The sequence below is a fragment of the Phocoena phocoena genome, chromosome 16 (assembly GCF_963924675.1).
Source record: "Phocoena phocoena chromosome 16, mPhoPho1.1, whole genome shotgun sequence".
Lineage (NCBI taxonomy): Eukaryota > Metazoa > Chordata > Mammalia > Artiodactyla > Phocoenidae > Phocoena > Phocoena phocoena.
Genome location: NC_089234.1, coordinates 63,166,793 through 63,288,688, shown reverse-complemented (window position 1 = coordinate 63,288,688; position 121,896 = coordinate 63,166,793). Strand labels below are relative to the sequence as shown.

At 41.3% G+C, this 121,896-nt stretch overlaps 2 protein-coding genes across 3 annotated transcripts; both read left to right on the top strand.

Moving 5' to 3' along the window:
- The first annotated feature begins 972 nt into the window (after positions 1-972).
- DDX21 (DExD-box helicase 21) lies at positions 973-23,094 on the top strand. Of its 2 annotated transcripts, XM_065894864.1 has the most exons (15): positions 973-1,118; positions 3,030-3,479; positions 4,652-4,727; positions 5,450-5,628; positions 7,396-7,513; positions 10,070-10,255; positions 12,200-12,345; positions 13,063-13,212; positions 13,594-13,755; positions 15,643-15,762; positions 16,885-16,958; positions 18,925-19,084; positions 19,872-20,006; positions 22,111-22,155; positions 22,724-23,094. In XM_065894864.1, exons 1-15 carry the CDS (start codon positions 1,032-1,034, stop codon positions 22,991-22,993), a joined length of 2,358 nt encoding a protein of 785 aa, XP_065750936.1. In that variant the 5' UTR covers positions 973-1,031; the 3' UTR covers positions 22,994-23,094. The 2 variants fall into 2 exon arrangements, with proteins under 2 accessions (XP_065750936.1, XP_065750937.1); XM_065894865.1 differs by lacking the exon at positions 13,594-13,755 and having other exon boundaries at positions 1,032-1,118; positions 22,724-22,993.
- A 6,832-nt stretch (positions 23,095-29,926) lies between these two features.
- KIFBP (kinesin family binding protein) lies at positions 29,927-68,294 on the top strand. Its single transcript, XM_065894582.1, has 7 exons — positions 29,927-30,399; positions 37,074-37,172; positions 50,330-50,409; positions 50,720-50,903; positions 53,448-53,532; positions 62,659-62,774; positions 66,869-68,294. Exons 1-7 carry the CDS (start codon positions 29,974-29,976, stop codon positions 67,742-67,744), a joined length of 1,866 nt encoding a protein of 621 aa, XP_065750654.1. The 5' UTR covers positions 29,927-29,973; the 3' UTR covers positions 67,745-68,294.
- Positions 68,295-121,896: the final 53,602 nt, after the last annotated feature.

Genomic DNA, 121,896 nt, shown 5'->3' with positions numbered 1-121,896 from the left:
GATGAAATAGGTTTTCTTATCCCCATTATGCATGAGAAACTCAGGTTCAGGTTAAGAAATACACACATTTGTCATGTGTCCAAAATCACAGAGGAAATGGTGCAGGTTTTCAAAGCTAGGCAAGATTTCAACCCATTTTAAAAAACGATTTTATAATGCACTGGCTCCCAATTCTTTGCCTCACTTGTTCTTCACAGAAAGTTTAGCAATATTGTCACACATCATTCAACGAACCACTTTCCCTCAACCGCTTGAATTAGTACATGTCCAAATTCTTCAAGACTAAGAGCCCCTGTATTTTCTAACAGAGGTCTACGTGGTTTGGGGATCCTTTCTATAGGTCCCAAGGCCGGCTTAGGTGCCTCTCCGTGCCTTCAAAACAAATGACACTCATCAGTCTCCCACAAGCCCATAAAGCTTATTGAAGACAGGCTTCTGTGCTGAATCCTAACCTTGTTTCTCACACCTGACACGGTGAATGCTCAGGAGATGTGTGTTGAGTGCACGCATAAACGAATGACCAGACCCGCCCGACCTCTAGTTCTTATCCAGGTTTGTGAGCCTGGGTGTCTCCTTTCAAGTGTCGACGTCTCCACAAGATGATCAAGAATACGTATCTAGCGAGTCTGCGCGTGAAAGGACCTTACAAAAGAGAGCAATCTAATATAAAGCACTGAAGGGGCTCTATTCAAAAGCAACTACAAAGCTTCATTTATCAGGCCGGGGCTAGCGAGAATCTGGGCAGGGTGTGAACGAGAATAAAGCCAGCCTCTAGGTTTCCTACCCTTCTGTAGGTGCCTTGTAGTCCAGGCGCCTTACTCGGCTAATTCAGTGAGTCCAGCCACCTAGAGTGGCAGCTGCTCTGGAACTACCACGTGCGCCCCAGCCTCTCGGCACTTTCCGCTTCCGCAGGATACACTTTGCTACCGGAAGTGACGAAAAGCTGGGGTGGGCTAAAGAGGAAGCTGGGCATTTTCTTCCTTTCCACGAGGTAGACGAAAGCGGTCGGCCTGTTCTGTTTGTCCTGAGTGATGCCGGGGAAACTTCTTAGTGAAGCGGATTTGGAGTCGGACACGGCCATGGCGAAAGTGGAGATGCCGCGAAAGCGAAATGAGAAGGTATCGCCGGGGGCCGAGAGACTTGGGGCAAGACAGGACGCGGAGGGGGTGGGGGGCGGCCGCTAAGAGGAGGGGCCCGGGCTGGGGGCGCGTGGCGCGCCGCGCGAACCCGGCTCGTCCCGAGACCCGCGTGAGTTTCGGCCAAGGGGCGTCCGGGGGTGGTCGATGCTCTCCGCGGGCGGTGGGCGCGCTGCCCAGAGGTCCGGGCGGATCGGACCTGGAGAGCGGGCCGGGTGTCCCACGTGGTCCCTGAGTCTGGGCGTCCCGCACCCGGTGCACAGAGTAGGACGGTCATGGTTAGGCCCCACGTTTTGGCCCAGACTCAGACCTACCGGCTTTCGACTAAACTAGCGAGACCGTAAAGCCATCCGCACACGTGGGCGGCGTCCGCGGTGACATTTTTTTTACCCTAGTAGTGGGAGTACAGTTTTCTGGGAAGCGACCCTTAGACGATAAAGTAGTTCAATTGTTCTTAAGGTTTATTGGCCATATTTCCCGTGGAAATGTAGACATGTTGTGGTGATAACTGCGCACCATATTTTTTATATAGGCCGCCAGTGTGCGGAAGTCTTAAGTTACCTCGATAGCTGTCTGCCTCCTTGCTGTTACTTCCTTAGATAGCGATTTAACTTGTGACTGAGTCTGTTCTGAGATAAGGTCAGTGAGAACAAAGATTGTCCCAGAACTTGTGTTGTACGTGACGTAGAATTTTCTTTCCTTGCTGTTTCTGGCAAGGAATATTTTGCTGTTGTAGGAAGCCGAGGTAGCTCAGACTTGTCCCCACAGGTGGGGAGGAAGTGGTCTTGGTTTTACCTGCCTTGCATTAGTCAGCGTGTCCTGTTGTGAGATGCTGAAATTAGAAGGGACATGACCAACAAACTCCATTGTATTCCAAAGAAGACCACCGGGATTGGAAATCCACTGATTGGTGGAACCAAGTGATGAAAGAATTGAAGTCTTGGGATGGGGTGGACCAGATTGGTTTTCAGATGTCTGAAGGATGGGTCATATGGGAGAGATTATCGTTCATCCATGATTTAAGAGCAGAGGCCAGGCCTGAAGTTTCATGGAGGCAGACAGTAATAGTAGCTCAATGTAACAGTCTCCATACTTCAGGAATTGGCCTGAGGCTCTGCCACAGAGGTCTTAACAGAGGGTAAAACACGTTTTCAGTAATATTAAGTTTTCAGAAATATGAAAAATTGGAGAGGGTCAGACATTTCAAGTAGGAGCTGTAATCTGGTTTGGTTTTGAGGTTTCACCCATTCCGTTTTCTTGTAACTTGTGCTCTTTGTTTTTCCCTGTAAATTAGGTACACCTTTTTTACACATGGGGTGATAGACTGTGGGTTTTTATAACTTTTTGGTTCATAACATGTCTTTATGTAAATTTATGTGCGTTTGTGAGATTAGCAAGGCAGATAGGAATTCCTGTCTTACTTGTAGAGGAATTCTAGCAGAGAAAGAAATCTGCTTAACACCATCCGTCTGTGGGTATACACGGTCTTATTACTCTACCAGAATTAAGTTAAATTGTTCTTGATCACTTCCTATAGTGTGTGTAGTTTACAATATGTTGGAGCATCCCATGAGCCACTCCAAGTCCCATATGAAAAATTGACTTTACAACTTGTTCGACCACCATGAATTGAATAGTTACCAAGAAGCGTGTTTTTTTCCAAGCTAATGAAGTTATTGATATATTCTTCTTTCCATATAGCCAAGAAATGGTATTAAAAAAACATACCGTTTGATTTTTGCCTTATTTCAAGATGAAAGTACACATGTTGAAAAATGCCCTCAAATTGTATTCTTCATAATTATGTGATCTTGAATTAATGCAGAATCGATATATTATACAAATGTATCAATGTTTTGTTCATTGTTTGTATTGTCTTTATTAATTTTTTAGAAAGGTAAAAAAGAGAAGCCAAAATCTAATAAGACTGAAGAGGCAGCAGAAGAAAAGGACGAAACGATTTCTCCCAAAGCTAAAAAGGTTAAAAAGAAAGCAGGGCCTTTTGAGGCTGACATGAGTTCTCCTAAATCCAAAAAGGCAAAAAAGAAAGAGGAGCCATCTCAAGATGACATTATTTCTCCTAAGACGAAAAGTGCGAAAAAATCAAAGGAGCCCCGTGAAAAGACAGTTGTTTCTCCTAAAACCAAAAAGCTAATAAAAAATGAGGAGCCTTCTGAGAATGACTTGGGTGCGCCTAAGTCCAAGAAGATGAAGAAAGAAAAAGAAATGAATGGAGAAATTGGAGAGAAAAGCCCCAACCTGAAGAATGGATTCCCTCATTCTGGACCTGACTCCGACTCCAAGGAAGCTGCCAGTGAAGAAAGTAACAGTGAGTTAGAGCAGGTAAAGTGGCATTTTAATATGTAGAATGTATCTTTCGATGTTGTTTCAGGTAAATAAGTACGTAATTATTAAACGAATTATTTAATAATGGGAGGAAATTTGATGTGTCAGCACTTCATTGGTGAGGGGGGTCCCTTGAGCTGCAGGGTGAGACTTCATCTTAAAAACTGCAGTGTTAGAATGCCTCCTTTGCAACTGAGCAGATCTGTTTAAGTTTTGAGAAAGTCTTCTCTCCACACGTGGTCTGCTTATTTGCAAGTCAGAAATCAACAGGAGGGATCTGGTTATATGCAAATGTGCTCCAGTTTCCTTCTGAGGGGTTTCACCTAATAAATCATGATTAAGTGGAACCACTGAAAAGGTGTTTGCTTGATTGCATAAGTCTATTTGTATAGGCCATAAACTAACTTGAGTTGAATAAGATACTTGAATGTCCCTTTGGAAGCTAATACTGCTATCTTGCAGAAACTCAGTTATCAAAGAAAAATCCTAAATCTAATAATTTTCTCTTTGCTGTAGGTCATGATCAGCATTTAAAAATTTTTCCTGATTATAAAAAATATATACAGCTTTTTAAAAATCTGATTATGATTGTACTATATGCAATATTGTAGTTTGCCTTTTCCTATCTTGCCTATATTTTTATATAGGCATTTTTCCCACTTTTAAATATTAAATATTTTAAATGGTTACATAATACATCATATAAATGTTTAGAAATTCACTTAATTATTCTTTTGTTGGGCATTCAGATTGTTTATAATCAAATAGTGCCAATGTGATCATTTTGTCATAAATGTTTGTTCCTTATTTTCTATGGATGTATATATGAAAGATGTTGCTATGGGAAGGGGTTAATAACCTGTTCAACAGTGTATTGTTCATTTGGAATGATTGTGGAAAAGTTCTTAGTCGAGACTGAATCTGCTTTCACTAGCTACACATGGTATATATGTGCTGTATATATTTGCTACAAACTTTTCTTTTGTTAGGGTTTTACCTATTACTATGATCTATTTCCATTTCAGATCTTGATTTACCTACCAAAGTTTTTGTGTCTTTTTGGTTGATTTAGAAGAGATGTTTTAGAATAGTTTTTCTCAGAAGGCTTTCTGTATTTAGCTTGTAGGGGTAAAGTTATTGATTTCTTTCTGTGGCCCTTTACTTGACAGGAAATAACTGTGGAGCAAAAAGAAGGAGCTTTCTCTAATTTTCCCATATCTGAAGAAACTATTAAACTTCTCAAAGGTAATGTTCTTGGAAATACTGAATAATGTTAGAACATATTATTTGGAAGCACTCCACTGTTTTTGTTGAGATGAACCGGCACATGTTCTTATTGGAGGATGATATAGGCGACCATATAATGAAGTAGATCTGTATATTTGGTATAGGACTAAACTAGTGATGGCCTTTGCTACCTCTTAAACGAGTGATTAAAATTTATTCAATACAATATGTATATTCAGAAGTGTAATGACTGATCGTGCTGGTGAAAGTAAACAATGGATACCATGTTGGTATTTTCTTTTTTACCTTCTTCCACTTCTTGAGGCATCTCTAGGTTAATGATACCAGCCTGACTCAGAACTCATCTTAGCATAGTGCCTGTGAACCAGGTAGGAAGTCACAGATGCCCAACTTAGGTGTTTTCTGAATCAGGTGTGGCAGTCAGACAGCAAAACACCTGATTTTCAGGCTTATACTGGCCTTTGGATGAGATTTTGTGACAAGGGGCTTAATCTCTTAAGATAAGTATTTACTATAATTTGGTGCTTTAAAGTTTATTGATATCTTTTATTCAAGCAGATTCTTGCCAGAATATATTTGAACTTGACTTTGTAGACGTGACCAGAATGTAGAATTCCATAATTCTGCAGGACCAGAAGCGTGGCTATGCTTTCATTCTCCAGTATGGCTGGGACTTTTAAAAATTGCAGTGTCAGATAACGTGGTTCATTTGTTCACAGCCCGTGGGGTGACCTTCCTGTTTCCTATACAAGCAAAGACGTTTCACCACGTCTACAGTGGGAAGGACTTGATTGCACAGGCACGGACAGGAACTGGGAAGACATTCTCCTTTGCTATACCTTTGGTTGAGAAACTTCAGGGAGAACTGCAAGACCGGAAGAGAGGCCGTGCCCCTCAGGTGAGTATCTTTAATGCAGTCCTTAGGGGTTCCAAGTCTGCACAGGAAGAGACATTGCTTGAGCATCATTTACATACCCTATTGTTTTTTATTGGGTTCTCCTTAAGGCCTTTTTCTGGTATTTATTGGAGATCTTTATCTGAAGGTAAACCAGGGTAATTCTTTTAAGACTGTTGACTACAAACCTTATATATTTAAATATTGTAATCTGCCCCCGTGGTTGTGATCACCTGTATTATTAAAGCTCGCATATTTCTTTCAGACTTTTAGATGTCCCTGGGGCTCACAGGTTTGGTCAGGTTTTGCCTAAAATGGAAAAAACATTTTTAATAGAGATGCCTGAATAGGAGGGGTATCAGAGGTGAAGAGGCCAGGCCCTGTGATCAGGATGGTGCTTATTGAGCTCATTTCTGGAGAAGCTGGCATTTGACAAACCTTAACCTCACTGAAATGCCTGTGTTGTCACCTTGGCTTTGGGTTCTTTCACCTAACTTTCTGGTCTCATCTCATTTATTGGCTTTCCAGTGTCCATGCTCCCTCCTAATTAATTGATTTGTTTACTGTTGTATTTATCTACAGTTACAACAGCAGTAAACAAACGAATTATTCTAGCACCTGGAATAGTGCCTGGCACATAGTGGATGTTCAGTAAATATCTGTTGGATGGATATACTAAGTTCTTTTTTTTATTATTTATTTTTATTTATTTTTTATTTTTTGGCTGCGTTGGGTCTTCGTTGCTGCGCGCGGGCTTTCTTTAGTTGCAGTGAGCAGGGACTACTCTTCGTTGTGGTGCGTGGGCTTCTCATTGCGGTGGCTTCTCTTGTTGCGGAGCACGGGCTCTAGACACGCAGGCTTCGGTAGTTGTGGCTCACGGGCTCTAGAACGCAGGCTTGGTTGTTGTGGCGCACGGGCTTAGTTCCTCCGCGGCATGTGGGATCTTCCCGGACCAGGATTCGAGCCCGTGTCCCCTGCATTGGCAGGCGGATTCTTAACCTCTGTGCCACCAGGGAAGCCCCTACAAAGTTGTTCTTAAATCATATTTGTTTCATGCTGTTAGCCTATTTGAGGACCTGTAGTGGTTGTGTCGTGTGTCCTGTTAACTGCTGTAGGATTCAGAGCCCCTCACCACTTTGGCCCTGCCTTACTCTTCTGACTTCCATTCTACTTCAGATTCAGTGCAGTGCAGAGGTTCAGACTCTAGGTTTTGTAGCCTGGCTACCTGAATTTAAATCCAGGCTTGCCTTTTGGTTTTAGAGATCTGTTGTATGTTATTGTAGATACTATAATACAATTGTACAGTGCAGTTGTAGGTAACTTCATTGTGAGAAATAAAGATAATGCATAGTAAGCATTTAGTAGCTCCTGACACATAATAAAAGCTCAAATATTAGCTGATATTATCATCAGCAGTATTACTCCTTGCTCAAGTTGTTCTTTTCCTGGAATGCTGTTCCTTAAGTACTAGTAGCTCCATGAAACTTATCCCAATTCCTCCAGCTTGCTGTGTGCAACCATCCTAGAGCACCATAAATTTGAGTACCTGTTTCTCTTTTGATTGGTAAGATCACAAGCTTTTCTAGTGGGTAGATTTGTCAGAAACCATATTATATTTACTATTCTCCCACACCACAGTGTATTGCAACGCACATAATAGATGTTTTGAAAATAATTATTAGGATAAGTTGAACCTCCTGGTGCATTCCAGATTTGTTAAACAAATACTGCATAATACTTTGGATTCCATTATTAGTTTTTCCTTTTCAGGTACTGGTTCTTACACCCACAAGGGAGTTGGCAGGTCAAGTAAGCAGAGATTTCAGTGACATCACAAAAAAACTGGCAGTGGCTTGTTTTTATGGTGGAACTCCCTACGGAGGACAAAGTAAGTAAATCCAATGTGAGGGAAGGAAAATGCCATCTCCTGTTGGGTGCCCTGATTGGATTTCTTCTGACCTTGACGTCTGGCTTTACCTACCTGATCTAGTCATTTATGGTGGTTTTCTTTTGTCATTATTGTGTAAAGATGGTCAAGCACATGGTCCTGCATGATGATGTATCAAATCCTGTATGTTGTTCTTAGGACTTTTGTATTATTTATCTGTGTTTATCTAAAGGCTGCAGTGGTACTTTACTGAGCCCAAGAGGACAGAGTCTAGGAACTAGAAAGTCAGAATTCAAGGTTATTTTTACCTGTCAGGGACCTTGGGTCTCTGCTTCTTTTTACTGTAGACAGGCTTTCTTTTTTCTGGTTCTGAGGGCCAAATCTTGTAGCCCCTGCTGTAGTATTCCATTACTTCCCAGTTCAAGACCTTGAAGCTTTATTTTGCAGATTAGATATGTAATTTGGGAAGGGATTTAAGCATTTTAGAAGTCTTAGCATTGGACTGATAAATGGGTAAAGAAGATGTGGATGTATACAGTGGAATATTACTCAGCCATAAAAAAGAAAGAATGCCGTTTGCAGCAACATGGATGCAACTAGAGATTATCATACTAAGTGAAGTAAGACAGACAAAGACAAATATCACATGATATCACTTATATATGGAATCTTAAAAAATGATACAAATGAACTTATTTACAAAACAGAAACATACTCCCAGACATAGAAAACAAACTTATGGTTTCCAAAGGGGAAAGGTAGGGGGGTGAATAAATCAGGAGATTGGGATTAACATGTCCACACTACTATATATAAAATAGATAATCAACAAGGACCTACTGTATAGCACAGGGAACTCTACTCAATACTCTATAATAACCTACATGGGAAAAGAATCTGAAAAAGAATAGATATATGTATATGTGTAACTGAATCACTTTGCTGTATACCTGATACTAAAACAACATTGTAAATCAACTCCAATATAAAATAAAAATTAAAAAATATATGAAAAGATAAAAATAGAAGTCTTAATATTGTCACAGAAGGCTTGTGATTGTCTCTTTTCAGCTTTGGTGGAACTAACATAGGCTTTGGCATCAGGACGGCCTGGGTGTGAATCTAAACTCTGCTCACAGAGTAACTGATTTTTCAGTTCAAGTTGCTTGATTTTTTTTGCACTTTAGTTTGTTTATGTATAAAGTAGGGTTGCTAAACTCACCCTGCAGTGGTGTTGTGAGGATGAAACTGGGTAAGTAGAGTGCCTAGCAGTAGATCTCTTTTTTTTTTTTTATAAAAAACTTTTATTATAAAAATGTGTATATTATTTAAAAATGTAGCTCATGGTGCGTCAAAGTATTACTTGCGGGCTTCCCTGGTGGCGCGGTGGTTGGGAGTCCGCCTGCCGATGCAGGGGAACACGTGTTCGTGCCCCGGTCCGGGAGGATGCCACGTGCCGCGGAGCGGCTGGGCCCCGTGAGCCACGGCCGCTGGGCCTGCGCGTCCGGAGCCTGTGCTCCGCGGCGGGAGAGGCCACAGCGGTGAGAGGCCCGCGTACCGCAAAAAAAAAAAAAAAAAAAAAAGTATTACTTGCTTTATTCTTGCCTTTTCTTGTTAAATCCAGTATGTGGTGAACAGGCTATTTCCTTTTTATTCTTAGGTTTTATGATAGTATGTAAAGTTACTATTCCATTTGTTCTTTCTGCTCCATATACTACATAGGTCTGGAAACAATAATTTCTTTTTAACTTTTAACCGATTTCATTTATTTTTATGGTAAGGAGCAGTAATTAGGTCCCCTGATTTAAATTGTTCTAATTTATACTTAAATTGTAATCCTTATACAAACAAACTTTTTTTTTTTGCTCACAGCTCTCTCTCTCTCACACAGACACACACACACACACACACACACACACACTGTATTTTATTTTTACAAGAGATAAATAAACTGATACCAAGCATTGTAAATGTGACCACAACAAAAGCAACAGTGATTGCAATTACCAAACACGAAACACACTCACACTATGTCATAATATTGACATTCAGTTCAGGAATCCTCCCTAGCAGTAGGCGTCTTTACTGCAGTAGCAACCCAATAGAAAGTTGCATCATTACCATCTCATCCTAGTTATATTGAACTCCATTTTTCTGAACATCTCTGTACCTTCTTGGAATATTTGCCCTTCTATCTTCTCATTCTCCCTATACCTGCTTACCTTATAGAAAGTTCTCATTTCTTTTAAGATTCTTATTTTCACTTTGTGAAATCTTGATACCTTCCTCCAGCAAAGGAAATAATTTCTTTCCTGGTGCTACCATCCCCCATTGGTGCATTTTTCTGTTTTGTCATGTAATACACTGGACTGTCACTTCTTACATGTTTCCCCAGTAGGTCAAGGAGTGCCTCGAGCGTCTTTATCTTCAGTAGTTAACATATTACCTTGTATGTAGTTAATAAATATTTTAGAATAAAAATATATCTAATTTGGTATCCCAGATTAATAAAAGGAATTAAAAATCCATAATATTTTATCATTGGTGTTCTTATAGTTGAACGCATGCGGAATGGGATTGATATCCTGGTTGGGACACCAGGTCGTATCAAAGACCACCTGCAGAATGGCAAGCTAGAGCTCACCAAACTTAAGCATGTTGTCCTGGATGAAGTTGACCAGATGTTGGACATGGGCTTTGCTGATCAAGTGGAAGAGATTTTATGTGTGGCATACAAGAAAGGTAAACTCCACATTCAAGAACTGGTATAAGGGATTGGAGGAAGGGTGGTGATTAACTATCTCCTGAAGGTTAAATGAAGCCTTAGGAAAGTTGGCAGGTGGCTTATTTTATTCAGGAAAACTTAAATTAAAAAAAAATTTCCGGGACTCCCCTGCTGGTCCAGTGGTTAAGACTGTGCTTCCAATGCAGGGGACATGGGTTCGATCCCTGGTCGGGGAACTAAGATCCCATATGCCGCTCAGCACAGCCAAAAAAAATTTTTTTTCCCCATCAATTGCACATAATTACAATAGGGAAAAGAAAAGAAACCAGCTTGGTATACTTTGCTTTTGGTTTATTTCTTCCCGATTTGCGGTATTATGTGTATGTGTGTGTTAACTGTAATCTTACTGTACATATAAAACTCTGAACTGTTTGTGCCATGATTTAATCCATCTATATATTTTAAGTTTTACATAATATAAATCTGCTTGCAGACATTTTTATGTAGACAGGTTTCTTCAAACATCAGTATTTGGGGGCTTCCCTGGTGGTGCAGTGGTTAAGAATCCACCTGCCACTGCAGGGGACATGGGTTCGAGCCCTGGCTCAGGAAGAGCCCATATGCTGTGGAGCAGCTAAACCCGTGTGTCACAACTACTGATCCTGCGCTCTAGAGCTCACGTGCCACAACTACTGTGCCCATGTGCCACAACTACTGAAGCCTGCGCACCTAGAGCCCGTGCTCCACAAGAGAAGCCACTGCAATGAGAAGCCCGCACACCACAACGAAGAGTAGCCCCTGCTCGCTGCAACCAGAGGAAGCCCGCACACAGCAACGAAGACCCAACGCAGCCAAAAATAGAAATAAAAAATAAATTTATAAAAAAACAAAAAAAAATAGTATTTGACATCAGTTCTTAAAGATAGATTTCCAGAATTGAAATTACTGAATTGAAAGGTATAAATAGTTCATGTTCTTCAATATACTTTGTCAGCTTACTCTCCAGAAGGGTTCTGTCAGTTACGCTGCCATTTGAAATATATGAAAATGCAATGGTATTCTAAGAACAAACTAAAAAAAAATTGGGGTTGGGGAGCTATTTTTAGTACCTGACCTCAAAGGATGAATAGACTAGAATTCTAACGTTAAAGTGTTGAGGAAATGCTAGGGAGTATAGATGAGTATAAAATCTGTTCTGGAAATGCTAGGGAGTATAGATGAATAGAAAATCTGTTCCCGTGTTTATTATAGATTATTTATTTAGTGATTTAAGTTGGTTGGTTACTGGGCTTGATTAATTGTTTTTCACTTAGTAGGTCTCATTATAATGGACAGATTTCCCTCGTGGTTCATATAGGCCAATGGTTAGAAAGCAGAACAACTTGAAAGTACTCTGAGTATTTCAAGGATCCTTTACATAAATTATTTAGGCAGCATTTCTTTGTCCATTGGGTACTTCCCTGTTTTGCTTTTTTTTTTTTTAATTAATTATTTTTGGCTGTGTTTGGTCTTCGTTGCTGTGTGTGGGCTTTCTCTAGTTATGGCGAGCGGAGCCTACTCTTCATTGTGGTTTGCGGCTTCTCGTTGCAGTGGCTTCTCTTGTAGAGCACGGGCTCTAGGCACACGGGCTTCAGTAGTTGTGACATGTGGGCTCAGTAGTTGTGGCTCGTGGGCTCTAGAGCACAGGCTCAGTAGTTGTGGTGCATGGGCTTGGTTGCTCCGCGGCATGTGGGATCTTCCCGGACCAGGGATCTGACCCATGTCCCCTACATTGGCAGGCGGATTCTTAACCACTGTGCCACCAGGGAAGCCCGTGTCTTCCATTTTTGTGTCCTCGATGCCTCGCTTGGCCTCCGGTGTTTTCTGTAGAATGCTGATGGACCCTGGAAGAATTGGGTGAGGTGAAATACTGTGTAGGCTTGTTTGACTTATTCATACTGACTTTTTTTTTCCCCGCAAAGATTCAGAAGACAATCCCCAAACGTTGCTTTTTTCTGCAACTTGCCCTCATTGGGTTTACAATGTTGCTAAGAAATACATGAAATCTACATATGAACAAGTGGACCTGATTGGTAAAAAGACCCAGAAAACGGCAATAACTGTAGAGGTAAATGATTCATTCAGTTGCTGGCATTAGTAATAAATTGTATATAATTTTTTTTACCTGTTGGATAGTATTAAGACTGGCAAAAGCAAACTTCTTTTCCAAATAAATACTAAATCCATGTCAAAAGCCATGTGAAGTTATATTTCTATTTGAATTGTATATGGTATCTGTGTTTTCTAAGTTTCATCATCTGGTGGCCTGATTGCAGAATCTTTTGGAACCTAAATCTGTCTGAATTAGTAAGCAGAGTGACATTACACCTAGAGTTTATACACTAGAGGGCAGTAGAGAATCCTAGTGTTTATGTTGAAGCTGTTTTTATCTTAGGGTCTGGTACCTAGATGAATTCGTTGCATCCAAGGAATAGACCTGTACGGAAACTGACTACTGACTGCATTTTTAAGTGGATGAAAGGACAAAACACAGAGGCTTTTCTCCTGTCAGTTATTTGGTTTCCTGTAGCAATCTAGGGAATGGTATTTCTTTTCCTACATTACCTGTATTAGGTCAGAAAATGGATAAAGAAGCCAGATGCTCTTTGGAGAAAGGGGAAGGGCTCTCTTCTTTAGTGGTTTAGTTTTTTCCTCTAAACAGTGGTGGCAGAAGTTTGCTCTAGTCAGGCTTAAACAATTGTCTCTAGTATCATTAGGGTTGAACAGGTGATTTTAGATTCCAGCTGGGCTTTACTAAATAATCTTTTTTTCCTTCTTTCCTAAGCATCTGGCTATCAAGTGCCACTGGACTCAAAGGGCAGCAGTTATTGGGGACGTGATCCGAGTGTACAGTGGTTATCAAGGGCGCACTATCATCTTCTGTGAAACCAAGAAAGAAGCCCAGGAGTTGTCACAGAATGTGTCCATAAGGCAGGTTGGTCCATCCCCTCTCTTCCCTTTTAGGGAGAAAGCATCTTTCAATTAATAGAGTATACATCTTAGCGCTCATCTGATCTGCCCATCTCATCTCACAGATGAAGAAAGGTTAGCTCAAACCCAACGTTACCCTGACAAAGTAGGTTTGATCACTCATGTTTGGTGTTCTTTATCTTGTAAGTATAGTTGGATACAGTTGATTTCATGACCAAGGGTCGGAAATTTGAGGCTTGTCCATGTAAGGCACGTCTTTCCCTTTGTATTATTTTCAGCAGAAGTGTCACCAAAATATGAATGTCTTTATAGGCCTAATTGGTGATTTTAAAAGTACCTGTATTGTAGGATCTGGTATTCTTAAATGAGCTTATTTCTTTGGCAGGATGCCCAGTCATTACACGGAGACATTCCACAGAAGCAAAGGGAAATCACCCTGAAGGGTTTTAGAAATGGTGATTTTGGAGTTTTGGTTGCAACCAATGTCGCTGCACGTGGGTTAGACATCCCCGAGGTTGATCTGGTTGTACAGAGTTCTCCACCAAAGGTAAGTGTTTTACACTTAGATTTTACTTTGTTGTTTCTTTTGGGTGCTAAAACAAATTGGAAGTTGTATCTCTTCCTTTCCCATGATTAGTAATAGCTTTCTCTTGGGTGATATGTTGCTAAGGGTGATTTTAAAATGAACCTCTTGGGGCTTTCCTGGTGGCACGGTGGTTGAAAGTCCGCCTGCCAATGCAGGAGACGGGTTCGAGCCCTGGTCCGGGAGGATCCCATGTGCCATGGAACAACTGGGCCCATGCGCCACAACTGCTGAGCCTGTGCTCTGGAGCCCGTGAGCCACAACTGCTGAAGCCCGTGCGCCTGGAGCCCATGCTGTGCAACAAGAGAAGCCACAGCAATAAGCCTGCACACCACAGTGAAGAGTAGCCCCCGCTCGCCACAACTAGAGAAAAGCCTGTGCAGCAACAGAGACCCAACGCAGCCAAAAATAAAATAAATAAATAAAATAAAATAAAATAAATAAATAGAATGAACCTCCTCAGAACTGACAGTTGAGGGGAAGTGCGGTGAGTGGCCAGAGGTTGGCAAGATAGTTTCTGGTCAGAGGGAGTCCTGAAAGGCTGCATGGGTGGGGGTAGTACAATTTTGAACTGGACTTTGAAGATAGATAAGACTTAGATGGGGTGGTGGTAGGGTAGATAAACTTGTGAGCTAGAGGACAGAAGGGAGAAAAGGCCTGTAATTAACAGCCTCTGTAGTTAAAACTGCTGGGGTTTGTATATGATACGAACTGCCTAAAGAGAGCCCTGAAGCATAGTTTATATGGTGTGGACAATGCTTCACTTACATATAAGTTAGTCTGAAGGAACTTGTTCCCATCACTTCAAGCGTGAAGATCCTGTTACCCCCAAATTTGGCAAATCCCTCAGGATTAATGTTCACAGTGATGGAAAAACACATTACTGCAAAGCCACTGTTTCTTGTAAAGAAAGTCCCGTACGTGTGTGCCATCGACTTGTTTAAATAGCCTGTGTACCTGTGCTGTCCAGTATGGTGGCCACAGCCACATGGGGCTCTTCAGCGCTTGAAAGCCTGCTCGTCTGAATTGACGTGTGTGCTGTAAGTATAAAATATACAGTGGAGTTTTAAAAATTTCAAACTTTCTATTATGCACAGTGGATTTTGAAGACTTGTGGAAAAAGAACGTGTAATATTTCATTGATAACTTGTTTTGTAGAGATAGCATACTGAAACGATAAACTTTTGGATATATTGGATTAAATAATAATAAAGTTAACTTTTTAGTGTGATTACTAGAAAGTTGCCTATTAAAATTACATGTATGGTTCTGTTGGACAGTACTATTTAGATAATGCTTTTTGCAGATTTACCCACAGGATAGGGACCATTCTTCTAGAGGTTTTTAAAATGTTTTTATAGTTCTTTAATAAATTAATTAATTTTATTTTTGGCTGCGTTGGGTCTTCGTTGCTGCGCACAGGCTTTTCTGTAGTTGCGGCGAGCGGGGGCTACTCTTCCTTGTGGTGTGCAGGCTGCTCATTGCGGTGGCTTCTCATGTTGTGGAGCACAGGCTCTAGGTGCATGGGCTTCAGTAGTTGTGGCATGTGGGCTCAGTAGTTGTGGCTCGTGGGCTCTAGAGCGCAGGCTTAGTAGTTGTGGCACACGGGCTTAGTTGCTCCGTGGCATGTGGGATGTTCCCGGACCAGGGCTCGAACCCCTGTCCCCTGCATTGGCAGGCGGATTCTTAAACACTGCACCACCAGGGAAGTCCCTACAGTTCTTTAAATTAAAGTGCTTGGGAGCCTCCCCCAACCCCGGTCTATAACCACCACACTTGCCTCTGCCTAGGCTACTCAGGTCTATGTCTCTCTTTGTTGTTCACTGTCACTGACGTATTTTACTTCAATAGGATGTGGAGTCCTACATTCATCGTTCTGGACGAACAGGTAGAGCTGGAAGGACTGGGATTTGCGTCTGCTTTTATCAGCATAAGGAAGAATATCAGTTAGCCCAAGTGGAGCAAAAAGCGGTAAAACTATTTTCTAAGCCTTCACTCAGCAAACGTTGAGTTTTAAAGTCAGTCTTTGGTCTCTTTATTCAGTTTTTATTAACTTGAAATTTTTATTTCTAGCACATGGCCATGACTGAAAGATTGTTGTTAGATATGTGTTTTATATGTTGTCCTATGATATACAGCCCATTTTAAATACTTTGCATTTGAAAACAGTGGTTTTGTCTTCATATTTATAAAGACAAGAGGTCTTTTTTATGTTTGAGAGGTGGTTTTCAGTTTTCAGATACACTGTGAATGCACCAGAAATACTTAAGTGTAGATTTAGAGGGTTATAGGAATTGCTTGAAAACCAAAAAGATGAGAATATGTTAAAAGGATAAATTTTTAAATGGGAAAGAAGACACTGATTTTTTTTACAGAAGAATTTTGTAAGGAAATTCTTATGCTGGTACTTCCTCCTCTGGGAAGTGGAGTTTAATCTCCCCGCTTCACCGTCAGTAGACGGTACTTAGTGACTTGCTTACAAAGAGCGGAGTAGGGTCGGGGGGAGGACTTTCCAGGGCAAAAGGCAGGCGAACACTACCTGGCCAGGTGATCATGGTCAACATCAGTGATAAGCAGGTGCCCCTGATATGATGCAACGAAACCAGTCACCTTCCCCCCAAATCCATAACCGCAGTCTAAAGATGTAAAAAACTGATGTTCACAAATTGAGGGACATTCTACAGAATACCTGACGAGCACACCTTAAAACTATCAAGGTCTTGAAAACCAAGGAAAGACAAATTACCACAGATTAGAGAAGACTAAGAAGACATGTTGACTAAATGTAATGTGGTGTCCTGGGTCGAATATCAATAGGAAAAGGATATTAGTAGAAAAACTAGTGAAATTCGAATGAACTCTGGGGTTCAGTTAATAGTAATGTAGCAATGTTGGTTTCTTAGCTGTGACAAATGTACCAAAGTAATAACAAAGTAATAGGTGCAGGTAGACAAGAACTCTATACTATCTTTGCAACTTTTAAGTATGTAACAAATATGTTTGGTAAATATTAAAAAATTGGGGGAATACTAATCTCAATGGAAACAGTTGATGGCCTCATTGTACATTAAGTTATCGTTCATTTTCTTATAGGGAATTAAATTTAAGAGAATAGGTGTTCCTTCTGCAACAGAGATAATAAAAGCTTCTAGCAAAGATGCCATCAGGTATGTTCCCTACCACTGCTGTGGTCTGTTTTAGTGCTTGCTCTATTTATTACATGTTTTTGTGTAGTAATGAGATTTAGCCTTTTAAAATTTATTTTATTTATTCATTGTTTTAAAAATTGATAACCTGCTTGTTAAAAAAACAGGCTGTGCTTAGAAAACAAAAACTCTTGTTTCTACTCATCCCTACCCAATCCTGTTCACCAGAGGAAGCCACTACTAGTAGTTTGGTTTGTCTTGGGCATTTTAAGTAACTGTACCTTATATATCGTGTAGGAAAAAGTTATGGTAAATGTCTAGATGGTGAGGATTAGATTAAGAGTGTCGTTGGAGGTGCTGCTGGCATGGGGGCAAGAAAATTCTTTATTTTGTGCCATTGTCCTACAAGTTGAAGAATATTTATTTTTTATTGAACTATAATGATTTACAATATTGTATTAGTTTCAGGTATATAGCAAAGTGATTCAGTTTTGTGTGTGTGTTTGTGTGTGTGTATAATTTTGCAGATCTCTTTTCCATTACAGGTTATTACAAGACATTGAACATAGTTCCCCGTGCCATATAGCAAATCTTTGTTGTTTATTTATTTTATATATAGTAGTATGTATCTGTTAATTCCATACTCCTAATTTATTCCTTCTACCCCTCACTCCCCACCCCCAGCCTTCACCTTTGGTAACCATGTTTGTTTTCTATGTCTGTGCGTCTATTTCTGTTTTGTAAATAGGTTCATTTGCATTACTTTTTAGATTCCACATATAAGTGGTATATGATATTTGTTTTTGTGTTGCTTACTTCATTTGTATGATAATCTCTGGGTCTGTCCATGTTGCTGCAAATGGCAATATTTCATTCTTTCTTATGGCTGAGTAAAATTCCTTTTTATGTATGTACCACATCTTTATCTAGTCATCTGTTGCTGGACACTTAGGTTGCTTCCATTCTTGGCTATTGTCAGTAGTGCTGCTATGAACGTTAGGGTGCGTGTATCTTTTTTTTTTTTTTTGCGGTACGCGGGCCTCTCACAGCTGTGGCCTCTCCCGTTGCGGAGCACAGGCTCCGGACGCGCAGGCTCAGTGGCCATGGCTCACGGGCCCAGCCACTCCACAGCATGTGGGATCTTCCCGGACCAGGGCACGAACCCGTGTCCCCTGCATCGGCAGGCGGACTCTCAACCACTGCGCCACCAGGGAAGCCCACGTGTATCTTTTTGAATTAGAGTTTTCTCCAGATATATGCCCAGCAGTGGGAACTATCATATGGTACTTCTATTTTTAGTTTTTTAAGGAACCTTTGTACTGTTTTCCACAGTGGCTGTACCAATTTACATTCCCACGAACAGTGTAGGAGGGTTCCCTTTTCTCCATACCCTCTCCAGCATTTATTGTTTATATAGACTTTTCGATGATGGCCCTTCTGACCACTGTGAGGTGATACCTCATTGTAGTTTTGATTTGCATTTCTCTAGTAATTGGCATTGTTGAGCATTTGTTCATGTGCCTATTGGCCATGCATATGTCTTTGGAGAAGTGTCTGTTTAGGTGTTCTGCCCATTTTTTTGATTTGCAAGGATATTTAGCTGTTTAGCATCCCTGGTTGTGCAGTGTATTACTGGGAGGTGAGTGACGTTGGTATTATGGAGACCAATAAGGTTCCGACTGTTTTCCAGATGTTTCCAGGTGGTGAGCTACATCCTCTGCTTCAGAACCAGAGTCTGAGCAACATTTTTAGAGTGCTTTCCACAATTACTATTATAAATATGTGAGATGCTTATTTAAAAAATAGACAGGGAGGGTTCATGATCAAAAGAAATGCTAATAAGTATTATACACTGCATCAAAATGATGTTAGACATATGCAAGATTTGGTTTCAAAGATATTGATTTATCTTGAGATGATGATGTCTTGAAAATGAAATCAGTCCACTTTTGTCCTTTCTCCTAACAAATACATTCTCAAACCACAGGCTTTTGGATTCTGTGCCTCCCACTGCGATTGTTCACTTCAAGCAGTCAGCCGAGAGGCTGATCGAGGAGAAGGGAGCTGTGGAAGCCCTGGCAGCAGCCCTGGCCCATATTTCAGGTGCCACGTCAGTCAGCCAGCGCTCCTTGATCAACTCAGATGTGGTAAGGGTCCCTGTCAAATTCCTGACACTTCACAATTTAGAGTTTGAGCAGGATTCAAAAGTGTTCCATTGAAACTTCCAGTTGTTTTAACTTTTTCATGAAGGTTGAGATACATATGTAAAAACACAAATCCGTAGGGACAGAAAGTAGATTAGTGGTTGCAGTGTCTCCTCAGAGGAGGGAATGGCAGTGACTGCTAACGGGAATGTGGGTTTTTGTATTTGTTGCGGGGGGGGGGGATAATGACATGTTCTGGAATTTGAGATAGTGGTGATGATCGCAAATCTTGTGAATATACTAAAAACCCCTGAATTGTATACATTAAAATGGCAAATTTTATGGTATGTGAATTATATGTCAAGTTTTTCATCCTAAAAAACCCAAGCATGTGGACACATAAGTGCATATGATACATTTAGCCAGCATACCTAGAAACTTAAGAAGGTGATGCTTTCCTTTTTTTTTTTTTTAAGTTGAAATCTTTGAGATAATTGTAGGTTCACATAAAGTTTTAAGAGTTAATACAGAGAGATTCCTTGTACACTTTGCCAGTTTCCGCCAGTGGTGACATTTTGCAAAATGTACTATCACAGTCTGGATACCAACACTAGCACAGTCCACCAATCTTATTCAGAGTTCCCCAGTTTTACTTGTACTAAAATGGTGGGGTGGGAGGGGTATGCTTTTAGGAACAGCTTTCCTATAAATATTTCAGAAACATAAGGACAAGTGCTTATCACTTAGGTTTGTTTCTGAGACTTTAATTTTGTTCCCCTTTCTTCCATAGGGTTTTGTGACCATGATCTTGCAGTGCTCAATAGAAATGCCAAATATTAGTTATGCTTGGAAAGAACTTAAAGAGCAACTGGGTGAGGATATTGATTCCAAAGTGAAGGGAATGGTCTTTCTCAAAGGAAAGCAGGTAAGGCTGGGGCTTCTTCTGTGACTTTGCCTTGGTTCGTTAGCTTCATGCTGGCAATAAAACACTGTACAGTAGCTTCTCCCTGTTCTATGGGGACGCTGCGCGCTTTCACTCTGTATATAGTCTTCTCTGGGCATTGTCATCCATGACCCTCAGTTGCCACTTAGTCATTGACACGTACCCTCTGTGTATCTCTAACCTGAACCATCTGCATGAAGTGCCAGACTTGAAGATCCAGCTGCTTCCCTGACAGCTCCACCCAGATTGGGTTTATTAAGCACCTTAATACAAACTTACTCAAAATTGAATTCAAAATTTAAAATCTTGCCTTCCAAGCCTGGTGTTCTTTCTTCTGACTCCTGTTCTCAGTTAATGGCGTAGACTAGCACAGCAATTCTCAAACATTTTGGTCTTATGACCTCTTTACATTCTTAACAAATGTTGGGGATAGCAAAAAGCTTTTGTTTAGATGGGTTATATCTATTGATATTTAGAGTATTAGAAATGAAGACTGAAATTCTAATAAAGCGTAAGAATATCATTTTCTGTTAGTCATCTGAGCAATATCACGTGTAATGTAGTGTCTGGTAAACTCCTCTCTACCCTTAATGAGAGTGAAAAGGACAGAAGAGGCCTGTGTACCGCAAAAAAAAAAAAAAAAAAAAAAAATTGACTTTGTGGACCCCCCCCCCACAAAAAAAATCTCAGGGTTCCAGGGGTGCATGGACTATACTTGGAGAACTACTGGCTTGTGAACCATATCAGGTTTATCTTCAACTCATTGCTTGTCTGACCATGTTTTTCACCTCCTTAAGCAACTCCACATAATCTATGGGATAAAGTCCCAACTTTCACATGGAGCTTCTTCACGAGCTGGCTTCTGTCCTCCTTACCAACTTCATCTCTGTCTCCTCACCACCAATGCCCTCCACTCCCAACAATGCCAAGTACATCTTGCTTTCTTTCATCCTTATGCTCAATCCACTGTTTATATAGTATTTCTTATCTCCATGGTATCCTTTATGACTTGGTCTTAAGTCTTTCTGGAGCTTCCCCTGGCCGAATGGCAGAGTTGGGGGCACCTGTACATGTGCTTCACAGTTCTTAAGGCATAGCTTTATTCATGTAAATTTTGCTTTGCTGTGCTTGCTTACTGACTGAGAGCCTCAAGAAGACGGTGGCTGAGTCAAGGGCCAAAACTGTTTTCTAGACGTCTCTGTACTGCAATGAGTGCCTGGTATTGAGTACTTAGTAAATATGTGAATGAAGATTCCCGCAAATGGCATTAGTACCTGATGCTACCTGTGGTTATAATTGGGTAAATTGTTGGGTGGAAGGGATGTTCCTCAAAGTATTGTAATTAAAGACAGCCAGGGGAGAGGAGTGCCTGTGTCAGTTGCGGGGGGAGTTTGATTATTTTGTGGACGCCAAGAAACAGGATTTAAAAATTTTTTGTCTGCACCCCGCAACTTGCAGGATCTTAGTTCCCCAACCAGATATTGAGGACTTCATTGGAGATGATGGCACTGCTTGTTATCAAAGCTAGTGTCCTGTAAAGTATTTAATTTTTAAACTCTTCATAGGCGGCTGAATTATAAACATAGAAAACAATACAAGATCATTTATTTTTCTGCTTTTAGTTAGGTCATCCTTACATCAGTCTTTCTGATGGAAGGCAGTGTATTTTAATGTTTTTAGACCATAGGTTTTATTTAAGAGCCATACTGACCAGATTTTTAAAAGCTGCTCTTACCAGCTGCGGGGCCTTCGACAAGTGATTTAGCCTCTCCAAGCCTCTGTTTCCTCAGCTATAAAATGTAGCTAATAGCTCTGTGAGGATTAGCACAGTGTGAAAGCCAAGAATGATCTCTAGTCGGTTCCAAGTAGTTTTGAGTCCTTTTTTTTAATATCCCTGGCTTTTTATTATTGTGCTTTGGGGAGGTATTATGTGTTGGGGCTTGGTCTAAAGTTTATCTAAAATGGATACCTGGTTTGTTTGGGTTGTTTCTTTTACATAATACCTGGTCTTTTGGAGTATCATTTAAGGTGCATTTTATAATTCTTGTCCAAGTGTGGATTAACTGGCATTTGTTTTGATTTCTAGGGTGTTTGCTTTGATATCCCTACTGCATCAGTAACAGAAGTACAGGTATTCTTTTCTCTTAGATTTTGAAGTTAACATATCTAAATGGTAAAATATTTATTATTTAAAATATAGAATAATAGAAAGGGAAACAATAGCTCTAGCCCCTTTACTAAAAATAACTAAGAATTATATTTTAGTATTTTTTTTTCTCCTACCCTCTTTATACTAATATTTTTCTTATTCAGCCTGCCTGTTTTCCTTTTTTCCTTTCTACAGCATTGTGAACAATATCCAGCTTTTTTCACAAACCCCGTGTATGTTACACGGGGTTTATATAGACATTGCTATATCTTTATTCCGTACTGCTGTGAGAAATGTGTTTGCAAGTGGTATATTTATATGTTTACTACCTGACAGCTGTGGATACCCTGTAGTAATTGAATTGAATAAATGATGAGGGTATATCTCATAGTGAAACTTATTTTATTTTTGACCAGTGATCTTTTAAGCACTTAGGTTATCAATCAAGTTTTTCTTTAGAAAAAGGGAAAAAATGTTATCTTTCTCATGCCTTTTTAAACCAAATTCAGTAAAAATCAGAGCAGGTGAAAACGAAACCATCTCTCAACAGGAAAAATGGCATGATTCACGGCGCTGGCAGCTTTCTGTGGCCACAGAGCAACCAGAGCTAGAAGGACCACGGGAAGGATATCGAAGCTTCAGGGGACAGCGGGAAGGAAACAGAAACTACAGGGGACAGCGGGAAGGCAATCGAGGTCTCAGGGGACAGCGGGAAAGAAATAGAAGCTTCAGAGGACAGCGATCAGGAGGTGGCAACAAAAGTAACAGATTCCAAAACAAAGGCCAGAAGCGGAATTTTAGTAAAGCATTCGGACAGTAATTTGAGGTAGAGGATTTATGTGGCAAAAACAGAACTATGTTCGGCAACAGGAAACTGAACATTATTTTTCATACAAAGTTAAAAGCATATTGTATTTCCTTCCTGACCACTTGCCCAGTCCCCATCTCTTCAAGAGAGACAGGCTTCATCTAAATTATTTCATCTGATCATTGTCATTTATAACTTTGTTGCTACTTCTGTATCGGGTATTCCTTTGGAAAAGGTGTGTGAATTCAGTACATATTCTAATGCAGTGTCTATAGATGATAAGATAGAAGCAAGCATGTATCTGCTTTGATATCCCTACTGCATCAGTAACAGAAGTACAGGTATTCTAAAATATTTTAAATACTTGTGAAGTTGACCTGTCTTTATACTTAGAGATGTCTCTTAATAGTGTCCTTCCTAAATACCATGGGGGAACGCAACAGTTTCTGGAGAGGCACTTTGAGCACTCAAGGCTTTGTTATGTAATTGGTATTCCTCAGCCACTTGCCTAACATTTACTCCTATGGTCCTATAATGTATCTTCTGAGAATTAACACTGAGCAATGTTTTGAAGCAAGATTCAATCTCAGCTGGGATGTAACACAGTTTATGCCAGCATATGCTCTAGATTTGGAGGTGGTGATACATTTGATAGGCGATAGTATATAGATTAGCCATTGTTATGTGCATTTTGATACATTATTAGCTTCTCAATATAAGGTGATTCATGCTTCAGTGAATTCTTCACAGATTTTTTAAAAATATATATGTACATATAGAAGTATTTTACTAGAAAGCAAGTATCTTTAAGGAATTCCAAGTGTATAGCATGGCCCAGTAACTTTCTTCATAAGTAAGGAGACAGGATAAATGGTGCTTGATGATAACATAGTCCACTTCCTATTGGAAGATTAACATTATTTACTAAGGAGGAACTAAAGGAATAGGGGGCAGAGATTTGCATGGCTGAAGAGTCAAAAAAACCCCACTGAAAATATATTCCACATGCAAGAAGGAAACGTGTATTGAGAGCAAAGAAAAGAACAAGTGAAGGTGTGGGATAAAGCATTCTTTTAATGGTGAAAACTTAATGAGTCATTAATGTTTCTAGAGTTTAACTTCTAACGGGCAAGCTGGGAATTTTAGGTAGAATGATCCAGTTTAGTTTCTCAAGGCCTAGTTCCTATAGCCACGTATAGGATCTCTTTCTTTTTATTAGATGGCTGCTACTCTGTTGATAGGTTGCAGCTACCTAGAGACTTCCTTTTAAGACAAACTCTATATGGTTATTTTTAAGTTGTTACTTTGAGGGAACTGAAGAACTTAATGTAGCCCCTGGCCCGATATTGCTCTGAGGTCTCGAGTATTATTTTTCTGGGAAACCTTGTGCAGGAGCTTACGAGTAACATTGTCCTCTTGCCTTAATTCCTAGAAATTCTGTATTGGGAATCTCAGGAAATAAACTATGACAGGAGGAGTTCAAATACATGGCCTGTCTTGTTTTCATTTAATTATTTTGAACAACTGAAATCTTTCTAGGCACTGGTTTCTCTGGCAGGGTCTTTATATCCAACTGGTTCTTAGTCACCTTTGCAGTAAGGGGCTCAGATAGCCAACTCAACTCCTTGATTCTTGAGGCAGCATCCTTTTTCTATTTGGACTTCATTTCTGTCCTTGCATCCTGACTGGATGTTTCTCTGTTCTCAAATTCACTTGGCTTTTATTCCTTGATCCACTTGACAATTTTATTGCTTGACCTTCTCGTGGTTTCCCATCAAGCCAGAGGGAGTCAAGGGGAGGAAGGTATTTGATGACCAACAACTCGTGCCTTGTGGATCATGTTTTATTAAATTCTGGTTTTGCTGAGATGCTGAGCATACTTAAATAACAACCAAAACATTTAAGTTTGGGTAAGAATGGGTTACTTTATCAAGTAGATTAAAAGAACAGTGTACCTGTCCTTTAGGAAGAAATAATCAGGCATAAATCAAAAGTAAGGGGGAAGATTAATGGGAATTTCACTTTACACAACTTAGGACAACATGGCTGTTTTAGTAAATGAAGCTAAAGTTTCTCCTGGATCCCAGAATTCAAACCATATTTATAAATGTATAATTCAGCTACTGTACGGTTTAAATGGGCTTGTTGTGCTAGCCTGGGAAATGTTAGCATTTTTACTATTTTCTACAGAGAAAATATTTTCCAATTTATGTATCAACTCAATGAACTTTTAAAATACCAATTTTTATGTTGGAACTATCTGTGCAGCAGTTTCTTTACAGTTATACATAAAGTGTTTTTACTGTAAAATTGAGTTAATGTATAAAAATACAGCTTTATGCCACAATAAAGTTAGTATTTACTATTTATGTTTTTGGTGACTTTTTCCCTAAAATTGAAGCTTGAAATTTTTGTTTTAAACATAATAAGTGATGGGTATAAAAATCCAAACATAGAAAAAACAAGCAAGTCACCACATATCCAACATATTTGGAGCATCTCTTCCAGGAATTCGTTTACAAAATTGGAATCATTCCTTCAGTTTTGTGAATTGCTTTTCCCTCCGTATGTGCATCCTTTACTGTAAGTACAGATCTGTGCCTTTTTTTTTTTTTTAAGTTCCCCGACCAGGCATCAGACCAGGGATCCAACCGGCGCCCCCTGCAGTGGAAATGCAGAGGCTTAACCACTGGACCACCAGGGAAGTCCCTGTGCCACTTTTGATGACTGTGCCATCTCATAGTATCTCACAGTATGAACATGTTATTTTATCTTTCATTATTATAAACAACCCTAAAATGAATGTCTTTGTGTAATCTTTGTGTACTTGTCTGATTGTCACTTGTAGGAGTGCAGGGTCAAAGTGAATGTATTTTAAATTTTGATGCAAGTTGCTCTCCAAAGCAGTTCCAGTTTATGTTCCTACCCTAAAGCCTAGGAGAGAACCTGTTTCCCCACAGCACTAACATTAGGTGTTGGCTTCCTTTTGTCACTTTGCTAGGTGCAAACTAATACATCGTTTTCATTTGTGTCTTTTAATTGAGCGAGGATTAACATCTTACATTTATTGGTCACTTGCATTTCTTGAAAAGATTTTATTTTGAAATAATTTTAGACTTACATAAATGTTGCAAAAATAGAACAGAAAGTTTGTGTATACTCTACACTGTTTCCACCAGTGTTAATGTTTTCCGTAACCATAGTACAATTATCAAAACGATATTAACATGAAGGGTGCCATCCTATAGATGCTTCTTTGAGCTTTTTTTTCTTAACAGTATGTGCTGGAAATCACATCAGTTCATAGCATTCTTTGTTTTACAACTGCATCATACTCCACTGTGTGGGTATACTATAGTTATTCAACCATTTTCTTATTATGTATGGGCACATAGGTTGTTTCCAATATTTTTCAATTACAAACATTGCTGCAGTGAGGAACCTTGTTATATATGTATTTACATACTGTTGGAGGGGTATCTTCAGAGTAGATTCCTAGGAGTGGGACAGCTGAGTCAAAAGATAAGTGAAGGGACTTACCTGGTGGCGCAGTGGTTAAGAATCCGCCTCCCAATGCAGGGGACACGCGTTTGATCCCTGGTCCGGGAAGATCCCACATGTCGCAGAGCAACTAAGCCCATCCGCCACAACTACTGAGCCTGTGCTCTAGAGCCTGCGAGCCACAACTACTGAGCCCGCATGCCGCAACTGCTGAAGCCTGCACACCTAGAGCCTGTGCTCCGCAACAAGAGGAGCCACCGCAATGAAGAGTAGCCCCTGCTCACCGCAACCGGAGAAAGCCCGTGCGCAGCAACGAAGACCCAATGCAGCCAAAAATAAAAAATAAATTTATTTTTAAAAAATTAAAAAAGATAAGTACATATATAGTTTTTTGGGTTTTTTTTTTTGATGTGGACCATTTTTTAAAGTCTTCATTGAACTTGTTACAACATTGCCTCTGTTCCATGTTTTTGGTTTTTTGGCACAGTGGCATGTGGGATCCCAGGTCCCTGACCAGGGATCAAACCCACACCCCCTGCATTGGAAGGCAGAGTCCCAACCACTGGACTGCCAGGGAAGTCCCCATTTGTTCTGTAGGTTCTGCCACATTCTGAATTTTGCTGAGACATCTCCATCTGTCACTTTACAAGCTCCTTGTCCCCCTGCATCTAACGTAATAGATAATTAGATCGAGAAGTGTACCCAGTGTCCAGTTGTCCCTCTGTCTTTTGATGTTAACAGCAAGAGGTGATCATTGCCTAAATGTCAGGTCACTGTGTTAACGGTGACCTGTACTCTGTGCCATTCATTGGACAATTTCCACAGGGACTGTTCCCCAAATGGCAGGCAGAACTCTCCCATCTTGAGTTTCCTAGTCCTGTGTCTTTGTGTTTCTCAGGTGTGTCTGTCTAAGGATTTATCCTTACATTTATAAAAAATCTTTATTTTAATTTTCGTCTGGGCTATTTTAGTTTTCATCTGGGCATTCTTCCAGCTAGGTCTTTTGAGGTCAGCACTGTGTATCACAGTGGTTTATTGAGCTCCTACTACAAGACAGTATTGCATAATGATTAAAGGTGTGGGCTGTGGAGCAAAACTGCCTATTTATTGTATGTGACCTTTGATAAATTATTAATCTCTCTAGACTTCAATTCCTAATCTGCAGAATGGGAATAATAATAGTATTTCACAGAGTTCTGAGGATTAGATGATTTAAATATAGAATGTTAACTGGTTCATAGTAATGATAGACCATTATTAATCATGTGCCAACCACTTTCCTAGTCACACATATATACTGAGCACCTACTATGACTTTTTTTTTACACTACTGATTTTTTAAAATAAATTTAATTTATTTTTGGCTGCATTGGGTCTTTGTTGCTGCGCGCAGGCTTCCTCTAGTTGCAGCGAGCAGGGGCTACTCTTCATTGCGGTGCGTGGGCTTCTCATTGAGATGGCTTCTCTTGTGGCAGACCACGGGCTCAGTAGTTGTGGGAAGATCTCACATGCTGCAGAGCAGCTAAGCCCATGTGCCACAACTACTGAAGCCTGCGCACCTACGGCCTGTGCTCCGCAGCAAGAGAAGCCACTGCAATGAGAAGCCCGCGCACTGCAACGAAGAGTAGCCCCTGCTCGCTGCAACTAGAGGAAGCCTGCGCGCAGCAACAAAGACCCAATGCAGCCAAAAATAATAAAATTAAAAAAGCAACCTTGCCTCACCTGCTAACGTTCCTTATCTCCTCCTTTGTTTCCATAACACTTAACCATCTGACATTATAGTTTATTTAATGTCTTTCCCTATACTAGGGCAGAAAGTTTTTTAGTTGCTGAATTTCCAGATCCTAGAACAGTGCCAGGCAAATAACAGGCATTTTAAATATTTATTGAATGAACGAATTAGTCATTTGAAGTGTTGTGGGAAATGCTCTGATAGGAAGCCACGCTGGCAGCAAGAGTACCTGTTAAAAGTAATTCAGAAGATGATGGTCTAAGTCACTGGAGATGAAAAGTAGACCAATGTAAGAGCTTTTTAGAAGGTGGACTGGAGGTGGCTAGTACTGGGTTTTACATTTAAGGATGAGAGAAGAAAGGAGAGTGAGTGTACGAAATCATCAGCTTGGTGTATGGTGGTGTCACTCACTGAGATGCAGAACTTAAGAGCAAATTTTGGTGTGGGAGGGAAGGGGTATGTGAAGAGGAAACTGATTAGTTCCAATTTGAACATACTGATATACAGGAGTCAGTGGGACATTCAGGAGCAGTTGTTCCAGTTGAGAGATGAATATTACATTCTGGAGCTCCAGAGTGCCATCTGGCCTGGAGACCCAAGTTTTGGAAGTGAGCAGCCCATGTAATGAAAGTCTTGGAAGTGGGTAAGATCTCCCCGGGACAGAATTTAGGAAAGAATCCTGAGGAGCACTAACATTTATAAAGGACAGATGTTTAATTTCATTTATTCCTAATAATTATTCTGTAGAGATAAGTAATATTATCATTTATGTTTTACTTGAGAAACCTGAAGCTTAGAAAATTAGAAGCTAATCAGTTTGAAGCAGATCTGAGATTCAAACTTTGTGTCTATGAGCCTCCAAAATCAGTGCTCCTTTGTGTATCTCAAAGCATTTTATATACCCAGCTCTTGAGAGCAAACCTTCTCCGGCCTGGCCCCCGCCCCTCGTATTTGACGATAATTTTGGAAAGTTATGTAATGGACAAAGCCTTGCTTGAAGTGTCTTGTCACAGCTCTGGCACTTAACTCTTGTATTACTTTGAGATGTTGTACATATCCCTACAACCTGTATTTCAGGGTTGAAGTGAAAATACTTTTCGATCACTCAGTGCTTTTTACATTCATAGAGGCTATGTATTTTTTTTTTTTTTTTGCCCGCGCCATGTGGCATGCGGCATGTGGGATGTGGGATCTTAGTCCCCTGACCAGGGATCAAACCCGTGTTCCCTGCCTTGGGAGCGCGGAGTCTTTTCCTCTGGACCACCAGGGAAGTCCCGAAGCTATGCATTAATAACAATACACGGATCCTTGTTACATTTTTATCCAGTGATGGGCTGGGTTATATACTGTCAAAAGGTTTCTGCCTTTCAGCTTATATCAATTAACGAGAGTACTTAACCAGCTATGTTTGTAAACAATATTTCCTTGTGATCTGCTGAAGTCAATCGATATTTTTAAGCATCTACAACTTCACCGGGTCAACAAGAGAGAGACTCACCACCGCAGAGGGCGGGGCTGGAGGTGGGACTATCGCCAGGACAGGTTCCTTTCCATGACAACGGTTGCTATGGTGACTGCTGCGCCTTCCCATTGGTCACTGCCAAGCATATTGCCTTGCCCCTGGCGGACGTCATTGGATAGCGTTCCGCAGTGCGCAGGCGTAGGGCTGTCGGGGGCCGTAGGTGAAGTGTCGCAAAGCAGAAGGAAGGCGGGAGTCCTGTTTGCAAACATTGAGGAAACCGAGGCTGTGGAGGACGCTATGGCGGATGCTCCGTGGGCCGAGATTCGTGAGAAATTCCAGGCTGCGCTAGCCTTGTCTCGGGTAGAATTGCATAAAAACCCGGAAAAGGAACCGTACAAATCCAAATACAGCGCCCGGGCGCTGCTGGAAGAGGTCAAGGCTCTGTTGGGCCCTGCGCCTGAAGACGAGGATGAGCGACCTCAGGCCGATGACAGCTTGGGCGCAGGGGACCACGCCTTGGGACTGCCGGCTGAATTGGTGGAGGCCGAGGGGCCCGTCGCCCAGGGGGCAGTGAGGCGGGCGGTTATTGAGTTCCATCTCGGGGTGAACCACATCGACACGGAGGAGCTGTCGGCGGGGGAGGAGCATCTGGTGAAATGCCTGAGGCTACTGCGCAAGTACCGACTGTCGCACGACTGCGTTTCACTCTACATCCAGGCTCAGGTGAGAGCGAGCCCGGCCCTGGTGTTGGCTGGAGGCCAGTGGGTGGCGAGGGGCCCCAACTCTTGCCGAGACCAAAGGCAAACGTATAAGACACGATTTGTCCCCACGTGTTCGCACTTTTGTGATAAGCGGCTTCCAAACTCCCTCTCCACCCTCTTCGCACACTCCACCAGCATTACTTAATTGCTTTGCGTAGTCGTGGTCAACGCGTTGGTTTCCCGAGACCCTCCAACTCTCCACCATTCCAAATCCTGTTCATTCTGTTAAGAAAAATCCAAGGTAATTTACTTCTTAATTTAAGGTCTCAAGGAAATTGTAAAGAATGACCAGAGTACATTCTTAATTTGAAACAAAGTATCTAAAATCTTACGTTTCTGTTCTTGCCATAGTCATTCGTTTGCTTCCCAGGGAATTCCTGCCTGTTCTTCAAAACCGATCTCAAGACTCACCTCATACTTATATATAACTTTCTTTGGATCATTTTGTTCTGAACTGACCTCTTCCTCCTACCTCTGAATTCTTAAAATACTTGTTTTCTATTTATATGGTGCTTGGTTTATTAAGAAATAAGTCTGACATTGTGGTCAGGAACATAACAGTTCAGAATACAAATATGTATGAACTTTTTTTTTAAGTTATTTATGTATATTTAATTTATTTACTTATTTATTTTTTGGCTGCGTTGGATGTTTGTTGCTATGCGCGGACTTTCTCCAGTTGCAGAAAGTGGGGGCTACGCTTCACTACGGTGCACGGGCTTCTCAATGCGGTGGCTTCTCTTGTGGAGCACCGGCTCTGTAGTTGTGGCACTCAGGCTCAGTAGTTGTGGCTCACGGCCTCTAGAGCGCAGGCCCAGTAGTTATGGCTTACGGGCTTAGCTGCTCTGCAGCATGTGGGATCTTCCTGGACCAGAGCTCGAACCCGTGTCCCCTGCATTGGCAGGTGGATTCTTAACCACTGTGCCACCAGGGAAGCCCTTGTATGAACTTCTTGTGTCAGGTACTTTGCTTAAGTAAGCTCACAAACCCTTACATTCAGTAGTTCAAGTTCCTAGTATATGTGATCCAGGGAACATTTACCACAATTGATCTTATGGTGAGTAGGTCTCAAAGAAAAACCTCAGAATTAAAAAGGAAATTGTATAGGTTATATTCTGTTATCATGGCCCAATTAAATGAAAAGCTACATATAACAGGAACTATATCTCTTTTTGCTCACTATTTGTAATCTCAGTCCCTGGCACATAATAGGCCCATTCTAAATATTTGTTGAGTGGATGAATGATCTAATGAAATCCATAAGATATTGAATTCAAACAAAATCTCAGTTATTTGAAATTTTCTTCAACCATTTGGCTGCCTAAAATCTTAATGAACATTAAAAAGAGTACTTCAATATCTCAAAAATTGAATTAGAAACCTTCCTTAATGTAATATAGGATCTCCAGTATTTGCTGTATTTTATTGATTTTAATATGCATGTTCTTAAATATATTAATATCTCTGAAATCAGGATCCATCTTACAGCTGATTGATTTTGTGTCATAATTTTCTTGGCAATGTTTTCTTGTTGATACATAAAATGTGTCTTAAAACTTGTGACATCGTACGCTCAATGAATTACAGTATTTTGAACAGTCAGCCTTTTCTGAAGGGTGAATTATTAGAGATATTTTTACTAAAACCAGGAACAAAACCTTGATTAGATCTTCTGGCCGTTGCAACAGTATAGAAAGCAAATAAGAATATCAATCTTTAAAAATAAAAATCATCTTTTTTTTTTTTTTTGTGGTACGAGGGCCTCTCGCTGTTGCGGCCTCTCCCGTTGCGGAGCACAGGCTCCAGATGCGCAGGCTCAGCGGCCATGGCTCACGGGCCCAGCCGCTCTGTGGCATGTGGGATCTTCCCGGACCGGGGCACGAACCCGTGTCCCCTGCATCGGCAGGTGGACTCTCAACCACTGCGTCACCAGGGAAGCCCCCAAAATCATCATTTTTATATGTGATCCTTATATACCTAAAACACCTAAAGTCATCAACTGTAAAAGTCTTAGAACTATCAGTCTGATAAAACAGGAGGATATAAGGTAAATATATAATATCAGTAATATTCTATATATAAGCAAAAACTTGTTAAAATATTATTTTTAGAAATTGCATTTACAAAAAGAGTATTGGGGTAATAGAACTGATAATCGTAAAAGGAATGATATACCATGTTCCTAGGTGGCAAGATTAAACATATCATTTTCCTGATGTTCATTTATAGGTCTGATGCAATTCCTGCTGAAATCACAATAGGCTTTCTTTTTTCTTAGAACTGGACAAAATGAATATGTTTATCTGAAAGAATAAAGAAAAGTGAATATAAAAATATGAAAAGAAAAGTAATGCACTGGAACTAGACTGGGAGGTACAACAGTAGTATTTTAATTAGATTGGGCTTATGCTAGTCTGTTTCTGAACTCTACTGTTCAGTTGATCTGTTTATTCCAATGGCATTACCACTCTATAGCATTTTATTACGTTTAATATTTGCTATATATGATGAGAGATTTGACCTCACTACTAATAAAGCAAACTGAAAGAATGAGATAGAAAAATTGTATCACATTGGCAGAGATTATTAAAGATATTGGTTACGTTTATTGTTGGAGAAACTATGAGGAGATGGATACTGCCCATTAGCATTATCGCTAGTGGAAATATAAATTCATAGAACTTTCTGGAGATCAGTAGGTATCAAAACTCTTGAGTCAAGACTTTGACTTAGGGCTTCCCTGGTGTTGCAGTGATTAAGAATCCGCCTGTCAATGCAGGGGACACGGGTTTGAGCCCTGGTCCTTGAAGACCCCACATGCCACGGAGCAGCTAAGCCTGTGTACCACAACTACTGAGCCTGCGCTCTAGAGCCCGTGAGCCACAACTACTGAGCCCACGAGCCGCAACTACTGAAGCCCGTGCTCCTAGAGCCCGTGCTCCACAACGAGAGAAGCCACCACAATGAGAAGCCCACGCACCGCAACAAAGAGTAGACCCCGCTTGCCGCAACTAGAGAAAGCCCATGCACAGCAACGAAGACCCAATGCAGCCAAAAATAAATTAGTAAAAAAAAAAAAAAAAAAGACTTAAAAATTTCACATCAGTATTCTAAAATAATATTGAGACAGGTATGCAAAGGTAGGTTAACATGGATGTTTGTCACAGCATTGTTAGTTTCAAAAAAAGAATAAATTAAACATTAGTGAGATCTATAGTTAAATAAATACTGGTACATCCATACAGAAGAACAATATGCAGCCATTAGAAATAATGATTTATACTTGTTAACCAAAACTATCAATACTAAGAGGAGAGGGAAGACTAAAAGGCATGTTTGGAATTACATAGAGTGATTCCATTTTGGCAAAAGACTACCTGTGTGTGTGTATGTATGTGTAGGAAAAAGTTTGAAAGTATCAGTCCATGGGAATTTGTGATATTCTGACTCTTTTGTCTCAATCTGGTGTCTCCTTCCTGGGAAACTATAGATATACAGGACCTGGACCCACATTAGATTATCAAGGAAGACCTTCCCCAGAAGAAGGGGGCCTTAGGAATGGTTTTTATCTGGTTTTCCTTCTAATTTGTGCTATCAGCAATATACACTTGCATTTCCTGAGTGAAATTTAACTTGACAAATTAGTAGATTATTCTCCCCACTGCCAGGATACATATATATAAGGAGGGCAGTTTTTGTGTGTTTATAGCTTTATTGAGGTACAATTGATGTACAGTAGACTGCACGTATCTAAAGTATACAATTTGATGAACTTTGACATCTTTATATTCTCATGAAACAGTTACTGCAATCAAGGTAATGAACATATCCATCACCACTAAAAGTTTCCTTGTGTCCCTTTGTAATTCCTCTCTCACTCCTTTATTCTCTCTCCCTTCTCCTTGCCCTCCTCCACCACATTTTCTAGAATTTCATAATGGAATCATATGGTGTATACTCTTCTTTTGGTCTGACTTCTTTCAATCCACGTCATTATTTCATTGCTGCATCTGAGATGATTTTTTTTCTTCCTTTTTTAGTCTGTTAATATGGTGAATTACATTGATTGATTTTCCAGTGTTAAACCAACCTTTCTTTCCTGTGATAAACTCCACTTGGAGTTTTTGCCAAGCCAAACGAGTAAAATATTACCCTTTTATATATTGTTGGACTGGATTTGCTAAAATTTTGTTAATATTTTTTGTATCTTTGTTCATGAAGGTTATCAGTCTGTAGTTTTCTTGTTGTGTCTTTGGTTTAGTATGAGATGGGAAGTGTTCTTTCCTCTTTGCTTTTCTTGATGAATTTGTGTAGAGTTGGTATTATTTTTTCCTTACATTTTTGGTAGAAGTCACCAGTAGTACTTTTTTTAGCAGTTTTTGTTTTATATTTATTTTTTTTCCTTACCTATTCTGTTATCCCAAGGGCAAGAACATGATGTTGCTTTGTGAATGATACAGTACTTTCTGATGTATTATGGGATTTATATTGTAAAAATAATTCATGTAGAATGTCAAAAGCAGTCACCTATGTGGAGTAAACACTGAAAAAAACATTAACACTATTAATTTTGAAAAATCAAATCAGTTCTAGATCCCTTGCATGGTCCTTAACTTCAGGACCTCAATAGGTTATGGTTAAAAAAAGCCTTTAGTCGTTTGTAGACACACTCTAGGGTCTCTACTTGATTTAAGATTTATCACACACCAGAGTTGTTGCTTTCTGTGGCACAGCCTACCCTGGATCTAGCAGCCTAAATGCATCACCATCCCGTCAAAATAGAGTAAATGTGGCTAACCAGTTCCTGGTAGTGAGTGTGTCACTAATCTGTCTAGGCTAGGTACAGTCTGCTGGGGTTGTGCTGGTGTCATGGCCAAATGGAGTATCTCAAGGACTGTTGTCAGAGGAAAAATAAGCTGACCTAGGGAGTGAGAAAAGGTGACTTGTGGATTCATTTCTAAATTCAAGAAATGAATATTAAGGGAGATTATATTCTCTGAGGCTAGGTGGGCAGAATAATCGGTAAATTAGTAGTGGGCCAGAGCCCTTTAAGCTTCCCCAGGGTACCGCAAAGGATTGCATAAGTAATATAGAGGAGAGAACTGCCCAATCTCAGTAATTTATCACTATGACCTACCTGCAGTCCTAGACACTGAGAACTGATCAAGTCACTTAAAAAAAAATTATAGAATAGGTATATTACATGAAGCCATGAGACCAGAGGTCTGTGTTTCAGGGCAGTGATCATGTCACCTTTAAACTGTAGGGTTTCTAAACATGTTTTTTTGTGTCATGTACCCCTTTTGCAATCTACTGAAGCCTGTATTTCATGAAACAGAATAATGATTTTAAATGTATAAAATAAAATGTAGGGGTTATAAAAGAAACCAATAACATAGAAGTTACTAAAATATTTTTTAAAACAAATGTATGATATAGTGATACATGAGCTTCCTTATTAACACATTAAATAACATCTGTGTCTAATAACTTCCATAATTTTAAAGTACTAATGAATATAAATGGTATTTTGAGATGTCTGCAAGCTGTAATATGAAGATTTTTTTCACTTCTGTAGGCCACAGAAATCCCAGGTACTGTAATACTGTTTCGTAGGACATAGTGAAAATAAGTTTGTAATAGTTCTCCATCTACATTCATAGACTCTGAATTCTCTTCATGGGTAACTTGTGGGTCCTTGGGCCCAGGTTAAGAATTTGCTTTAAAAACTTTGTTTTCCTTATTCTGTTCCCTTCCCTAGGGAGGTAAGCAAAAGATGTTGGAAGCCCAGCCTCAGAGGTATCCCTGTGCCTGAAAGCCTGTCACAAGCGTTGGGAGGCAGAGTAACCCGTCTAAAGGGGAGCTAGTCTTGAATCCTGACCATGTAAACAGGCCTGATTTTCCCTATACAGAGTCTGATGAAAAGAGTCCTGTGGCAGGGGAAAAACTGGCTTAGTTTTAAAAATGTAACATTGTACCCCTAAATGTAGCAGATTGAAACAACAAACTTTTATTATAACAGGAATCCAGGCATGGCTTAGCTAGTTGCTTCTGGCTCAAGGTCTCTCATCAGATTGTTGGCCTGCTTGGGGCTGCACTTGAAGGCTCAGCTTGGGGAGAACCTGCTTACAAGCTCACTCACGTGGTTGTTGGCAGGATTCAGTTTCTTACAGGTTGTTGGTCTGAGGGGCCTCGATTCCTTGCTGGCTGTTGACCTCCCAGACCATGTGAGTCTATCCATAGGGTTGTTCAGAATATGGCATTTGGCTTCCCTCAGAGAGTACAAGCAAGAGGGAGCACCCAAAATGGAACCACAGTGGTTTGTAACCTGATGTTGGAAGAGACCCTCTATCACTTTTGCCATATTCTATTTGTTAGAAGCAAGTCACTAAATCCAGCCCAGACTTAAGGGGAAGAGATTATACAGGGCATGAGCACCAGGAGGCAGGAATCACCAGGGAATCCATCTTAGTGGCTGCCTCCCACGACGTAAGGACAGTAGTATTATGAATAATTAATTCATGGTTAATCAGACTGTGGTATTGATACTATCTGATAGGTAAGTATTGACTTTGAAACTATGAAAACTACTTCATTGGAAGATTTATATTGTCATTATTTGTCTTTATTTTCCAGAATAACCTGGGTATCTTGTGGTCTGAAAGAGAAGAAATTGAAACTGCACAAGCTTATCTAGAATCATCAGAAGCTCTATATAATCAGTATATGAAAGAGGTATGTTGCATGTCAGATAAATTTTAATCTTTTTTTTAAAAAAATATTTGTTTGACTGCACTGGGTCTTAGTTGTGGCACGTGGGATCTTCATTGCAGTGTGCAGGAACTTCTGGTTGCGGCGTGTGGGATCTAGTTCCCTGACCAGGGATCGAACCTGGGCCCCCTGCATTGGGAGCCTGTAGTCTTAACTGCTGGACCACCAGGGAAGTCCCTAAATTTTAATCTTTGATTGAAACTAGTCAAGAATTGACATTCCTCACTCATAATATTGGAATATGACTTTTCAGTATACTTTGGGACCTCTCTATAGAGCTGTCTAGGTGGTCATCTAATAGCTGAAATTATTTTATATTAAAAACTTCAGAGTTCTTAAAAATAACCCTTGGATAAGGTCTAATGGCAGCCTTAATCCAAATATTGTGTAAGAAATATTAATAATTAATAATTGTGTAAGAAATATTATTCTGATATCCTAAAATACTGATATTTGCATGTTTTCATCTATAATCTAAAATTTCTGTTTTGATTTCCACTGAGGATAGCAGTGTTTAAAGGAAGGCAAACAACTACCTAAGCAAAATATCTGAAATATTGGAGGCACTGGTTCTCAAATTTCAGCATGCATCAGAATCACCTGGAGGACTTGTTAACACACAATGCTCATCCCCAGACTCTGATTCAGTAGGTCTGGGTTGGGACTTGAGAATTTGCATTTTTAACAAGGTGCTAGGTGCTGCTGCTAGTTTGAGTACTGCACTTTGAGAACCACTGCTTCAGGGCAGTGATTTTCAATAACTTTTTTTTTTTTTTTAACTGTAAAACCCTTCTGAAATACAGTATGTAAAAACTGATTGAGGTACTCTGGTTAAACAGATCAGAAGAACCCTGAGCCCAATCCACTACAGATACCTTCTTCCCTCCCCATTGTGGTAGTACAAAAGAGATGCTGTAGAACTTCTAGGGCTCTGGAGAGCCTAAATTGAAAACTTTTACTTTAGAGGGTCACGGTCCTACAAAGGTGAACTTTGTAACACCACTGTGTTACCGTTCATTTCCTTAGTAAATTTTACCTACCACTTGTCAATCTGGAGGAGGCTATACTTGTTTGGGGGCAAGGAGGTAGATAGGAAATCTCTGTACCTTCCACTCAGCTCTGCTGTGAACCTAACACTGCTCTAAAAAGTGAAGTCTATTAAAAAAAAACGTGGCAGTCTTCTAAAATTAAAATGGATTTAGTTAATTTTGTTTTGAGGCTATGTGTAGCACTTCTTTCTTTTTTTTTAATATTTATTTTTGGCGCTTTGGGTCTTCGTTGCTGCATGTGGGCTTTCTCTAGTTGTGATGAGTGGGGTCTACTCTTCGTTGCAGCGCGCAGGCTTCTCATTGCAGTGGCTTCTCTTGTTGCGGAGCATGGGCTCTAAGCACGCAGGCTTCAGTGGTTGTGGCACACAGACTTCAGTGGTTGTGGCACACAGGCTTCAGTAGTTGTGGCTCACGGGCTCTAGAGCGCAGGCTCAGTAGTTGTGGCACACGGGCTTAGTTGCTCCACGGCATGTGGGATCTTCCCAGACCAGGGCTAGAACCTGTGTCTCCGGCATTGGTAGGCGGATTCTTAACCACTGCGCCACCAGGGAAGTCCCAAGCACTTCTTTAAATAACCAGATATTTTGAGGTTTTTCAAGTCCAGGGTTAAGAATCAATGTCTTATCAAGTTCACCAGTGATTTATACTTTGCCAAATTTAGTGGTAAATTCTTAGTCCTTATCTTATTTGACCTATCAGTAGCATTTGGCATAGTTGATCAATCTAGCCTCTGGCTCAGTTGATTAGTCTCTCTTCCTTGACATACTTTTTAAATTTAGCTTCTGCTTGTCTGTTTTTCCTTCTTTTCAGTCCTTGTTGCATCCTCCTTATATCCCCAACCTCTGAACAGTGGGGTACCCAGAGTTCAGTGTTTGGATGTCTTCTCTTTCCATCTGCATTCATTCCCTTGTTCTAAATATCATCTCTGTGCTGATGACTCCCAAATTATATCCCCAGTCTGTACCTCTCTAATTCCAGACTTGTCTGTCCAACTGCTGATTTGGCACTTGTACTTTTTATGGAGTAGGTATCTCTAAAACTACTAACACTGAGTTTCTGATAGCCTTCCTCTCCCTACCTTGCTTGCTATAAACACCAGCTTCTTTCTTCAGTTGTTGAGGCCTAAAACCTTGGAGATGCCTCTTCTCCTCACACTATCTAATACGTCAGCAAATTCTGTTGGCTTTACTTTTAAATTCTGTCTAGAATCAGACCACTGCTGTTACCATCATCTCTTGTTGTAGTCTCCTAGTTGGTCTTCCTGCTGTCATACCCCCTTCAGTTCAAAGGTAAATCAGACCACATCACTCCTTTCCTCAAAATTTTCAATGGTTTTCCCATCTTACTCAGACTCCAAAGACCCTTGAAGACCAGCAAGTTCATTTTCTGATCTGGCTACCATTATTTCTCTGATTTCATCTACTATTCTCCCCTGTCTTGTTCTGTTTCAGCTATACTGGCCATCTTGTTCTAAAACACAGCAGACAAGCTCCCAATTCAGGGCCTTTGCCCTTCTCTGTTTCCTCTGCTAATGCCACTCTTCCCCTAGATATCTACCTGGGTCACTCCCTCATTTCTTTCAGATTTTTTTAAAAATAAATTTATTTATTTTATTTGTTTATTTTTGGCTGTGTTGGGTCGTCATTGCTGCGCGTGTGGGCTTTCTCTAGTTGCGGAGAGCGGGGGCTACTCTTCGTTGAGGTGCACACGGGCTTCAGTAGATGTGTTCACAGGCTCTAGAGCGCAGGCGCATGGGCTTAGTTGCTCCGCGGCGTGTGGGATCTTTCCGGACCAGGGCTCGAACCCATGTCCCCTGCATTGGCAGGCGGATTCTTAACCACTGCACCACCAGGGAAGCCCCATTTCTTTTAGATCTTGACTCAGACATCTCCCATCTAGTGAGAACTCGTTGGCCACTCATCTGACACTGTAGACCACCCCTCCGCAGCACTTCCTATCCTATCCCCCTTTCCTGCTGTTTTTGCTTTGCACTTATCACTAACATATTCATTTTAATGATTTATTTATCACCCATCTTCAGTACTGGAAAGATAAGCTCCAGGACAACAAGGATATTTTTACTATTATATTCACTGCAGCATCTACAACAGTATTTATTTCTTGATAACAAATGATATTCTGCCTTGTTCAGCCAGATCAACCAAAAAAAGAACAGTGTTACTGCCGTGTGAATGCTTGAATGAATTTAATGGAGGGTTTCAGTTTTAAAATATGTAAGATAGTTTTCAGTGGGAGAAGTTTAATTGCTTATATGGTTTTCTACTTGTTTGGTATCAGTCAATAATTAATAATTCTGAATAAAAATATTTTTAATATTTCATAAATTATTGACCTAATGGTGGTAGAAGTTAGAATGTCATTTTTAAAAATCTGTAGATACAAAATGTAGTTCTAGATAAAGGAGAGATCTAAACAGAGTGGAGAATCACTGAATTTGAAGATAGGAAACCTGGGATTTCTAGTTTGACTTTGGTTGTAATGAACTGACTTGGGAGAATTCAAATTTTCTGTGCCACCTATTCCTCATTAGTAAGATGGGGATACCCCTCCTGTCTCAACAATACAGAAGTGTTACGGGGATCAGATAATAAAGTAGTTAATGCAGAGTCACTAAAAATACACTATCTAATAATTGCAGAATGGTTAAATAAATTATGATATTCTTAGCAAGGGAATGTGATATAACCATTAAAATGATAAATATTTAGATCAATACATGGAAAAGGGGTATAATATGTACACCTTGATTACAACTATATTAACATTGCAGGTAAGGCCCTGCAAAGATGAACTAGATATAAAAACTAACATTTTAGTTTCATAAAACTAACATTTTAGTTTTAGAAGATGTAACTAATAAAAACTAGTATTTATTGAGTGCTTAAGCAGGCTACATTTTATTCTCACAACAATACTATGAAAGAGGTACTGTTATTCTCATTTATAGGTAAGGAGTTTGTGATTCAGTGAGGTTAGCATATACTATGTGACACAATCAGAATTTAAATATGGTTCATCTAACCCCAAACTTTGGTTCTTTCTACTCTACCATGCTACCTTCCAAGGTAATATTATAGTTAAATAGTTAGTGTATTAAAGGGATTCTTTTTCTCCATAAAATTGCTCAAATATAGAATAATAAAAAAGAAAATGTAGTTGTGAAGAGTTATTTATTAGTAGGTTTTGGGTGGTGGGGTGGTAAAGAGACACAATCTTATAAGCCAGAGGGATTTTAAACATTGATTCATTCATTTATTTTCAGATTTGAGATATACTTGATGTATATACTACTGTGTACATTTAAGATGTACAATGTGATGATTTGATTCACAGATACATTGCAAATGATTACCATAACAGGGTCAGTTAACACCTCCATCACCTCACATAATTACCTTTTTTTTTGTTTTTGTGATGAGAATATTTAAGATTTACTATCTTAGCAACTTTTGAGTATACAGTACAGTATTTTTTTTTTTTAAGATTTATTTATTTATTTTTGGCTGCATCGGATCTTAGTTGCGGCACACGGGATCTTTGTTGAGGCATGCGGGATTTTTCATTGCGGTGCACGGGCTTCTCTCTAGTTGTGGCTTGTGGGTTTTCTCTTCTCTAGTTGTGGCATGCGGGCTCCAGGGCGCGTGGGCTCTGTAGTTGTGGCATGCAGGCTCTCTAGTTGAGGTGCACGAGCTCAGTAGTTGTGGCGTGTGGGCTTAGTTGTTCTGCGGCATGTGGGATCTTAGTTCTCTGACCAGGGATCAGACCCGTGTCCCCTGCATTGGAAGGCAGATTCTTTACCACTGGACCACCAATGAAGTCCCTACAATACAGAAGTATTAACTATAGTTAACATGGTGTACAATTAGATCCCCAGAACTTATTAATCTTATAACTGGAAGTTTGTACCCTTTGCCAAACATTTCCCCATTTCCCCCATCACCTCAGCCCCTGGCAACCACCGTTCTACTCTCTGTTTCTAGTTCACCTTTTTTTTTTTAAGATTCCACGTACAAATGATACCATGCAGTATTTGGAAGATGACCATTTTAAAAGCATTTGGCACACATTATAAAATTGCTTTCCAAAAAGACTACTAATGTATCCTTACTCCACTGGTGTATGAGAATTCTCATCTCCTTCACAACTTTTCCTTATATAGCTTTAAAAAAAATCTTTGCTAATATAGGCAAAATGGTCTCATTTTAACTCAAATTTCTTTGATTAAAGAGATTAATTTAAAAAATTTATTTTCTGTTTGTATTTTCTCTTTTGAAAGTGTTCATGGTTTTTTACATTTATTTACTCGTTTGTGTTTTCTTGCTAATTTTTTGCTCTTTTATGTTAAATCTTTTAAAATTGAGTTATAATTGGCATATGACATTATATTAGTTTAAGGTGTACAACATAATGATTCAAAATATGTATATATTATGAAATGATCACCACAGTAAGTCTTATTAATATTCATCACCACACATATTTACAGTTTTTTCTTGTGAGAACTTTTAAAAGCCACTCTCTTAGCAACTTTCAGATATACAATACAGAATTAAAAAAAAAATTTTATTGGAGTATAGTTGATTTACAGTGCTATATTAGTTTCAGGTGTACAGCAAAGTGAATCAGTTATACATATGCATATATACACTCTTTTTTAGATTGTTTTCCCATAAGGGCCATTGCAGAGTATTGAGTAGAGTTCCCTGTGCTGTACAGTAGGTCCTTATTCGTTATCTATTTTATATATAGTAGTGTGTATATGTCAATCCCAATCTTCCAATTTATCCCTTCCCCCCACTTACCCCCTGGTAACCATAAGTTTGTTTTCTGCACCTGCAACTCTGTTTCTGTTTTGTAGATAAGTACATTTGTACCTTTTTTTGTTGTTTTTTGGCCGTGCCCCACGGCATGCAGGATCTTAGTTCCTTGACCAGGGATTGAACCCATACCCACTGCAGTGGAAATGGTAGAGTCTTAACCACTGGACCCATTGCGTGCAGGATCTTAGTTCCTTGACCAGGGATTGAACCTGTGCCCACTTCAGTGGAAACGGTAGAGTCTTAACCACTGGACCACCAGAGAAGTCCTTGTACCCTTTTCTTAGATTCCACATATAAACAATATCATATAATATTTGTCTTTCTCTGTCTGACTTACTTCACTCATTATGACAATCTCTAGGTCCATCGATGTTGATGCAAGTGGCATTATTTCGCTCCTTTTTATGGCTAATATTCCATTGTATATATGTACCACATCTTTATCCATTCATCTGTCGATGGACATTTAGGTTGGTTCCATATCCTGGCTATTGTAAATAGTGCTGCAGTGAACACTGGGGTGCATGTATCTTTTCCAGTTTTGCTTTTCTCTGGATATGTGCCCAGGAGTGGATTGCTGGATCATATAGAATTATTAACTATAGTCACCATGCTATACATTATATCCCCAGGCCTTATTTATTTTATAACTGGAAGTTTGTATCTTTTGACTGCCTTCATTTGCCCTTTCTGACCACCCCCCCAACCTTTTGCTTCTAGAAACCACAAGTCTAATCTGTTCTATGTATCTGTGAGGTTGGTTGGTTGAAGATCCCACACGTGAGATCACTGGTAGTATTTGTCTTTCCTTGTCTGACTTACTTCACTTTGCATAACATCCTCAAGTTCTATCCATGTTGCAAGTGGCAAGATTTCCTTCTTTTTTTTTTTTTTTTTTTTTTTTTGCTGTACACGGGTCTCTCACTGCTGATGTGGCTTCTCCCGTTGTGGAGCACAGGCTCTGGACGCGCAGGCTCAGAGGCCATGGCTCACGGGCCTAGCTGCTCCGCGGGATGTGGGATCTTCCCGGACCGGGGCACGAACCTGTGTCCCCTGCATCGGCAGGCGGACTCTCAACCACTGTGCCACCAGGGAAGCCCTCTTCTTCTTTATTTTAATGGCTGAATGATACTCCATTGTGTGTGTGTATACACATTTTCTTTATCCATTCATCCATTGATAGACACTAAGTTGTTTCCATGTTTGGCTATTGTAAATGTTGCAGTGAACATGGGGTGCAGATAACTTTTCAAGTTAGTGTTTTTGTTTCCCTTGGATAAATAAACAGAAGTGGAATTGCTGGATCACATGGTAGTTCTATTTTTAATCTTTTTTTTGCGGTATGCGGGCCTCTCACTGTTGTGGCCTCTCCCGTTGCGGAGCACAGGCTCCGGACACGCAGGCTCAGCGACCATGGCTCACGGGCCCAGCCGCTTCACGGCGTGTGGGATCTTCCCGGACCGGGGCACTAACCGTGTCCCCTGCATCGGCAGGTGGACTCTCAACCACTGCGCCACTAGGAAAGCCCTATTTTTAATTTTTTGAGGAACCTCCAGTTGTTTTCTATAGTGGTGACACCAATTTGCATTCCAACCAACAGTACAGCAGGGTTCTCTTTTCTCCACATCCTTGTCAACACTTGTTATTTCTTGTGTTTTTAATAATAGCCATTCTAACAGGTATGAGATAATATTTCATTGTGGTTTTGATTTGCATTTCCCTGATGATTAGTGATGTTGAGTGCGCTTTCATGTGTGTGTTGGCCATCTGTATTTCTCCTTTGGAAAAATTCAGATCTTTTGCCCATGTGCTAATCAGATTTTTTTTTTTTTTTTTTTGGCTATTGAGTTGAATGAGTTCTTTATATATTTTGGATATTAACCCCTTATTGCATATATGATTTGCACATATTTTCTTCCATTTGATAGGTTGCCTTTTCATTTTGTTGATGGTCTCCTTTGCTGTGCAGAAGTTTTTTTTTAAATGTTTGATGTATTCCCACTTATTGATACTTTATTTATTTAACAAACATTTACAGTAGCACTTGTGGACACTGTTATAGGTGATTTACAAATTTTAACTCATTTAATTCTCACGACAACTTAAGAAGTAGATTGTTTTTCTTTTCCTGTATGCGGGCCTCTCACTGTTGTGGCCTCTCCCGTTGCGGAGCACAGGCTCTGGACGCACAGGCTCAATGGCCATGGCTCACAGGCCCAGCCGCTCCGTGGCATGTGGGATCCTCCCAGACCGGGGCACGAACCCGTGTCACCTGCATTGGCAGGCGGACTCTTAACCACTGCGCCACCAGGGAAGCCCAAGAGGTAGATATTTTTATTATTTTATAGATGAGGGAACAGATGCACAAGAGATTACATGACTTGCCGAAGTCCACACACCAGTAAGTGGCAAAGCTGGGGTTACAACCTATTGTTAACGTGGTCTGACTCCACACCACACACTTTTAACCACTATATCCTACTGCCTCCCTTAGTAGTTGGACTTAGTCTAAAACACAAGTATGAAGTGCTCCTTTAAGAACTGTGTAGTGTAGCGAGGACTCCATATCTGTACCAAAATAATGATGGCAGATAAAAGAAATGTGCTGTGAGCAGAGTGCATAGACGAAGCGTTCCTATTGGCTTTGTCAGTTTAATTCACTAGACATTTATTTTTACTTTGTGCCAGGTACTATGCATAATGCAGGGGAATCAAATATGAATAAAATATGGTCCTGACGCATGACAAGCTTTCCTTGGAGGAGAAAGATTGGAGCAAATCAACATGTTAATTACACCCACAAGAAATTTTAAAATGTACTTTTAGGTTTTTTTTTTTTTTTTTGGTTGCGTTGGGTCTTTCTCTAGTTGATGTATACGGGCTTTCTTTAGTTGCGATGAGCAGGGGCTATTCTTTGTTGCGGTGCCTGGGCTTCTCATTGCGGTGGCTTCTCGTTGTGAAGCATGGGCTCTAGGTGTGCGGGCTTCAGTAGTTGTGGGGCGTGGGCTCAGTAGTTGTGGCTCGTAGGCTCTAGAGCGCAGGCTCAGTAGTTGTGGTACACAGGCTTAGTTGCTCCATGGCATGTGGGATCTTCCCAGACCAGGGATCGAACCTGTTTCCCCTGCCTTGGCAGGCGGATTCTTAACCACTGTGCCACCAGGGAAGTCCCTAGTTTTTTTTTTAATTTTTATTTATTAAAAAAAAATTTTTTTTAACATTTATTTATTTATTTGGCTGTGCTGGGTCTTAGTTATGGCATGTGTGGGATCTTTAGTTGCAGCATGCAGGATCTAATTCCCTGACCAGGGACTGAACCCGGGCCCCCTGCATTGGAAGCGCAGAGTCTTAACCACTGGACCACTAGGGAAGTCCCTAATTTTTATTTTATACTGGAGTATCATTGATTGACAATGTTGTGTTAGTTTCAGGTGTACAGCAAAGTGATTCAGTTATACAAGTATCTATTCTTTTTCAAATTCTTTTCCCATTTAGGTTATTACAGATGTTGAGCAGAGTTCCCTGTGCTATACAGTAGGTCCTTGTTGGTTATCTATTTTATTTTTCTTTTTTCTTTCCTTTCCTTTCCTTTTTTCTTTCTTTTCTTTTCCCTCCCTCCCTTCCTTCCTTCCTTTTTTTCTTCCTCCCTCCCTCCTTTCCTTTCTCTTATTGAAGTATAGTTAATTTACAGTTGTGCCAATCTGCTGTACAGCAAAGTGACTCAGTTATACACATATATACATTCTTTTAATATTCTTTTCCATTATGGTTTATCACAGGATATTGAATGTATTTCCCTGTGCTATACATTAGGACCTTCTTGTTTATCCATTCTAAATGCAATAGTTTGCATCTACCAATCCCAAACTCCCAGTCCATCCCTCTCCCTCCCCACCCCCCTTGGCAACCACAAGTCTGTTCTCTATGTCTGAGTCTGTTTCTGTTTTGTAGGTAGGTTAATTTGTGCCATGTTTTAGATTCCACATGTAAGTGATATCATATGGTATTTGTCTTTCTCTTTCTGACTTACTTCACTTAGTGTGATAGTCTTTAGTTGCATCCATCTTGCTCTAGTGACATTATTTCATTCTCTTTCTATGGCTGAGTAGTATTCCATTGTATATATGTACCACCTCTTCTTTATCCATTAATCTGTTGATGGACATTTAGGTTGCTTCCATGTCTTGGCTATTGTAAATAGTGCTACAGTGAACACTGGGGTGCATGTATCCTTTTGAATTATGGTTTTCTCCAGATATATGCCCAGGAATGGGATTGCCGGATCATATGGTAGCTCTATTTTTAGTTTTTTAAGGAATCTCCATACTGTTCTCCATAGTTGCTGTACCAATTTGCATTCCCACCAACAGTGTAGGAGGGTTCCCTTTTCTCCATACCCTCTCCAGCATTTGTTGTTTGTAGATTTTTTTGATGATGGCCATTCTAACCAGTGTGAGGTGATACCTCATTGTAGTTTTGATTTACATTTCTCTAATAATTAGCGATGTTGAGCATCTTTTCATGTACCTGTTGGCCATTTGTATTTCTTCTTTGGAGAAATGTCTATTTAGGTCTCCTGCCCATTTTTTGATTGGATTAGAATGTACATTTAGAATATGTGTTTATAGCCCTTAATACTTTTTTTCTGAGAAATATATCCCCAAATTGCAGAATTTTAAAAGTCATGGATCTTCTACCTTGGCGTTTTAATTTTCCTCCTAAAGTGCTAAGAGGAGCAGAACACCACAAAGCCAGACTGAAATGTTAGGTGACTTTAGGCTCACACTCTTACTCATGAAATTGTTAGTTTAAAATGTGAAGAGACTGAACACCTATAATATTTCATTAAAAACTGGTATAAAGGGACTTCCCTGGTGGTGCAGTGCTTAAGAATCTGCCTGCCAATGCAGGGGACACGGGTTTGATCCCTGGCCCGGGAAGATCCCACGTGCTGCGGAGAGACGAAGCCTGTGTGCCACAACCACTGAGCCTGCGCTCTAGAGCCCGCGTGCCACAACTACTCTAGCCTGTGCGCCTAGAGCCCGTGCACCACAACAAGAGAAGCCACCGCAATGAGAAGCTCGCACACTGCAACGAAGAGTAGCACCCACTCACCACAACTAGAGAAAGCCTGCGCGCAGCAATAAAGACCCAATGCAGCCAAAAAAACCTGGTATTATTATGGAAACATAAAACACATAGCAAAACTCTTTGTACTTAATTATACCTATATTTTAGTTAAGAGAGGAGACTTTTTTTTTTTTTTTTTGCGGTACGCGGGCCTTTCACTGCTGTGGCCTCTTCCGCTGCGGAGCACAGGCTCTGGACGCGCAGGCCCAGCAGCCATGGCTCACGGGCCCAGCCACTCCGCGGCACGTGGGATCTTCCCGGAACCGGGCACGAACCCGTGTCCCCTGCATCGGCAGGCGGACTCTCAACCACTGCGCCACCAGGGAAGCCCGAGGAGACTATTTTGACTGTTAGTGTTACAGGATGAAGTGTGCTGGTCATAACAGTGATGTACATAAAAAATACATTGATTAATTTCTCTCATCAAGATAGGGCTAAGCATACAAAACAGCCCTCAAACTTCTTAAGGAGGTCTTTGAAGAACAGTTTATCTATTGTGTTTGCCTTGTGCCTTGCTTCCTGGCTTAGTCATTTTTACTTTTTGTGAATTCTAGGGACCCAAGTTGTGGTGTCTTTTTTTTTTTTTTTTTGTCTGCGTTGGGCCTTAGTTGCGGCAGGTGGGATCTTCACTGCAGCATGCGAACTTCTTAGTTGCAGCATGTGGACTCTTAGTTGCACCATACACGCGGGATCTAGTTCACCGACCAGAGATCAAATCCGGGTCCCCTGCCTTGGGAGCTCTGAGTCTTACTCACTGGACCACCAGGGAAGTCCCCCAAGTTGTGATGCTTTTAGTGTTTGCATCCAGAATGTAAGGTCACATTTTTTTTTTTTTAATGGAAACCATGGCTGCTATTTGGAGTTTAGTGAATTCAGTTTAAAGTTGAGGAGCCTATCCTCACAGAAGTAGAATGAGGCAGTGGTTAAGTAGTTCTGCTTTTTTGGAAGACCTCAGATGGGATTATATGTGATATACACAACTTGCGGCGAGGAGGGGCTACTCGTAGTTCCAGTGTGTGGGCTTCTCATTGTGGTAGCTTCTCTTGTTGTGGAGCATGGGCTCTAGGTGCGTGGGTTTCAGGTAGTTGTGGCTCGCGGGCTCTAGAGCACAGACTCTGTAGTTGTGGCTCACGGGCTTAGTTGCTCTGCGGCATGTGGGATCTTCCTGGGCCAGGGATCGAACCCGAGTCCCCTGCGTTGGCAGACAGGCAGGTTTTTTTTTGGCTGCGTAGAGTTTTAGTAGTGGCACCCAGGCGTCTCTCTAGTTGCCGCACACAGGGTTAGTTGCCCCTCAGCATGTGAGATCTTAGTTATGCGATCAGGGATCGAACCGCGTCCCCTGCATTGGAAGGCGGATTCTTTACTGCTGGACCACCGGGGAAGTCCCGGCAGGCAGATTCTTAACCACTGCACCACCAGGGAAGTCCCATCCTTATTTTATAGATGAGGAAACATAAGCACAAGAGATGGGGTGACTTGCCCAAGGCAATAAACAATGGAATCACTGGTTTCAGTGTCCCTGTATTGAAAGGGTATAATCTGTATATCTTTTGTCCCCTTGAGAATATTAAAAACTTTGATTTTTCAGATGTCATCCTGAAAGTGTCATCTTTTAAGAACAGGTAGCTTGTATTTTGACATAAACTGGATAGAAAAATGCAGCCCAGTTTGCCAGTGTACTAAAGTGGTCAGTTTAGAACAGTATTGCTCTCAGGATGTATACATTTTTGGTTTTTGTCATGCTTATGTAGGTTTTCAAAAGAGCTTTTCTTTACCAGACAAAATTAAGACTTAAAATACTTAAAGAATTATACATCTCTAAAAGCAAAATGGTAGACTTTTGTGTGTGTGTGTGTGTATTTGAAGTTCACCTGCAACAGCAGTTAAAATTTTGTCAGGTGTGAGCTTGTAGGGCAGTCTCCTTTTATTTGTTTGACTCTGATTTTATGGTTAAGAAAATTACTTCTTGGATAATATGAAAGTGAACTAGTAAAAACTGAAGTAAAAATTAAAATTTTTTAAAAATTTTATTTCTCCTTTTCCTCCAGAGGAGGGCGCTTGATGTTTACAGTAATTTTAGAGTTTTGTTTTGCTTTAATTACAGATTGGGAGTCCTCCTCTTGATCCTACGGAGCATTTTCTTCCTGAAGAAGAGAAACTTGCTGAACAAGAGAGATCAAAAAGGTGAGTAGGTCTAGAAATCAGCCCTCACAGGTATTTCCACATAGTGTATTTGAGATGATTGCTCAAAAAAAGCACAGTGCTTTCTTTTTCAAGGCACTTAAAGGTTATAGAATGTGGATTCTGGCATGGATTAAAACCTTCATTTGCCACTTCCTAGATAAGTTACCCTGTTCAAATCTGGGGCTCAGTTTCCTTATCTGTCAAATAGATACAAGTCATACCCAACTGAAGGTGTTGGTGGGAGGATCAATAATATTTGAAAGTTCCTTATAAATTGTAAATCGTTACACAAATGTTTTTTCCTTCATAGATTTGAGAAGGTTTATACTCATAACCTATATTACCTGGCTCAAGTCTACCAGCACATGGAAATGTTTGAGAAGGCTGCCCATTATTGCCATAGTACCCTAAAACGCCAGCTTGAGCACAATGCCTACCATCCTATGGAGTGGGCTATTAATGCTGCTACCTTGTCACAATTTTACATCAATAAGGTAAGCTTCTCAAAGTAGTTATCTAACAGAGTTACCAATAGTGTGTATAAAAATAGAACCAAAAGTACCTTGAACATGTCATCTTTTAAAAACAGGTAGCTTGTATTTTATGATGTAAACTGGATAGAAAAATGCAGCCCAGTTTGCCAGTGTACTGAAGTCTGTAGCTTTTTGTTGCAGTAATCCTTTTGAATCTTAAAATAATTTTATCATGTCCTACGTTGCCTAAGATCAGTTCTTTTTTGATACAGACAGGCTATCTCTATTTTAGTGAGATGTTATTTTAAATTGCAGATTTTATCTTGTAGGCTTAACTATCTTTATGCAGTGACTATGAGAATTTGTCTGAGGAAGTTGACTGTTAAATGTGGGCTTTGATAAAAGCATGTGATGCATTTCAGTTATTCTTTAGAATTAACTCCTTCATAGTACTTTTTCTATGTTGGGAATATCTCTGCTCAATTTCTGAGTTCCAGGTCATTATATTTTTTCTGGAGTATTACACAGGGACAAATTTGAGCTTCTTAGTTGCTTTCAGAATTATTCAGAATCATGTTGGTATATTCTTAATTGACCTTTTAAATTTTTTAGTCCTTAAGAGAATTTTTAATGCTAAAACACTTTAAAGCCACCTTTCCCAGCCAGATTTTCTATTAATTCTCAATTAGGTATCTCAGTGATAGAAATTACTTTTATTTGTATTTCTAATTCACAAGCCTCTCTGAACTTTTAGTAACTCTTTGCTTATCAGAGTTTCTTCTTAGATCTCTGTTTACCTGCTGCTGTATCCTTACTGGGCCTTTATCCTTTCTAAGTTTTTTTGCTAGTGCTGGTTCTATAAATGCGCCCTATGTTTAAAGTATTGTCCCACGGAATTTCATTCAGAAAAGCTATTAGCAGGAGAGAAAGGGCTGTGGTGACTGCAGCATCGCTTCTAGGACTTTGGTCTAAGATCAAGCGTGTAAGTAACGCTACTGCATATATATCAGAGCATTCAGTTAAATCTAAATCTCATGAATCCATTTCATTGTGATCATCATCAAAAAGTGTTACCTGGTGCTTCTGCTTGTGGCACCTTTTTATGGTTTTTTTTAAAAATAGCTTCCAGAGGCCCTTTGTTTTGTTTAGCAACTTTAAAATTACATACTCACTGTAATTTTAATTAACATTTAAAACTCCATGGATTCTAACAGTACTAAGATATCTAAAGTGTAATTAAAAATTTTAAGTTAAGTACTGCTTATGCTGAGCATGCAGTAAATTTCATGAGTACCTCCCCACTCTGTGCTTTTATTTTTTTTTACCAAAATGTTTTATAAGTTGTTTTGTAACTAGCTAAGTTATACTGCAAAAAGAGATTTGATCCATGTTTTTTAAAAATGCAATTGTCATTTATATCACTATCATCTTCATCGGGTTCCATGAGGTTTTGCTACTTAGTGAGTCCCTGCCTTGCAGGTGAAGTCCCACATTTACCAGCCACCTAGAGGGCACAGGGCACTCACTGTTTTCTAACAGTGGTTGCTTTCAGATAGCCAATCTGGACAAAGCTGAAGTGATAATGATGAGTAAGGGATTATAGAGCAACAATTAAAACTTCTTTATGTAAACTGTAACTTTCTTTTGGTTTGAGGTTTAACACCAACATTTTGATCTATAAATACTGCTGGGCTAATACTACACATGGTGCCCAGCTGTTCTCAAGATGGCTTCTGAATTTGCAATAATGGGGAGATTCATTTAATGCTGAGATTTTAAAGTCATAGTCAACCATTAAAAATCCTCTTAGCAAAAATCAGTGTTACTAATATGAAGTAGACATACTTAATGAGTGTGGCGTCCAACTAAAAGTTGGACCTGGTAATTCTGCTGAGTAGTCCTGTGACTTACGTGACAAATGTAAAGCGTTAAATAACAAATGTAAAGCGTTAAAGTAACAAGGAGATGTTCTCAAAGTGTTTGAGAAGTTTACCATGCCCCAGTTTGGATTATGAAGTCTTTAACTGTGTTGGTAAAGCAGTTCCATAGAGTTCATCTGTGGAAATCTGACTTCAAAACTTGGTGGGAAGCCTCATATTGTAAATTCCAAAGATTTTAGAAGACAGGAATCTCTATCAAAATTTATCCTGTTTGCCTTTGAATGGTAGGATGTAAAAGGGGTCTCTAAACCTAAGAAAGATTAAATCTTCAAGTCCTCTGACAGAATGTAAATGGTCTAAAAATTGATCATGTGTGGAACTTTGGCTACTTAGCCTGCACCTAAAAGGACTGTGAGGTACTTTGAGTCTAGGATGATAGCCATTCTTGTATGCTGATTAAAAGTTAGCTCTCCTTCAGTAGTCAATCAGCAGTTGTTTTTCAGCCAGTTTGCATTATTAAGAGTTTGGGGGTATTGTTATTTTAATCTTTAAGGTAGTTTTTTTAACCAGATAATACTAAAATATATCTTATATACCTTCTTGTTTAGTTACTATACAGGGTCTCCTTAGTAGTGGTTTCTACCTGATTTTGTTAAGACTTTATTCTTGTTTATTTCCTCAACAGCAATGCTTTATGGAGGCCAGGCACTGTTTATCAGCTGCTAATGTCATTTTTGGTCAAACTGGAAAGATCCGAACCACAGAAGACAGTAAGTTTAGGTGTGCGTGTTTAATTACATAGCTTTTTAAAATTTTTATTTTAAAATCATGTTAAACTTTAGAAAATTCAAGAACAGAACAAAGAACTACCATACGCCCTTCTAAATTTACCAATTTTTAGTATTTGCCTCATTTGTAGTCACATTTTTTTCTTTCTGAACCATTTGAGAGAAGATTGCATACATTAGGTTCCTTTACCCCCTAATACTTCAGTGTGTTTTTCCTAAAAATAAGAGTATTTTCTTATATTATCATAGAACAGGAAATATAACTGTTATACAATTCTTTTATCTATAATTCGTATTTAGTAGCTGTCCCTGTAATGTCCTTTATAGCAATTTCTCTAGTACCAGAGTATCCAGTTCAAGGTTGTATTTAGTTGTCACATCTCCTTTTAAAATTTCTATTGGAATATAGCTGATATACAATGTTATGTTAGTTTCTGCTGTAGAGCAAAGTGAGTCAGTTATACATATATCCACTCTGTTAGATTTTTTCCCATATAGGGCATTACAGAGTATTGAGAAGAGTTCCCTGTGCTATACAGTAGGTCCTTATTAGTTAATCTGTTTTATATGTAGTAGTGTGTATATGTCAATCCTAATCTCCTAATTCATCCCACCCCCTCCTTACCCCCCAGTAACTGTAAATTTTCTACATCGGTAATGCTATTTCTGTTTTGTAAGTAAGTTCATTTGTACCATTTTCTTAGATTCCACATTCCACGTCTAAGCAATATCATGATATTTCTCTTTGACTTACTTTGCTCAGTACGACGATCTCTAGGTCCACCCATGTTGCTGCAAATGGCATTATTTCGTTCTTTTATGTCTGAGTAATACTCCGTTGTATACGTGTACCACATCTTTTTTATCCGTTTTTCTGTTGATGGACGTTTAGGTTGCTTCCATGTCCTGGCTATTGTAAGTAGTGCTGCAATGAACACTGAGGTGCATGTATCATTTCGAATTATGGTTTTCTCTGGATATATGCCCAGGAGTGGGATTGCAGGATCATATGGTAGTTTCTGTATTTAGTTTTTTAAGGAACCTCCATACTATTCCCCACAGTAGTTGTCACATCTCTCTTTAGTCATCTTTAATCTGGAACAGTTCCTCAGCCTTTCATCACAGATATTTTTGAAAATATATAGGCCAGTTATTTCATAGATTTTTCCAATTGGTGTTTGCTGTTTCTTTACACTAATATTCACGTTATACATTTTTGGTTGGAGTACAATATGTGATATGTCCAAATATCTAGTTTATAGTGTTTCATTTGGTTTTATAAATCACAGTTAACATGTATATTTGAGCACATCAAAACCACAGTGAGCTATCACCTCACGCCTATTAGATTGACTATTATCAAAAAGACAAGAAATAACAAGTGTTGGTCAAGATGCAGAGAAAAGGGGATCCACGTGCACTGTGGTAGGATTGTAAATTGATGTAGCCACTATGAAAAACTGTTTGGAGGTTCCTCAAGAAATTAAAAATAGAGCTATGTATGATCTAGCAGTTCTACTTCTGGTACAGTCATCCCTTGGTATCCATGGGAGATTGGTTCCAGGGCCACCATGGATACCAAAAATCTATGGATGCTACAGTCCCTTATATAAAATGTCATAGTATTTGCATATAACCAATGCACATCCTCTTGTATGCATTAAATCATCTCTAGAGTATCTTATAATACCAAATACAGTGTAAATGCTATGTAAATAATGGGCAGCACATGGCAAATTCAGGGCAGCACATGGCAAATTCAAGTTTTGCTTTTTGGAACTTTCTGGAATTTTTTTTTTTTTTTTGGCCACACTGCACAGCAAGTGGGATCTTTGTTCCCTAACCAGGGATCAAACCCATGTCCCTTGCGTTGGAAGTGCAGAGTCTTAACCACTGGACTGCCAGGACGTCCCTTAAAATTTTATTTTATATTGGAATATAGTTGATTAACAATGTTATGTTAGTTTCAGGCGTACAGCAAAGTGATTCAGTTATACATATACATGTATCTATTCTTTTTCAAATTCTTTTCCCATTTAGGTTATTACAGAGTATTGAGCAGAGTTCCCTGTCCTTGTAGTTAACCTGTTTTAAACATCAGTGTGTACATGTCACTCCCAATCTGTCACCCTCCCCGCCCCCCCATAACCATAAGTTCCTTCTCTGTGAGTCTGTTTATGTTTTGTAAATAAGTTCATTTGTATCTTTTTTTTTTTTTTTTGCGGTACACGGGCCTCTCACTGTTGTGGCCTCTCCTGTTGCAGAGCACAGGCTCCGGACGCACAGGCCCAGCAGCCGTGGCTCACGGGCCCAGCTGCTCTGTGGCATGTGGGATCTTCCCAGACCAGGGCACGAACCCGTGTCCCCTGCGTCGGCAGGCGGACTCTCAACCACTGTGACACCAGGGAAGCCCTGTATCATTTTTTAAGCTGTATTATATGATATTTGTCTTTCTCTATCTGACTTCCTTCACTTGGTATGATAATCTCCAGGTCCATCCATGTTGCTTGCAAATAGCATTATTTCATTCTTCTTAATGGCTGGGTAATATTCCATTGTATATATGCACCACATCTTCTTTATCCATTCATCTGTCCAATACTAAGACTTTTAAAATGCTTCAAGTAGATAACTAATGAGAACCCACTGTATAGCACAGGGAACTCTACTCAGTGCTCTGTGGTGACCTAAATGGAAAGGAAATCTAATAAAGAGTGGATATATATGTGTACATATGACTGATTCCCTTTGCTGTACAGCAAGAAACTAACACAACATTGTAAAGCAACTGTATTCCAATAAAAAAATTTTTTAACTGAAAATGGATTAAAGACGTAAATAAGATTGGATACTATAAAACTCTTAGAGGAAAATACAGGCAGAACACTTTTGACAAATCACTGCAAGATATTTTTCAATCCAAATCCTTGGGTAATGGAAATAAAAAAACAAGAATAAACAAATGGGACCTAATTAAACTCAAAAGCTTTGCACAGCAAATAAAACCATAAACAAAAAGACAACCCACAGAATGAGAGAAAACGTTTGCAAATGACACCACAGACAAGGGATTAATCTCCAAAATTTACAAACAGCTCATGTGGCTCAACAACAGAAAAAAACAACCCAGAAGACCTAAACAGACATTTTTCCAAAGAAGACATACACATAGCCAACAGGCACATGAAAAGATGCTCAGCATTGCTAAGTATTAGAAATGCAAATCAAAACTACAATGAGGTATCACCTCACACCAGTCAGAATGGCCATCATCAAAAAGTCTACAAATAAAAAATCCTGGAGAGGGTGTGGAGAAAAGGGAAACCTCCTACACTGTAGGCGGGAATGTAAATTGGTGCAGCCACTGTGGAGCACAGTATGGAAGTTTAAGAACTAAAAATAGAGCTACCCTGTGATCCAGCAATCCCACTCCTGGGCATATCTCCAGAGAAAATCATGGTTCAAAAGGATACATGCACCCCAGTGTTCACTGCAGTGCTGTTTACAGTAGCAAAGACATGGAAGCACCCTAAATGTTCATCAACAGATGAATGGATAAAGAAGATGTGGTACATATATACAATGGAATATTACCCAGCCATTAAAAAGAATGAAATAATGCCATTTGCAGCAACATGGATTGACCTGGAGATTATCATGCTAAGTGAAGTCAGTCAGATGGAGAAAGACAAATATCATATCACTTATATGCAGAATCTAAAAAAGATGATACAAATGAACTTTTTTACAAAACAAACAGACTCAGAGAGATCAAAGTTATGGTTACCAGGAGAGGGGTGCTGGGGAGGGATAGATTGGGAGTTTGGGATTGACATGTACACACTGCTATATTTAAAAGAGATTACCTACAGGGACTTCCCTGGTGGTCCAGTGGTTAAGAAGCTGCCTTCTAATGCAGGGAAGCTGCCTTCTAATGCAGGGGGTGCAGGTTCGATCCCTTGTTCGGGAACTAAGATCCAACATACCATGGGGCAACTAAGCCTGTTTGCTCTAGAGCCCGCCCGCCACAACTAGAAAGCAGCCCTGTGCACCGCAACAAGAGATCCTGCAGGCCACAACGAAGATCCCATGTGCCACAACTAAGACCCAGTGCAGCCAAATATTTTTTTTTTAAATTAAAGAGGACCTACTCTGTAGCACAGGGATCTCTGCTCAATAGTCTGTAATAACCTGATAGTTATAGTAAGGGACGCAGCCTAGCCCAAACCTGTCTTTTCCAGCTCATTTGTCACAAAAGCAGTTATTTAAAAATCTGACACCCACCCCCTATCGCCATCTTACCACTTTGGTTTGATTCTCTACTGGGATATTTCAGTTCATTTGGTAGGGGACCAAAGTTCTGTCCCCCGCCAAAACTAAGTTCTCAGTTTTGGGTTTTTTGGTTTTGTTTTGTTTTTTTACAGTGTTGAGAAGGGGCTCCTGTCATGTTGGTTTCTAGTGTGTGAGATGCTGTCTGCCGTGTTTTGTATTTTTTTTATTTTTTGACTAACTGTATGGAAAGTTAGTAAAGCCTTTGTCATAGGATGGATTTTAAAAAAAAATCTAATAACCTAAATGGGAAAAGAATTTGAAAAAGGATACAAGTATATCCTGTGTATAACTGAATCACTCTGCTGTGCACCTGAAACTAACACAAGCTTGTTAATTAACTATACTCCAATATAAAATGAACATTCAAAAAATAAAATCAGTAATATGTCCACCAGGACCTCCAAGCACATTTTAGTAAGGTATACAATCCAGTAACTTTTGCTTCCAAACCTTAAGTCAGTTACCCAGATCCATAAGCTATTTCTAAAAAGGAAAGATCAAGGACTTCATATCTAAGTGCAGGTTCCAAAATACAGTCAATCCTCATTATCTGTAGATTCCATATTTATTTATTTATTTTTGCAGTACACGGGCCTCTCACTGTTGTGGGCTCTCCTGCTGCGGAGCACAGGCTCCGGACGCACAGGCTCAGCGGCCATGGCTCAGGGGCCTAGCCACTCCGCAGCATGTGGGATCCTCCCAGACCGGGGCACGAACCTGTGTCCCCTGCATCGGCAGGCACCAGGGAAGCCCTGTATATTCCATATTTTTGAATTTGCCTACTTGGCACAATTTACTCATAACCCCCAAAATCAGTACTCGAGGCACTCGTGTGGTCATTTGCAGACAGCAAAGGATTTGAGGCACCTAAGGTGCACATTACCAGCTGAGGTTAAACAAGGTAATGATCCACCTTCTTGTTTCAGCTCTCATACTGTAAACACGTATCCTTTTTGTGGTCTAAATTACTCAGTGCCACGTTTTTTTTTTGCATTTTGTTGGCGATTTCATTGTTTAAAATGGCCCCCAAGTGTAGTGCTGAAGTGGTATCTAATGTTCCTAAGTACATGAAGGCTGGGATGTGCCCTCTGGAGAAAATACAGTGCTAGGTAAGCTTCATTTAGGCACAAGCTACAGTGCTATTGGCCATGAGTTCAATGTTAATGTCAATGTTAATGAGTCAATTATGTATTACATAAGGTGTCTTTAAACAGAAACACATTAAAATAAGGTTATATATTGATCAGTTGATGAAAATATTGTGACCAGAAGCTCATCAGAACGTAACCCTGTATTTGCCCTAGGAGTGATGTTTTAGCATTCCCAAATTCACTGTTCACAGCAACTTTATAGAACATAACGACCAGGAACAATGAGAATCAGCTATACATTGTTTCCTTATAAGAGAATCCAGGTACAAGGTTTTACTGTTGGGATTAAAAACCACTTTTTCTATGGAACTGAATGTTCACCTGAAGGAGACAATCCAACTGACTGGTGACTTACATCAGTGTTGTTCTTCTATGTTGCTTCCATGTTGCTTGGGAGGTGAGCGACTTGATTCTTTCCCTGTAGAGCTGGGCGGTGCCTGCTGTACTTGGCATTTGTGTCACACCCATGTTGAGGGAAAAAGGAAGATTATAAAGGCAGAGCAAAGTACACAGATTAATGGCAGTACTGCATTAAATCTAACATGACGACTGAAAATGTTACTTCATGTTACAAAGGATTTTTAAATACTAGTGAAAACCAAAATAATTTAAACCATGAAAAACTAAATTGTTCTTTGCAAAAATAAATTCCTTCCACAGATATAACAGTATTTTGGTAAAACTGGATGTGGGACTCATTACAAAATGAAATATTTGACCCTTCATTAAATCACCCCCATCATTCCAAACATTGTTTTGGGGGAATGCTTTCCACTCAGGACTGCTTTTAATTTATGAAAAATCCATTTCAATTTGGATTCTACTAAATTGGAATTTGACAGATTAATTAGGAGCTATGCTAACCTTCACCTTGTTCAACACTATTTCTTCATTTACAGAGACCATAGCATAGGCGAGGTGGTAAAAGCAAATGCTTAAACATTAGAGGAAACTGCTTTCAACAACCTACCTCTTAAGAACCCGTGTATAGATTCGGGGTTGCCAGGGGGATGGTGTTGGGGAGGGTTGGATTGGGAGTTTGGGACTAGCAGATGCAATCTATTATAGAATGGATAAACAGCAAGGTCCTATTGTAACTGTATTCAACATCCTGTAATAAACCATAATGGAAAAGAAAAAAAAAGAATCCAAGTAGACATGAATTATGGAATTCTTATCCTAAAGTATTCTAAAAACCTGTATGAGCAATCCTTTTATTAATCTAATTCGATTAATAATGGTATTAATCACCCACATGTACCTGTTTGTTCTAAGGTCTAAGAAATTGTTTTGGGGTGCCACTAACTGGGGTGCCACTAACTGTGTCCATATAAGATGGTGAACTTAATTGATAAATGTGTGTTCTGACTACTCCACTGACTGGCTGTTCCCCCATGTCTTCCTCCCTCTCCTCCGGCCTCCCTGTTTCCTGAGAACACAACACTATCGAAATTAGGTCAGTTAATAACCCTACAGTGATCTCTAAGTGAAAGGAAGAGTTGCAAATCTCTCACTTTAAATCAAAAGCTAGGAACGATTAAGCTTAGTGAAGAAGGCCTGTCAAAATAGGCCAAAAGATACTCCCTCTTGCACAGGTTAGCCAAGTTATGAATGCAAAGGAAAAGTTCTTGAAGGAAATTGAAAGTGCTACTCCAGTCAACACATGAATGATAAGAAAGCAAAACAGCCTTATTGCTGATATGGAGAAAGTTTTAGTGGTCTGGATAGAAGATTATACAAGTCACAACATTCCCTTAAACCAAAACCTAATCCAGAGAAAGGCCCTACCTTTCTTCATTTCTGTGGAGGCTGAGAGAGGCGAGAAAGCTGCGGAAGAGAAGTTTGAAGCTAGCAGAGGTTGGTTCATGAGATTTAAGGAAAGAAGCTGTCTCCATAATGTAAAAGTGCAAGGTGAAGCAGCAAATCATCCAGAAGATCTAGCTAGGATCATTAACGAAGGTGGCTACACTAAACTGATTTTCAGTGTGGATGAAACAGCCTTCTACTGGAAGGAGATGCCATCTAGGACTTTCATAGCTAGAGAGAAGTCAGTGCCTGGCTTCAAAGCTTCAAAGGACAGGCTGACTCTTTTGTTAGGGGCTAGTGCAGCTGATGACTTTTAACTTGAAGCTAATGCTCATTTACTACTCTGAAAATCCTAGGGCCCGAAAGAATTGTGCTAATTATGCTTTATGCTAGTTATGTTACCTGTGCTTTGTAAATGGAAAAACAAAACGTGGATGACAACACATCTGTTTACAACATGGTTTACTGAATATTTTAAGCCCACTGTTAAGACCTACTGTTCAAAAAAAAAAAATTCCTTTCAAAAGATTACTGCTCATTGACAATGTACCTGGGTCATCCAAGAGCTCTGATGGAGATATACAATGCAATTAATGTTGTTTTCATGTTTGCTAATACAACATCCATTCTGCAGCCCATGGATCAAGGAGTAATTTCGACTTTTAAGTCTTACCGTTTGAAGAAAAAAATCATAAGGCTATCACTGCCGTAGATGTGATTCCTCTGATGGATCTGGGCAAAGTAAATTGAAAATCTTCTGGAAAAGATTCACTATTCTAGATGCCATTAAGAACATTCATGATTCATGGGAAGAGGTCAAAATATCAACATTAACAGGAGTTTGGAAGAAGCTGACTCCAGCCCTCAGGGATGGTTTTGAGGGGTTTAAGACTTCAGTGGAGGAAGTAACTGCAGATGCGGTAGAAATAGTGTGAGAACTAAAAGTCGAGCCTGAAGATGTGACTGAAATGCTGCAATCTCATAAAATTTTGACAGATGAGGAGTTGCTTCTTATGGATGAGCAAAGGGAATGGTTTCTTGAGATGGAATCTACTCCTGGTGAAGATGCTGTGAAGATTCTTGAAATGACAACAAAGGAGTTAGAATAGTACATAAACTTGATGAAATAGTGGCAGGGTTTGAGAGGATGGACTCCAATTTTGAAAGAAGTTCTGCGTTGGGTGAAATGCTGTCAAACAGCACTGCACGCTACAGAGAAATTGTTCATGAAAGGAGGAGTCCATCAGCACAGCACACGTCACTGCTGTCTTGTTTTAAGAGATTGCCATGGCCCCCCCACCCTTCAGCAACCACCAGCACTGAGGCGGGACTGTCCACCAGCAAAAAAGTTTATGACTCTCTGAAGCCTCAGATGATGGTTAGCATTTTTTAGCAATAAAGTATTTTTTAATTAAGATGTGTACATTTTTAAGACATGATGCTGTTGCACACTTAATAGACTACAGTATAGTGCAAACATAACTTTTATACGCTATGGAAAACAGAAAATTCCTGTGACTCACTGTATCACAGTGGTCTGGAATCAGTCCTGCAATATCTCTGAGGTATGCCTGTATTCAAAATTTAATATACGTGGTGACTTTAGTCTTTACCTATAGGTAATACATAAGAAAAAACTAGAAAGAAATATGCAAATAATAGTGAGTACCTCTACGTGGTAGGAATTTTTTTTCCCCACTGCTTCAGTGAGGACTTGTTACTTTTATAATGGGGGGGTAAGTAATACAAAAAAGAATGCAGTACACAATGAAAATTCCAATTGTGACCCTTAACTTACACAAATCATGTATCATTTTAGCTACTGAAACTGAAGGAGATGTACCAGAGCTTTATCACCAAAGAAAAGGGGAAATAGCAAGATGCTGGATCAAATACTGTTTGACTCTCATGCAGAATGCCCAACTTTCCATGCAGGTAATACAGTCAAAAGTGGTCTTTTCTTTCTTAAATAGCAGGATGTTAAGTAAAAGCTTAAAATGGGGAGTATGCTCATTGGGCTCACTGCATGTGTATTATTCAAGGCATGCAGAATGCTCATATATATTTGTTTCTTGTTCTCCCCATCTCAACCTTTTCAAATCTTACTCATCAATCGAGGCCATCTCACATAATACCTCTTCCTTCAAGACTTCCCTTTGGATAGAGCATAAGCTCCATGAGAGGGAGTCTTCATCGTATTTGTATCATATACTAATCTCCAGACACAACAGGTTCTCAAAGATTATTTTTTTAATTTATTTTTGGCTGCGTTGTCTTTGTTGCTGCACAAGGGCTTTCTCTAGTTGTGGGGAGCGCGGGCTTCTCATTGCTGTGGCTTCTCTTGTTGTGGAGCACGGGCTCTAGGTGTGCGGGCTTCAGTAGTTGTGGCACGCGGGCTTCACTAGTTGTGGCTCATGGGCTCTAGAGCACAGGCTCAGTAGTTGTGGCGCATGGGCTTAGTTGCTCCGCGGCATGTGGGATCTTCCTGGACCAGGGATCGAACCCGTGTCCCCTGCGTTGGCAGGTGGATTCTTAACCACTGCACCACCAGGGAAGCCCCTCTCAAAAATTACTGAATGTATAATTCTTCATCCCCTACAGATATCTTCTCCCTCCTTTAAATTCCATAGAACCCTACCTAAGTCACTTGACTTTGTATTATCCCTGTTATCCCTATTCATATTCTTATCTTATTCCTTTACCTCTTTTTAGACTATAAGCAACTTGATGGCAGGAAGTCTTACTAATCTTTACATACTTTATAGAGTAAATATATATTTGATAAAAATATAAGTATAAACGTATCTGCAAACAGCCCTGCTAGTTTGTAGCTGTGTATTCATGGCAGTTAACTTCCCTTTGCCTCAATTTCCTCACAAGTAAGATGGGGGTAATAATAGTACTTAATAGTGTTGCTGTGAGAGTTAAATATATATAAAGGGCTCAGAAAAGTGCCTGAGACATAACCAAGTCCTCAATAAGTTAACTATCATCATTGGTATTGTTATTACTGATCCATACCTAATGGATTCTAGTTCCTAACCACTACAGAGGAAAATAAATCATTTGGATGCACCATACTAAGTGTAGATACATTGGAGACTTTTCCTGAAGGAGTTATGCTGCTTTTCTATTTACATGCATTAAAGTATAATCAGTTTTAGTCAATATAGAACCTTGTGAAACTACTGAACAGAATAAAACCAAACAAGCCACAAACTCCTGGAAGCATGGGTCTTTCAAAGATGAGAGCACTTCAGAGGTAGAGGATAAAGATGAGGCATGTTTGGAAAAGAAAGGAAGTGGGGAGTAAAACTAGGGAGCTTTATGTCTAGAGAAGTTGCCAGGAAAATCTGTCAGCTTTCTTCTCAGAAAGCAGCCTAGAAAGCATGTAAACTAACAAGCAGCCAGGAAGCACATTAAGTAAACAAGATTTAGAGACTTACGGCCTGCATTTGAAGTAATTATGTCAAGCAAAACACTCTGTCATTTAACTCTTACCCTTCCTTTAGTTGATGTTTTCCAGACTGGGCACTAGAGTTTATCACCTGGTTACTTTAAACTCAAATAGTTGCCATGCTACTAAATTACTCAGATTTTCTTAATCTGGCTTTGTTACTTTAACTTTATCCTTTGATGGTCTGTTTACCTGAAAAGCCTTCTTTAATTCAAGTTTAATAACATACAAATTTAAGTATTTCTGCCAGCTCTATGGTAGTCATTGTACAATGATGAACAAGAATAGACGGTGTTTTTTTTACTTCGTATGAAAGTGCAATTTTAGTAAGTTCCACAAAGGAGAGACACATGATAAGAGAAGTCATAGTAGCAGGAAGTAACATCTGAACAAAGCTCTGGGAATGAGAAGGCATAGCATTCCAAGGAGCTGAAGCTGCACGTTTAAAAATTCTATGGCAGGGGTTTCCCTGGTGGCGCAGGGGGACACGGGTTCGAGCCCTGGTCTGGGAAGATCCCACATGCCACGGAGCAACTAGGCCCGTGAGCCACAACTACTGAGCCTGCGCGTCTGGAGCCTGTGCTCCGCAACGAGAGAGGTCGCGATAGTGAGAGGCCCCCGCTTGCCACAACTAGAGAAAGCCCTCGCACAGAAACGAAGACGCAACACAGCAAAAATAATTAATAAAATAAACTCCTACCCCCACCATCAGAAAAAAATTCTATGGCATAGGGAGCATGGTGTTAGAAGGGATGGAACAAAGGCCTGTGAGGCTAGAGCAGAGTGAGAGCACATGTGATAAACGATAGAGTTAGAAAGGGATAGAACAGGGACCTCCCTGCTGGCACAGTGGTTAAGAATCCGCCTGCCAATGCAGGGAACATGGGTGCGAGCCCTGGTCCGGGAAGATCCCACATGCCGCGGAGCAACTAATCCTGTGCGCCACAAGAACTGAGCCTGCACTCTAGAGCCTGTCTTCGGCAACAAGAGAAGTCACCGCAACGAAGACCCAACGCAGCCAAAAATAAATTAATTTTAAAAAAAGGATGGGATAGAACAAGCAGGGCCTTCAATGAATGGAAGCCTTGGAGAGTTTTTGGACTCATCACTTATGTAGCAGAATGGAGAATGAATTGAGGGAAAGCAAGAGTGGATGGGGGAAATTAGAAGACCATTGGAACAGTGGAGGTGAGATGTGAAGGGAGCTTGGTCTAGGGTGGTGGCAAAAGATGGTGGAAAAGAATGCATTCAGGAGGTATTTAGGGGGCAAAATGTAAAGGACTTGGTGATGGATTGGAAGTGTGGGGTAAAGGGGAGAGGAGAGGAACATCTCAAGGGTGATTCCTCGACTGCTGCTGGCTGTCCAGATGGATGGAGTGTCCTTCACTAAACTACTACTAGAATAGGAATGTGTTTGCTGAAGAGTAAGAGTTCCATTGTGGACATGTTGAGGATCAGGTGTCTGAGTCTTCTGAGAGAAGATGTTGTGTGGGGAGCTGTAGTTATGGGTCTGGAGCTTGAGAAGAGGTCCAGGTCGTACCTGTAGATTTGTGAGTCCTCCTCCCATGGATGGCAGTTGCAACCGTGGGTATGGATGGAGTCACCTGTGTAGAGCAGTGCTGTCCAATAGAAATAAAATTACGTATGTGGCTGGTATTCTACGTTTTCTAGTGGTTACATTAGAAAAGGAAAAAAGCAGGTGAAATTTATATTTCTTAGCCTAGAATATAAAAAGAAATAATCATTTCTATTTGTCATCAATACTAAAGAGTTGAGCTATTTTAAATTTTGTACTAAGTCTTGGAAATTGGGTATGTATCATTTTACACCGATCACATCTCAGTTTGGACATTTCAGATGCTCAATAGCCATCCACACGCAGCAAATGGCTACTGTTTTGAACAACGCAGATCTAGAGAGACAACTTCAAATGAAAAGAAGGGAAGGCCTTGGGGCTGTCCACTGAGGGGTCTGATGTTTAATTTTCTTGTCTAGGAAGAAGAGAATGAGCTTAGCCTTTTTTTTTTAACCATCTTAGTTTGTTTTTTTTGGCCCCAGGAGGTGGGAGAGATAAACTTTAACTATGAGTAGATTTAACTCTCTCTTTATTTTAGTATCTTTGAGACTTAGAGCATTTCTCTGTAGTATATTTCAGTAAATAACTTAGCATAAACATCATGTTGTTAATTTTAATTGCATTGCTATACAATATTTTTAGGATGTAGATTTCAGTCTTACTCTAATGTTAAAATACTACTAATAATGTATTAGATGTATATAATGTTTCACAGCTCTTACAGTTTTCATATACATTTATCTTACCTTAAAAAGAGTAACTATAAATGAGTTAGTGCCCCAAAGAGGAAATAAGCAGTTTTACTTTTTCCTAGTTTCTTTCATTTTTAATATAAGTGGAATATAATTAGAAAGAAGTTTAAAAACATGTGATTATATCACCTCCCTAAACCAGGCTGGGAAGAGGGTTTTCTTATCTTTACTCTTAAGTTTGCTGTAGTATTGACAGCAGGAGACCAGTGTCTGTCCTCAACCATAATTTATTTTTTTCTTTCAGGACAACATAGGGGAGCTTGATCTTGATAAACAATCTGAACTTAGAGCTTTAAGAAAGAAAGAACTAGATGAGGAAGAAAGTGTTAGGAAAAAAGCTGTGCAGTTTGGAACCGGCGAACTGTGTGATGCCATCTCTGCAGTGGAAGAGAAAGTGAGCTATTTGAGACCTTCAGATTTTGAAGAAGCCAGAGAGCTTTTCTTAATGGGTCAGCACTATGTTTTTGAGGCAAAAGAGTTCTTTCAGATTGATGGTTATGTCACTGACCATATTGAAGTTGTCCAGGACCACAGTGCTCTGTTTAAGGTGCTTGCATTCTTTGAAACTGACATGGAGAGAAGGTGCAAGATGCATAAACGCAGAATAGCTATGCTAGAGCCCCTAATTGTGGACCTGAATCCACAGTATTATTTGTTGGTCAACAGACAGATTCAGTTTGAAGTTGCACATGCTTATTATGATATGATGGATTTGAAGATTGCCATAGCTGACAAGCTGAGGGATCCTGATTCACACATCGTGAAAAAAATAAATAGTCTTAATAAGTCAGCATTGAAGTACTACCAGCTCTTCTTAGACTCCCTGAGAGACCCAAATAAAGTATTTCCTGAGCATATAGGGGAAGATGTTCTTCGCCCTGCCATGTTAGCTAAGTTTCGAGTTGCCCGTCTCTATGGCAAAATCATCACTGCAGATCCCAAGAAAGAGCTAGAAAATTTGGCAACATCACTGGAACATTACAAATTTATTGTTGATTACTGTGAGAAGCACCCTGAAGCTGCCCAGGAAATAGAAGTTGAACTAGAACTTAGCAAAGAGATGGTCAGTCTTCTTCCAACAAAAATGGAGAGGTTCAGAACCAAGATGTCCCTGACTTAATAATCCTTGTTTTTAATGACAGAAAATGTGCACTAATGGATTTTTCTCCCCTTATTCAAACAGGCCCAATTCCATTATGATGTCTACCTTCATAGCCAGATGAGTGCTATTTGAACTTGAAATAGACCAATTGAGTTTTTGCTAGGACCTTAATCAGCAATTAATAATTTATACCTAACTATGTAAATAAATTGCCTTGTTAAAGTGACATGTTATTGGTATTTAGATTGCTCGTTTCCTATTTAAATATAAACCTTTTCTGCCTCATTTTCTAAAAGTAGGTTCTTTGTTGGCTAATACTTGATGGATTCATTAAAAGGAAAAATGCTGGGTAACACACCTGGTGGGCAAGCTGTTACTGTATTAAAGTTGAAAAAATCACTTCTTGTAGTTATTCTTCCCAAAATATTTGCTTTCCTAAATTCTCAAAGAAATCTTTCCCTTCTGGAATATTAAAAAAACTAAGTTATGTTGTAAAATATTGTAGTTTGTTTCATTATAGAGGAAGAAGGCCATGTTGGAAATATAATAAACTGACTTGCTTCACTAATAAAAGCTTCCATTTATTCTTTTGTCTTCTTGTAAGAGTTGGTTTGTTTTTGATACTTCAAAGGGTATTAGCTTATTTGAAGCCAGAGAAGAATATTTCTTTGGTAACATTGTATAGAGCGAACACGTTAAAACATTCATTGAATCCACTTTTTGAAGTACTACTATGTTCCAGAAAAATTTTATTGACTGCAGTTTCTCAGAGGATCCTAGTGTATCTATTAAGCTTTAAGCACTGTTGAAAAAAGATATGCAAACAGTTAGTATATGTCATTTTAAGTGGTTGCAGAATTGAAATGAAGTCGCTATCCAGTGCAAAAATCAAGATCAGTTGTAAAATTTGATACAGAGAATAGCTATGTTGACCTAGTCCTAAGCCTTCCGAAGCCAAGTCTAAGATTCGGTAACATGTATGTATGTGTGGTAAATACCTTGCTTTTCCTTTGAGATCAGTTTGCCAGGAAAAGAAGGTCTTTGAGTATAACAGCAGTGTGTAATTCACTCAATATTTAATATTTATTAAATGTCTCCTGTGGATCGGGCACTGTTCTCGGTTTTCTAGGCTTAGAGGATACAATAATGAACAAGATCAGCAAGATCCTATTCTCATGGAGCAGGTAAATAGATAAGAGGATTTCAAGTCATGAATGCTATTAAGAAAGGAACCAGAATCCGAGGTTTCATGGGAAGTGGTGCGACAGTGATCTGAAAGGCCGCTGAAAAGGTGGAAAGTGACAGTGAGCCGAGAACTAAACGGCCAGAAAGGGGCAGCAAAGTAAAGATTCTTAGGTAGAGTGCTCCAGAGAATGCTAGGCCCTCAGGCTGGCTCCAGTTTAGGAAGGAGTTTTGCATTTTAGAAGATGCGGAAGGCCAGTGTGGCTGGAGCAGATGAGGCGGGAGTAGAATAGGGTGGGGCAGGAGTAGGGAGTCCAGATGGAGAGGGCTTTGTAGATTGTAGCGAGAAGGGAGAGGCACCAAAGGGGAAGCATGGAGACAAGGTCTATTAGGATTAATCCGAATGGTTTGGACCAGGGTCATCAAGTAGGGATGGAGAGAAGTGGATAAGTTCATTATGTGCTTTGGGAGTAGAATCACAGGACATGCCAGAGGATTACGTGGAAGGCATGAAGGGGAAAGGAGAATCAAGAACCATATGAAGTTGAAGTATGCAGGTGAAGCACATTTCTATGAGGGAGATGTGGGGTTAGAATTAAGAGTTCTATTCAGGTCATACTGAGTTTAGGATATTAAGATGCTTGGGATGATTGCTAACACCCCCCTTTAATCAAACATTAAAAGGAAAGCAAAGAGGGGAGGGAGGTTTGGGGGTAGTGAGATGGCTCTGCATCTCAGCTACTCGCATTTCTTCATCTCTCTTGAAAACTGATTCTAGAACAAGTCCCCCTGTTATGAGCCTTTCTTGATATAGCCATTTTGCTCTCAACCTTAGTCAACCTCATAACTTCATTTTAAAGTCGCTCATTAGCTTGCTTAACCAATACTGATCTCTTTCTCTATGCTGCTCCCTGTGCTAAGCTCTAGAATATGGTCTATAAGGCACAGCCTCTTAAATCCTGATAGCTTTTCCTCTTCCCAACTGTGTTATTCAACTTGAGTTCAAGAGATAAAATTCAAGTGTAACAGGCATTAGTCTTAAAACCAGTCTTTATCCTAATAACCATCAACATACTTTGCTATTTGTCATTTGCTGTCTATAGTGACTTTTCATATTTTAAAACATTGTCTTTAACAGCAGAAAATCTCACTGGCTGCTTTGCGTCCGGCACTATATTCATGTAGCCTGTTCCACAAACTGCTTTCCCTGAGCACGGCTTCCTAGAGACATCTGCCCTCCGAGACTTTGTTGCTTCTCTGGATTAGTAGTTCTCAAACTTTTTGGTTGCAAGGCCCCTTTGCACTTAAAATTGAGGATGCCAGAGAGCTTCTGTTTATGTAGGTTATATATCTCGATGTTTATCCTATTTGAAATTCGATTTAAGGAAATTTTAACAATTTATGTTAATGACAAATCCATTGGATTTAAACAATTTTACGAAAAACTTATTTTCCAGAAGAAGTGGCATATTTTACACTTTTGCAAACATCTTTAATATCTGGCTTAATAGGAAACAGGTTGATTCTCATAACTGGTGTGATATGTCATGTAGCCTTTGGAAAACTCCACTGTACATTTATGAGTGTGAGTGAAAAAAATAATGTCTTCTTAGTATGAAGCTAGTTTCATGGGATCTCCTGTCCCAGTCTGAGGTCCCCTGAACCCCTAGCTTAAGAACTGCTGCCCTACTTAATCTCCAAAATATACAAACAGCTCATACAACTCAGCAACACCACCAAAAAAAAATCCTAATCAAAGAATGGGCAGAAGACATAAATGGACATTTCTCCGCAAAGACTACAGATGGCCAATAGGCACATGAAAAGATGCTCGACATCACCATTAGAGAAATGCAGATCAAAACTACAGTCAGGTACTATCTCACACCAGTCAGAATGGCCATCATTTAAAAGTCTACAAAAAAAAAGTCTACAAATAACATGCTGGAGAGGGTGTGGAGAAAAGGGAACCCTCCTACACTGTTGGTGGGAATGTAAGTTGGTGCAGCCACTGTGGAAAACAGTATGGAGGTTCCTCAGAAAACTAAAAATCGAATTACGGTGATCTAGCAATCCTACTACTGGGCATATATCCAGAGAAAACCATAATTCAAAAAGACACGTGCACCCCAGTGTTCATTGCAGCACTATTTACAATAGCCAGGTCATGGAAGAAACCTAAATGCCCATCAACAGACAAATGGATAAAGAAGTTGTGGTACATATATACAATGGAATATTACTCAGCCATAAAAAGGAACGAAATTGAGTCATTTGTTGAGATGTGGATGGACCTAGGGACTGTCATACAGAGTGAAGTCAGAAAGAGAAAAACAAATACCGTATATTAATGCATGTATGTGGAACCTAGAAAAATGGTACAGATGAACCGGTTTCTAGGGCAGAAGTTGAGACCCAGATGTAGAGAACAAACATATGGACACCAAGGGGGGAAAAGCCGCAGTGGGGTGGGGATGGTAGTATGCTGAATTGGGCAATTGGGATTGACATGTATACACTGATGTGTATAAAATTGATGGCTAATAAGAACCTGCAGTATAAAACAAACAAAAACAATAAACTTTCTTTGGGCTATTTGTATGGAAATATGTTAATATAAATGTTTCAGACATTACATGAAATTTCTGAAAATCTTATATGTTCTGGTATAAGTCAATTCTAGTTATTACTTTAAAATGTATATCTCAGAAATAACTAAAATTTCCTTGTCAATTGCATTATTATGAACTTTCATCAAATCTTTAACCATGGTCATTTTTAAGTCTTTTGTCATTTACAGACAGTTCTGGGTATACTCTGTTGCTTTTGCAAAAATGTTCCTATAGAAGGGTTTCATCATCAAGGAATTCATGGAAAAGACTCTGACAAGTACAGGTTTCTGGTAACTGACCATACTGCTGAACTGAATGAATAAGCATTTTCACAACTCTAACGGAAAACTGATGAATTCATAAAAGTGCTAACAAAAGATCAAGATAAAAAAAATTACATGGGATTGAGTGAACTAATGAGGATAATTATAATTTTTGTGACTTTCTGTTTGAATAAAAATAATAATAACTTAAAAAAATAAAATAAATCCCACAAGGACTCAGAGGCAAAAAATATACAAATCAATTTTCACTGCAAAGTAAAGGAGCTGTTACATTGGAAGGTTCCTGGACTGAATGTCAATATTATGACATAGTATGAGTGTGTTTTGTGTTTGGTAATTGCAGTCATTGTTGCTTTTGTTGTAGTCATCCATTTACAATGCTTGGTGTCAGTTTATTTATCTCTTGTAAAATAAAATACAGTGTGTGTGTGGGGGAAAAAAAAAAAAAGCTACATATACCCTAATGTACATTGCAGCACTATTTATAATAGCCAGGACATGGAAGCAACCTAAATGTCTCGACAGAGGAATGGATAAAGAAATTGTGGTGTGTATATATATATATATATATATATATATATATATATATATATACACACACACACACAATGGAATATTACTCAGCCATAAAAAAAGAATGATATAATGCCATTTGCAGCAACATGGATACAACTAGAGATTATTATACTAAGTGCAGTAAGTCAGCAAGAGAAAGACAAATACCATACGATATCACTTATATGTGGAATCGAAAATATGGCACAAATGAACCTATCTACAAAACAGACTCACAGAACAGACTGGTGGTTGCCAAGGGAGGGCAGGTGGGGCGGGGGAAGGACTGGGAGTTTGGGGTTAGTCGATGCAAACTATTATTTAGAATGGATTAGGGACTTCCCTGGTGGTCCAGTGGTTTAGAGTTCGCCTTCTAATGCAGGGGGTGCGGGTTCGATCTCTGGTCAGGGAGCCAAGATCCCACATGCCTCCCAGCCAGAGCAACCAAAACATAAAACAGAAGCAGTATTGTAACAAATTCAATAAAGACTTTAAAATAGAATGGTTAAACAACAAGGTCCTTATGTATAGCACAGGGAACTTTATCCCAATCTCCTGGGATAAACCATAATGGAAAAGAATATAAAAAAGAAAGTATACATGTGTCTAATTGAGTCACTTTGCTGTACAGCAGATGTAATACAACATTGTAAATCAACTATATTCCAATTGAAAACAAACCTGCAGCCCTATAGCCTGCACTGTGTTGGGCCAGGTGCAGAGTGGACGCTGAGGGTTAGTTTAGGAAAGTAATGTGGCTGCAGTGGCTGGTCTAGGTCTCCTATCCAAAGAAAAAATAGACTTCTCTATTATTTAGTGCACATTGGTTTTGGGTGAGTCAAGAGTCATGGCAATGTCATGGCTTTATTATTTTATCATGGAATGTACTCGGTTTCTTGGCAATGCTGGGTTTTTTTTTTTTTTTAACATCTTTATTGGAGTATAATTGCTTTACATTGTTGTGTTAGTTGCTACTGTATAACAAACCGAATCAGCTATATGTATACATATATCCCCATATCCCCCCCCTCTTGCGGCTCCCTCCCTCCCACCCCTCCCTATCGCACACCTCTTGGTGGTCACTAAGCACAGAGCTGATCTCCCTGTGCTATGTGGCTGCTTCCTGGCTGTTTTACATTTGGTAGTGTATGTATGCCCATGCCACACTCTCACTTCATCCCAGCTTACCCTTCCCCCTCCCCGTGTCCTCAAGTCCATTCTCTAGTAGGTCTGTGTCTTTATTCCCGTCTTACCCCTAGGTTCTTCATGACCTTTTTTTTTTTTTCTTAGATTCCATATATATGTGTTAGCATACGGTATTTGTTTTTCTCTTTCTGACTTACTCTGTATGACAGACTCTAGGTCCATCCACTTCACTACAAGTAACTCAATTTCATTTCTTATTATGGCTGAGTAATACTCCATTGTATATATGTGCCACATCTTCTTTATCCATTCATCTGTCGATGGACACTTAGGTTTCTTCCATGTCCTGGCTATTGTAAATAGTGCTGCAATGAACAGGCAATGCTGGGTTCTTTAATACTGTTATATCTGCTTGAATTCTGTCAAAGCTGTTTCATTGTTGTTTTCATCCCTATTACTGTAGAGTCACTGAAAGGTAACAGAAGTTCTCCCTTACCTAGACAGTTGGTTCATTATTCTGGGATAGTTTTGCAAAATCTTACATGAAATACATATGCCCAGAACCCTTAGAAGTGTTGGCAGCATGACAGAATTTGGGCAAGAGGCATAGGGTTATTTTAAATAGACTTTTGTTCTTTTGCTCACTCCTAAAACTAATTATTGAGGCAAAGAGTATATACTGAGCTAATAAAAAGTGGAATATTTTTTTTTGCGGTACACAGGCCTCTCACTATTGTGGCCTCTCCCGTTGCGGAGCACAGGCTCTGTTCGCGCAGGCTCAGCAGCCATGGCTCACGGGCGCAGCCGCTCCACGGCATGTGGGATCTTCCCGGACCGAGGCACGAACCCGTGTCCCCTGCATCGGCAGGTGGACTCCCAACCACTGTGCCACCAGGGAAGCCCAAAAGTGGAATTTTTGATACAAGAGTCCTTTGCCATTTTCTTTTCAGTCTTGCTAGATTTACATACATACAATGGACAATCACACAGCCATTAAGAAGAATGAAATAATGCCATTTGTAGCAACATGGATCGTCCTAGAGATTACCATACTAAGCGGAGACAAATATCATATGTTATCACTTATACTAAGTATATACTTATACCATACTAAGTCAGACAAATATCATATGTTATCACTTATATGTGGAATCTGAAAAAATGATACAAATGAACTTATTTACAAAACAGAAACAGACTCAGAGACTTTGAGAAAAAAATTATGGTTACCAAAGGGGAAAGGTGGGAGGGAGGGATAAATTAGGAGTTTGGGATTAACATATATACACTACTATATATAAAATAATCAACAAGGACCTACTGTATAGCACAGGGAACTCTACTCAATACTCTGTAACAGCCTACATGGGAAAATAATCTAAAAAAGAGTGGATAACTTCAGACCTAGAGACACATACAGACTGAAAGTAAGGGGATTGAAAAAGATATTCCATGCAAATGGAAACCAAAAGAAAGCTGGAGTAGCAATTCTCATATCAGACAAAATAGACTTTAAAATAAAGACTATTAGAAGAGACAAAGAAGGACACTACATAATGATCAAGGGATCGATCCAAGAAGATATAACAATTGTAAATATTTATGCACCCAACATAGGAGCACCTCAATACATAAGGCAAATACTAATAGCCATAAAAGGGGAAATCAACAGAAACACATTCATAGTAGGGGACTTTAACACCCCACTTTCACCAATGGACAGATCATCCAAAACGAAAATAAGTAAGGAAACACAAGCTTTAAAGGATACATTAAACAAGATGGACTTAATTGCTATTTATAGGACACTCCATCCAAAAACAACAGAATACACATTTTTCTCAAGTGCTCATGGAACATTCTCCAGGATACATCATATCTTGGGTCACAAGCCTTGGTAAATTTAAGAAAACTGAAATTGTATCAAGTATCTTTTCTGACCACAACGCTATGAGACTAGATATCAATTACAGGAAAAGAGCTGTAAAAAATACAAACACATGGAGGCTAAACAATACACTACTTAATAATGAAGTGATCACTGAAGAAATCAAAGAGGAAATAAAAAAAAATACTTAGAAACAAATGACAATGGAGACACAATGACCCAAAACCTATGGGATGCAGCAAAAGCAGTTCTAACAGGGAAGTTTATAGCAATACAAGCCCTCCTTAAGAAACAGGAAACATCTGGAATAAACAACCTAACCTTGCACCTGAAGCATTAGAGAAAGAAGAACAAAAAAACCCCAAAGTTAGCAGAAGGAAGGAAATCATAAAAATCAGATCAGAAATAAATGAAAAAGAAATGAAGGAAACAATAGCAAAGATCAATAAAACTAAAAGCTGGTTCTTTGAGAAGATAAACTAGATAAACCATTAGCCAGACTCATCAAGAAAAAAAGGGAGAAGACTCAAATCAATAGAATCAGAAATGAAAAAGGAGAAGTAACAACTGACACTGCAGAAATACTAAAGATCATGAGAGATTACTACAAGCAACTCTATGCCAATAAAATGGACAACCTGGAAAAATGGACAAATTCTTAGAAATGCACAACCTGCCAAGACTGAATCAGGAAGAAATAGAAAATATGAACAGACCAATCACAAGCACTGAAATTGAAACTGTGATTAAAAATCTTCCAACAAACAAAAGCCCAGGACCAGGTGGCTTCACAGGCGAATTCTATCAAACATTTAGAGAAGAGCTATCACCTATCCTTCTCAAACTCTTCCAAAATATAGCAGAGGGAGGAACACTCCCAAATTCATTCTACGAGGCCACCATCACCTTGATACCAAAACCAGACAAGGATGTCACAAAGAAAGAAAACTACAGGCCAATATCACTGATGAACATAGATGCAAAAATCCTCAACAAAATACTAGCAAACAGAATCCAACAGCACATTAAACGGATCATACACCATGATCGAGTGGGGTTTATTCCAGGAATGCAAGGATTCTTCAATATACGCAAATCAATCAATGTGATAAACCATATTAACAAATTGAAGGAGAAAAACCATATGATCATCTCAATAGATGCAAAGAAAGCTTTTGACAAAATTCAACACCCATTTATGATAAAAACCCTGCAGAAAGTAGGCATAGAGGGAACTTTCCTCAACATAATAAAGGCCATATATGATAAACCCACAGCCAACATCATCCTCAATGGTGAAAAACTGAAAGCATTTCCACTAAGATCAGGAACAAGACAAGGTTGCCCACTCTCACCACTCTTACTCAATATAGTTTTGCAAGTTTTAGCCACAGCAATCAGAGAAGAAAAGGAAATAAAAGGAATCCAAATCAGAAAAGAAGAAGTAAATCTGTCACTGTTTGCAGATGACATGATACTATACATACAGGATCCTAAAGATGCTACCAGAAAACTACTAGAGCTAATCAATGAATTTGGTAAAGTTGCAGGATACAAAATTAATGCACAGAAATGTCTTGCATTCCTATACACTAATGAAAAATCTGAAAGTGAAATCAAGAAAACACTCCCAGTTACCATTGCAACAAAAAGAATAAAATATCTAGGAATAAACCTACCTAAGGAGACAAAAGGCCTGTATGCAGAAAATTATAAGACACTGATGAAAGAAATTAAAGATGATACAAATAGATGGAGAGATATACCATATTCTTGGATTGGAAGAATCAACATTGTGAAAATGACTCTACTACCCAAAGCAATCTACAGATTCAATGCAATCCCTGTCAAACTACCACTGGCATTTTTCACAGAACTAGAACAAAAAATTTCACAATTTGTATGGAAACACAAAGACCCCAAATAGCCAAAGCAATCTTGAGAACGAAAAACAGAGCTGGAGGAATCAGGCTCCCTGACTTCAGACTATACTACAAAGCTACAGTAATCAAGACAGTATGGTACTGGCACAAAAACAGAAAGATAGATCAATGGAACAGGATAGAAAGCCCAGAGAAAACCACACACATATGGTCACCTTATCTTTGATAAAGGAGGCAGGAATGTATAGTGGGGAAAGGACAGCCTCTTCAATAAGTGGTGCTGGGAAAACTGGACAGCTACATTTAAAAGTATGAGATTAGATCACTCCCTAACACCATACACAAAAATAAGCTCTAAATGGATTAAAGACCTAAACCTAATGCCAGACACTATCAAACTCTTAGAGGAAAACATAGGCAGAGGAAAACATAGGCAGAACACTCTATGACATAAATCACAGCAAGATCCTTTTTGACCCACCTCCTAGAGAAATGGAAATGAAAACAAAAATAAACAGATGGGACCTAATGAAACTTCAAAGCTTTTGCACAGCAAAGGAAACCATAAACACCACCAAAAGACAACCCTCAGAATGGGAGAAAGTATTTGCAAATGAAGCAACTGACAAAGGATTAATTTCCAAAATTTACAAGCAGCTCATGCAGCTCAATAACAACCCAATCCAAAAATGGGCAGAAGACCTAAATAGACATTTCTCCAAAGATATACAGACTACCAACAAACACATGAAAGAATGTTCAACATCATTAATCATTAGAGAAATGCAAATCAAAACTACAATGAGATATCATCTCACACCAGTCAGAATGGCCATCATCAAAAAATCTAGAAACAATAAATGCTGGAGAGGGTGTGGAGAAAAGGGAACACTCCTGCACTGCTGGTGGGAATGTGCACTGGTACAGCCACTATGGAGAACAGTATGGAGGTTCCTTAAAAAACTACAAATAGAACTACCATATGACCCAGCAATCCCACTACTGGGCATATACCCTGAGAAAACCATAATTCAAAAAGAGTCATGTACCAAAATGTTCATTGCAGCTCTATTTACAATAGCCAGGACATGGAAGCAACCTAAGTGTCCATCATCAGATGAATGGATAAAGATGATGTGGCACATACATACAATGGAATATTACTCAGCCATAAAAAGAAACGAAATTGAGCTATTTGTAATGAGGTGGATAGACCTAGAGTCTGTCATATAGAGTGAAGTAATTCAGAAAGAGAAAGACAAATACCGTATGCTAACACATATATATGGAATTTAAGAAAAAAAAAGCCATGAAGAACCTAGGGTTAAGAGAGGAATAAAGACACAGACCTACCTACTGGAGAACGGACTTGAGGATATGGGGAGGGGCAAGGGTGAGCTGTGACAAAGCGAAAGAGAGGCATGGACATATATACACTACCAAACGTAAGGTAGATAACTAGTGGGAAGCAGCCGCATAGCACAGGGAGATCAGCTCGGTGCTTTGTGACCGCCTGGAGGGGTGGGATAGGGAGGGTGGGAGGGAGGGAGACACAAGAGGGAAGAGATATGGGAACATATGTATATGTATAACTGATTCACTTTGTTATAAAGCAGAAACTAACACACCATTGTAAAGCAATTATACCCCAGTAACGATGTTTAAAAAAAATTATATGCTTCAACATATGGCAGAATCTTAAAATAGGAGATATATTTTGTGATTCTTTGATTCTGTCCTATCCCAGGTCATTATATTATAGCATGACAATAAAAAAAAAAAGAGTGGATATATGTATATGTATATTTGATTCACTTTGCTGTACACCTGAAACTAACACAACATTGTAAATCAACTATACTCCAATATAAAAGAAAATTAAATTTAAAAAAACCATTTAGGTGGAGACCAGGCAAAAGTCTGTGAAAATTAAAGTATATAATTTAAATAATTATTTATTAAATAATTATATAGTTTAAGTAACTGTTCAGGGAAAAGAGTAAGAAATATCCCAGGGTATTGAATGCTTTAACTACTAGGCAAATGATCCATGCATAACTTTTGGCTAATGGGACCTAAATAGGCATTAGAAAGCAATGGAATTAGTAACACTGCTGTATGTCGAATATGAAAGTTGTTGAGAGTACATCCCTAAGAGTTCTCATCACAAGGAAAACGTTGTTCCCTTTTATTTTGTGTCTGTACGAGATGATGGATGTTCACTAACTGTGCTCATCATTTCATGATGTATGTAAATCAAATCATTATGCTGTACACCTTACATTTTTCTTTTTAACACAAACAATTTTGGGGGGTTTTTTTGGCCATGCTGAGACCAGGCCACATTCAATCCTGACCATGGATCAAACCCGGGTCCCCCAGCAGTAGAAGCACGGAGTCCTAACCACTTGACCACCGGGGAAGTCCCCTGTACACTTTAAATTTATATAGTGCTTATGTCGATTACAGCTCAATAAAACTAGAAGAAAAAAATCTCAAAAAAGAAGTCTTGCTAGATTTAGACACTAACAGACTAAATGCATCATTCCTTCATTCATTCAACAAGTGAATGCCTACTATCAGAAGACTGAATTTTTTACCTGTCAATTCTGAGCAGTTATGTGAGAAAAACACTGAAATTTGTCTATGAATTTTAGGGTCTTTCAGATGATGTAAGGCTATCTTTGGGGGAAAAACCTGCTTATTAAGGCTAGGTTTATTTAAATGCTGTTATTCTCAGGGGCCAACACTGGGTGCAAGAGAGACTTCTTCCCTTGAAATTACCTCGGGGGAAAGTTTTTGCAGTTGCCTGTAATTCAGTGGAGTTTTCTGGGTTATTTACACCTTGTTCATCTCTACTCCTCAGATCAGTTTTAGCCGGTGCTGTTAGTTTCTCCCCAAATCATGTGAGAGGGAGGGCTTGATAGATTTTGTATTTTCCTGTTTTTGTTTTTGACTAGAAAATAGCCACATCCCCATTTCGAATGCTATTTTTGTTTTGGCCAATTAAGTTTCTTCTCCTTGTACTTGGGGGTTGGCAAACTCTCTGTAAAGGGCCAGATGGTAAATATTTTAGACTTTTCATGCCATGCAGTCTATTGTAGCCATTCAATGCTGCTGTGAAAGCACCTGCGGGCAATACATAAATGAATTCAAGGTCATGCAGCTAGGAAGTGGCAGAGCTATTATTTGTTTTCTGGGTTTTTTTTTTTTTTTTTTTTTGGCTACACTGCACAGCTCACGGGATCTTAGCTCCCCTACCAGGGAATAAACCTGGGCCCAAGGCAGTGAAAGCGCTGAGTCCTAACCACCGGACTGCCAGAGAATTCCCCAGAGCTCTTATTTGAACCAAGGTCAATATGAGTATCTTTCACAAAGTTAACAAGCTGCTGGTTCTATTAATTTTAGTTTAAAGGGACTATAAGAAAAGACAACCATCCATTGATAGATGAATAAAGAAGATGTGAGATATACACACACAGACACAAATATTACTCAGCCATAAAAAAGGATAGGAGGGTGGGAGGGAGGGAGACGCAAGAGGGGAGAGATATGGGGATATATGTATAGGTATAGCTGATTCACTTTGTTATAAAGCAGAAACTAACACACCATTGTAAAGCAATTATACTCCAATAAAGATGTTAAAACAAAAAAAAAAAGGATAAAATCTTGCCACTTGCAACAACATGGATGGACCCAGAGGGCATCATGCTAAGTGAAGTAAGTGAGACAGAGAAAGACAATACCATATGCTTTCACTTACATATGGAATCTAAAAAACAAAAACATGAACAAACAGAAACAGACTCATGGATACAGAGAACAAACTGGTGGTCACCAGAGGGGGGCAGGGGTTGGGCAAAATAGGTGAAGGAGATTGAGGTACACACTTACAGTTATAAATCACAGGGATGTAACGTACAACATAGGGAATATAGTCTATAATATTATAGACATAGTATTACCATACAGTAACTTTGTATGGTGGCAGATGGTTACTAGACCTATCAGGGTGACCATTTCATAATGTATATAAATGTCAAATCACGTTTTACACCTGAAACTAATATTGAATATCAGCTGTACATCAATAAAAAAGTTTTTTTTTTTTTTACGCGGGCCTCTCACTGTTGTGGCCTCTCCCGTTGCGGATTTTTTTTTTTTGCGGTACGCGGGCCTCTCACTGTTGTGGCCTCTCCCGTTGCGGAACACAGGCTCCGGACGCGTAAACTCAGCGGCCATGGCTCGCGGGCCCAGCCGCTCTGCGGCATGTGGGATCTTCCCAGACCGGGGCACGAACCCGTGTCCGCTGCATCGGCAGGCGGACTCTCAACCACTGCGCCACCAGGGAAGCCCAATAAAAAAGTTTTTTAAAGGGCCAACTACACCTGAAGTAAAATTGCTGACAAGCCATTGAACCAGGCCATTGAACCATTCCCTTCCTATAATAAAGGAAGATTAACCTAAAATTATGTTGTCCAAATCATAATTGTAGGTATATCTATGTATATAGACATAGATGTTAAAAACTACCCATTTTGTAGCTAAGTAGCTGTTGCAGTATTTCTAAACTTTTCATAGCTACCTGCATTGCAGGTCTGTTCTTGATTATCACAATCAGTCAGTTACTAATCATGAGATATGAAGGGAGAAAACTCAAATATGTTAGGACAACACATTTTTTAAATGGTCCAGATGCATTTTTATAGGGTAAGTGTCAGTACACAACTGGGCCTTTTAATCATTTTGCACTTAAGAGAGATGTGATATTTTTTGGGGGAAAAAACACAGTTGGGGGTCATAGTATCCATTCAAGTTGTTTTCATCATTACCTATTTTGGGACTTGGAAAAAACCTAAAATAGGAAAAAAAATTCAAGAAAGCAACCAGGGGCTTCCCTGGTGGCGCAGTGGTTTAGAGTCCGCCTGCCGATGCAGGGGACACGGGTTCGTGCCCCGGTCCGGGAGGATCCCGCATACCATGGAGCGGCTGGGCCTGTGAGCCATGGCCGCTGAGCCTGCGTGTCCGGAGCCTGTGCTCCGCAGCAGGAGAGGCCACAGCAGTGGGAGGCCTGCGTACCGCAAAAAAAAAAAAGAAAAAAGAAAAAAAGAAAGCAACCAGGAACTATGTGTCAAGGAGAAATCCCAGAGAAAGTACAGCTCCCATAAAAAATCTCACCCATACAGCCCAGTCACACTCTTGCGGTACGCGGGCCTCTCACTGTTGTGGCCTCTTCCGTTGCGGAGCACAGGCTCCAGACGCGCAGGCTCAGCGGCCATGGCTCACGGGCCCAGCCGCTCCGCAGCATGTGGGATCTTCTCAGACCAAGGCACGAACCCGCGCCCCGCATTGGCAGGCAGACTCAACCACTGCGCCACCAGGGAAGCCCTGGACTCTTGAAGCCAGTAACTTCTCAGGGAGGTCACAACCCAGTATTAACTTTTCATCTATAGGAAGTGCCAGGAAAGCATTACGTGCGTTGTATGAAATTGGGTTCAAAAATACAGTTAAGAAAAACCAACCAGAAAACCTGCTGGATGATAATGTGTTTCTGAATCTGACATGATCTGCAGCAGTCGTGCACCGGCTGTCAGTACAGAGCTCTTTACCCCCTCTTCCTTCTGAATTCTCTCACTCACTTTTCCTCCCCTGGTTATCTTAATCACTTTGCCTTTCCTGTTATCACCCTAAGTCAGGTTTTGTTATCAAGAGACTCATCACCCTCCAAAGTCATCTGTGATCTCCTTTAGATGATGTTTATGCTTTTAATTTTCACCCCAAAGCTATTGCTTGGACCTAAGAAAATCGGGGCTTCCCTGGTGGCGCAGTGGTTGGGAGTCCGCCTGCCCATGCAGGGAACACGGGTTTGTGCCCCGGTGCGGGAAGATCCCACATGCCGCTGAGCCTGCGCGTCCGGAGCCTGTGCTCCACAAAAAAAAAAAAAAAAAAAAAAAAAGAAAATGGTACAATCATGTAAGAAATTATAAAAAATAAAACAGTAATTGCCAATCTGATTATGCAAAACTATAGAATGGCTGTATGTTAAAAACGTATTGTCCTTTTAGACTAGGGTTTTGAACTTTGCTTCTGAATAGTTAATCTTTCATTTGTCTTTCTCTGCCTGGAGCCCAGAAAATCTTATTACATTCCACTTAAAAATAAGGAGAAATGATTCCCAAGCTCCTCTGGAAGAGTACCTTAAGTTTCACTTATTGAGGATGTGCCAGAGTATCTCAAGTTGTAATTTAATTCAATTCCATGGGTCTGCTTTTGCCTCTCTAATTTGAATATATATCTTATCACACAAACTTAATAGAGCATGTATACTAAATACAGAGGGTATGTTTGCAATGATCAGACTTGATGTATGATTACACGTTAGAAATGAAAGTCACTTTGAGATTGCTTGGTGTGCTTACAGAACTTGGCAGGCACCCTCCATAGCAGCTGATGTTAGAGGCTTTGCTGACCACTGTTCAGCAGAGGTGGCACTAAGCCGCCAGGGACGGAATACAAATAGCTTTCAAATATGAACTCAAAATTCAAGTGCCGACTGCTAATTGAGCAGCGTCTTGTGTGGGGCAACCTCACTGTTCCAGGATCAGCAGCAGGAATTTGTTTATAAAATTAGTTAATGATAGTCAATGACTGTTGAATAATTTCGATACTTATACTTAAGATCATGTTTTTAATAAGTTGTGTTAGCATAAGCTGTAGGGCATTGTTTCCTAGAGTTGAGTCCCAGGGCCCACCTGCATCAGAATCATTTCAAGGCACTTAAAATGCAGATTCCCAGGCTCCAGCCCAGAACTAATCAGAAACTCAGGGTGGGAACCAGGGATCTACATTTGAGTAGAAGCCCATGCGATTCTTATGTACGTTAAGTGAAAGCAGCTCTGCTGTAAGAATTAAGAGAAGGAAGCTAGAGCAGCTTCTGTAGGGAGAAGAGTCCTGAACCACAAAGCTACTCTGTGCCTTTGGTTCCCAGGCGGAACCAAGCCTGGGGACAGGGCATTCCCAGCAGCTTTAGGCAGCCAAGGAGCTACAACTCTCTCCTGCTAGTTCTCCAAGCACTTCCTCCTGTGCGAGGACGAGAATTCTGCTGGGTGCACCCAAGTAGGGGGGCTGAGACTGGTAACCACAACACTAGGGCTTTCAGGGCCCACGGGGAACCCTCCTAGATGAAAGCTAAGGATTCCCTCGTGACCCCTGAAGAATGTTCTAGAATACCTCAAGGGAGCTGAGGAAAAAGAAGGAGGTTGTTCTGCAAGGAACACAGACTAGGCAAGCAGCAATTTGGGGGGGATTTGAATGGAAACACTCAAATTGTTGTCCCAGTGGCATGGTGTTAACTACTCTGCCTAGAGAGCCAGGACCATCTCTCGGGAACTGAACAAGTTTGGGGCAGAGCAAATACTCATTCCCCCACTTTCACATTCCAAGACAGGCTGTGTTCTGGTGACATCTGGTTAAAATGAAAATTGAGTGCCTGCCTGAGGGGATGCAATCGTTTCTCCTACAGTAGAGCATCTCTTCCCTAGGGAAATCCCCAAATTGCAGAACGGAGAAATGCTTCTAACTTGGACCTGCCATTGATACTCTTCCTTGGGACCTCACCCCTGGTGGCGCAGTGGTTGAGAATCTGCCTACTAATGCAGGGGGACACGGGTTCGAGCCCTGGTCTGGGAGGATCCCACATGCCACGGAGCAACTAGGCCCAAGAGCCACAAATACTGAGCTTACGCGTCTGGAGCCTGTGCTCCGCAACAAGTGAGGCCGCCCCAATGAGAAGCCCGCGCACCACAGTGAGGAGTAGCCCCCACTTGCGGCAACTAGAGAAAAGCCCGCATGCAGCAACGAAGACCCAACAGAGCCAACAACAACAACAAACAATACTCTTCCTTTGGAGGGGATGAGTCACAGCTGGGTGGATGAGAGCTTGGAACCCTGCATGAGAAAAAAGCAGCCCTCCCCTCACAGTTCTGCAGCTACGCAGTCCAAGACGCCAACGCTGCATGCAGTGCATATAGTCTGATACACCGATGTGTGTGCACATGGCACGTGGTGGACTTAACCATTGGCCAGAAGTCCAGGGACTTCCATGCTGCTCAGCTCAACGGAAACTTTTCAGTCCTCATTCATTCATTCATTCCTGACCTCTTGACGGCACGGCATTTGACAGGCTGAGGCTCCCTCCTTGAAACGCCTCTTCCCTCATCCTTCCACAGCACTGCCTTCTCCCACTCTACCTTGCCAGCAACTTCTTGTGTTTCCTTTAAGGGCTTTTAAAATCACTTAAATATGTGATCCTTAGCATTCTGACCTAGTGTCTTAGTCTCTCCAGGCTCCCCGGGGCAATGTCATCCACTCTTAAGATACAGGTTACCACTGATATGTAGTTTTGGATCTTTTTAGTTCACTGACCCCCAAATTAGTAGAATTTGTTGACTGCTACTTACACTCACAATTATTGCCTTCATTTCCTTTAAAAAAGTTTTTATTTTAAATATTAAAAAAATTTAAGAAATACCTTTGATTAAAGAAAAATATCTTCAAGGAGTTTAAAATGAAAAGTAGCAGTTTCGAGTACTGTCTTTCCCTACACCTCCCCCCGACCCTCCCTCGCAACCACTCCCAGGAGGGAACCTGTTCAGACCTGTGTTTTGCTGGTTACCTGATCATGTGGTAACGACATGCTCAAGTCACTACTTCTTGATTTATCAATTTAAAACATCTATTGACTTTTTCCAGTGATAGTAAAGGATATAGCTCACGACACCCTACTCCCCTCCTCATTTCTTTCAATATAGCTCCAATATTAAAATTGCTTTTGGTTAAAAAAATGTGTGTTCGGGCTTCCCTGGTGGCGCAGTCGTTGAGAATCTGCCTGCCAATGCAGGGGACACGGGTTCGAGCCCTGGTCTGGGAAGATCCCACATGCCGCGGAGCAACTGGACCTGTGAGCCACAACTACTGAGCCTGTGCGTCTGGAGCCTGTGCTCCGCAACAAGAGAGGCCGTGATAGTGAGAGGCCTGGGCACCGCGATGAAGAGTGGCCCCCGCTTGCCACAACTCGAGAAAGCCCTCGCACAGAAACAAAGACCCAACACAGCCATAAATACATAAATAAAGCAAACTGTCAATAAGTAAAAATAAACACTATAAAAAAAAATAAAAAATATGTGTTAGATACATAATAGCATATAATGAATTTATATATAAATATGTAGGTATACTTATGTAAATAACATATCTTATACGTGTATATTGTTCTATTTTTTTCTATTGTTCCATTTCTTGATCATCCACTAAGATAAGGATATTAGTGTCCAAACCCTTGCCTTTAACTTTCCTCAACCTCACAAATCATCTATATTTTCATTTATACATTGGCAGTGTTGATAAATACATTCTATTATGTATACATTTTACTCTGTCATGAATTTCTGTATCTTTGTAGAGGGATTCTAAAAGTTGATGACGAATAAGCTGTATTTACATTACAATGATTATATAAATATCACCCACTGCAGAATTAAGAATATGATTATATTCCTTTCCTGTACAGATTTATATTCTTAAGAGTATTTGCCCTTATATTCCGGCTGTCAAATCCACCATCATAGTCATCTATTCGTCCTTTCCCCCCTCAAAGACCTCCCTCCAGGAGCCCTCCCTCCTGCTCTAATCTGCACTGATTGCTCTCCAGATCAGATGCTCTACTACCAGGCTGGGACTCCCCTTCTCTACTCTCCCAGTGTGTAGCTACTCTTTCCTGGAGCCTGTGTCCTCCTTTTTCTTGGTTTATTAAGATTTCTAATTTAAAAAGTATAACATGCTTGTTGTAACAAGTATATAGATATAAAAATCTCCCCTCATTCTCCTCCAACTTTGCACCTCTGAGGGAACCTAAGTTAAAGGTGTGGTGGGTCCCCTTCTACACCTTCATCTATGCTCAAATACACATCCTCGAACATATAAACACATATATGGGTTCCTTCTGTTCTTTTAAAAAATGGAATATTATACATCTTACTCTGCAACTTGCTTCCACCACCCCTGACTTAATGATTTATCATAAACCTTTCTCCAGCTCAATACAGATTGATGTACGTTTTTAAATAATCTGCTTCAGGTTCCACAGTGTGGATGTACCTTATTTATTCATCTATTTCCTATGATGAACAGTTTATTTTCTGTTTTTATGTCACTGCAAATCAATAAACATGCTTATGAGGGAATCCTGACATATTGATACATATTGGTGCTTTTATTTTTGTAGGATAGATTTCGAAAAAATCAAAATTACTGGGTCAAAAGACAAGCATATATTTTAACTATCAGAATATAACATATGTACCAAAAAGTGCATCATAAATGTGGTTGTTCATAAATGAATTCTCACAAATACAACACGCAATGTGACCAGGACCCAGATCAAGAGACAGAATATTGCCAGCACCTGAGGCGCCCACCCCATACACCTGTCAATACTCCACTCCCAAGGGTACCCTCTCTCCTGACCGCTGACGGCGTGCGCATTTTTCATTTGAAGATATTGCCACACCCTTCTCCCCAATGGCTGTAGGAATTCACATTCCCACAAGTAACACGCAAAGGTATCAGTTTCCCCTGTAACATTAGATATCACTTTTTACAACTTTTGCTTACCTGATGGGTGAAAATAGTATCTCACTGTTATTCTAATTTGCATGTTTCCTGACTGACCAGTGACCGGTGAGCACTATGGCTCACATTCCTTCATTTACAGATGAGAAAACCAAGGCTCAGAGCAGAGCACTGACATCGTCCAAGTCAGTTTAACACCTGCTTTGTTTCTGTGGTTAGCACAGTATTGTGGGACTCAGCAAGGAGTCACAGATCCCTCCCCCATTAGTAAAGTTCCCTAAGCACACCTTATTCAAACTCTAAAGGAAAGCGGGGAGAAGGACACACACACATTCCATTTTACTCTGCTGGACTGGGAGACGAACACTGTTCGGCTCATACAAAGCTTCTGTGATTTTGTAGACTTGGCCCAAAGACTGGTTTTGATAGCAATGGAGTAAAGTGACAAAGTAGGTGATTAAATAGTTAATCCCACTAGAGGATTGTAAGTAGAGAAAAAGGTATGGGAGACCCTGTAAGTTAATGATCACTCAAGAAAGCAGGTTTGCTTAACCACAAAGCCATGCAACAGAAACATGAGACATGGCCCCAAACAATAAGCAAATGGTGGAACGAAACCCACATCCTACCCAGTGAGCTCAGTAAGCTAATGATTCCTAGGATGTGCTCCTCTGTGCACACTGAGAACAAGAACACAAGGAAAAGGTGACATTATACTGAAACATGAGATGATTTGTTTTTAGTATATGTTACCGCCTTCTTGCTCATTTCCATTGCTCCAAGTCAGTCCCCATTTAATCACATAGGGACAAGAAAACTCCCCCACCTAACCTGGAGGAGGAGCTGATGATGGAGACATGACATCTACTCAAGAAAAAGGAAGTGGGGCTTCCCTGGTGGCTCAGTGGTTGAGAGTCCGCCTGCCGATGCAGTGGACACGGGTTCGTGCCCCGGTCCGGGAACATCCCACATGCCGTGGAACGGCTGGGCCCATGAGCCATGGCCGCTGAGCCTGCGTGTCCGGAACGGCTGGGCCCATGAGCCATGGACGCTGAGCCTGCGCGTCCGGAGCCTGTACTCCACAACGGGAGAGGCCACAACATTGAGAGGCCCGTGTACCGCGCAAAAAAAAAAAAAAAAAAGAACGAGGAAGAAGGTGGCCTTCTCCCCCTCCCCAATTTTCCTTTGATTATAAAACTGTAGCCCACTAAGTTCTCAGGGTACAGCACTCCCTTGCTCACCTGCTTGTAAGCCTCACAAGTGTCCTATTCTAATAAATCACTTCTATCACTTTGCCTCTCGATGGATTCTTTCTGCCCTGAGATATAAAAAAAGTGGAGGTTCTTGGAGGCTCCCCCTACCCCGGACGCATTTCTGCGGTTTCAGCTTGGGGGCATTGAGGGAGGGAGCCCTGCTGAACGCAGGCAGGGATGGCTGGTCTGTGGAGGTTGGCGAGTCATCCAGCCGGGTTGAGGAAACAATCAAGCAATCACACGTGCAACATCTCTACTGAGGGCCTGAAGGCCGCAGGGAAAAGTGGAAAGACCTGTGGACTGAAAGCTAGGAGGCTTTGGGGGGCATCGCTTGCCCTCTCAGAGCCCGTTTTCTCCCAAGAAGCAGGGCTTGGAAGTGCTGAGAGCACCAGATGCCCAGCCTGGGCAGGTCCCTCCAGGACCAGGAACACAGCACCAAGGGGACAAACCATTGTCCTCGCACATGTGAAACTATCACAGCTTTAGGCAAGAGTGTCCAGGCCCAAATGAGGGTTTGTGCAGGCAGGTGCAACGAGAGCTGAGCCCTGAAGGAAGGGATGGGCGTGTCGGAGTGCTGCAATGGCAGAAAGGAGAGCAAGGCATCATCTGTTGGGGGAGGGCTGGAAAGGAGGGGCGGCTCAGCCTCAACACCAAGGGCCTGGAGAGGAAAGTGAGAAGAGTAACCCTAGCTGAAGAAACTACTGAAAGAAGCACTGATGGAGACATGAGGCTGGAAAAATAGGCTGAGGCCGGCCGGGCGGCCCACGCAAGCCCTCAGGTCCCGGCGAGGACTGTGGGCTTGGCCGGCAGGCGTGTGGAACAAACGGCTGTGCTTTCACAGGGCAGTGTTAGGAGGCAACGGGTAGAACGCACGGTGTTTAATTTTCTAAGCTTAACTGTAACCAGTTACCACACTGTTGGTGGCTGCTGTAACGAACTGCCCAAAACTTGGTGGCTTAAAATGACCCAAATGTGTCCCCTTATAGTTCTATAGGCTAAAAGTCTGACATGGGTCTCACCGGGCTGAAACTAAGGTGTTGGCAGGGCTGCCTTTCTTTCTGGAACCGCCAGAGGACAATCTGCTCCCTTACCTTTTCCGGCTTCTGCTTTCCTCGGCTTGTGGCCCTTTAGTCCATCTTCAAAGCTAGCAAAGGCAAACCGCACCTTCTCACACCACATCCCGCTGAACTTTCCTTCTGCCTCTGGCTTCCATTTTTAAAGACGCTTGTGATTACATGGGTCCCACCTGGATAATCCAGGCCACTCCCTCTTTTAAGATCACCTGATTAGCAGCGTTAATTCCATCTGCAACCTTAATTTCCCTTGGCCATGTAAGGTAACAGGTTCCAAGGACTAGGATGATTAGGACAGAGACATCTTTGGGAGGCCATTATTCTGCCTGCCATAACGGGCTAGTTCGTTGGAACTCCTTGCAAACAAACAACAACAAAAGCAAAAACAAAAGCAAAAACAAAAGCGGAGGAGGAGAGGGAGAGGGAGGAGAAGAAGAAAAGAAATATATTGGCTTAAATAGCTGAGGCCTGTGTCTTTCTTCACTTCTTGGATGTACTTTCCTCTCTTGGTTTTCAGGCACCTCCTTCTATGAACAGGACCCCGCATCACCAGGCTTACATCCCGCCAGCTTAGCAGCATGGCAGTCCCCTCTCCCAGTACTTTAGCACAACCCAGGATGATGAGCACTGACTCTGATTCACCCAGCTTCCTTCCAAGACTGTCCCTGGACCAACTACTCTGGCCTGGGAGACAACTTTCACTGGCCAGGCATGAATTTCATATGCACCCTTGGAGCTGAAACATGGGAAGCCCCACCAAAGCAGATGGACAGGGACTTGGGGGTGGGTGGTTCCTTAAAGGAAAACTGGTAGACTGCTACCCAAAAAGCACAATAGTGGTCATAATTGCCCAATAAGAGTTGCACTTCATGCCACGAAACTGTACTGAAAAATGATTTATAAGGTACTTAGCCATAAAAAAGAACAAAATAGGGCTTCCCTGGTGGTGCAGTGGTTGAGAGTCCGCCTGCCGATGCAGGGGACACGGGTTCGTGCCCCGGTCCGGGAAGATCGCACATGCCGCGGAGTGGCTGGGCCTGTGAGCCATGGCCGCTGAGCCTGTGCATCCGGAACGGCTGGGCCCATGAGCCATGGGCGCTGAGCCTGCGCGTCTGGAGCCTGTACTCCACAACGGGAGAGGCCACAACATTGAGAGGCCCGTGTACCGCGCAAAAAAAAAAAAAAAAAAAAAAAAAGAACGAGGAAGAAGGTGGCCTTCTCCCCCTCCCCAATTTTCCTTTGATTATAAAACTGTAGCCCACTAAGTTCTCAGGGTACAGCACTCCCTTGCTCACCTGCTTGTAAGCCTCACAAGTGTCCTATTCTAATAAATCACTTCTATCACTTTGCCTCTCGATGGATTCTTTCCGCCCTGAGATATAAAAAAAGTGGAGGTTCTTGGAGGCTCCCCCTACCCCGGACGCATTTCTGCGGTTTCAGCTTGGGGGCATTGAGGGAGGGAGCCCTGCTGAACGCAGGCAGGGATGGCTGGTCTGTGGAGGTTGGCGAGTCATCCAGCCGGGTTGAGGAAACAATCAAGCAATCACACGTGCAACATCTCTACTGAGGGCCTGAAGGCCGCAGGGAAAAGTGGAAAGACCTGTGGACTGAAAGCTAGGAGGCTTTGGGGGTATCGCTTGCCCTCTCAGAGCCCGTTTTCTCCCAAGAAGCAGGGCTTGGAAGTGCTGAGAGCACCAGATGCCCAGCCTGGGCAGGTCCCTCCAGGACCAGGAACACAGCACCAAGGGGACAAACCATTGTCCTCGCACATGTGAAACTATCACAGCTTTAGGCAGGAGTGTCCAGGCCCAAATGAGGGTTTGTGCAGGCAGGTGCAACGAGAGCTGAGCCCTGAAGGAAGGGATGGGCGTGTCGGAGTGCTGCAATGGCAGAAAGGAGAGCAAGGCATCATCTGTTGGGGGAGGGCTGGAAAGGAGGGGCGGCTCAGCCTCAACACCAAGGGCCTGGAGAGGAAAGTGAGAAGAGTAACCCTAGCTGAAGAAACTACTGAAAGAAGCACTGATGGAGACATGAGGCTGGAAAAATAGGCTGAGGCCGGCCGGGCGGCCCACGCAAGCCCTCAGGTCCCGGCGAGGACTGTGGGCTTGGCCGGCAGGCGTGTGGAACAAACGGCTGTGCTTTCACAGGGCAGTGTTAGGAGGCAACGGGTAGAACGCACGGTGTTTAATTTTCTAAGCTTAACTGTAACCAGTTACCACACTGTTGGTGGCTGCTGTAACGAACTGCCCAAAACTTGGTGGCTTAAAATGACCCAAATGTGTCCCCTTATAGTTCTATAGGCTAAAAGTCTGACATGGGTCTCACCGGGCTGAAACTAAGGTGTTGGCAGGGCTGCCTTTCTTTCTGGAACCGCCAGAGGACAATCTGCTCCCTTACCTTTTCCGGCTTCTGCTTTCCTCGGCTTGTGGCCCTTTAGTCCATCTTCAAAGCTAGCAAAGGCAAACCGCACCTTCTCACACCACATCACGCTGAACTTTCCTTCTGCCTCTGGCTTCCATTTTTAAAGACGCTTGTGATTACATGGGTCCCACCTGGATAATCCAGGCCACTCCCTCTTTTAAGATCACCTGATTAGCAGCGTTAATTCCATCTGCAACCTTAATTTCCCTTGGCCATGTAAGGTAACAGGTTCCAAGGACTAGGATGATTAGGACAGAGACATCTTTGGGAGGCCATTATTCTGCCTGCCATAACGGGCTAGTTCGTTGGAACTCCTTGCAAACAAACAACAACAAAAGCAAAAACAAAAGCAAAAACAAAAGCGGAGGAGGAGAGGGAGAGGGAGGAGAAGAAGAAAAGAAATATATTGGCTTAAATAGCTGAGGCCTGTGTCTTTCTTCACTTCTTGGATGTACTTTCCTCTCTTGGTTTTCAGGCACCTCCTTCTATGAACAGGACCCCGCATCACCAGGCTTACATCCCGCCAGCTTAGCAGCATGGCAGTCCCCTCTCCCAGTACTTTAGCACAACCCAGGATGATGAGCACTGACTCTGATTCACCCAACTTCCTTCCAAGACTGTCCCTGGACCAACTACTCTGGCCTGGGAGACAACTTTCATTGGCCAGGCATGAATTTCATATGCACCCTTGGAGCTGAAACATGGGAAGCCCCACCAAACCACATGGACAGAGACTTGAGGGTGGGTGGTTCCTTAAAGGAAAACTGGTAGACTGCTACCCAGAAAGCACAATAGTGGTCATAATTGCCCAATATGAGTTGCACTTCATGCCACGAAACTGTACTGAAAAATGATTTATAAGGTACTTAGCCATAAAAAAGAACAAAATAGGGCTTCCCTGGTGGTGCAGTGGTTGAGAGTCCGCCTGCTGATGCAGGAGACACAGGTTCGTGCCCCGGTCTGGGAAGATCCCACATGCCGCGGAGCGGCTGGGCCCGTGAGCCATGGCCGCTGAGCCTGCGCGTCCGGAGCCTGTGCTCCGCAACGGGAGAGGCTCGCGTACCGCAAAAAAAAAAAAAAAAAAAAAGAACAAAATAATGCCATTTGCAGCGACATGGATGGACGTATAGATTGTCATACTGAGTGAAGTAAGTCAGACAGAGAAAGACAAATATATGACATTGTATGTGGAATCTACAAAAAGGCTACAAATGAACCTATCTTCAAAACACAGTAGAGTTACAGATTTAGAAAATAAAGTTATGGTAACCGGGGCGTAAAGGGGGAGGGATATATCAGAAGAATGGGATTGACAGTATACACACTACTATATATGAAATGGATAACTGTTAAGAACCTACTGTATAGCACAGGGACCTCTACTCAATACTCTGTAATGGCTTATATGGGAAAAGAATCTACAAAAAGAGTGGATATATGTATATGTATAACTGATTCACTTTACTGTACACCTAAAACTAACACCACATTGTAAGTCAACCATACCCCAATGAAAAGTATTAAAATAAAAAAAACTATTTACAGGGTATTCCCAGTGGTTAGTACTCCGTGCTTTCACTGCCAAGGGCCCGGGTTTGCTCCCTGGTCGGGGAACTAAGATCCTATAAGCCACCTGGCTGGCGAAGAAAAAAGAAAAAAAAGATTTACAACGGTAAATTTTATGTCATGTATATTTCACCAGACGCACACAAATTTTGGAGTTTTGCTAGACCTGTTAGAAAAGAGGATCTTTGTTTTTCCAGACATCGCTAGGCGATGTGAGCCTAGTTTGAAACTGCTGGGGCCACCGTGCCACCATGTGGGGACAGAACCTTGGCTGAGAGCAGAGAACAAAGGTGCAAACAGATTCCTGATGATGATGGTGGCACCTGGACCCAGGTGTGCCTGAAGCCCTGACATGCACAATAAATTACCTCTTATGCTTAGATCCACCCAGTTTGAGTCTCTGTTACTGGTAGTTAAGAGTACTGACTTAAAAAAACACAACACAACACAACAAAATTCCTCGTGCCCTGCTGGTGGAAGAAGATAGCAACTGTCAAAAAATCACCCACCTTATTGGAGTTACCTGTGTGTTCTCTCCAAGCTTAACCGTTCACAGGGCCCATTTTGAATGAAAAGATGTGATACTGTTACGTAATGAAGCTCGCGCAAAGCAAACTCCCTGTAGAGTGTGATTCACTTTAATAGAAAATGTAAATTGAGAGTTATTTCCTTAAAATAGTGGTTCTCAAAGTGTGGTCCCTGCAGCAGCAGCAGCAGCAACTGGAAACCTGTTGGAAATGCAAACTCTCAGGCCCCACACACCCCAGAGCTGCTGAATCAGGAACTCTGGGGTGAGGCTGCCGAGGTGCTGACCAGCCCTCCAGGTGACTCTGCTGTAAGCTCAGGTTTGAGAACCACTGTCTCCAAGGGTTCTTTGTTTTGTTGTTTTGCTGAACATTTTAAACATGATTCACTTTGAACAAATAGACTTGACCGTGGATTTTCAGGGGATAACAAATTATTGCATAAAGTGATATGCAACACACATGGGAACACGTGTCATATTAAAGTATTTGCCTTAACTTGTTTAAAATAAAATAAACTATAACTATAATTTAAAAATTTTTTTAATTAAAAAAAGAGAAGAAGAACAGGGAAGGTAGGGTAGTAAATGCAAGAGAAATCTACAAATAAGAGCTGCCCGAGAGGGTGGATCAAGGGCAGGCAGCCTGAAGGCCAGAAAATATCTGAAGGTTCTTAAAAATTTTAGATGTGAGATGTTGAGGAAATGGAAAGGAAAGACAACAAGAAAAGCTTTAAATCAATGGTTCTCAATCTTTTTGGTCTTAGGACCACTTTACCTTTTTTTTTTAATTATTGAATTTTGTTGCTGTGGGTTATATCCATTGATGTTTACCATAATAGAAATTAAAACTAAGAAGAATCCAAATAACAATAATAAACCCATTTTGTGTTAACTTAGTTAACATATTTTCTGATTGATAGTTATATACTCCAATAACTGAATCACTTTGCTGTATACCTGAAACTAACACAATACTGTAAATCAACTATACTTCAAAACAAAAATCATTATATATTCCAACATGAAAAAAACTAGTGAGAAGGGAGGCATTGTTTACATTTTTTCAGATCTCTTTGATGCCCAGCTTATGAGAAAGACAACTTGTTGGATTCTCATATCCATTTCTGCATTCAATCTATTGTGGTACCAAGTATCACAGCTTCTGAAACTCCATTGTACCCTTATAAGAGAATGAGAGTGAAAAAGGCACATAACTTATTGTGAAAAAAGTTTTGACTTCACAGACCCCTGAAAAGGCCTCAGTGATCCCCAAGGATCCTTGAACACACTGAATAAACCTGCTACTCATTGGAAAGAGACCTGGGTTTGAGTTCCGGTTATGCTTCTTTCTAGCTGTGTGACCTTGAGCAAATTATTTGACCTTTCTGAGCTTCCCTTTTCTCATCTGTGATGGAGCTCACCTCATGGGTTTCTGGGAGGGTTAAATTAGAAAATATATGTGCCTGGAACATATTTAGCCCACAGTAGATGACCCATTTCTGTTGTTACTGAAGTTTGGGGCTGGGGTGACTGGGTAAGTAGTGGTGTCATTGGCATGAATAGGGATGCAAAGGTGGGGATTAGGGAGGGTAAGAAAACTTTGATCAAGTCCTAGTGAGTTGGGCCATCCAGATGCACCAGCTGGGCTGGAGCTCTGGGGTCAGGTCCCAGCTGGAGGTCAAGATTTGTGAATGGTAGATTCCCATGAAGAAATGGAAGATGTAAAGGCCAAGAATGCCAGCTCTCTGAGGGCAGGAACAGTGTAGGGGGGCCCCTGCTCTGAAAGCAGTGCTGCACACCAAGCAGCTCTAAGTCAGTGTTTGGTGAAATGGCTGAATGCTCTCTGGGGGGAAATCCGCTGCTCGGGACTGGAGGTGGAAATGAACCAGGGAAAGGGAAGGACAACCAATCCTGGGGCTACGGAGAAGAAAGAACAGCTCTGATGTTGGAGATGAACAGGGATGCCAATCTCCTCTGGAAACATTTGCTTTCAATCAACAAGGGGATCCTTCCTGAAGCTTTGGTTGAGACACCCACCTTTTAAATTGGGACCATTGGGGCTTCCCTGGTGGCGCAGTGGTTAAGAATCCACCTGTCAATGCAGGGGACACGGGTTCGAGCCCTGGTCCGGGAAGATCTCACATGCCCCAGGTCAACTAAGCCCGTGCACCACAACTACTGAGCCTGCACTCTAGAGCCCGCAAGCCACAACTACTGAGGCCTGCACGCCTGGAGCCTGTGCTCCACAACAGAAGAGGCCACCACAATGAGAAGCCCGAGCACTGCAGTGAAGAGTAGCCCCCGTTCACCACAACTAGAGAAAGCCCACGTGCAGCAACAAAGACCCAACTCAGCCATAAATAAATAAATTATTTTAAAAAAAAAATTGGGACCATTGAACTTTGGTCCAGATCCGGACAAACAGGTCAGCGAGGGGTCTTGGCTGTGCTCTGGCCCTCCAGGTGTCCCTTCACACTTAGTCTCTCATTTACTTAGGTTACCTTGCCCCTGAGCTGTCTTACTTCATATTGCAGGAGGGAGGGAAGGTGTGTTTTCATGTGATTCTTGAAGTTGGGATTTAAAGTAGAAGATCGCCGACACTCTAGTCTTTCTGTGAGTCCTCCTCCCAGAAGAATAAAGAGGAGGTGCAGGACATACTACCATGTCTCTTCTCCACCTGTGTCTGCTCCTGCCCCGGATATGCCGCGGGGTACAGGGATGGGGGCCCTCCATCTCCACCCCTATTTGGCCCAGTGCTCTCCTTTTCCAGAATATGCATGCAGGCCATCGTCTTGGAGGCAGCAGATGTGTGTCCCATAATTTTTCCATCAAACCCGGAATGGACATTTTTAAGGTCAGTATGATTTTTAAAAAGTCATTCTTAAGTTTAAATTTTATTTCAGGCGTCTTAGGGCAGTGTCAATGGCTGAAAATGACTGGATAATGGAAACCTAGGAACCTATCTAGATTTTGGATTTTAATTCTTAGGGAAATGTTTCCCTTTTACATATGCGTTTGCTATAAGCTGTCTGTTTTCAGGCTTAACTTTGTCATACAAGATGAACTCTTTGCTGAGGACCTCCTGGGGATCCTTTCTTGGATGGATGTATCTGATGGTGTATCTTCCTCTAAGGTGAGAAGGGAGACAGAGACAGGTCACTGGAGCTGGCCCGCCTCGGGATGAAACCTGGTCTTTCTTCAGCTAGTGCATTGGCATCACTGCCCTCAGGATGGAGCTCAAAAGTGACCATGAATGGACTAAATACCTTCCCAAGACATCTAGACTGGAGTTTGACCAAACAACTGGCATTGTAGCCTAGCCAAGCCCAGCCAAGTCAGGCCATCTAGAGAGAGGCAGCTGACACCTATGGCTTCTGTGTTTCCAGAAGGAATGGGTCATGAATATGCGTCCCTGCCCCAAGCTGCTCTCTAACCTGGCAGAATGCATATACCTGGTTGGAAAGGTGGCTCAGCTACCACTGCCACTCGCATCAGAGGCCTGGATCCACCCCCACACCCCCCCACACACCATACTCCGCTCCCAGGGGTCCCACCCAGACTTGACCGCACTCACCATGTGCGAGACACCGTGCAAAGTGCTGGTGTGTGTACCTTGTCTGACCTTCCCAACACTTTTATGAAGTAGATGTCATCACTGAGGCCCAAGTCACAATCCAGTAAGTGCCTGAGATGGTTCATTTTATGTGTCAGCTTGGCTAGGCTACGCTGCCCAGTTGTTTGGTCAAACCAGTCTAGACGTCATTGGAAAGGTATGTTTTAGATGATATCTTAGGCCGTTCAGCATGCTGTAACAAAGTACCATAGACGTGTTGGCTTACAAGCAACAGAAATTTATTTCTCATACTTCTGGAGGCTGGAATTCCGAGATCAGGCTGTCAGCATGGTTGGGTTCTGGTGAGAATCCTCTTCCGAGCTGCAGATGGCCATCTTCGTCCTGTGTCCTCACAGGGTGGAAGCAGAGCAAGCTAGCTCTCTGGCCTCTCCTTTTTTTTTTTTTCCATTTGCAGTTTTTTTTATTGAATGAGTCTGTATATAATTTTCTACATTAAAAGGTTACTTATATTTATTTTCCTGTAGACTCTCTATTCATACCTTTAGTCACTTTTTTCTATTTGGCTGTTCATCTTTTACTTATTTACATATTCTTTATTAATTTATTTATTGTTGGTATCCTTAATTATTAAACAAAAAAGAGCCTTTTAACAAAGTAGAGAACTATCATTGTAATGCATGTTGGCCTTTTGCTATATTAAGAAAATTAGCCTACATCATCTCTATTATATCTATTATTATATCTGTGTTTTCCCACTTTTTTTTTCACCTTTGTGGTACTTTTTTCTACAGAATTTTTTTTTATTACGTCAAATTTGTTGGTTTTGTCTTTTGAGCATCTGGATTTTCTTCTTTGCTTAGCAAAATCCCCCAGTGAAGAAGGCCTTCCTGAGATTATCAGAAATCATCCAGTATTTCCTTCTAGCACTTTCATGCTTCCATGTTCTGTGGTTAAGTCTTGACCTCTTGGAATTTATGTTAGTGTTCACCCAGCTGTCCCATTGTTTACTGAATTCAGCCAAGGTCAGCAGGGACACATGGGGGATCCTGGAAGGAGGAGGGGCCCAGCCAGGCTGGGAGAGAAGAGCGGGGTGGGCACTGGGCCAGCCAGGGCTGGCTGGCCCAGGGGCCCCATGGGCTGCTCATTCATTCCCTTCATGTTCACTGGGGGCCTGCTGTGGGGCCGGTACTGTCACAGGCACTGGGGAGACAGCAACCCAAAAGCAAACAAAAAAGACATGTCGTAAGCAGCCACACAGCACAGGGAGATCAGCTCGGTGCTTTGTGACCACCTAGAGGAGTGGGATAGGGAGGGTGGGAGGGAGACGCAAGAGGGAGGGGATATGGGGATATATGTATACGTATAGCTGATTCACTTTGTTATACAGCAGCAACTAACACAACATTGTAAAGCAATTATACTCCAATAAAGATGTTTAAAAAAAAAAAAGCATGTCATATACCACATAAAGTTGGATCATGATAAATAAAAAGGCAGGTAAGTGATGTGGTGACAGTGATGCTGTGGCCGGGCAGTCAGGGAGGGCAGCGTCTGAGCAGAGTCTGGTAGGAAGAGTGAACTAGGGGAGACCGGGCATGGGCAGAGATGGCACATGCCACAGCCCTGTGGTGTGCCCGCACCAGGGCTGCTGGGGTAGCAGGGAGGCTGGTCCTAGAGCCCAGACACAGATGTGAATGGGCTGAGGGCTGTGTGTGTAAGGTTTCCAAGGGGTTTGTCAGGGCACGTCCATGGCTCCCACAGACATCCACCAAGGAGAGCAAAGGACCCCCCAAGGTGGGACTTTGTCTCTTCAGACTCACAGGGCAGGAATGTTCCCCTGAGACCTCCAGGGTTTGTTGTGGCCCCCTCAGACCTCCAGGGCACAGCCCCTTGGCCTGGCCTCTTCTTATAAGAGCACTAATCCCATTCATGAGCCTCCACTGTCATGATCTAATACGTCCCAAAGGCCTACCTCATAATACCATCAAATGACAGTGGAGACATGACGACCCAAAACCTATGGGATGCAGCAAAAGCAGTTCTAAGAGGGAAGTTTATAGCAATACAATCCTACCTTAAGAAACAAGAAACATCTCAAATAAACAACCTAAACTTACAACTAGAGAAAGAAGAACAAAAGAAGCCCAAACTTAGCAGAAGGAAGGAAATCATAAAAATCAGATCAGAAATAAATGAAAAAGAAATGAAGGAAACAATAGCAAAGCTCAATAAAACTAAAAGCTGGTTCTTTGAGAAGATAAACAAAATTGGTAAACCATTAGCCAGACTCATCAAGAAAAAAAGGGAGAACACTCAAATCAATAGAATTAGAAATGAAAAAGGAGAAGTAACAACTGACACTGCAGAAATACAAAGGATCATAACAGATTACTACAAGCAACTATATGCCAATAAAATGGACAACCTGGAGGAAATGGACAAATTCTTAGAAAAGTACAACCTTCTGAGACTGAACCAGGAAGAAACAGAAAATATAAACAGACCAATCACAAGCACTGAAATTGAAACTGTGATTAAAAACCTTCCAACAGGGCTTCCCTGGTGGCGCAGTGGTTGAGAGTCCGCCTGCTGATGCAGGGGACACGGGTTTGTGCCCCGGTCCGGAAAGATCCCACATGCCGCGGAGCGGCTGTGCCTGTGAGCCATGGCCGCTGAGCCTGCGCGTCCGGAGCCTGTTGCTCCACAATGGGAGAGGCCACAACAGTGAGAGGCCCGCGTACCGCAAAAACAAACAAACAAACAAATCCTCCAACAAGCAAAAGCCCAGGACCAGATGGCTTCACAGGCGAATTCTATCAAACATTTAGAGAAGAGCTATCACCTATCCTTCTCAAACTCTTCCAAAATATAGCAGAGGGAGGAACACTCCCAAATTCATTCTACGAGGCCACCATCACCTTGATACCAAAACCAGACAAGGATGTCACAAAGAAAGAAAACTACAGGCCAATATCACTGATGAACATAGATGCAAAAATCCTCAACAAAATACTAGCAAACAGAATCCAACAGCACATACACCACAATCAAGTGGGGTTTATCCCAGGAATGCAAGGATTCTTCAATATATGCAAATCAATCAGTGTGATACACCATACAAACAAATTGAAGAATAAAAACCATATGATCATCTCAATAGATGCAGAAAAGCTTTCGACAAAATTCAACACCCATTTATGATAAAAACCCTCCAGAAAGTAGGCAGAGAGGGAACTTGCCTCAACATAATAAAGGCCACATATGACAAACCCACAGCCAACATCGTCTTCAATGGTGAAATACTGAAACCATTTCCACTAAGATTGGGAACAAGATAAGGTTGCCCATTCGCACAACTATTATTCAACATTGTTTCGGAAGTTTTAGCCACGACAATCACAGAAGAAAAAGAAATAAAAGGAATCCAAATAGGAAAAGAAGTAAAGCTGTCACTGTTTTCAGATGACATGATATTATACGTAGAGAATACTAAAGATGCTACCAGAAAACTACTAGAGGTAATCAACGAATTTGGTAAAGTAGCAGGATACAAAATTAATGCACAGAAATCTCTTGCATTCCTATACACTAATGATGAAAAATCTGAAAGTGAAATTAAGGAAACACTCCCATTTACCATTGCAACAAAAAGAATAAAATACCTAGGAATAAACCTACCTAAGGAGACAAAAAACCTGTATGCAGAAAACTGTAAGACACTGATGAAAGAAATTAAAGATGATACAAACAGATGGAGAGGTATACCATGTTCTTGGATTGGAACAGTCAACATTGTGAAAATGACTCTACTACCCAAAGCAATCTACAGATTCAATGCAATCCCTATCAAACTACCACTGGCATTTTTCACAGAACTAGAACAAAAACGTTCACAAATTGTAAGGAAACACAAAAGACCCCGAATAGCCAAAGCAATCTTGAGAAAGAAAAACGGAGCTGGAGGATTCAGGCTCCCTGACTTCAGATTATACTACAAAGCTACAGTAATCAAGACAGTATGGTACTGGCACAAAAACAGAAACATAGATCAATGGAACAGGATAGAAAGTCTAGAGATAAACCCATGCACATAGGGTCATGTTATCTTTGATAAAGGATGCAAGAATATACAATGGAAAAAAGACAGCCTCTTCAATAAGTGGTGCTGGGAAAACTGGACAGCTACATGTAAAAGTATGAAATTAGAACACTCCCCAACAGCATACACAAAAATAAACTCAAAATGGATTAAAGTCCTAAATGTAAGGCCAGACACTATCAAACTCTTAGAGGAAAACATAGGCAGAACACTCTATGACATAAATCACAGCAAGATCCTTTTTGACCCACCTCCCAGAGAAATGGAAATAAAAACAAAAATAAACAGATGGGACCTAATGAAACTTCAAAGCTTTTGCACAGAAAAGGAAACCATAAACAAGACGAAAAGAGAACCCTCAGAATGGGAGAAAATATTTGCAAATGAAGCAACTGACAGAGGATTAACCTCCAAAATTTACAAGCAGCTCATGAAGCTCAATATCAAAAAACAAACAACCCAATCCAAAACTGGGCAGAAGACCTAAATAGACATTTCTCCAAAGAAGATATATAGATTGCCAACAAACACAAGAAAGAATGCTCAACATCATTAATCATTAGAGAAATGCAAATCAAAACTACAATGAGATATCATCTCACAACGGTCAGAATGCCCATCATCAAAAAATCTACAAACAATAAATGCTGGAGAGGGTGTGGAGAAAAGGGAACCCTCTTGCATTGTTGGTGGGAATGTAAATTGATACAGCCACTATGGAGAACAGTATGGAGGTTCCTTAAAAAACTACAAATAGAACTACCATACGACCCAGCAATCCCACTACTGGGCGTATACCCTGAGAAAACCATAATTCAAAAAGAGTCATGTACCACAATGTTCACTGCAGCTCTATTTACAATAGCCAGGACATGGAAGCAACCTAAGTGTCCATCGACAGATGAATGGATAAAGAAGATGTGGCACATATATACAATGGAATATTACTCAGCCATAAAAAGAAACGAAATTGAGTTATTTGTAGTGAGGTGGATGGACCTAGAGTCTGTCATACAGAGTGAAGTAAGTCAGAAAGAGAAAGACAAATACCGTATGCTAACATATATATATATATATATATGGAATCTAAAAAAAAAAAAAAAGGTCATGAAGAACCTAGAGGCAAGATGGGAATAAAGACACAGACCTACTAGAGAATGGACCTGAGGATGTGGGGAGGGGGAAGGGTAAGCTGGGAGAAAGTGAGAGTGGCATGTACATATATACACTACCAAATGTAAAATAGATAGCTAGTGGGAAGCAGCCGCGTAGCACAGGAAGATCAGCTCGACCACCTAGAGTGGTGGGATAGGGAGGGTGGGAGGGAGGCAGACACAAGAGGGAAGAGATATGGGGATATATATATGTATAGCTGATGCACTTTGTTATAAACCAGAAACTAACACACCATTGTAAAGCAATTATACTACAGTAAAGATGTTAAAAAGTAAAATAAAATAAAAATAAAAACCTAAAAGTAGAGCTACCATATGATCCAGGATTCCACTCCTGGGCATATATCCAGAAAAGATGAAAACTCTAATTTGAAAAGATACATGCACCCCAATGTTCATAGCAGCACTATTTACAATAGCCAAGACACGGAAATAACCTAGGTGCCCATTAACAGATTATTAGTTTAAGAAGATGTGGTATATTTATACAATGGAATATTTGTCACACAAAAGAATGAAATATTGCCATTTGCAGCAACATGGATGGACCTAGAGAATATCATACTAAGTGAAGCAATTCAGACAAAGACAAATGCTATATATCACTTATATGTGGAATATAAAAAGTAATACAAATGAATACATATATAAAACAGAAACAGACTCACAGATATAGAAAACAAACTTATGGTTACCAAAGGGGAGAGGGAGGGATGGGGAGGGATAAATCAGGAGTTTGGAATTAACAAACTACTATACATAAAATAGATAAGCAACAAGGATTTACTGTATAATGCAGGGAACTATATTCAATATATTGTAATAACCTATAATGGAAAGTAATCTGAAAAAAATATATATATAACTGAATCACTGTGCTGTACACCTGAACTAACATGACATTGTAAGTCAACTATACTTCAACTTAAAAAAAAGATATTGGCATTTTTTAGAGCAGGCTGGCTGAAAGTGACATCTTTTTTAACCATTAACTCCACAGACTCTCTATGAAGACTCACTACGGCACCTTCACTTTTTGCCCCTGACATGTGAGTTTGTAGATGTGATGCCTATGAGCCCACGGGTTGGCATCACCCAGACGTGGGCTTCGGTCCCAGCCATCCATTGGTCAGTTGTGTAATCTTGGCTTCATGACTTAATCTCTTTCAACTTCCCTTTCCTCATCTATAATACTAATCTGAGGAAAATAACAGTTCTGTACCTACCTGGTGGGCCTGTTCGGGAATTTAGTGAGATGATATGTACTCTAGTGCCTTGCATAAGTGCTAAAAAAATTTTTTAATAAATACTTTAATATTTATTTAATAAATAAAAGCTTCCATAATATTATTTTCATCATTGTTACTCATCTCCTTATATATATATATATTCTTGATTCTTCAAGAACCATTTTTTCCCCTTCTCTTTTTACCCTCCACATTATTCTAAATAGAACTTACGGCAAATTTCAGCAAGTTGATGAGAAAAATAAAGGGAAAAATGAAGATGTGAACATAAAACAGAGGCAGTGAAGAGACTGATATAGAAATGGACATCCTCACATTGGTGGGTCACAGGATTGACCCTGAGGTTCCTAGCAACCAATGAGAAAAGGGAAACTAGATCAATTAAATAGTTCAACATTGTGTCCATGAAATAAAATAAGCTAATGACTCAGGAAAAACACACTCTGGGCAGGATTTTTTCCTTCTCAATGTGCTTCATCCTTGACTTTGTGGTTCATTTTGCTTAAGGGAAGCCCATTTATGGAAAAGTGTCTGAATATGACATAGGTTCTAAAACTTAGTAGAGGCCCACCCCTGACTATCTTCAGCTGATCCAATAGAGAAGACCTAGTTCCTGGCCCAGGGAACTAATCTTGCCATAGGCCTGTGTTTCTGAAACCAAACATGTCACATGCAGATAATAAACAAGATATGTGCACACTGCGGTGAGGTTGTTTTGTAGCAACCCGTTTCCTCTCTTTTGCAACTTCAGGTTCAATAAAATTCAACATAAACATGAGTCATGGAGACCCAGTTCTCAGACTGATATAATTTATGTCTGGGCCCTAAGTTAATCTGAATTTCCACTTCCACCTCTTGGAGAGCTTATCTAACTGTACAATTGGCGAAGCTTTATTGAGCACGTCTTTCCTGCAAGGCCCCTGCACTGGGCCCTGCCTGGGAACCCAGGCTTCCAGTAAGAGGTCAAGGCGGAAGTGCAGGTAATCAAGGCTTTGGGAACTCAGAAGAGGGAGCTTGCAAACTCAGGGAGCTGGAGAGGCCTGGAAACTTCTTGGAGGAGGTGGGACTAGAAGGATGAAAAGGGGCAGAGAAAAGAAGAAGGCACGGGTGATGATGAGGACTCAGGCTAGGCTGGGCCAGTGATGTTCAGGCACGAGGAGGAGCCTCACGTACATGGAGTGGAGGTGCATGAATGGGGAAAGGGGAAGAGAGTGTGGATATGAGTCTGTTCTGTGCAGCCAAGCCTGCTGGAGCTGCTCCCTGCGCCCCCCACCATCATCCACCCAGCACAGGGGAGAGGGAAGTACATACTTGTTCCTCATGACAACCCCCCCAAGGATCTTTGGGAATAATCTAATACGGGACTTTCTGAAACAATTTGTTACTTGGGGGTTTATGGACTTTTTAAAGTACTTGGTCTCACAGCCACATGTAAATCAAGGAAGTTAGAACACACCCTCTCACCATACACAAAAATAAGCTCAAAATGGCTTAAAGACTTAAACATAAGTCATGACACCATAAAACTCCTAGAAGAGAGCATAGGGAAAACATTCTCTGATGTAAATCGTACCAATGTTTTCTTAGGTCAATCTCCCAAGGCAAAACAAATAAAACAAAAAATAAACACGTGGGGAGCTTCCCTGGTGGCACAGTGGTTAAGAATCCGCCTGCCAATGCAGGGGACATGGGTTTGAGCCCTGGTCCAGGAACATCCCACATGCTGTGGAGCAACTAAGCCCGTGCGCCACAACTACTGAGCCTGTGCTCTAGAACCCGTGAACCACAACTACTGAAGCCTGCACACCACAACTACTGAAGCCCGTGCGCCTATCACCCGTGCTCTGCAACAAGAGAAGCCACTGCAATGAGAAGCCTGCTCACAAAGACTAGCCCCCACTCGCCGCAACTAGAGAAAGCCCACGTGCAGAAACGAAGACACAACGCAGCCAAAAATAAATAAATTTTTAAAAATTAAAAAAAAAACAAAACACATGGGACCTAATCAAACTTATAAGCTTTTGCACAGCATAGGAAACCATAAACAAAACGAAAAGACAACTTACAGAATGGGAGTAAATATTTGCAAATGATGTGACCAACGACGGCTTAATTTCCAAAATATACAAACAGCTTATACAACTCAACAACAAAAAAATGAACAACCCAATCGAAAAATGGGCACAAGACCTTAATAGACATTTCTCCAAAGAAGAAATGCAGATGGCCAATAGGCATATGAAAAGATGCTCAACATGGCTAATTATTAGAGAAATGCAAATCAAAACTACAATGAGGGCTTCCCTGGTGGCACAGTGGTTGAGAGTCCGCCTGCCGATGCAGGGGACAGCGGTTCGTGCCCCGGTCCGGGAAGATCCCACATGCCGCAGAGCGGCTGGGCGCGTGAGCCATGGCTGCTGAACCTGCGCGTCCGGAGCCTGTGCTCCGCAACGGGAGAGGCCGCAACAGTGAGAGGCCCGTGTACCACAAAAAACAAAAAACAAAAAACAAAAAAAAAAACTACAATGAGGTATCACCTCACACTGATCAGAATGGCCATAATTTAAAAGTCTACAGGGCTTCCCTGGTGGCGCAGTGGTTGAGAGTTCGCCTGCCGATGCAGGGGACACGGGTTCGTACCCCAGTCCGGGAGGATCCCACGTGCCGCAGCACGGCTGGGCCCGAGAGCCATGGCCGCTGAGCCTGTGCGTCTGGAGCCTGTGCTCTGCAATGGGAGAGGCCACAGAGGTGAGAGGCCCGCGTACCGTTAAAAAAAAAAAAAGTCTACAAATAACAAATGCTGGAGAGGGTGTGAAGAAAAGGGAACCCTCCTACACTGTTGGTGGGAATGTAAATTGGTGCAGCCACTATGGAGAACAGTATGGAGGTTCCTCAGAAAACTAAAAATCGAATTATCATATGATCCAGCAATTGCACTCCTGGGCATATATCCAGACAAAACTGTAATTCAAAAAGATACATGAACCTCTATTTTTATTCACAATAGCCAAGACATGGAAACAACCTAAATGTCCACTGACAGATGAATGGATAAAGAAGATGTGGTATATATATGCAATGGTATACTACTCAGCCATAAAAAAGAATGAAATGATGCCATTTTCAGCAACATGGATGCAACTAAAGGTTATCACACTAAGTGAAGTTAAGTCAGAAAGAGAAAGACAAATACCATATGATATCACTTACATGTGGAATCTAAAATATGGCACAAATGAACCTATCTATGAAACAAACAGAACCATGGACATAGAGAACAGACTGGTGGCTGCCAAGGGGCAGGGGGCTGGGGGATGGATGGAGTGGGAGGTTGGGGTGAGCAGATGTAAGCTTTTATATAGAGAATGGATAAACAAGGTCCTACTGTCTAGCACAGAGAACTATATTCAATATCCTATGATAAACCACAATGGAAAAGAATATTTAATAAAAGATCGTACATATATGTATAACTGAATCACTTTGCTGTACAGCAGAAATTAACACAATATTGTAAATCAACTATATTTCAATTTAAAAGAAAGTACATGGCCTCAAAGGAAAAAGAAAAAAAAAAAAAAAACCTTGTCTCTGAGTGTGGCCGAGGGTCAACATTAACATTTCTGTTGATGGAAATTGCAGGATCCTAGACACTTGGCTTTGTGGGAAATCTGTAGTGTCACTTTGGATCATGTCAAGACTGAAATTGGTTGCAGGAATATTCTTTTTCCATTGGGGAGGGGATGGAAATAACTATGATTATCTTTATTTGGGCATCTTGGAAGGAAATTAAGGAAGTGTCTTGACCCTCAATGTGCTGATGCCTGAAATATTTGGTTCTTCTTCAAGCCACTAGAGCACATTTTTGAAAGAAAGTTCCCAGTTAGATGGGGTGGGGGGAGTGCTGGGCTCAGGAAACTGCATCTGCCGAGCTCTTACAGTGGCTAAAGATTTAATCTCATATTATCTCTATTCTGCATGTAAGGAAATGGAGACTCAGAGAAACTAAAACAAAAACTTGCCCGAAGTCATAGAGCTAGAAAGTGGCAGGAGTCCAGCTTCAAAATTCAGGCCACTGCAAAGCCCAGCCCTCATTCTGGCACCTTCCTTAGGAAAAAGAAACAAATCCAAAGGCAACCACAAATGGAATCACTAGGAGAACTCTATCAATAGAGGATTCCTGGGCCCTTTTCCCAGAGACTTGGGTGTAATGAGTCTGGGGCCCAGGTACCTACAATTTCAACACCCCCAGGTGTTCTGATAACCAGCCAGATTTGGGGACCCTCACTGTATAAGAGCCTTCACTGTAGGTCTGCCCTGGGTGGCGGGTGAATGGTCACTACTGGGAACTTCCCTCCGAGCGGCAGGGTGGAGACTCACAGGTGATGAACTCTTGACGACGAAGATGGGGCAAGAACAAAAAAAGAGGAAGATGTTCTTTCTGTGGCAACTTGTGTGAGAATGAAGATGAGTGCAGAAGAATGCATCACACTTGTAGGCGCAAGAAGCTGTGGAAACTACTGCTCACTGACTTCAGCTCCAACCTCCACCCCACTGCTGGTATCACATGAAGAATCTGAGCTGCCCTCCAGGGCTGGGGGCAGAGGTGGCGGGGAAGGAAAACAGGCCCCAGGCATGGCTTCTAGTCCGTGCTGTGTTTCTTGAGTGCAGTGCTCCCCCACAGCTCGTCCACAGACTCCTGTGCTGCAAAATGAAGGCGTTGGACTCTGTCCTCAGCCTATAAATCTGTACCCGCTATGGGGGTTCTTAACCTTTTGGGGGACCTCCTCTGAAAATCTAATAAAACTAACTCCTGAGGAAAAAGCACATGTACTCAAATTTTGGCTAGCAATTTCAGGGAAATTAATGGACTTCCCAAAGCTCATTCATGAAGCCCTAGGGGTACATGACCCCCCCATTAAGCCCTGCCAGTCTGTCTGGTGCCTCTATGACTGCATTGTCCAGTGCGGCAACCTCTAGCCACACGTGGCCACTGAGAGCTTGAAATGTGGATGGTCTGAATAGAGCAGTGCTGTGAGTGCAAAATGCACACTGAATTTTGAAGACTTTGTATGAAAAAAGAATGAAAATGCCTCAATAATTTTTATATTGAGTATATATTAAAAGAGAAGTTGGATATTTGGGGTTAAATAAAGTATTTTATTAACATTAATTTTACCTTTTTCTTTTTACCTCTTAAAAGTGTGACTAGAACATCTGAAATGACATCCGTGACTGTCATGTGTCTATCGGGCAGTGCTGCCCTGTGATGCCATCCTGTTGGCAGGGACTCCCCGCCCTTTTCGCTCAGTCAGCATGTGCCCTTCACAATGTATGCTTGCTTCACTGCAACCCATCGCTTCCTCTTTCTAGAAGATGCAGTTACAAGAATGGACAGGGAAATCTTTGCAAGCACAAGCTGTAAGTCATGTCTTCCCAACTAGAAAGAAAGCTCCTTGAGGGCAGGGGCATGTGTCTAGTTCCCTCCAGAGATGGGAACCCAGCAAATAGAGTGATCTATCTTTGGCCATTTAAGAGACTAGAGTTCCAGGTAGCATTGATGTGTTACTTCCTAGGGCTGCCCTAATGAAGCGTCGCAAGCAGAATGGCTTAAAACAGAAAAGTATTCTTTCACAGTCCTAGAGACCAGAAGCCAGAAATCAGGGGTCAGCAGGGTCATGTTCCCTTGGAAGGCTCTAGGGGAGGATCTTTCTTTCCCTTTTCCTGGCTTCTGGTGGTGGCCAGCAATCCTTGGCTTGTAGATGCATCACTCCAATCTCTGCCACTGTGGTCCTATGGCCTTCTCTCTCTGTCTCACATCTTCCTCCTTCTATGTCCAAACTGTCCTCTTTCCATAAGGACAACTGGATTCTCCAGTACGACCTCATTTTAGCTAAATTTCATCTGCAAAAACTCTATTTTCAAGCAAGGTCACATTCTGAGATTCCAGTGGACATGAATTTTGGGGAGACACTATTCAACCCAGTACAACTGGTGAGTATCATTTGTGGGAAAGATATTTCCAAAGAATCTGGTTAGTGATCAGGTATTTTTCCCCAGCATGTTCTAACCCCAAGAAAGGGCAGATCACAGATAAAACTATAATTCAGAAAGATACATGCACCTCTATGCTCGCAGCAGCACTATTTACAATAGCCAAAACATGGAAAAACCCTAAATGTCCATTGACAGATGAATGGATAAAGATGTAGTATATATACAATGGAATATTACTCAGCCATCAAAAAGAATGAAATAATGCCATTTTCAGTAACATGGATGGAGCTAGAGATTATTATACTAAGTGAAGTAAGTCAAAAAGAGAAAGAAAAATACCATATAACATTACTTATATGTAGAATCTAAAATATGACACAAATCAATATGTTTATGAAACAAAAACAAACTCACAAATATAGAGAACAGACTAGTGGTTGTCAAGGGGGAGAAGGGGTAAGAGAGGGAAAGATTGGGAGTTTGGGATTAGCAGAGGCAAACTATTATATATAGGTTGGATAAACAATGAGTTCCTACTGTATAGCCTGTGCTATACAGTAGGAACTCATTGTTTATCCATTTATATTCAATATCCTGTGACAAACCATAATGGAAAAGAATATATGAAATTAAGAAAACACTCCCATTTACCATTGCAACAAAAAGAATAAAATATCTAGGAATAAACCTACCTAAGGAGACAAAAGACCTGTATGCAGAAAATTATAAGACACTGATGAAAGAAATTAAAGATGATACAAACAGATGGAGAGAAATACCATGTTCCTGGATTGGAACAATCAACATTGTGAAAATGACTCTACTACCCAAAGCAATCTACAGATTCAATGCAATCCCTATCAAACTACCACTGGCATTTTTCACAGAACTAGAACAAAAAGTTTCACAATTTGTATGGAAATACAAAAGACCCCAAATAGCCAAAGCAATCTTGAGAAAGAAAAACGGAGCTGGAGGATTCAGGCTCCCTGACTTCAGACTATACTACAAAGCTACAGTAATCAAGACAGTATGGTACTGGCACAAAAACAGAAATATAGATCAATGGAACAGGAGAGAAAGCCCAGAGATAAACCGACGTGCATATGGTCACGTTATCTTTGATAAAAGATGCAAGAATATACAGTGGAAAAAAGACAGCCTCTTCAATAAGTGGTGCTGGGAAAACTGGACAGCTACACATAAAAGAATGAAATTAGAACACTCACTAATACCATACACAAAAATAAACTCAAAATGGATTAAAGTCCTAAATGTAAGGCCAGACACTATCAAACTCTTAGAGGAAAACATAGGGAGAACACTCTATGACATAAACCACAGCAAGATCCTTTTTGACCCACCTCCTAGAGAAATGGAAACAAAAATAAACAAATGGGACCTAATGAAACTTCAAAGCTTTTGCACAGAAAAGGAAACCATAAATAAGATGAAAAGACAACCCTCAGAATGGGAGAAAATATTTGCAAATGAAGCAACTGACAAAGGATTAATCTCCAAAATTTACAAGCAGCTCATGCAGCTCAATATCAAAAAAACAAACAACCCAATCCAAAAATGGGCAGAAGACCTAAATAGACATTTCTCCAAAGTAGATATATAGATTGTCAACAAACACATGAAAGAATGCTCAACATCATTAATCATTAGAGAAATGCAAATCAAAAGTACAATGAGATATCACCTCACAACGGTCAGAATGGCCATCATCAAAAAATCTAGAAACAATAAATGCTGGAGAGGGTGTGGAGAAAAGGGAACCCTCTTGCACTGTTGGTGGGAATGTAAATTGATACAGCCACTATGGAGAACAGTATGGAGGTTCCATAAAAAACTACAAATAGAACTACCATACGACCCAGCAATCCCACTACTGGGCATATACCCTGAGAAAACCATAATTCAAAAAGAGTCATGTACCACAATGTTCATTGCAGCTCTATTTACAATAGCCAGGACATGGAAGCAACCTAAGTGTCCATCGACAGATGAATGGATAAAGAAGATGTGGCACATACATACAATGGAATATTACTCAGCCATAAAAAGAAATGAAATTGAGTTATTTGTAGTGAGGTGGATGGACCTAGAGTCTGTCATACAGAGTGAAGTAAGTCAGAAAGAGAAAGACAAATACCATATGCTAACACATATATAGAATCTAAAAAAAAAAAAAAAAAAAAGGTCATGATGAACCTAGGGGCAAGACGGGAATAAAGACACAGACCTACTAGAGAATGGACCTGAGGATACGGGGAGGGGGAAGGGTAAGCTGGGACAAAGTGAGAGAGTGGCATGTACATATATACTACCAAACGTAAAATAGATAGCTAGTGGGAAGCAGCCGCATAGCAGAGGGAGATCAGCTCGGTGCTTTGTGACCACCTAGAGTGGTGGGATAGGGAGGGTGGGAGGGAGGGAGATGCAAGAGGGAAGAGATATGGGGACATACGTATATGTATAACTGATTCACTTTGTTATAAAGCAGAAACTAACACACCATTGTAAAGAAATTATACTCCAATAAAGATGTTTAAAAATAAACGAACATATATATGTATAACTGAGTCACTTTGCTGTACAGAAGAAATTAACACAACATTGTAAATCAACTATACTTCAATAAAACTTTTAAAAATTAAGAAAAAAGGGCTTCCCTGGTGGCGCAGTGTTTGAGAGTCCGCCTGCCGATGCAGGGGTCACGGGTCGTGCCCAGGTCCGGGAAGATCCCACATACCGCGGAGTGGCTAGGCCCGTGAGCCATGGCTGCTGCGCCTGCGCGTCCGGAGCCTGTGCTCCGCAACGGGAGAGGCCACAACAGTGAGAGGCCCGCGTACCGCAAAAAAAAAAAAAAAAAAGGGCAGAACAGAGTACTTAGCACATGGAAGGCACTGGTCTAGACTCTAGGGACACAATGATGAATGTGACAGTCTTTGCCCCATGGAACCCACTTTCTAGTGATGGAGACAAGCAATCAATACATCCATACAAGGACTTCCCTGGTGACACAGTGGTTAAGAATCCGCCTGCTAATGCAGGGGCCATGGGTTTGATCCCTGGTCCAGGAAAATCCCACATGCCGCAGAGCAACTAAGCCCGTGTGCCACAACTACTGAGCCTGTGCTCTAGAGCCCACGAGCCACAACTACTGAAGCCCACGCGCCTAGAGCCCGTGCTCTGCAACAAGAGAAGCCACCACAATGAGAATCCCGCGCACCGCAAATGAAGAGTAGCCCCCACTCGCCACAACTAGAGAAAGCCCGCGCGCAGCAATGAAGACACAAAGGAGCCAAAAAGAAATAAATTAATTTAAAAAAACACATCGGTACACAATATCATGTCAGGTTGTGGTAAGCAGGATAGAGGGATAGAGAATAACAGGGTGATAGAAGTGCTGGGCTATTTCTGATAGGATGGGGTGGGCAGGGAAGACCACTCTAAGGCGACATTTGAGAGAAGAACTGAGGTGACAGTGAGTCACAGAAGTACCTAGGGGCAGAGATTCAGGGCAGAGATGAGAGCAAGTGCAGATTCCCTGAAACAGGACTGTGTTTGATGAGTTCAAGGAACACAGGGCAAGCACAGGTGATGTGGGTTGCCCACGAAGGTGCCAGGGCCAGGATGGAGCAGTGAGAAGGCCTGGGCCGGGGGCCGGGCATCTGGACCCTCCGTCCAGAGCTGCCGGACTTGGTTGGGGCTGGCAGTGGGGAGGGGCCTTCCAAGTCCTCTGGCTCAAGTGTTTCACTTCCTCCAGCCCCACTTCCCCCATTGTTTGGCTGGGGTGGAGGTTGGTTATCCCTGGCTCTCACTGAATCAGTGCAATGCCATTGTCATATTGTTTTCTCCAGACAATAAGAATGGAATTGGATCTTTTCTTTGCTACTTGCTCTTGAAGCTCAAGGTCCTAAAACCCTTTCTTCTATTTCTTCCTTGCTTCCCCCAGGGATTGGCCTGAGACTTTTCACTCTGTGTCTCCATGATTTGAGGCTGGCTTCTGCTTTCCTCTGGAAGGAGGCAAGTAGCCCCCAGGCTCCTGCACAGGTGGGCTCTCCACCTGCCTCACTCCTCCACCTCCTCTGAATCTTCACTCAAGATGCCATCTTCTCAGGTGAGCCCCTTGAATTATTTAAGAAGTGTGCATCCCACTGCAAACTGCCTGTTCTCTTCGCTTTGTTCATTTCCCCCATAGCATACTGTGCAATTTCCCTGAGTGTGATGTGTCACTTAGTGCCTCCCCGGACTCCCCACTCCCATCCTGCTAAACTGTAAACTCCATGAGGGCAAAGATGAGTACATTTTCTTCACTGATATAGACCAAGCACCTGGTAGAGTGCCTGGCACGTGGCAGGTATTCAAATATTTTGGATTGAAATGAATAAACAAGTGAATGTGTTGTGGAAAAGAATCTTAAATGGCTGAATTAGTAGAGCCCAGAGTAATTACTGCCTTGTACATTCCCCTACAAGGGAAATGAGATGCAGAGAATAGGAAGGAATTCTTTAGGATACTTCCAGAGTGTGCCAGGCTTGGCGCCAGAAGCAGAGAGGCAGCGGGAGTAGAGCTGAATGCAGAGCCTGCCCTCAGGGGTTCACATTCTAATTGGGGTGGTTAGGTCCCCTCCTTGCACAACTCCAGGGAGCACAATTTTCATAGAACACGATATAAGTGGTACCCCTGGAGTTCTTTCAAGATAGTTTCCTGGGGGTGAGGTAGGTGGGAGAGGCTGGGGATGGACCATGTTATAGGGCTCACAAGAAAGAGGGGACACAATTGTACAGGATGTAACAGCTCAGAGGGAGGGCCCAGCCCAAGAGCATCACCAGTCCAAGGCCAGGAGGAGCACGGGTCAAGGATGGCGTCTATGGTGTTCTCTGTGCCCAGCACAAGGCCTAGCCAGGGCCAGCACCCAGTAGCTGAAGGCTTGATGAGTGGGCAGTGATGTCCAGGCTCCTGTCTTGCTCTTGTGCCTGGCCCCCTAACCCAGTGGGGCTCACTCCCCTTGATTCTGTTCCAAGTGGCATGTAGTAGAAACAATAACTTGATCTCTTGTCCTGTGTGGCCTTCCGGCAAAAGTCACACCATTCGTGGTCAGGGCTATCTGACCTGCCCTTGGGTTGGGCGCCCTGGCTCATCACCCCATGTCCCATCTCTTGGCAAAAGTGCCCCTTCACCCCCCTTGGCAGCCCTGGAGGAGGCCCGCCTGTTGATGCTGGGCTGAGGCTGTCCTTTCTGCCGCATCAGCCCACTGGGGAGGGGGCAACCCAGACAGCGAGGAAACGAGAAGAGCTTGGACTGGAAGAGAGCAATTGTTCCCTGAGCCTTGGCTAGTGCGTGTTGACCACTGGCTCCTTGCTGCCTTCTCACCACTCCTTCTTACACCTATTATTAGTGTAATAATCAGCAAGAGGGAGGAAAGGGGAGACCCACTGATTCAGAGCCCTTTTTCAATTCAGCAGACGCAGGGCATCCAAGCCTGAGCCAGACATAGTCCCTGCCCTCAGGAGCTCAGAGTCTGGCAAGGGAATCAGAGCAAAGAATTCAGAGTAGGAAGAGATTAAATCCTTATAAGGTTAGGAGGCAAAGGCTGGTATAGGTGTGTAGAACAAATCAGAAAAACTAAGTTAATTTTAAATGGTGCTGCAGGGCTGTTGGTGGGTTGCTCAGTGGGACCAAGGCTGTTTAGTGGAAATGAGAAGTAGAGGCGCAGGCAAGAGCTGGAAAGAGGAGTCTGGGCCCACTTCCTGGGCTGCTCAGCTCATGCTGAGAAGACACCATTTCCAGGCAGCCTGTATGCAAAGGCCTGCGGCCTACTTTCCATTCAGATTTCAGCGACCTCGAACGCTCCAGGTCACCAAGGTTTGGTTCTTGTTAAAATCCTGAACATTTTCTCTGCTTGAGGAGGAAGGTCTTGGATGAGAAGGGGCTGGAGTGTTAGCTGCCCAGCTCACACAGCGTCCCTGGGGCCCATCCCCCGCCCCATGGACATGCACACTGTGGATGGCATGCACGCTGGTGACCAGTCGGTGAGAGGTGGGAGTTTCACCATGTGGGAACTTGACTTCTTCGCTCCACAGTCAGAAACAAGGCATTGTGAAACCACAAGAATAGTAGTTGTTGGTGGCAGGCAGTCTGGAGGGGGCTCAGAGAGCTCGGGGCAGATGTCTGAGCTGGGAGTGGGAGGTCCCTGAGATAAGAGTCTGCATAAAACCCTGTCAAATGGCATGGCCAGGAAATGGCCCCCATGGGGCCCAGAGTCAGAGAACAGGGCCCTCAGACACGACCTGCATCCTCCGGGGATCAGGGAATTATTTTAGCCCCTGGTGAAAGTTACAGACACTTCTCCGCAGGGGAATGCACGTGCACCATGTAAATCTGCACAGCATTCAGAGGTTCTCGACCAAAGGGTGGAAACCTCATGTTTGCAGGACAAAGACATAAAGCCAGAGGTGTGGAATGAATTCCCCACGACCCATCGCACGGCTGGTGGCAGAGCCAGGACCCCAGGTCTGATGCCCTTTCCCCTCCCTACACTGTCTCCTTTGGAGGGGAACTGGGATGGAGAGCAGGCCACACTTCTGGTTCCACACCACACCCAGGAGACTACTTGGTAGAAATACACACAGGATGTCACAGGCACCAAAGGTGGCAGAGGCCTCTAGTTCTCCCAGTTCTCACTCTCCCTCCGAACACTTGATTTCACTGCAAAAGACCAACAGGTTTTCTCCCTGAGGCATAACCTGGGGATGTTATAAAGAGTCTTCTAGCCTCTTCTGTAGTCAATACCTTCCTCCTCAAGCAGAGAAAGTTTTCAGAATTTTAACAAGAACCAAACAACGGTGACCCCACAGTGTCCTCTTTGCTGAAAACTGGGAGGAAAGTGGGCCAAAGCCTTCACTCCAGGGCTGCCTGGAAGTGGTGTCTTCTCAGCATGAGCTGAGCAGTGCAGGACAGATTCCCCTCCCCACACACCCTCCTTGGCAATGGTGGAGGGGCTGCTGGTGACAAAAGGAACCTGTAGAGGATCGCCCACAATCTCTCAACTGCCTCTACCTACAAACAAGGACGAAAGGGTAGGGAATGTGCTTCTAGGGAGCTAATCCCTCCCAGAGTTGGGGCTGATCCCCAAAGGGCTCAAGAGTGATTCAGGCTATAGGTATCTGAGGCTGGGGTTCGAGAGGGCTATGCCCAGAAGTCCTGGATTTTCTGAGTCAGTGTTCATTTCAGATTTGCTATTTCCTTTCAGCTGCTGTGTCCTGGTTATTGATTCAGAAAACACGTCATTATAAAGGGGCTAGGGCAAAGTTCTGGGGTGTCTGCCATGGGCAGGGCTCAGTGGTGTCCATAGGAGTGCGTGGATTCGACAGTTCTGCCCCCAGCATTCACTCTCTGGGTCTGATTGCCTTCTGTTTAATTTCAGTTCAGCGTGGACCAGTTCATTCCTCTTCTCTGTTTTCTCTCTTCCTTCTCTCTCTTTTCTTCTGTGTTGCCTAATTTTAGCCATGATCAAAGGGAAGTCACCTCCCTCTTCCTGCCTCCAACCATCAATTTTTTATTTCATGGTCAAATTTGACCAATTTGGGGCAAAATATAGACTGATTAGTGAAGAATCTATCTTAGAGAATATTTGAAAAGGGGACTCTAGATAAGAATGGTCTATAATTGGCATGTCCCTTGACTAGTCTGGAGTCTTAAGAGAGTTTATTCTCTTTAGCTTTTCTTAAATCATTCAGAACCCCCCCAACCCTGGATCTCATTTGCATAATTTATTTGCTCTCTCTCAGGGGTTTACCAAGGGAAAGTAGATTTCAGGTCCACCCCTGCCAAAATGAGTGAGATTTCTCTGAGTTCTGAATTTTATTTGGGGACTCCTTCTGTACAAAATTCTCCTGGTTTGTAAGTGCCTTTGAATACAAAACAGACATGAAGGAGAAGCTGCCACGGCCGCTTTTCAACACCCCAGGAAGCTCAGGTACCATGATGAGACTTGCAGAGATGATAAGCCTCCCCACATAGCTGCTGCTTCTCAGAATTGCCACAGGAAAAAATTGGAAAGTCACTTAAAAAAAAAAAAAAAAAAAAATATATATATATATATATATATATATATATACACACACATACACATATGACTTTTATTTTTGGATTCTTGCTCATCGCAATAGAAAAATTCTGTGAGCACTTTTTTTTTTTTTTTTGCGGTACGCTGGCCTCTCACTGTTGCGGCCCCTCCTGCTGCGGAGCACAGGCTCCAGACGCACAGGCCCAGCAGCCATGGCTCACGGGCCCAGCCGCTCCGCGGCACGTGGGATCTTCCCAGACCGGGGCACGAACCCGTGTCCCCTGCATCGGTAGGCGGATTCTCAACCACTGCGCCACCAGGGAAGCCCTGTAAGCACTTTTGATACGAATAAGCAGCTCATCCTTAATGAAGCCCACATGAAGAAAAGACACTTTTCAAAGGCAAACATATTATTCCTCGTGTGCTTCTGAAGATTAACTATGAAAAAAAAAAAGATTAAATATGGGACATGCACTGCTGGTGTGTGGTCCCCTTTGCAGGGCACCATCGAGTTGGAGGAATTTTTAATGTCCTCTGTCATAACTCTTAGGTAATGTGTTAAAGTCAATCCAGGAAACTTCCTGGGAACAGAGCACAGTTTAGGAGTTTTAGTATTTCTCGGACGGGTGGGCTTATGATGAGGCATGGCAGTTTGGGAATTACACAATTTCTGCTCACATGCATTTCTTAATAGTTCAATGAATACAGTTAAATGAATACTTTTTGTTCCTGTTGTTGCTTCATAAAAATAGCAAAAGAAGCATCTATGAGGTTAGGAGAGGAAAAAAGCCCAAACAGCAAATTCTGTTCCACTCAACCCAACGTATGTGATAGTGATCAGAGGACATCTGTGAGAACTCATTTTCCTTTTGACCTCGTGTACTTCCTGTACTCAGCTACCTCAGCTGGGCGTGCTGCCCCTGCTAGGCTCCAGCTCCTCTGCAGTACTGCCATGATGAGATTGGTGGCAAGCATGGGCTATGGGTGTCTTCCTGGCACAAGTAAGGCATTTCTGCAGCTCACTACAGATCCACCATGGCTCTGAGAGGCCGCTGCCCCACCAGCATTTCACAGATGAGAATAGGAGGCTCGGCCACCTGCCCAGGGCAGGCGGCTCTTGGTGGAGGAGAAGAGCTTAGGATCCAGGTCTGTCTGGCTCCAGAGCTTGTGCTCTTGCAGCCCTACCACCCACTCAGTGACTCGGCCTCCATTTGTTTTTCTCACCAAAATTTTTTTAGCAGTACGGAAGTGAGAATGTCTGGCTTAAAGATGCCCGCAATCTGGTTAAGGAGAAAAGATGGATAAAAAGCACTTCCTTCTCTGTACTATGAGGAACCTGGCCTTCAGGGATTCTAACTGGGGCACCAAACCAGATGAGCTGAACTGCAGGCCGCCCCTGGAACAGAGCACTGTGGGAATTCTACTTCATTCTGGCCAGAGCTGTGTGTACAGGGCAGTGGTAGGGAAATGCAGTGGGAAACAGAGCAAGTTGGAGGGACTAGAATTTGTACTCCTGAATGATGGGCAAAGTATACAGTATAATAGCAACCTCAACAGTATTTATTTAGTATTTAGTATTTATTTGAGCTTTACTAGGGCTAGGTTTTAAGTGCTTTATAGATTTTGATGCATTGAATCCACCTTACACCCCTCAGAGTAGGTACTATTACTCTGTCCATTTTCCATATGAGAAACGGAGGCATAGTGGTTAGGGAACTTGCTCAAGTCCCCCAGCTGGTATGTGGGGAGCAGGGATTTGAACCTGGGATGGCTGGCTCCAAGCCTAAGCTCTTCCTCACTACTCAAAGAACAGGCTAAGATAAGGCATACCCTCTCATAGACTTCACCATTACGCTTGCCCAAACTGTAATTACTTGCTGTTTTCCCCACTAGACGGTATCTCTGAGAAAGCAAGGATTAGGTCTATCTTGCTCTCGGAGGTAATTTCAGTGCATAGGCTAGTGACTAGCACATAGAATGAGACTCAAAAGTTTTGAAGAATGGACGAAATGCTTTGGAAAGAGGATTCCTTTTCATGAGCAACCCTCATGCATCCCCGGGGTCCACCATTCAATGCCGGGGAGTACGAGCAAATCACCCCACTTCCTCCCCACCTCAGATCCTCATCAGCAAAGTGAGGATGATGACAAAGGTGAAACTTGAGAAGACAGTCTGGCAGTTCCTCAAGGAGCTCAACACACAGTTACCATATGACAGCAATTCTACTCCTGGTATATACCCGAGAGAATCGAAAATACCGTTTATGTCCACACGAAAATTTGTACATGAATATTCATAGCAGCATTACCATAATAGCCAAAAAGTAGGAACAACTCAAATGTCCAACATCAGATGAATGGATAAATGAGGTATATCCATACAATGGAATATCATTCAGCTATTAAAGGGAAAGAGGTACTGATACATGCTACAACATGGGTAAACTTCAAAAAGTGATTCTAAGAAGCCAGTCACAGAAGGCCCCATACTGTATGATTCCACTTATATGAAAATGTCCAGAATAGACAAATCCATAGAGGCAGAAAGTAGATTAGTGGTTGACAGGGGCTGGGTGGAAGGAGGGATGGAGAGTGACTGCTAATCGGTGTAGGGTTTCTTTTTGGACTGATGCAAATGTTCTGGAATCAGATAGTGGTGACGATACTAAAAAACGACTGAATTTTAAAGGGTGAATACTATGGTATGTGAATTATATCTCAAAAAAATAATGGACGTGAAAACAATATACTAAGCTCTGCATAAATTTAGGTGGGCTATTTTTTACGTTTAGTAGGAACTTGGAAGTCTGAGCATAACTCTCAAAATGTAAGTTTCTGTTTGTTTGTTTTTTTTGTTTTTGCATTTGATCTAGTTCAGGTGTTGATATTAAATCGAAAGGCAAGAAGGAGACGGGAAAGATGCAGGTTTTAGACTAGGTTCTGCAGGCCTAGGGGGGGATGGTGAAAAGAACACTTGG

Bases quoted from the DNA above. Each gene is read 5' to 3' on its own strand.
- DDX21 (XM_065894864.1), top strand. From the start codon at position 1,032: ATGCCGGGGAAACTTCTTAGTGAAGCGGATTTGGAGTCGGACACGGCC. The intron at 4,728-5,449 runs GTAATGTTCTTG...ATTTGTTCACAG, and splicing joins AACTATTAAACTTCTCAAAG to CCCGTGGGGTGACCTTCCTG. The intron at 5,629-7,395 runs GTGAGTATCTTT...TTTCCTTTTCAG, and splicing joins AGAGAGGCCGTGCCCCTCAG to GTACTGGTTCTTACACCCAC.
- KIFBP (XM_065894582.1), top strand. From the start codon at position 29,974: ATGGCGGATGCTCCGTGGGCCGAGATTCGTGAGAAATTCCAGGCTGCG. The intron at 53,533-62,658 runs GTAAGTTTAGGT...GTATCATTTTAG, and splicing joins GATCCGAACCACAGAAGACA to CTACTGAAACTGAAGGAGAT. The intron at 62,775-66,868 runs GTAATACAGTCA...TTTTTCTTTCAG, and splicing joins ATGCCCAACTTTCCATGCAG to GACAACATAGGGGAGCTTGA.